The sequence below is a fragment of the Onychostoma macrolepis genome, chromosome 13 (assembly GCF_012432095.1).
Source record: "Onychostoma macrolepis isolate SWU-2019 chromosome 13, ASM1243209v1, whole genome shotgun sequence".
Taxonomy (NCBI): Eukaryota; Metazoa; Chordata; class Actinopteri; order Cypriniformes; family Cyprinidae; genus Onychostoma; species Onychostoma macrolepis.
Genome location: NC_081167.1, coordinates 27,330,582 through 27,446,590, shown reverse-complemented (window position 1 = coordinate 27,446,590; position 116,009 = coordinate 27,330,582). Strand labels below are relative to the sequence as shown.

Genomic DNA, 116,009 nt, shown 5'->3' with positions numbered 1-116,009 from the left:
AAGGTATCCATTGTGACAGTACTTATTTTTATACAGTTCTAAGTATTGTCAAGTATTAAATTATTATTTTTATTTTTTTTGTGATTTCTATGTATAAAATATACACTGTAAAAAAAAAAAAAAAAAAAATTGAGCCAACTTAAAATTTTAAGGCAACCAGCTTCAGCAGATTTTTGAGTTTTCTCAACTTATTTTTGTGGGAGATTCTCAAATTTTTGTTGTATAAACTTAAAACGACAAGTTGCGAAAACTCAAAAATCTGCTGAAGCTGGTTGCCTTAAAATTTTAAGTTGGCTCAATTTTTTTTTTTTTTACAGTGTGGTAATTGCAGCTATTTTACATTGTATTAAAAGCTGTCATCATTAACGGTAAAATAGCAAAGTATGAGACAACAAAATCCAATCATTCGGAGGACAAAGGGCATTTTGTAGATTGTGTACAACAGAAATTTCCATGTCTAATATGATACTGTGGGTGTCACAAGGTAAAAGTCAACATCCAGATTAGGTAAAAATGAACAGGGTTGCGTTTCTCTAAATCATCATGAGATAAGTTGATCGTAGAGACCATTGGTGGCAATGGATCTATGATCTACTTATACTTAAAATGCTTCTGAGAAACGCAGCCCAGGTTTTTGATATGGAAACTGGGGATATTTTCTAGTTTTATTATCCAAAATTTTAAAAACATGTTTTTGTTTTTTAAATGTTGAGGGTTCCAAGTTAAGTCACCTTTATTTATATAGCACTTATACAATACTGTGTCAAAGCAGCTTTACATTGTTAACAGGAAAATAGTTTGTAATGCAAGAGGACAATGACAAAGAGTCATTTTTCCAGCTAAAGTCAGTTCATTGATGATTCAGTGATGTCATCATCCAGTTCAGCTCTCTTCCAATAATGTGTGTAATTAGTCAAACGTCCCCAACTGAGCAAGCCAGAGGCGACAGCGGCAAGGAACCAAAACTCCATCGGTGACAGAATGGAGAAAAAACCTTGGGAGAAACCAGGCTCAGTCAGGGGCCAGTTCCATAAGCTATTATTATAATTAGTAATTATGATGTTTACAGGTCAAACTGAGCATAATTTGTTTTAATACAATGAAAAATAGCAAAGCGTTATACATAGAGTATATACTTTGAAAATATTTACATGTTTATACATTTATATATTCATATTCTTATATTTTATATCATGTATAAATATATTTAATATATAACCATAACATATTTTTCTTAAATATATACTGTACATGCATGTGTTTGTATTTATATATACATAATAAATATACACTGTCCACACATATATATATATATAGTATGTGAACAAAAACTTTTTAATCGTTTGACAGCACTACTTTTTACAAATTAAACCTTTAAAAAGTACTATTTATACACAAATATGTGACAGATTCCACTTGAAATGTATGATGCACACTCATTTTTTCTAGTCTATGAAAACTGACATTGAAGTAGAAAAATTGGAAACAACAAAGTCAGTAATCAACTCTTGTTATTTGCTTTTTTGGAGGAAAAAAAAAAAAACATGACACCGTCTTTGTCCAGAAACACAAAGTCCTTAAATTTGCACTGTGTCTGAGCATGTTCTGGTACAAAGCTGATGATGATAACGGCAAAACTCTGCTTTTATGAAGCATTTCCTTAGACTATTGCATTCAGGAGACCTACACAAAGCAGACTCCTGGTGATACTCGCGTTCCCAAGCGCCCATTCATCTATTGTCCTGTGCCAGATGTGTTGTAAACTGCCCCATTTATGCTTCTTTGTCCTCGCCCTGCTCACATTCACACTCTTACCCTGTGTGAAACACATCGATATTCCCTAATCAAAATTCTTTTGTCTCCAATTTTCACATTTACATGTGAAAAACAATCCGTCCCATCAACATCAGCCTCTATTCTGCATCTACTCATCGTTGCCTTTGTCAATCTAGATTATTTAATCTGTATTGCAAGTCAATTTAGAATTTTCATGTCTTTTGTATGTTTCTGTTTTTTTAATGTTGTGGTTCCATATAGGCTACTATCTTTATGACTAGTAATATAGTTGTAGGTCAAACTGCCCCTCACTGTTTTTAATACCATTTTCCCAAAACATCACACTATAAAAGATAGTAAATATTAACCACTACAAATAGCAAACAGATCAAAACAGTATTTTAACAAAACAGAACTTACAAAAACAGTACAAAAATAAATATGAGAAATAAAACTGTATTTAACAATTTTTTTCACATTTTCTAGTTGTATTGAATATTTGTGACCCTGGACCACAAAACCAGTCATAAATCACAAAAATGACCGATTTTCCTTTTAAAGTAAAGCTCACGTTCCTTGAAGCTATTTTGTAAATTTTCTACTGTAAATATATAAAAACTTAATTTTTGATTAGTAATTTGCATTGCTAAGAACTTCATTTGGACAACTTTAAAGACAATTTTCTCAATATTTGGATTTTTTTTTCTTTTTTTTGCACCCTCAGATTCCAGATATACGTTTAATTTCCACAAAATGTGAACATGCTGTGTACAGTAATTACAGCTCTTTTACAAATGTAACCTTTATAATGTGCTTGTTCAGTCAGTCAGTCAGTATATATTTGTCTGATAATTATATAACCTCTTATACTGCATATTTAAATTCTGTCGGTGATTTTCACCCACATGATGGGCCTAATCGCGCCTAAACTACAGCATAGTCGCCTGACATATGTTACTTTTCTCAGCGCTGATCAGGACAGGCCAATCACAGTCGGCGCCCCTCCCCCCTGCTCATCTAATACTGAAACGGAAGCAGATTTCGCTTTGTGACGTCATTTCCACCTGCGCCATTAGCCGCCGTTTTCTTTGTTAGGACGAGTAGAAAAGCTTCGGCACGCATTTCCAGCACCACTCTCCCGCATCTGCTGTTTGAATTCTCTGCAGAAGTACTGTAAGCCGTGAGCGACATGGATGTCAATAACAGCAACGTTAAGCGTAAGAGCAGCGCCGGAGACAGTAAATATCTGCCGGAGTTACTGGCGGAAAAAGACAGCCTGGACTCCTCGTTCACGCACGCCATGAAACTGCTCTCTGCAGGTCAGTGCTGCTTTATTCATTATTAATCAATTCGCGCAGAACGCCTTACTGCAGCTTCTGTAATTGTTTTTAATTAACGTAGTGAAGTCAGGAGTTTTGACCGCCGGTTAGTTCGTATTCATACAGGGAGAGTTTCACGTGCGTCGGTGAAGTGCGCGTTGTAGGCCGCACGCAGTGGATTTGGTCGCTTGGGCCTTGTTGCGTTTTCCTTGTTCGCATTTTGCTATATGCTTTGCTGTAATTTGAGCTTTGTGCTGTTTTGCATTATGTTGCGTTGTTTTAAAGTTGGAGATATGGAAAGTAATTTTGCACCGTTTAAAAAAAAAACTACAAGTTCAGGTCTGAGAGGTTTGGCTCCCACCCTTTAATTGCCTTGTTACGAATATGATGAAATTAGATCAAATTGTAACCTCCTTTTAAAATCGTTGATGTATTATTCGGCCTAAGGTGCTGAGATTGCGCTCATGCAAATGTATGAAATGTGCATGCGATTTTGGTAGAAAATAATGTGCTTGGCATATTATGTATGCATCTCCTGGTGCATTTAGACACATTACAGGGAACAGCATGTTTGAGGATTTTTATTATTTTAATCGAAAGTTGCGTGTATGTGGCTCACTTTGGCCAGAATCGTTTGCATTTTCTTTGTGGAGAGAGACAATCCCGTGATGCATTGCTTCAAGGTCTGTGGGAGGGAAAATAATCCCGGATTGCAGACAATGCAAGAGAAACGTGGATTATAAATGTAACCAATTCTGTACCGAAAACCAATAAAATAAGCGCATTTTTTTACGCAAAACGTATGTAACTAATAATAATAGTTAAAGCATTCCACTGATTCCAGAAAGTGTAAATTATTATCCCCCCCCCCACACACACTTTCATTGAATACCTGGATTTCCCCACTGCCTTTTTTTTTCTTCTTTTTTTTTTTTTTTTAATGAAGCAGAAAAAAGTTATGTTATTGTAGATGTTGGTTATAAGACAAATGTTCTTCTCTTTTAGTATTTTTTTTTTATTGGATTATGAATCTTGTTTGTGTACTTTTCTTGTGTATGTTTCAACCAAAACCACAGTCAACACTTTTAGAAACATAATTTTATGCTTGCTGACTTCAACACATTAAATGGAAGTCTGCCCAGTCATGTGGTTACATTAAGTAAGTGCTTATGATAAAGTAAGTTCATTAATTTCTCGTTGCATTTGGCAATGTAGTGATGGATTTTTCTGATGGAATTGTTGCGGCGAAGCAAAATTTAAATTGGTTTTGCTCTGAGCTGATCTTGTTTTCTTTCGCAGAGATTGAAAGGGTCCAAAAAGGTGAGCCTAAAAAAGAGTCTGAGACATATCTGGATCTGTTCACCGCCAAGAACGTGAGGGTGAAAGAGAGGGTGCTCATTCCCACGAAGCAATATCCTCGGGTAAGCAGTTACACACTGTCTTGAGTTTTGTCTGTACATTGCAAGGACGTGTTGGTTAACAAATAATTTCTCAATGTTTCCCATCAGTTCAATTTTGTGGGAAAGATTCTGGGGCCGCAGGGCAGCACCATCAAACGTCTGCAGGAGGACACCGGTGCGAAGATCTCAGTGCTGGGCAAAGGGTCCATGAGAGATAAGAACAAGGTAATGAACCAGTCTGCACTGCTAATGAGTTTACTGTTAAGTGACCTGTTTACTAAAGATTAAATTGTGAAACCTGCAGGAAGAGGAGCTGAGGAAGGGTGGAGATCCGAAGTATGCACACTTGGCCATGGAGCTGCATGTGCACATCGAGGTTTTTGCTCCAATTCCTGATTGTTACCTGCGTATGGCTCATGCCATGGATGAGGTCAAGAAGTTCCTAATGCCTGTAAGTATGAATGCAAGCAAATTGATGCTTTAATCTAATACAATTTTTCACATTTTTATCATTTTTCATTTTAACTTATCTTCGTTTTAATATAACATTTAATTGTGCATGCTCATTTCCCCTGTTTGTAGCAAATAAAAAAAACACTTTTATACAATAAAATGTACAATAAACTACAATATTTTTTAGCATTTCCAATTGCTCCACTAACAAAAGTGGAAAAAAATTCATGATAGCATTTCTGTGGCTAAAGAAATGTAAAAAAAAAAAAAAATAGATATATTGAGTGAATTTCCACTGAACAGAAAAGAGAAAATTGTCAAACACGGGTGTTTTCTGTAATTTAATGCCAAAGTATTAGCACAAAGTATAGTTTTATGAATGTCCATATTGTTTTTAAAATGAAAATATGTAACAATAGTATGACTGTGTGAAAAGTTTATTTTTTGAAACTGTCTAAAATTAATAATAAAAAAATAGCATTAACTCAAATTAACATTGTTGCAACCACACGCATATTTATATTTTCTTTTTTTATGAACTTTCGCTGGAGCTGTAATGTTTAAAGTCATTTGAAATTAAACTATTTAATAATTGTTAACTGATCAGCCTGTTGTCCTCCTTGTGTGTCAGGTGGAAGGGCTTGACGAGATGCACCCAGATGCATTCATGGATCCAGGGTTTCTGAACGGTGCTCAGGATATTCATGGCCCTGGCAGAGGTCTCCCTCCTGGCCGAGGCCGTGGTGGCCCACCACCCCCAATGGGACCTAGGTGAGAGAACTATATCAAATATATACCCTCTGTTACACAACGTGCATCTCTTAATATAATTGTCTCAAGTAATGTGAACAATCGTGAGTGTTTGGACTACATATGTAGTAATAATCCGTATATATTGTTGTACTCAAAGGGGTCGTGGTATGCTGCCTCGTGGAGCACCACGTGGAGGAGTTCCGAGAGGAGGTCCAGGGCGTGGAGCTGCAGCGAGGGGAGCCCCTACAGGAAGAGGTGGTCCTTCCCCCCAATCAGCAGCCAGAGGAGGCACAGCCTCTCGCTCAAGACCACCAACCCAGGCTCAGAGGATGACACCATCAACCGCTCTCTCCCACCAACAGCACCCATCCAAACCTGAAACCTATGGCGAATACGTAAGTCAATGTCCACAACACCACTGTTAAATAACTCTTATATGCACTGCCATTGAGAAGTTTGTGGTCAGTTTTTTTTTTTTTTTTTTTTTTTTTGATTAAATTGATCAAAAGTGACAGACATTTATAAACTAGTCAAATAAATGGCCCTTATGTTCATTAAACAATCTTGAAAACATCATTTTTATAAAAAACACATCGTATTTATCCTTGCATCACAGGAATGAACTACATTTTGAGAAATATATTGGTTATTTTGAGTTTTAAAGTTTCACCATATACCTGTTTTTGCTGTAACTGTAATCAAAAAATGAAGCAAATCGTAACAACCCCAAACTTTTGAATGGTCGTGTACTATAAAACTCATTAGCAAATGGTTTTACAATTAAATTTATATTTTGTTGCAATACTAGTTTGTGACTGCATTTCCTTTACTTGACTACACAAGCTCGTTCAGACCTAAGTAACCAACCGGTCTGTTGAAATCAGCCAGTATTTTGTCAAACTTAACTTAAATTCAAAAGCCAGTTAAAAGAACCATTTGTTTGTGAATCAGACCACACTGGTAGCTCTGTATGACTTTTTTTCCCCCTTTTTTTTCCTTTTTTTTTTTCCTTTTTTTTTGTTGTTTTTTTTTGTTTTTTTGTTCTGCATTTAGCATTAGAACAATATCTTATTGTATTATCCACTTTGTTGAAACAGGTGTTTCCTATTTCCAGTGACAAGACTAAAAACGTTCACACACATTTAGCTTGTGATGCATCTCCATGCGTTCTGTATTTTCTCAGGCATATGAAGAACCATACGCAGAGCCTTCCTATGAAGGTTATGAGAGCTACTACAGTCAGCCTGCTCCACAGCCGTGAGTGCAGCTTTTCTTTTTTTTCCCCTCTTAATTGGAGACCCCTTTCTTCGATTCCTTTCATACACTTCCAACAACTAAATTTAACATTCTGGCTCATGGTTTTTCAGAAGCCATGTAATTCTCTTCTCATCCAAAGTCTTGCCTTGAGTTAATTTTAAAACCTTGTACAAAACCGATTTTAACTTATTTTTATATATATTTTATTTTTTTCTTCCACAGGGATACAGAGTATTATGATTACGGTCATGGAGAGGCACAAGAAACTTACGAGTCTTACAGTAAGACATGTTCTTGTTAATACTTGCATCATTGAGTGAAATGTGCAGCTTTTGGCAAATCTTTGAGACAATACGGCCAGATTATACTACAGACTCTAATGTAAAACCTTTATCATGCATAAACCGGCGTCTGATGCCAGGAACACACTATGTATGCTGCAGTCAGTTATCTATGTTAAGGGTGTGTGTTTGTGTTTCTAGCTGAAGATGACTGGGAGGGCGGAGCTTGGGGCGGAGCAGGTGGAAAGGCTGCAGCTGCCCGACAGGGCAAATCGTATCGGGAGCATCCATATGGCAGATACTGAGAGCTGTCCGTCACTACGGTTGCCTGGCAACTTCCTCCCCTCGTAACCTCTTGTAACCACCTAAAGTAATTCTAGTTGTTATTTTTGTATTCTGTTTCGGTTAAGACTCCTTTTTAATATTCTGAATCTACTCTTTCAGTAGGATGACCATAATTTCGACGTGACACATTTTAGATTTGTGATTATATGCTGTGCTTATTCTCCTTGCATTTGTTTTTTTTTTTTTTTTTTTTTTGCTGTTTTTGTTCATTTATTTTAATGCTTAAGTGTTTCTTCTCTGAAAAGTTGATACCTGAATGCTAGATAATTAGCTGATGGCCATGTGTAAAATGACTTGCTTAAAAGAGAAAAAACAATTGCTTGTTAATGTCACTTAGACTTATTCCAAACGCGCTTTTGTAAGGCATAACAAAAAAAAAAAAAAATCTGAGGAATGCACAAAATATTAGTTCCTGTACAAACCAACATGTTACTTATTTTTCAAAGAACAAATTCCATTTGGTTTGAGGCTACTTATTGTTGAAAGTCTCGTAAAAACTTCGTATCTGCTTATTCGTTTTGTTAAATGAGCAAAACAAATATCGCAAAGTTTGTAGTTTAGATTTACTTGTAGTCTGACAAAAAGTACAACTTCAAATCTTTGTACGTACAATACTCAAAATATTAGAAACTTGTTCTTTGGTGTTTATAGATTTGCAGTCTCCCAAATATTAGCAAACTTGTGTGCATTTCCTAACTAGGGAACTAAATATGTCCAAAATGTGTCCCTATCAGTTTGTCAATAAAGATAGTTTTCTTTTACAGCCTTCAAAACTTTTGTATTTGACTTTTATTAAAGTGCTAATATTCATCCCATATAAACCTGTCAAACTTTTGCAAACTGTCCAAATCCTGCATGAAGTTTATAACATCACAACATTTAGATAGAAAACTTGTTTTACTCACTTAATGCTGTTCCAAATATATTGTGTATAAACCGTTGATAAATAGTCTGCAATTATGTGTTAAGTAGATCGTGAAAAATGTGCATATTATGTCTTGTACAGGAACAATTGACCTCTAAAGCATTAAAGACAAAACATTTCCAAAATGTTACCTTGGTCCCCCAACAAACTAATCTCAATTCTTTTTGTTTTTAATCATTTTAAAGGGGTCATATCTTTTAAAATCAGCTGGTCATTAAGCTTTTGAGCGTTGATGTTCATACTATTAAAAACATGCTGTAACATTTAGGACTCAATACTTAAGTAAAAATGCATTAACTTTAGTGTGAAAAATGTCTGCCTGTTTTTGATGCAAAAACAAGTGGATTTGATTTAATATGACCCCTTTAACAAATAAGTCAAGCTATTCAACATTGACAATGATTTATACACAATACTAAGAAAATCCTGGAATTTCTTTTTAATGTGTTTTATACCTGTTTTAAAAGCAATAACCCTGTTGCAACCTTGCATCAGAGTCACTAAATCCCTCTGATGTCACAGAGACTCTACATATCTGTCTTCTATTGAAAAGGATCTTGAGGTAAGACCTGCAGAGTCACCTCTAAAAGCGCAGATAGATTCCCCTTTTTAAAAGGTAAAGTATACATGCACAAAACAATTTAGATGTTTGGTGCTCTGGTAATATCTGGTAACTTTGCGTGCAAAAAAAGCAATAGAAACGGAATATGTATTGTTCAACCAAATCACTCAGCACAAAGGCTTTTGTAGCCCAGGATGAAAGTTTGACCGTGAAGATGATTCAAATGTTGCATTCGCTGGCTTAATAAACAACAAAATTGGGAAAGAAGGCGTAAAGTGTAATGCAAGCTTCAAAAAAGGTAATATCAACCCTAAATTTCTCTCTTAGCACAAATGTTCATTCACTCATTTTTACACAATCATTACAAATTCAAATTCCGTTATTTGCAAATTCAAAAGTCAATATTCTTAAACCTGGCTAACGCATCAGAAAACATTAATTTTTCTAAAACTTAGAATGTTATTTTATATGCAACTCTTGTTTTTAAAACCAAATAGATTGTAGTTTTTAGTCAAAATTACACTGTTATTAAAAAGTGTTCTTGTAGCTGTACAAAATAGACAAAAAAAAGTCCTCAAATCTAATAAGCATGTAATGAGATGTGTGTAGAGTTGGACTTGTGTTTGTGGAAGTGAGTTGTTGATTTGTGAGATCTTGTGTACTAACTCCTCTTTTGTGTTGCTCAGTGACTGATGCCGAGAGGTTCTTTCCAGACTGGCTTTACCAGGCAGCTGCAACAGGTGAAGTGTTGGTGTATATCTACAAAATGAATGACTTGCAAGCATGCCATAATTTGAACAAGCAAGTGTGAAAAGTATCTTTGGTAAACTGTACATGAATGAGAATTGTATATAACATCTTTAGCTGATTGGCTCCGTTTGATCTGTCTATATGCCGTTAATGCGTGAACTTCATATTATTTGTAGTGCACTTGCCGTCCAATAATGGCAATAAGCTTTGTTTTGTTACCTTCTAATAAACACAGTATCAGCTTTAAAATGGTCAATCATAACACAACAAATCAAACAAATAGTTTTGTCGCTCTTTTAATGTAGAATGCGCGATCGCTTTAGCCTGAACCTGTATCTTTCTCTTTACTGCTTGGCTATAATATGAAACGAATATGAATGAACATCAAAAAGTAGGCTATTTTATAAGAGTTTAGTACAACTTACTGAAATGTCTCATGTAATTACACATTCAGTGCTTCAAACTGCGGAAAACGTGTAAAGCTTAAACAATGGCATGTAACAATATATTTACCTCAGAATAACCACTCGGCGTCCATTCAGGTAAAAATAACTATGCAATATAGTGCATAAATTTAACAATGTTTTATAGTTATGTTTTTATTTAACTTGTTTACATGGTAAGACAATGCAAGGAGCTAAAGGTAAAAATCTTAAAATGAGACTTACTAATACAAATTCTTTGGTTTTACCCCCCCCTTGGCACGGAAAGGTCTGTTTTGCTCATGATCTGAATCCTGGTAAAACGGTTGCCTTCTATGGTCTTTTAGGATAGTTTCCTGAACTTTGGTTTAAAAGGGTCAATCATCCAAATCGGTCCACGTAATCTCATGCAGAATCCTTTAGCACAGCCACAACATGATACTGGGTGGAGATCCAGTTTTCTATGGCAAGTTATTTCACGTCTTGTAACATTACTGGAAAGATCATAAAACTCCAAATTTATTGGATGAAAGAGTATTGGAACCCTGCCAATGGCTATGTATTTTGGCAGTATTTAATATGTATTTGTTATATATTAAGCTGTTAGAAAAGTCTATTTTGTTGTATGTGTAGCACCAAAGTTCCCCTAGTATGCATTTTGGCCATTCTTTTGGAAAGCTGTTTTCTATCTTGCGTAATACATATGCATGCCTCTACAGCTCCTTAATCTGAGTGGGGAAATCTGAGACCTATCAATGTTGTTCAAATGTGACTGTAAGTTTTAGACTTAGTTACAGTCTTAAAAAAAAAAAAAAACTAACATTTTAATTAGTTCTCTCTCTGTGTTGCAGGCTTTTGGTGTCATTTTGTACCACAGAGGAAAATTACAACGCCGTTTTATACAATGTCTTGTGACACAGGAATGTTTAGTCACTATTTTAGTCTCTTTTCTTTTTTTAATCTTGTTTTTAAGTTATTTTGTTACTTTTTATACATGCATTTGTTTTTTTGGATCCCAATAAATGATTTTATACTGTTATTAAAGCTGTATTACTCATTGTTTCAAAATGAGTTGGTATTGCAGAAGTGTGCATGAGTATGCTTAAATTTTAAGTGAAGAGCTTCTCTGGTGGTTTTAATCGGAGTGTTTCAGCATAAATTTTAGGAGTTATTTAAAGGGAAAAAAAGCTAAAACTGTAAAAAAGTCTTAAGTTAGAAAAAAAGGTAACGCTTTACTTGAAGGGGTGTGAATAAGACTGATATAACACCTTCATAATCATGTCATGAATATGAAGGGTTTTTATGCATGTTTGACAACTGTAAGTGTCATTTGCTCAGTTATGTAATTTAATGCAAAGATGACATTATTTGACCTAGCCCATAACAAAGACATCTCAAACAGTGTCATCTTTGCATTAACTGAGCGAATGACACTTAATGAGTTGTTATAAACATGCATAAAAACCCTTCATATTCATGACATGTCATGTCGTGATTATGAAGGTGTCATGTCAGTCTTATGCACCACCCCTTCAAGTAAAGTGTAACTGAAAAAAATCTTCATGGTGATCATTTAGGGGGATGCAAGTGATTAGGAAATGGTTTGCCCAATGTTGTGGTAACCTTTAGACTTAGTCATATTTAGAAATATTGGCAACTTCAATCAACCAATCAGTCAATCTTAAAGTTTGCTTGAAAGTTTAAAATTAAAGTTTGAAGATTAAGGCCATGTGATCTATCAGCAGTCGATGGATGAAAAGAAAATGAATACCCTTGCGGTTGCTATGCAGTTACCAGGGCTGGAGGGTAACTGAATACATGCAACTTTGTTACAAAGTATGAGTAACGTTTTAAATGCGTGGTAATCAAATTGCATCCGCAAAGTATTTTAGATTGTCCAAGTGATTTAGTTTAAATTATTTTTTTAGTAACGTTACTGTCCTTAAGATATTTCACCTAACAGATGTCTACATAGGCTATACACAAGAAAAAAAGACAATTTATAAAAATGGCCCCATTCAAAATTGTACATGTTCTTAACTGTCTGTTGTTACCTGAATGATCAACGACCGTTTTCATGTTTTGTTTTGGTTGTCTGCGAGTCCCTTGTTTTTTTCCCGGGGCCTGTACATTTACATTTACATTTATGCATTTGGCAGACGCTTTTATCCAAAGCGACTTACATTGCATTCAAGTTATAGTTTTTACATTTCTTCAGCTCTTGCTTTCCCTGGGAATCGAACCCATGATCTTGGCGTTGCTAGCGCCATGCTCTACTATTTGAGCTACAGGAAAGCCTGTACCATGAAGCCGGATTAGCTGGCTAGCCAGGTAAGTTTTAGTTTGCACCAGTCCTGGGTTTTAGGTACCTTGAAAGTGGCTTGGCTTTTAGCTGCGTTCATTGCCACAGTAAAGTACACTCCACACTATAGTGCAAAGACAAGACACCATAACTTCGTTTTTGGTAAAAAAAAAAAAACTTATTGCTCATTATGGGACATTAATGACCTTTTATCATGTGTTAAAGTATCATGGAGAAAAGCCCCGGAGAAACCAACACAGTATATAATCAGTTACCGCTCTTTGATGTTTTGAAAAGCTCAAATTATGGTGCTCTGCATTTGTTTGCATTCGTTCGTCAATGCTGTGCGAGCCTGGAGTTATATGGTATTCTGCCTTTGAACATAAACTCAATAACTGTTCGCAATTAAATCCCCTTCCTTCCTTTTTTTTGTAAGTCGATAAAATCCATTGCAATGAACGCCATCGATCGGATATGTTTAATTCGGAGCATTCGCTTGAACGCCATTGGCCAGTTTCACTGGTGTGATTCAATAAGGCTTCAGTAGTATTCGAGGATTCTAGGTTTCACACTCTGTAGCAGAGCGGCAATCCACCTGTCACTCAAGTGGCCACGCCCTTAATTGTGCACAACTTTAAGGCTTAATATAATTTAAATGGATGAGTGTTAAAAAAAAATTCAACCCCCTTACAGTTGTCACGAATGGCAAAATTAGCTATATAGACCAAAACCACTTTTTGTACCAGGCTGTAAACATAAGAAAATATGTAATTAATCGTAATTGCGAGTTATAAAGTCAGAATTGTGAGAGAAACTCGCAATTATGAGAACATATCAATCCCCCCCCCCAAAAAACTGATTTTACATACTAGTATACATTTTAATATTAGAAACAGTTAGTATTAGATGCCAGATAGCCTATTTATTAAGACTCTGGATAATTGATTTTTAGAATAGAGAACACGGTTCTCCCAAGATTCTGAAGCAAAACATTAGACAAAAACAAAATATGTAGGCTACTTCACTTAGGTTTCTTACAAAATGTTTTATTTAAATGCGTGTAAAATGTTATAAATGAGCCAATTACAATAAAAATATGTAAAATTATTTGAAATATATATGAACTTGTTTCGTTTTTGAACGAATCTCTTGATTGAATGAATTATACATCAGATACATTTTAACAGTCACAGTCACCTTCTGGCATAACGTAACATTTATAATTGGGGCAGCGCCAGAGAATTTTAAACGCAGGTGCTCAGGGGATGCTAGATCAATGACAGGGGGAGCTGGGCAATAGTAAATATGACCAAAACAGGTTATTATTATTATTATATTAATAATAAAATCGTTGTAGGTGCATTTCAAGTATTTATGAGGAGTGTGCCTATTATCGCGCTTAATTTATGACATGGGGGCGCCCGCGCAATCATCTTTTTTTTGTTTTCTTGTGGAAAGAACTTAAAATACTTATTCATTTTTGGATGTGCTTTCTGTCGTCTCATGCAGTCTTTGTGGATGGAGCGCGTCGCAACAATGAACCGTCTCACAGACATAAAGTCTCTTTAACAAACTAAACTGAAACAAATCTATAGAAAGCTTGAAATGTCTACTACTAACTAATTCAAATAAAAAACAAATCTTCTCTAATTATGTAGTCCGTATGAAAATGTTCACGTCCATTAGCCTACTGTGGAGATCAGCGCCGACACTAACTGAGAAAGCATAGTTTAGTAATAAATAATTAAAATGTCTTCTTTTCCCCCGATGAAGACTGTAACCTATTTATTTTTGTATGTCATAATTTGTACCAGACCGGCCCCCCGCGATCCATTATGTAGAGCAGTGGTTCCCAACCTATTTTTCATGGCCCCCCTATGTACACACATGGTAATCTATCCATATAACTACGGTATATGGAACACATACTGGTCAAGCTCGGTGACTTCAAGAAATAATAATTATGGGTATATTGTTCAGACATTCGCTGTGAATGTATTCCACCCTGTTAGGGACATATACATAGTTATCACAAAATTTTAATAATGTAAATGTTAAACAATAATGAGCAATAATAAGATAGTATATGTACCTTATGTCATAATGATATTTTTTATTCTTGAAACAAAAACAAAACAATTATTAATTAATAGAATATGTCTTGATTATTAAGAACAGGTCATTTTTTGTGCCCATTTTTGCCAACAGGATGGTAAATAATATAAAAATTTTGCTCAAAAACATATATATATGCTGGTAATGCTCCTCACCTCACAAAATAAGACAAAGGTATGCCAAACATTTAATGTTGCTTTCAAATTTTTATTTTAAATGACTTGTCTAATAGGGTGGAATGGAGCATAACAGGGTGGAACACCAGTGTTAACAGGTTCTAACAGCAAATGAGCTTTCCGTCATTGTCCTGCATGGTTTGCCATATGTAATGTATGGAACTGCAAAACAATACAAAAAATGAAATCCAGATTTCCTTTGGGGGAGGGACACAACAGCTACAGGTGCTGGTCATATAATTAGAATATCATCAAAAAGTTGATTCCATTCAAAAAGTGAAACTTGTATATTATATTCATTCATTACACACAGACTGATATATTTCAAATGTTTATTTCTTTTAATTTTGATGATTAGAGCTTACAGCTCGTGAACGTCAAAAATCAGTATCTCAAAATATTAGAATATTTACATTTGAGTTTGAATAAATGACCATCCCTACAGTATAAATTCTGGGTATCTCTTGTTCTTTGAAACCACAATAATGGGGAAGACTGCTGACTTGGCAATGATCCAGAAGACAAACATTGATTTAAGGTGTGTAAAAAAACAAAATATTTTTTTATGTCTATTATCTCTGTTTAAGTGATAAAGTAGACCTAATATGTATAATTTAAGCAATTTATTATAAATATGTGGCTATTTTAGAGAAAATATGAGTAAGATTCTACTTGCCTGCTTGCCTACGGCATTCCATCAAAAGTCGTATGGGCCATTGAGCAGATCTACAACAACTCCAAATGCAGAGTAAGGACTGAAGATGTAGTAGAGTATGTGCAGCTGACATCGTACAGATGTCTGTCATATATTTATGCACAGCTTCACTTCTCATGGCGCTCTTGAGGAGGAAAGACTGCTTTGGAGGAATTCAGAACCACTTTGAAGTTGAACAAATTGTTTAATAGGAAACTCCAGGTAGAGAGCACGAAGTAGGGAAACAGCTAGCAAGAACAAACGAACCGGTAAAAGTAGCTTCATTGTTATTGTATTTTAAGTCACTTTTTCACTTTTCTAGTTTGTAATGAACTGTTTTTCTTAGCAGAGGGTTAAAAATCGACTCAGATTAGTATTCCATGTTTGTTTATTTTATTACTCCGTATGGTACAGTTATTCGGTTTAATTAGCTACTGGTAAAAACGAATGTTTTTATTATTGTTAGCTGCTTTGATTGTTTTTAGTTCGTTTGTGAGAAGAGAACCCTCCTCGTGACGCATCAGAGGATTTATCTTCCGTGGCGTCGTTGCTTCAACATTAATCCAGAGCGCTTCCCAGGTGGAAAATTACCATCGTCAGGAATACTTTTCTCTTCTTTACTTCTTCACATATGAATATGCTGTGGCGTTTTCATCTGCTCTGGATCTTACTGAGTCGTGCAGGTCAGTGAAAAGATTTGTTTGGCATTTTGTAACTTAGTATTTCTGTATACAGGACCGCTAAACTGTCACTTTGCACGCTGAAACTTTCTTTGGAAAGTGCACTTGCTTTGCCGTGAGGGTAAAATTAAACCTTGAAAGTATAAATGTTTCGTTATATCCCACCATTTTCTTCCTAGAAGTTTTGCCATGCGTTTTTATTGCATCCCATTCTCTCTTAGGTAAGCGAACACGTGTTCAACTTGTCTTAAGCAAACTGTGTGCATTAAATTAAAGTTTTGTTAAGGCACTTGAGTATAACAAGCAATTTCTCGTGTTTTCTTGCGAAAACAACTTTTCTTTACTTGTTGAGTATTTGCATTTGTTGGTCAGATTTCAAAGTGTAAACTGTTATATTTGGAAATTTGCTCATTTTAAAAATAACTGGCAGATGAAGTTGTATGTTTGAGGCAGTGAATTATAACTACTAGGAAACTGGGAGAAACAAATTATGCAGCTGTTTTTTAAAAAAAACAAAAAAACATCTAGCTTTGATGGAGGGTTTTGTTATTCAGAAGTCACTATCATGTTCCAGACATTTTTGTGTGTTGTGGGCTGCACAGACCCTGCCTTACACAAATCAACTTGTGTTTAGACAAGACAGAAGGAGTCTTTCTTCACTTATACATGAAATGATTAAATGCAAGTGTCGACTGGGTGGAAGAAAACAAACAAAAAATTAATTCTGAGAACAAAACATTTTGGCTTCTGAGTGAACCCTTTCAATCATGAACAGTCTGGAAATGAAAGTAATGGACAATTTATTGTATATTTCAGAGGACAAGTTCCCAAGAGCTCTATCCATAAATCATGGCTTGGGAAAAAAAAAGATACAGTGTTAAATGGTCCTTTTGTCCGGCTGGACATGCAGTCACACAGTTCTGATAAAACGTTTTATGACGAAATATTGCAGCCAGTTTTAATACTGGCTCAAATGTTGCCAGAATTTTATCAAGAGAACAGACGTTTTTTTATTCAAAGGCAGAGTGCTTGTCCTGTTTTTGTACAGTAGACTGATAGCATTCCTTGTGAAAAGGGAGCTCTGGTGACATGTTCATTGTCTCCTTGCCATTCTGCACCTAAACTTTAGTTGCTTTTAAAGTCACAGTCTCATTCCATTCTAACACCGCATGTTGAGGTCAAGTGTTTGGATGCATAGCAACATCCGCCTGTATCCTAGGATTTTGTTGTTTGAGTTAACCTTTTTCTGCTGTCGCCATTCATCCTTGCGTTCTTACATCATGTCTGGGAACAAAGAAAAGAAGGTCAAGCTGCTGTTGCTTTGGGTTTTTTTTATTTGAGTACAGACGACTTTCTGTTGTTCTAATAACTTGCGTCTGGTTTGATACACTTGTTGCTTGTTGGTATTTGATGCAATAATTAAAGGAGTGGACTAGTTTTTCCACACTAAGATTTTTTTTTTTTCTTGAGCAGCAAATTAGCATATTAGAATGATTTCTTCACAACCAAAGCGTTCCAGCGGGTGCCAGCCATCTGGTCTCACTCCATCGCGGTTGACAACTGCGAGTTTCTTCTCTACGGTCTGTCGCCAGTTCATCCTGGGCCATCATTTTTCACTCTGGCCTGCTGGCATCCAAGATTTGGCGAGTCAATCTGTGGGAAGGGAGTTGCAGTGCATGACCTAGCCACTGGAGGTGCCGTTTGCAGATGGTATCTGACACCGGTGGAAGGCCTGACTTCTCCCTGACTTCTTGATTTTTCTTGAAGTCATTCCATTTGATTCCAAGGATTCTCCGTAAACATTTGGTGTCAAAATCATCCAATTTTTTTGCGGCAATTGAGTTCCTGATCAATGTCCCCCCGCTTCTACTGATGGAGCTGCCAAGATGAGTACAATTCTTGACCTGTTGTTGTCTATGAAGACCTCTCTTGGGATTGGGTGGTTGCCTTGCAGCATGTTCTTGGTCTTCCTTCTTGGCCATTCTATCCCCTTACCAGTTGTTGCATTCCTCATCACCCAATCAATGGCGATCGCAAACAGTATCGGGGACAGGAGACATCCTTGCCTTACACTAGTCACCACCTCAAACCATTCACTGCATCCATCTTCAGTCCTTACTCTGCATTTGGAGTTGTTGTAGATCTGCTCAATGGCCCATACGACTTTTGATGGAATGCCGTAGGCAAGTAGAATCTTCCAGAGTGATGGCCTGTGCACGCTGTTGAACGCTTTGGAGAAGTCGATGAAGCGGACTGCAAGAGGTACCTGGAATTCTCCACACTTCTCAACTAGAGATGTTCCGATACCCTTTTTCCCTTCCCGATACCTGGAAGGGAAACTCTGAAGCGCTTGGTCAGAGTGTTCAGCGAGTGAAAATATATCTGTGCTAAACTTATACATAGCCTCCAACTCACACACTGGAGAGTATAATCTGAGCATTTATTAGCCAGTGGCTAATATTATACACTATTTAGTCGCCCAGGGTGAAGCTTTAGTCACATATGCAAGTGATTTACTGGCAATGTACCGGCACGTTTGTATTTATTCTTTGCTGCTCTAAATAGTGGTTGCTCGTGTACAACTTCCTGTGTTTGCATTCTGAGCAGCGAAGAAGAATTGATTTCCGATTTGCAGCGTTAAGCAAAGCTAGCGGGCACAGGTAAACAAGGGTTCTCAGAAATGACCGTTTTCCATGAAATGCAGTTTGGTATTGTGCTAACAGGAAAGCAACAAAATCAGCAGTCATTACAGTGTGCAGTGTGTGTAAACAAGCGTCACAAAGAGTAAGCGTTCAGAAATTGACTTTTACATTTCAGTTACAGTTGACTTCATGAATATGCCTATTCCAGAGCTGACATACAAATCACAACATGCATGATATATATATATATTTATATATTTAAAAATGTCCGCGGGAAGAGGATATGAACGATTCAAATTATGCAAATCCAAGGATGAATAGAAAAGAGTCATACTACTAAAGTATAATAACCAAAATCCGAAGAAACAAGGTAGAGAGAACTGAAAGCAGTAGCACAGATGCACCATACCAGAGCAGTGAGTAAGAGAGACTTAATCCTTGTAATATTACCAGAGTCAGCACTGACTGGACATGAAATCCAGCTGAGAGTAGTGTCCAGGACCGCCATGATTCAAGCCTCACCGCAACTGGCACACCAGCCAGCCAAGAGCAGTAGATCCCGAGCTGTCGTGCGTCGAACCTCACGAACCCCGTCGCGAGTTCATCCACCGCAAATGCCAAAACTCACATAAAGTAGCCAGCGTTCACTCGAACCGGATGAGCAAAACAATGAAGGATTCAGAGTGCTTAGCTGTGATCTTGATGGCGGTGTTTTGGGGATCTTGGAGCGGGAACAACGGAGTCGTTGGAGGATCGGCGGAGAGAGTCAAAGGGTAAGTCTTTCAGGTAAGTAGTTCTTAGGGAGTCCAGAGCAGTCCGCGTAGGTGAACGGTAGACCAGACAATGAGCAACATGATCTCACAGAATTCCGTGTAATGTTCACGGACTTAATTAACCTCCGAATCTGTGGTGGCATCACGGAATCGCCGAAAATTCCGTGATGGGCTCACAGAAAAAATTCCGTGATGGGCTCACAGAAGTGATACCAATGTAAGTCAGTGACAGGCATCAGCCGTGCTCCACGCACGGATCCACTGGTTCAACACTTTAAATATGCCGACGCGATAATTTATCGTCATCATTATTGTTCAGAACTGGGTAGGTGTGGGGTCAGGTACTCCAGTGAAAGTATAACTGCATCGGAGTCACTCTTTTTACGTGGTCCGATGCAGCGCTGGTGTTGAACCAGTGAATCCGTGCATGGACCACGGCTGATGCCTTCTGTGAACCCATCACGGAATTTTCGGCGATTCCGTGATGCCTCCACAGATTCGGGGTTAATTAAGTCCGTGAACATTACACGGAATTCTGTGAGATCAGGTTGCAATGAGAGGTTGGGATGTGTGTGTGTTTATAGTGTGGCTTGATTGGTGACAGCAGGTGCGGGTGATCAGTACTCAGGTGACTGTGAGCGGGTGATTGTCCTGGATGGTGACTGTGGTGATTGTGACAAATCCCTGACACCTTTAACATCCATGGAACCATTTTAATAGAATAAAAGGTTCTTTTTAGTGGTAAAATGTTCTTTAATTTAAAAAAAAATAAAAATGTTTTCCACACTAAGAAAAAAAAATGGTTCTTTTAAGAGCTGTTCAGTGAGTGGTTCTTTGGGAAACTAAACAATGGTTCTTCTATGGCATCCCTGGAAAACACCCTTTACCTCTGTAGTGTAAGAACAGAATATCTTGGAGATTTGAGGTTGGATTTCTGGGGTACAGTAAGAAACCACTTCAGTAACTCCCTAGCAACTATAAACAACGTATGCACCTTATTAGTTTAAATTGCTGGTTTCCATCAAATGCAAGTACATGGGAAAGAAATGGCTGTATGTATGACACACCAACTCCAACATAGTTGTGGCTCATTTTGCACAGGTAGGCTTAACGGTTTCCTCACTGTGATTTGGTCAGGGGCACTTTTTGGAAATGCTTTGAATGGGCTCCTTTATCTGGTAGTGTACTTTTTGTGAATAAATTAAGCTAACCTAACCCAGTCTGTTACAGTCCGTAAAATTGGAGTTTAGGGGATGAGTGTGACTTTTTTTTTTTTTTTTTTTTAAACAATTGTGCATTCCTAAAGTTTGTTTAAAATTTTAGTTCCCTGCCCAGAGCCTCCTGAGAGTCATGATAAAAAAATAAAACCCTGTTGGTTACACAAGTGGATAATGTTCTAGAGTTCTAGGTCACTCTAGAACTTCATCAGATTTTAATTTAGGGTCCCTTTCCGTTAGTGTTCAGCCTTATGTAAGAAATCTTGGGGTTACATTTGATTCGTTTCTCAACTTCGATAAAGAAATTGGTAAAGGGAAAAGTTGAAACAGTTGTTGCCTCATAAAGACTTGGAGACTGTAATACATGCTTTCATAACATCTCGCCTGGACTACTGTAATTCCCTTTATTGTTTAAAATTTTAGTTCCCTGCCCAGAGCCTCCTGAGAGTCATGATAAAAAAATAAAACCCTGTTGGTTACATAAGTGGATAAATTCCAGATCATATTAAGCTTGTACAGTATGCTGTTTCTAAGCTTTGAAGCTCAAGTTTTATTATGTCACACACAAGAAAAAACTACTTTATCCCAGATACAGACAGACAAGCCATATCTGATTGAAATGCTAAAGAATAGGGATGTACTAATATTACAGTTCTGGCTGATACTGTTAAGTTGTTATGTAGGAGATAAAGTACATCCTGCTGGTTATCACAGAATTTTTAGAATTTGTTTAAAAAAAAAAAAAAAGGGACAAAAAATGTGTATGAAAGACATTGTGATGTATATTTTACAGATTACGTTTAACAGACTTTAAGTCAGTAGATGGCGAAAAGTGTCATCTAAATGTAAAAATAGTCAGAAATGAGGCAATAGGCTGACCAATAACAGATGGTACTGATAAACTAAAAAAAAAAAAAAAAATTCCTTAAATGTTATGCTATTTGAAAGGTTCATAATTTGGTTTTGGGAATCCCCAACAACAGGTTTGCATGCATGCAAGTCACGTGGTCAATGACAGACAGATTAACAGCTGGTCTCTGTGGTAATACAGAACTACAGTACATTAGTCGATCATAAACATCTTTAGTGGAGGGCAGCCCTATACATTCTATATTAATCGACACATTTCTAGGCAATTGCAGAACTGGCAGAGACTGGAGAAGCAGTCAACAGTGAAATGAGGTGTGAATTTTAAGAAATGGGAAATTCCCAGAAATGGGATTCGAATTTTAAATGACTCGTTTCAGCGATTCAGAGTCGTCGACTCCTTTTGAGAGACAATAAATTTATTCATGATGCACTTTCAGCTTTATAACTTCACAGACTGTTTACATTCACATACAGCTACGTTACATACTGCATGAAAGATCATTTTTGAAAATACATAATAGGGACACTATATCAGCTAATAACTGATTTGCAACACAATTTTGCTTTGAAAGTTTGTGGTTTGTTTCTTACTGTCCCTGAGAAAAATATTGTCAAATTGCACATGAAATTTGACAAAGAGGATTATGTTTTCCATTGAGATTAACTCTGAGACATTAGTACTGTCTCCATTGACCCGAGCCCTTTCAGTGAAGAAACAGATGTCATTTATCTAAATACAAATTTACAGTTACAGTTTTCATTTGTACCATCACGACTTTATCAGGGAAGTGATTTTGCTATTAACTTCTTTCTTTTAAATAATTTTTTTATTTTTATGTCTCTGACCTAAGTTTCACTCCTGCTTTTTTGATGACATGAGATTTGTTAGCATTTGGTCTGATAGGACTGTATATTTGTGGTTCACTGTGTGACTAAAACAATTCCATCTCTATGGTGATAATCAGCTCTGAAGAAATGGTGTCCTTCACTCTTATCAAGGTGCCAGGATTCCCGTGGTCATGAAAAAGATTTGAGTTTTCAAAATTTGTATTATTTAATATTGTATTAAATATTTTTTAAAATTCATATGCATAGATCAATAACACCTGCAAAATCGTGGAGGTTCATTCAGAGTTTCTATGAATATTGTGGGCTGGATGTATTATTTTGTAGTTTAATCTCATTCCAACTGCACGTGGGTTGCCTTTGTGGAAACAGAGGTTTTCATGCTGACCTTGTGTTTTGTATAATCATGCGGTAGTAACAAGCTCCAAAAGCAACAACCATAGATTCAGACCACTTATCATCACACTAGTGCACATCCTTCTGTTGACATCCAGACAATGGCTCTTTTACCAAAGGTGCTCAGGTGTGAACAGTTCTAGAAGCCTGTTCACGAAAACTCACATGGAATGTTGCACTACGCAGATGCATGTGCAATAATTGTTTATGGTTCATTGAACAAGCATAAAAACATTTTTAAAACATTTAAAGATCTGTAAAACATTTGGATTTTACAAAATTATTTTTAAACTACAGTGTCCTGAAAAAGCAGTGTTTCTTTTTAGCTGAGTTTATATACATGCCAGTGTTGTTAATTTGTGCTTCAAACAAACATCCTCTCAGTCTAATCTTTCTCATCTCTAGACTCCTTTAGCGTCACAGTACCCTCCAGTCCTATACTTGTGGTCCGTGGAGCCACGGAACTTCTTCGCTGTGAATTTGAACCAGACTATAACATCTCTAATTTGGTGATCACATGGCAACGGCAGGAAGACTTACGAGTGGTCCACAGCTTCTACTACGAGATAGACCAGCTCGATCGACAAAGCGCAGATTATTCTGGCCGGACAAAGTTGAATCACAAGGAACTTGCTGAAGGAAACGCATCCTTGAGTATAGCCAATATTGGACTGAAGGATGCAGGGAACTACATGTGTATAGTGAACAACCGCAAGGGAACTGGAAAAGGAGTGGTGCAGTTGGTTTACACGGGTACGCCAGTGTTATTTTAGTATCATTGAGATCCTATTGTAGTTTTAATAAGTAGATTTTATTTGTATATTTTTATTAATATTATGTTTTATTTTTTTTATGTTTAATTAAAAAAATCTTTTATTTTTTATTTTATTTTAGTTTTTTAATGTCTATTTTTGTAATTTTGCTTCAGTTTGTGTTATTTTAGTACATCGTTAGACTGAATGAAAAATAAAATTTGATTTCAGTTAAAATGTATTATTTTAAGGAACAATTTTTTTTATGGTTTTAGTTTTAGTAATAACCATGCCAAACATTAGTCAAGTTAAAGCAATAGTTCTGTCATTTATTACTCACAACCTGTCATTCCAGACCTGTTTCTTGTAATGTTTTAGGTGCAACACAAAATGAAATGGGAACTGAGAATATATTTTTTGTAATATTATAGACAATAATGCCATTTTATTCTCTTCGTTTACATTGAAACAAGTCTTGTACTCTGTACAAATGCATATACTAAGTCACATGGATTCATATTCTGTCATTTAATTTTGACGTCTAATAGTTTGATGTAAGATATGATCTGGAAATCATTGTGTGTTTTGTGTCTTCAGCCTTCTGTTCCGAGCCGAGATTAAGCATCCTTCTCAAATCCACCGATGTTACTGTCCAGTATGAGATGGAGGGCTACCCGAAGCCAGAGGTTATGTGGCTGGGGTCAGAAGGTCAGAATCTCACTGACCACCTGGAGGTTTCGTCTGCATCAGACGGCGGACTGTACTACTTAAAAAGCAGCTACATAACCCAGAGTCCAGTGTTCAATGTCACATTTACTCTGAAAAACCCTCCTGCGCATCAGGAGGTACAGAGGCATTTTAACCTCAGCTATGGTAAGCACTGCTTTCTGCCATAACATTGTATTTCATCAATGGTTTTATTGTGTTCACTTGTTTACCAAACTGCTGCTGCAACAATGAGTTTTTACTCATCGGACAAAAGTTTAGAGTTGGTAAGACTTTTTTAAAGTTTTTGAGAGAAGTCTCTTATTCTCACCAAAGCTGCAATTATTTGATTGAAAATACAGTAAAACAATAATATTGTGAACTATTACTACAATTTAAATGAACAGTTTTCTATTTGAATATATTTTAAAATGTTAAAATAAACTGATTTGCTGCTCACGAAACATTTCTTATCATCAATGTTGAAAACTGTTGTGATACCTAATATTTTTGTGGAATCCAATATACATTTTTTTCAGGATTCTTTGATGAATTGAGAGTTCAAAAGAACAGCATTAATTTTAAATAGAAATCTTTCGTAACACTGTAAGTGTTGAAACTTAAACCAGCATACAAAAGCAAAACCTCACTTATTGGAGTAAACATCATTGTTGTGGTACACCAAGAAGGAATGTCAAGATAAAATGGGAGTACTTCAAAATAATTCCCAAAATAAATAAGTCTGACTTTGACAAAGTCAACTCCTTAAAGAAACAGTTCACCTAGAAGAAAAGAAAATTCTGTCATTTGCTAACACATGTCAATTTGACACGACCGGCTGAAGTTGGACGTGCACTGTGGGCGAATTGGAAAGTAATCTGAATTGAAGTACTTTGTTTTTCCCGTTTTGCTTTAAAGTGCCCCTATTATGGATTTTTGAAAATGACCTTTCATGCAGTGTGTAACAGCTCTAAGTGAATGAAAACATCCTGCAAAGTTTTAAATCTGAAAGTGCACCGTGTATAAAGTTATTGACTCTCAAAAGAGTCGACTCTGAATCATTGAAACGAGTCGTTTTTTAAAACATATCAACATGAAACATTAGCATATTGCCCGTCCACTTGTTGCGCGCAGACCTGGGAAAACTTGATTTTAATGTTGGTCTGAATGAAAATGCAAATTCATTCTTTGCCACTAGGTGCTGCTTTTAGAGCGTTAAAAGCTCACAAACACTGCTTTAAATGAAATCGACCAATCACCGCAGACTAGCGTCACGCAAAGGAGGGGTTTGGAAAAATAAATTGTTGAGTGAATCGTTTGGGAGTCGTTGAGCGAATAAGGTAAAAATAAATGCATATTATAAGAAAATGAAAGTGTTTTTTCACCTTGCATGCATGTCAACCTGTTGTTCGGGACTCCCAAAACCAAAATACGAACCTTTCATAACCCATAATAGGGGCACTTTAATGACATAGCACTCGGGTCTGGATTATAATAATCCGTAGTAAGCTGGAGAGCTCATTATCCGCCAGTCTGTCTGTCTGCATCAATCCCTCAGATGGAGTCATTACTGGCCTTAGCTGTGTTGATGTTGTAATAGAGTACAAAGCTCAGTGTTTTGGGAAGCTTCTTGCGGAAGCTGGGGCAATTTTGCCAGAATGAGGCTGTGGTTGACTACATATATATTTGCTACTTATTTCACCTTCTATGTGTGCTGAATTTAGTCTGTCACTATGGGTTCATCCCCTTTTTTTTCCCAGAACTGTTTTGAGTTCAAGTTAAGGTTTTCTGTTTTTATTGCAGTGAAAATTTGAAATGAAAATTAAAGGGTTAGTTCACCCAAAAATGAAAATTAGCCCATGTTTTACTCACCCTCATACAAGGCATCTTAGGTGTATATGACTTTCTTATTTCAGACTAATCCAATCCGAGTTAATATTAAAAATCATCCTTGCTCTTCCATGCTTTATAATGGCAGTAGGTGGGAGGTTTTTTTTTTTTCAACAGTCTAAAAGTAGGCAAATAAAGTGCATCCAACCATAATAAAATGTGCCTCACACGGCTCCGGGGGGTGAATAAAGGCCTCCTGTAGCGAACTGATGCATTTTTGTAAGAAAAATATCCATATTTAAAACGTTATAAACACTACTTCTCTTGATTATAAACACTTTTCTCTCACTTCTGCTAACTGTAAGATGTGCACAGCGCACGCGCCTGTGAGATGTGCTGGTCTCGCAAGTTTGTTTAAAGTAGCAAAGGAAGCAAAGTTTCCTTCCTTTAGCAAAAGAAAACCAGTCTCCTCTTGGGTCCGTGTACTTTTGTGTTCATTAATTTTTAGTTTTTTAACCCAGAAAATGAAATATACGGAAAATGCGGTTTCTTCTTTAATGATTCAAACACTGATGAATAGAATAAGCAGACACAAACTAGTTTTAATTTTTCAAAATTCGTATTTCATTAAAAATAGTTTTTCAATGTATATAAATGCTAAATTTAATTTCTGTATTGTCTATACAGATGCTATAAGCACCCGCGCTACCGACGTGGCTACCAGTAACCTATGCTTTATGAAAACCTTTGGCTTCGATATTTTTATGATCTTGATACATTTTCACGCCTAAAAACATGTAGGCTATGAAATAGTCATTTATATATTTTTGCAAAATTATGAGTTTCCTAAATAAGAAACTGTACATGAATGGCCTCGCATGTTGTTTGAACTGAAATGTGTCTTGGCCAGTGATGGGCAGTAGCGTCGCTACATTTCCCAGTAGCATGGTGGTAGCGTCGCTGTTTTCTGAATCAAATAGCTTTTCAGTAGCGAAGCTCTATTTTTTTATCAAGTACCCTGCTGAAAAAAACAGCTAAAACCAGCCTAAGCTGGTCAGGCTGGTTTTAGCTGGTCTCCCAGCCTGGCCATAGCATGGTTTATCAGGCTGGTTTTAGAGGGGTTTTGACCACATTTTTAGCTGGTCAGGCTGGTCTTAGCTGGTTTTAGCTGGTCAGGCTGGGATACCACCTAAAACCAGCTATTTCCAGCTTAAACCAGCCAACCAGCTTAGGTTGTTTTTTTTTCAGTGCGGCAGCGTCAACAAAAGCTAACATTACATTTTCCAAAGCATTCTGAAACTCAAGCTCAAATCAGAAATAAACCAGCTAAGGATCACTGATCCTGGATCAGTAAATGTGACTCCACCACCACTAAAGCTCGTCACGCCATTGGCTCCTCAAACTGTCAGTCAAACCTCATTATTCCTCCCGCCTCTCTCGTCAATGAAGTGCGGCACGCAGTTTAGAGCATCTCAGCTTGTTTGCTGTCTGATTCTGAAGCTAAATAAAGAACTGTTGATTGAATAAGTGCAGCGTTTTCTTTACTCAATAAACACTATATTTATAAAGGCTAATGTTTTTTGTTTTTGAGGAGAGTTTCTTTGTCTAGCATTTGTTGTCAAGTCACAGCCATAGCTCGTGCGAAGCGCGGAAATAACAGAAATAAACTGAACGCCCACATAATGACAGAAATCGGGACACGAGTCATTAAAAAAAGAAAGAAAGAAAAAACACTTCCCTAGTGAAAAGCTGGTGAAATGTTTATATTGATATAATGACACATGCAACGATGCGAATAAACGTAGCCTATCTGTAGTCCTATACATCTATATGGTACAATAAGATTTCATTAATGTTAGCTAATGTATTATCAAACATGAGCATACAATGAATAAAATACATGTATTACAGTATTTATTCATCTTTGTTAATGTTAATGAAAATAGTCGTTCATTGATGGTTCATGTTAGTTCACAGTGCATTAACAAATGTTAACAAACAACTTTTGATTTTAATAATGCATTAGTAAGTGTTGAAATTAACATTAAGATAAATGCTGCAGAAGTATTGTTCATTCTTAGTTCATGTTAACTACACTAGTTAACTAATGTTAACAACTGAACCTTATTGTGAAGTGTTACCACTTAGGCTATATAAACGTATCCGTATACAATAAAGCCACAATACCAACTACTAAAAGGAGGTTTCTGGCCGACAGCAAAAATTTATTTTGCCAATGTCACAATATGAGATAAATCCGGCCCCGTATTTGATATTGATTGTGTTGCCAAATTGGTTTGGAACAGTTGTTGAATAAACAATTAAACTGAACTATTATGCATGTCTATCTGCTTGACTGACAGTTTTATTGATCACTGAGAGAGCATTGACTTGGTATGATGTTGGTTCAATAGTAAAAATATATATTTTTTTAAAATAGCTTAGATGTAGTAAACTACTTTTGCCAAGTTGCTGTGGCTTAGCTTGCTAAATTTTCCAAGTAGCTTGCCCAACACTGGTCTTGGCAGTGTGTGTACACAACCACCGACTGTTGATTGCCACTGATGTTCAACCATAGACCCACCCTGAGTGAGCTGTAGACAAGAATGGCTCCTAAGATTGAGGTGTTTTGTTCTTGGATGTAATAATGAACGTAGCAGTCATTATTTACTCCTGACATCTGAGCCGCTGAAGACTACCGATTACGTTTGTTTTTGAAGGGAATGCACCCCCTGATCTACCTAAATGCAGAGGTGTAAAGAGTACCTGAAAACCATACTTGAGTAAAAGTACAGATTCCTTACAGTGAAAATTACTCCACTACACGTTACAAGTCACCAATTCCAAAACAACCCGAGTAAAAGTCTTAAGTACTGTTAAAATCAGATACTCTAAGTATTTTACTTAATATAGGCTCAAAGATGCACTAGTCAAAGAGACATGCCAGTCAAAAACTGTAACATTGTGGAGAAGCTGGGGAAAACAGGCAGAGGCAAGGATCTGTGTACAGGTAATTCATGGAATAACTAGAACAAACAATAAGCCAAAAACCAAAGGGAACAAAGAACACAATGACAGGCAAACAGACAACCATTACATTCAACAAAGAACTAAAGAAACACTAGGGCTATATATACAGTGGCATGCGAAGGTTTGGTAACCCCTTGCAGAATCTGTGCAAGTGTGAATAATTTTAACAAAATAAGAGAGATCATACAAAATGCATGTTTTTTTTTTATTATTATTTAGTACGGTCCCGAGTAAGATATTTTACATAAGAGATATTTACATATAGTCCACAAGACAAAAAAAAAATAAAAAATAGCTGAAATTATTAAGATAACCCCATTCAAAAGTTTGGGAACCCTTGGTTCTTAATACTGTGTCTAGTTACCTGGATGATCTACGACTGTTTTTTGTTTTGTGATGGTTGTTCACGAGTCCCTTGTTTGTTCTGAACAGTTAAACTGAGCACTGTTCTTCAGAAAAATCCTCCATGTCCTGCAGATTCTGCAGTTTTCCAGCATCTTTTGCATATTTGAACCCTTTCCAGCAATGACTGTATGATTTTGAGATCCATCTTTTCACACTGAGGACAATTGAGGGGCTCAAACACAACTATTAAAAAAGGTTCAAACATATAGTTCACTAACTAATTTAAGAAAGAGCTCTGACTAACCTTAAATAAAATAAAAGAAATATACAGCCAACTTCCCTCACCTCCCTTGCTGTACAAAAACGGAGGCAAAAAGTAGTATAAAAAAAAAGGCACCCCTGCTGTAGGGGGAAAGTGCCTTTTTTTTTTTTTTTTTTACTGCTTTTTGCCTCCGTTTTTTGTACAGCATCCCTCTTAATGCACAGGCTAGTATTTAAAATCACTCAGAACAAAAGAGCCACAACACCTTTAGCTCGATCTCAACCTGGAACAATATCCATCAACAGGTCATGCTGAAACTCAATTAGCCACTGCTAATACACAACTATTGTCTCCACATGGAAAAACAATCACAAAGTTCAGTCTGGAGCAGGGGTAAAAGCGTGTCTGCTAGCAATCTCTGAACTGCCCCAATATCCTCTTGATCCTCAGGCACACTCTCACTAACGAGCTACAGGTGGTGGTGATTTGCCCTGAGAAGGAGAACAAACCACACCCACACCTTTGAAAACAACAGTGAAACAAATTCAAGGACAATAATAATATTAAAAATAATATGTATTCGTCCCTATGGACATAACACCCCCACCGATAAGATTTTTCTTGGCATTTCACAAAACTGCAAGAAAAATAAATGCAAGTTAACCCACATGCACAAAACATTACATCACATTTTTTTGGCAGTGCATGAATGACAGCATTTGGGCTCAGGGCAAGTGAAGACAGAGGGGTTCATGTTTCGTGAAACAACCTCTACAATCCAAGTAAGATCATGGCACATTTTCACATGCAAGCTGCCATGAGTCTCAGAATATCTGCATTATTGAAAAGCACTTGAGCTGACATGAAGCAACCCCGATGTTCATGTTCTCTAGCCCATTCTTAGATTCTCCTTGAAGCTAGAAAATCAAAGTGTACAAAGAGTGACACAATCAGTGTCATGCATTTGGTTTGTAACCTCAAACAACCAGTGCAGTGAATCTCAGTCTTTGTCTGTGTTCACGAGAGCAGAATCAATCCTTCATTGTCTGATAGCTAACAGGTTTGTCTCTGTCATGCATTACAGTCTTTTTCCTCTGGGACAATTTTGAACAAGCGTCACCCTAGTTTAGGTGTTTTGAAATGCCTAGTTCCCAAACTGGCATCCATTTCAAGAATAAAAGAAAGGCACATTGTTTGCAAGATGACACTGCAAGTGATTATGACACAAAAGCCAGTTTGTCCGTCTTTAACCATTTCAGCTCATTCACTGTTGTACAGACCAGAGATGAAAACTCGAGTCTGCGACTTGGAGTCGAGTCGCACTTAAGTCGCATAAATAAAGACTTGGGACTTGACTTGGACTCGTGACTCGTGAGACTTAAAACGCAAGTGACTTGGTATGGGTATGGCTTTTCTAACTGGCTGTCTTTAGAAAAGTTTAGATGGTATTTTCTTCTTATCTTGCCTCTGTATAATGCATATTAATGTAGTGTTCATAACCGTTTAATTGCTGTTCATAAGCGCCACCTGCTGGCAGAGAATGAATCTGCGTACTAATTCAACCTGTCTGCTGTTTCGTTTTGTGCAGATGATTTATGTAGAATAGTTTCACAAAACTAAAGTCAGAGCGTTTTGTTTTTGCTTCAAATTCGAAATTGTACAATCTAATTTGGATTAAAAACTGCTCATGCTGCATGTATGCAGCCTCTTTGTTTGGATTGAGTTGTGTTTAAAATACAGTGCTTGCTTCTGATTTTAAATTGAAAAACAGTGTAGACAAAGCCTTGAAGTTGGCTGCCGCGGGTTCCCAGCAAAATCAGTGCGCTACTTCCTCCCAGAGGGTGGGCCTGGAGCCGAAACGGCTGAAAAAAGCCACCAAGGACATAGCTGCAGCAGCCGAGTCCAGCTCAAGATGGCTGTGGCTGAAGAGAGCCCACAGTTGGAACCCTTCTGCAGGTGAAGGCTAGTTATAGTCCACTCAGGCGAGGTGTTCAGGTTAAAGGGCGAAACACCTGAGACCCTGAGATCCCTGCTGACGATGCGGAAGGTTTCCAACAACGTGGGTGCTCCAAGGAATACCATCTCAGAAGAAGATCTGCATCACCATAGTTAGTTTAGTTCCTACAGTTGCAGCTTGTGGCAAAGCATCTCTGATGTTTACTTCACCCATATGAGATTTCTTTTATTTGTGTTATTTATTTGATTGATTGGGGTTTGTTTTAAAATTTCAATTTAGTTTTGTTGTTTGACACATTTCAATTTTACAAAGAAATGTGCAGCATTTTGTCTGACAATAAATTGACACCTTTTCATTTCTAATTTGTCTTAAATTTTGTTAAAGTTTTTTCTGAGAAAATCATATTGTGAAATCAGTATTTCAAAACGTTATTTAGCCTCAATTACTAGCTGAAAGAACTGTTGCTAATAAATAGAACAAAGACTTAAGACTCGACTTGGACTCCACATTAAAGACTTGACTTGGACCTCAGAGACTTGTGAACATGTCTGGTACAGACTTTTGCATTGTCAACATTTTCTTTTTTCTGATTTGTTTACATGGTGTTTTGCAAGCATTGTAAATTACATGAAGTTTGAGGAATCTGTCAGCAAAAAATAAACGCATTGTAAGTGTTTTATGATGCAAAACTTTCTGAAATGTCAATTGCTCAATGTATTTGAGACATTTCAGTACAGATCCATAATCTATGGTCATAATACAAAATGAGCTGGAATATGATGTATATAATAGGATGCATTTAGTTGATTAAAAGTAAAAACATGTATAATGTTAAAAAAGATTTCTGTTTAAAATATGATGTTGTTCTTTTGAATTTACTATTCATCAAAGAATCCTGAAAAAAAGTATTAAGTAGCACAACTGTTTTCAACGTTTAAAATAATCAGACATGTTTCTTTAGCAGCAAATCAGCATATTAGAATGCTGATTTTCATTCTAATCCCCTGAGTCAACAGAAAAATGAAAATTCATCAGTTCGCATTATTCCAAAGAAAAAATCATTTGACTTTGAAAATGTTGAATGTTATTGAATATTCTGTTTAAAATGTCAGTACAAACTGTCAGCTGTCAGTAATATGTTTCTCTTGTCTGTCTTTTATTTTAGATGGGAACATGAGCTCCAGTAGGTCAGTCGTGGTTCTGTCTGTATTGTGTTTTTTCCTCCTGTGCTCGACGGGTCTGCTGCTATGGTTATACTGTCGCGTCAGGAGCATCCATACTGGACTCATGTAGACCAAGATTCACATGAATTTCTGGAAATGAACGTGTCTGTGTAGAGCACCAACTACTATTGCTATTCCAATAGTGCCTCCAACATTATTTTTAGGCTTGTATTTTTATATTTAAATTAATACTGCTGCTCAAAGGCTTTATGTAATCCACATTAGGGAGAGAAGCACAAGAAATCATTTTGAACAACTGAAGTGTGTGATTTTTGTTGCAATTACATTGTTTCTTTACTAGTGACCATCCTGAGACGTGAGGTAAAGTCAATTTTAGGCTTTTTAGAGCATTCATTAAAATTAGAACCTTTTACAAAAATCATAGTTGCAAAATTTATGGTTACTTTTGAATGGCTGTTTAAAGTGACAATGACCATGTTAACCAGCATCAAGTTAATGGGTTAGTTCACCCAAAAAAGAAAATTCTGTCATTTAATTACGAACACTCATGTCGTTCCAAACCTGTAAGACCTTCGTTCATCTTCAGGACACAAATTAGGATATTTTTGATCAAATCGGAGAGCTCTCTCTGAGTAATTAATGACAGAATTTTCATTTTTGGGTGAACTAACCTTTTAAGGCAGGACTATTTTAGTCTGTTTGGCGCCACTGAAATGACATACTTCAGCTTTAAAAGTGACCAATGAAGACATTTTAAAACATTGATAATATGAATGTTTGCGTATCTAATTTACATATCACTGAAAGATTATTCAAGACAAAAACTCATTGTGTACCTGCTGATTTTGAAGGTTTTTATTATGCACAGCCTTGCTGGAGAAGTTTACTTTCCCTGTATCATTAATGTTAATGAGATGTATTTTATTTTTTCACTTTTATTAACTTTAGTACGAAAAAAGAGCTTTAAAAGGGTTTTTATATTGATTTTATTTATACATTTTAAATTATCTTTAAAAAAAAAAAATCTTTAGATCCAGAACCAAATTTAACCAAAGTATCTTCAGATCATGAGTGTTTCTTGTTGCCCGTTTATAAATTACAAAATGAAAAATTATTAATGTCATAATTAACAATGAAAATCAGACCAACAAAAAAACCAAAACAGTATTTCAGTCATATAATCCACAAAACATTTCATAGTTTAAGAAATTACACATCTCATATGTCCATTCCAACTAGAAGGTACAGTCTTTTAAAATCATGTCAATTAACATGAGGTATTAAATTATATGTAACTTGTGTTTTTGTTGTTTAAATATCGACAATGACAAAGATATCTGGTTTCTCCGTGTCATGTATTTGCATAGCAGAGTAGGTGATTGCTTTCACTTCTGTTCCCTGTAAAACAGGAAAATAAAAGCATTAAAATCTTTGCCGTTTAAAAGAAAGAGTATGTAATTTATGCACCAAATGGAATCAGTTTACATCTTGTGAAGCAAAACGCTGGGAGTCTGTAATAAATCCACTATTAAAATGTTTGTAAACCATTACTTCCAGCTTCAGTACGAGTCCTCTACCCACAATATTTCTTACCCCTGCAGTGAAAGAGTCATCTTGATCAGGAAAGAAATATGTACAAATCGAGCACCGCTTAACACTCCAAAACAATATGTTGGTGAATTTTGATGCGAGACAACAACAGGATGAACTTTCCTTTACTGGAGGAAGCATTATTGATTATAGATTAGTATTTTGGCCGGAAGCAACGATTTAAAGTTGGAGTGGTGCGAATTACTTGTGGATTTGTGGTTTTATCAGCTGTTTAGACTCTCATTCTGACGGCACCCATTCACTATAGAAGATCAATTGGTGAGCAAGTGACGGAATGCTAAATTTCACCAAATCTGTTCTGAAGAATCAAACTCCCCTAGATCTTGGATGGCCCGAGGGATGAGTAAATGTACTGCAAAATTTCATTTCTGGGCTTAAGCAGCTCGGGGCAGACATTTGAGCAGGGCTATGTGTTTGCACATTGGTCTTTTTATTCACCACTGATTTCTATCACTTGTTTACTTGCTCTGGATAAAGGGATCTGCTCAAATGAATAAATAAAGCCTGTGCAAACAAGCACTTTCAAATATGAGACCATGTGGAGCACCTATAACAACAAACAGCAATCTGCAGTGGAACAGCCGTAAAGACTTCTATTAGCTTTATTATATGTGAAAGCGATTGCACTGACATAGTTTAATATTCAACCTAATATTCAACTATCAATATTTATATATTTGGAGAGAGAAATTAGACCAGCAACACTGAAAACATCCTGAAACTATGAGAAACTTTGTCCTTGGCAAAAATAAAACAGCCCATCATGAGTTTAACATTAGGCTGCGTATTAGTCTAGAGACGCACAGCATACTTTCACAAATACTTTAAACACTGTGCCACATGGGAAAGGAATTTACAGAGGAATGTGTTCCCCAGACGAATAATATTACAGGATTTTAAAAGACTACTGCATAACACGAGGTAAAGTTAATAGTATGATCATAAAGGAAACACTATATAACAGCATTTATGTTGCATATAATATACACAAACCAGTATGAAAATTTTTAACTACTTGAAAGGGGAAAAGCAGAAATTTTTAAGACTTTAAGGAACTGAATCTGACATTAATTGCATCATGAATTACAACGTTCAATTATACATTGCAATTGTGGTCAGATTTACTCTAGGTTTACCAAGAAGAGTGTGGTTAGGTGTTGTTTGTTCATCTACAGTATCTCACAAAAGTGAGTACACCCCTCACATTTCGGCAACCATTTTAGTATATTTAGTATATCAATTCTATAGAAATGAAACTTGGATATATTTTAGAGTAGTCAATGTGCAACTTGTATAGCAATAAAGATTTACTGTCCTCTGAAAATAACTCAACACACAGCCATTATTGTCAAAAAAAGCTGGCAACAAAAGTGAGTACACCCTAAGTGATAACATTAGCTTTGAGTACAATTCTCTCATACTGACCACTGGCTGTTCAACATGGCACCTCATGCAAAGAACTCTGTGAGGATTTGTTGCTCTCCACAAAGATGGCCTATAGGCTATAAGAAGATCAGTAACAACCTGAAACTGAGTTACAGTACAGTGGCCAGGGTCATACAGAGGTTTTCCAAGACGGGTTCCACTCGGAACAGGCCTCGCAAGGGTCGATCAAAGAAGTTAGGTCCTCGTGCTGTGCTTCAGGTGCAGAAGCTGGCTTCCAAAAACAGATGCATGAGTGCTGCCAGCATTGCTTTAGAGGTTGCAGAAGTGGAAGGTCAGCTTGTCAGTGTTCAGACCATACACCGGTACACTGCAACAAGTTAGTTTGCATGGCCGTCGTCCCAGAAGGAAACCTCTTCTGAAGCTGGCTCACAAAAAGCCTGCAAACAGTTTGCTGAACACAACCTGTCCAAGAGCATGAATTACTGGAACCATGTCCTGATGAGACTAAGATAGATGAGGCTGATCGGATGAGGCTCAGATGGTGTCCAGCATGTGTGGTGAATTCCAAGCTCAGGAGGATTAAGGCAGTGCTAGATAACAATGGTGCCCCTACAAAATATTGACACTTGGGACACAGTTTTGACATGTTCATTTAGGGTGTACTCATTTTTGTTGCCAGTTCTTTGGACAATAATGGCTATTAATGGCCGAGTTATATTTAGAGGACAGTAAATTTGCACTGCTATACAAGCTGCACATTGACTACTCTAAAATATATCCAAGTTTCATTTGCGTAGTATTGTCCCTCGAGAAGATATACTAAAGTTGTTGCTAAAATGTGAGGGGTTGAACACAATCTGGGTTTCAGAACTTTTTCTCATTCTATCAGTAGAGGGCGCTATGATTGGGAAACCAATAACTGCTACTTATTTATACAGGAAGTTTAAATTCTGCATGTTTTTGGTGAAATTGTGAACATATACTAAAATATGAAATGGACAAAAGTGATGTAGTGGTCGTAGACACACAGCTCTATCTCTCTTTTGAACCAGATGATCCAATGGTAGCTGCACGGATCTCAGGCTGCCTGGCGGACATCTCGGCATGGATGAAAGAACATCACCTACAGCTCAACCTGGCAAAGACTTAGCTTCTTGTCTTCCCTGCCGCTCCGACTCCACAGCATGATTTCACCATCCAGCTATACTTCTACAATTACCAATTACAATAACTTCAGTCAGAAATCTTGGTGTAATCTTTGATGACCAGCTGACCTTCAAAGAGCACATTGCAGCAGAAGTCTGAGATCTGCTAGTGAGCGACGCCTCGTGGTACCATCACAGAGAGGCTCAAAATCACTCTCCAGAACATTCTCGGTCACCATTCCTGGCTGGTGGAATGATCTTCCCACCCCTCTCCGGAGTACTGGATCCCTGTCAATCTTCAAGCAACGTCTGAAAACTCATCTCTTTCGACACTACTTGACTTCATCCTAAATAAAAAAAACAACTATCTTTCTCTTTATTTATTCCTTCCCTTGCTAGCTTGTAATTATTTGAACAATGCCTGAGACTTGGTGTTGCGAGCACTTCCTCTGTCTGACTGCCTATTCAAGATGAATCGCTTTATGTATTCCCCAATTGTAAGTCGCTTCGGATAAAAGCGTCTGCAAAATGACTAAATGTAACGTAAATGTACTGGATCAATGGTTCAAACCACAGGTTTGCATAACTCAGCAATTGTGGTTTTATAGTTGCTCCTTTTGCCCGTCTTGGACTTGTGACAGATACTGTTTCGCAGCTATATTTGATGCTATATTATTCATTTCCTTATCCTAATTCTCCAATGATCTAGGCAGTTGTTATTTGTTATTCCAACTTCCATTGTTGTGTCTCTCACTAACAAACAACCCATAAATTCCTCTGTGGATTTCCATAATGGTTTATAGGGCTTGAAAAGAGATGTGCTACTGTTCAACTAGATGTGATTCAGAATGTGTAAAGCAAGTAAGCCACAGATGTGTTTAAACACAGAGAAAAGCACAGACAGATGGGAACATACCTGCGGGTGCTTGTTTATGTTAAACTCTTCACCCCACCTACAAATAAAAAAGAATGACTGTTAAAGAGAATGACTGTAATCTGAAAGAAACATAATATGAAGGAATCATACATAAATTCTGATTTATTTAAAGGGATGGTTCACTCAAAAATGAAAATTCTGTCATCATTTACATTCAATTTCTTCTACTAAACACAGAAGAAGATATTATCAAGAATGTGGGTAACCAAACAGATGGTCTTCAATGACTTGCATAGAAACTCTTAAGGCTGATTTATACTCGACGCGTCCGCAAAGTATGACGCATCGAGTAAAAAAAACTGGAAGTCAATGGGGACCAATAAATGTTTAGTTATCCACATTCTTCAAAATAAAGAAATTTATACAGGTTTGGACTGACATGAGGCTCAGTAAATGATCTTTTTTCTTTTTCTTTTTAGGCTAAACTATCCCTTTAACATTTATTTTAGGTAAATGCAATTGATATTTGTAATTCTTGGAAGACAGACTCTGAAAATCCCTAATTCCATACTGATTAAACACTACAACTTTTCAGCAGGAAAAGCCACATTGTTGGGAATGTGGGGCCTCTTCCTGAGCACAGGAAAGCATGCGGTGAAAGTTTTTTCTTGATGTTTTTTCTACGTGGGTTAGATATACAGAAAAGTCACAATGAAAGTCCTGTGAAACTCTTTCCTCACTTAATGGCTCTGAACGTGAAGATGTGTCATTTTATTTTAGTCATTTCTCAGTCAGGGCCTATGTTTTTTCTGCATTCTGTAATGCATGAATACGTAAAGCATAACCGGTAAAGCAAAACTGGTTAATGTTCTAAACATTAGCATTAAATGTTTACTAAAAAAACCTTTTTCCATTGACTGACAAAGTAAAAAGTTCAATTATACCAGTCAAAAGTATTGGTATATTCTGGAAAAATGATTTATTTTGTAAACCACATATGAATGACATATTTCATTACATTACTCACGAGTGTATTCCAAGTATTTGTTTCTTTGTTTCAGAGGAAACATATTTGAAAGATGTCTTAGACCAGATGTCATATTCATGCGAGTAAAACTTTGTTTACAAGATTACAAAACATGACATAAAACACTGTAACTTTGTTTTTATGTGAGACTCATCCTCTGATGAAAATTTCACACATCAGAAAGATTTCCAGTGAAAATGATTCAGCCCACTGTCACTAGAATTCCAAATCTTTCCCAGGCATCCTGTCTGGCTATGTATCATTGTAACTGTAAACACCTGCTCAATATCCAAAGAGTTCATTCGGGTTCAGACACAAAAGACTGGGCATCTGTGGGAGCTCTGTGGGTGTATACTGGAAAAGGTGTTCAGTATTCCCGGTGCACTGTTTTAGATTCAGAACTCACCCTATGGAGCGGATTTTCCAGCGCATTCGGTCTACATTCAACACCTTCACTTCCTGCAAACAAAAGACAAGCTGGTTGGAAAACAGAAAAAAACTGCGGTCACAGGAAATCGAATGTCAATGTTTGCACATTACCCTGGGAACGAAGAAGAGATCAGCGCTGAATTTAAAGAGCCAGTCGTCCAAGAAATGAAAAAGGAGTGACTCCATGTCGTCTCCTGAAACAACAAGACAAGGTCAACATCTGGCTGGATGTTTTCAATTTATTTCCTTTTTGTCACACAACGCCCTTTGAAATGGCTTTTAATGGCCCTGTAAATGCCAAAATGACTTTTATTGAGTTACTTGTGACAAGAAGTGCTTCTCAAGCTTTCCGAATCCACAGCCCTCCTTTGTTTAACACAAACTCAAAATAGGCTGGCAGTTTTATTATTTGTATTGTTTTTTGGGGCATTTTAATTTAGATTTTGTTAATAGGACTATTTTTAAATACTTTAAAACTTATTGGGGCACCTGTGGAAGTTTGCCTGGTTGGAAACCATGCACTTTTCTAAAGTGACTTGCAAAGTAGTCATTCACAAAAAGCAATTAATGGTGAAGTCAATAATATTACTAGTACCGTTAACAACAACAACAAAATCTGTTGGTTTAACAATTTTTTTTCAGTTGAATAGCAAAAACAGTTTTCAATGTCATGATGAATAAAAGACAACCAGAATAATTAAGTACTATAAATGTGGTCTTTATAACTCCTTGCAATATATTTTGGTCATATGAAGACATGTAATAGCTTTCAATGTCAATTTTAATGTCTGCCACTCCATACATTTTAACCTTTAGTCCATTCAATATTCTCCAGTCCTCACCAATAAAGAGTGGTATAATTTTGTTAACAAAGCTATTTTTATAGTTGCTCGGAAAATGTAACACAGAATATTGCTTCTAAATGCACTTGTGCATTTAACACTATTTAAAATGATTTATAATTTTTGTAAACAGAATATACCACTATTTAGTGCAAGTAGCATTTTTTTTTTTTTTTTATAAACAGTCCACACATGCAGTGCACAGACTTTCTATAAACAATTTAATGCTACTTTTATGGTGCATTTGCATCCTTCATGAAGCTTGTAACTGCATGTAAAAAAGTGTCCGGTCACACTTTATAGTAGGTGGCCTTAACTACTATGTACTTAAATAAAAAAATAAGTACAATGTACTTATTGTGTTCGTATTGCAAAACATTTTTGCTGCTATTGAGGTGGGATATGGGTAAGGTTTGGTGGTATGGGTAGGTTTAAGGGTGGGTTAAGGTGTAAGGGATGGGTCAGCAGTGTAATTATAAATGTAATTACATATAGGTATTTTTAAAAATATAAGTACAATGTAAAAACATGTATGTACACAATAAGTGAATTGTACCAAATGATTAATTTAAATGTACGTACGTAGTAGTTAAGGCCACCTAATATAAAGTGGGACCAAGTGTCCTTCTCTTTCTCCTTTCGTGGAGAAAAGCAAGTCCTACTTGTTTGCAGCAACATGAGGGTGAGTAATTCTACTTCATTTCTGTAATTATATTATTTCTGGACTGTATAGTCAAATAGCAACCTTAAAAATGAGGTCAGACCTCAAAGATTGCTGATTGATGTATTGATGCATTTAGCATCCTCTGTTAGGGTATAATTACTGGTTTTTCTGTAATGTAAGCAGAGCGGTCTACGAACTCGATTGAGAGTCTTGAAGCTGACCTTTTTTCCATTGTTATATAGTTGAGTATCATCAGCATATCTCAACAAGACCAGATGAAACTTCTAAATTATCTAAGCTAACAGAAATGTGTTAAAAATGTAAAAGATTGAATGACCAATAATTTTCTCCTATTAAATTCGGAAAAGACAGAGATATTACTTATTGGACCAAAAAACAATACACAGAATCTCTTGGATTACAATTTGCAACTAGACGGATGTACTGTTACTTCCTCTACAGTCAAAAATCTGGGTGTTATAATAGACAGCAACTTGTCTTTTGAAAATCATATTTCCCATGTTACAAAAACAGCATTCTTCCATCTTAGAAACACTGCCAAGCTTCGAAACATGCTACCTGTTTCAGATGCAGTAAAGCTAGTTCATGCATTCATGACCTCTGGACTGGACTATTGTAATGCTGGACTGGTTGTCCTGCATCCTCAATAAACAAGCTACAGGTAGTCCAAAGTGCAGCGGCTAGAGTCCTTACCAGGTCAAGAAAATATCAAATTACCCCAATTTTACGGTCTCTGCACTGGCTACCTATTAAGTTCCATATCAGTTACAAAATATTACTACTTACCTATAAGGCCCTTAATGGTTTAGCTCCTGTATACCTAACTAGTCTTCTATCTCGCTACAATCCATCACGCTTCCTAAGGTCGCAAAACTCTGGATTTTTGGTAGTACCTAGCGAAGTCCACTAAAGGAGGTAGAGCTTTTTCACATTTGGCTCCCAAACTCTGGAATAGCCTTCCTGATAACGTTCAGGGTTCAGACACACACTCTCTGTTTAAATCTAGATTAAAGACATCTCTTTAGCCAAGCATTCACATAATGCATCTCATAATCTTGTACTGCAGATATATCTGATCAAACGCACATTATTACTCTTTAGCTTGGGTTTAACAAATTATTTTTACTTGGTTGGAACAGCAGCTACGCTAATTATGTCTCTATTTGTTTCTCTGTTTCTGCCACGGGATGTAACTAGAAATTACAGCAGCTTCAGTCTGGATCCAACCCTTAAAAGATCTGAGACGACTGAACACCTGAGAAGAGATGATGCCAACCCCTCAGAGGACCTCAGATGATGCCAACCCTGAAACAACACCTAGAACTACCAAATTTTGCTATAAGTTTGATTGCAACATATAATCATTGCAGTTAATAGTGTTCGTCTGTTTGATTACGTCATTACCTGATATTTACTGTACATTTCTGCCATATGTACATCAACTTGACATAGTCACCACTGATAAACTACTACTAAATATATTGTAGAAACTTAATTTCCTGTAAAGCTGCTTTGCAACGATTTGTATCGTGAAAAGCGCTATACAAATAAGCTTGAATTGAAATTTTTTATATTTATATATATACAGTATTGTTCAAAATAATAGCAGTACAATGACTAACCAGAATAATCAAGGTTTTTAGTACATTTTTTATTGCTACGTGGCAAACAAGTTACCAGTAGGTGCAGTAGATTCTCAGAAAACAAACAAGACCCAGCATTCATGATATGGACCCTCTTAAGGCTGTGCAATTGGGCAATTAGTTGAATTAGTTGAAAGGGTGTGTTCAAAAAATAGCAGTGTGGCATTCAATCACTGAGGTCATCAATTTTGTGAAGAAACAGGTGTGAATCAGGTGGCCCCTATTTAAGGATGAAGCCAGCACTTGCTAAACATGCATTTGAAAGCCTGAGGAAAATGGGTCGTTCAAGACATTGTTCAGAAAAACAGCGTACTTTGATTAAAAGTTGATTGGAGAGGGTAAAACCTATAAAGAGGTGCAAAACTTATAGGCTGTTCAGCTAAAATGATCTCCAATGCCTTAAAATGGAGAGCAAAACCAGAGAAACGTGGAAGAAAGCGGAAGACAACCTTAAAAATGAGGTCAGACCTCAAAGATCTTAAGGTTGCTTACAGGCTAAATAAATTCTCAAAACTTCCTGTAAAACCTCAGCGCACGGCTGGGTATCGCCATGCACCGCATGATACCATACACGTCATACCATCATAAATACATCAAAATTTCACTAAATCACAAGTGGATCACTCCTGAAATTGTGCTGAACGATATAAACAGGCTAGCCTGTTGTAGGAGTGATCCAATTTTGATGTAGTGTTTGTGTGTGTAACGAACCATTACCATGCTGATAAAATTCTAGCTAGGGCTAGGTGGCCTTGAAGTTCTGAGAAGTGCTCTGTGTGTGTGTTTGCTTGTAGCTCTCTCTCTGTGTTAGACAAATGTCTCTGCCAGTTGTCGCCATCCTGACCAAAAATAGGTATCCGGGAAGACACCCATCTTGTATGATTGCTGACGTATGCCCAATCAGATGGAGATAAGCTTGAAGCGTTTACGTCCATATGTGGAAATTGTCTAAGTTTATCAAGGTTTTAGAACCAATCAGAATTTTGCTGATTGATGTATTGATGCATTTAGCATCCTCTGTTAGGGTATAATTACTGGTTTTTCTGTAATGTAAGCAGAGCGGTTCACGAACTCGATTGAGAGTCTTGAAGCTGACCTTTTTCCATTGTTATATAGTTGAGTATCATCAGCATATCTCAACAAGACCAGATGAAACTTCTAAATTATCTAAGCTAACAGAAATGTGTTAAAAATGTAAAAGATTGAATGACCAATAATTTTCTCCTATTAAATTCGGAAAAGACAGAGATATTACTTATTGGACCAAAAAACAATACACAGAATCTCTTGGATTACAATTTGCAACTAGACGGATGTACTGTTACTTCCTCTACAGTCAAAAATCTGGGTGTTATAATAGACAGCAACTTGTCTTTTGAAAATCATATTTCCCATGTTACAAAAACAGCATTCTTCCATCTTAGAAACACTGCCAAGCTTCGAAACATGCTACCTGTTTCAGATGCAGTAAAGCTAGTTCATGCATTCATGACCTCTGGACTGGACTATTGTAATGCTGGACTGGTTGTCCTGCATCCTCAATAAACAAGCTACAGGTAGTCCAAAGTGCAGCGGCTAGAGTCCTTACCAGGTCAAGAAAATATCAAATTACCCCAATTTTACGGTCTCTGCACTGGCTACCTATTAAGTTCCATATCAGTTACAAAATATTACTACTTACCTATAAGGCCCTTAATGGTTTAGCTCCTGTATACCTAACTAGTCTTCTATCTCGCTACAATCCATCACGCTTCCTAAGGTCGCAAAACTCTGGATTTTGGTAGTACCTAGCTAAGTCCACTAAAGGAGGTAGAGCTTTTTCACATTTGGCTCCCAAACTCTGGAATAGCCTTCCTGATAACGCTCAGGGTTCAGACACACACTCTCTGTTTAAATCTAGATTAAAGACATCTCTTTAGCCAAGCATTCACATAACGCACCTCATAATCTTGTACTGCAGATATATCTGATCAAACGCACATTATTACTCTTTAGCTTGGGTTTAACAAATTATTTTACTTGGTTGGAACAGCAGCTACGCTAATTATGTCTCTATTTGTTTCTCTGTTTCTGCCACGGGATGTAACTAGAAATTACAGCAGCTTCAGTCTGGATCCAACCCTTAAAAGATCTGAGACGACTGAACACCTGAGAAGAGATGATGCCAACCCCTCAGAGGACCTCAGATGATGCCAACCCTGAAACAACACCTAGAACTACCAAATTTTGCTATAAGTTTGATTGCAACATATAATCATTGCAGTTAATAGTGTTCGTCTGTTTGATTACGTCATTACCTGATATTTACTGTACATTTCTGCCATATGTACATCAACTTGACATAGTCACCACTGATAAACTACTACTAAATATATTGTAGAAACTTAATTTCCTGTAAAGCTGCTTTGCAACGATTTGTATCGTGAAAAGCGCTATACAAATAAGCTTGAATTGAAATTTTTTATATTTATATATATATATATATATATATATATATATATACACACAGTTCACTCAAAATTGGCATTTTTATCATCATTAATTCATTTCTATGTCTAGTAAATGGCAAATTTTATTGTTAAGCTCATAAAAGGTAAGACTGTTTTAAAAAATTTCCAAAAGAGTGAACTTTATTTTAAGGCAATTTACACACTGTAAAATTTCAGGAGCGATAACTGCATATAAATGTATGGATTTGGTCCCCCTCAGCTAGGGGTGGGCAATATGGCAAAAATATCACAATTTTTTTTTTTTTTGAAATATCACGATTCACAATATTATCACAATTCTTTGTCATGTTGGATTTTCTATTTTGCAAGTTGTTTGAGCAGTACAGCCAAACTAATTTCCCTATTATAAAGACAAAGCCTTTCAAGGTAACAAAATATAAAAAAGTATGGCGGATATTTAGGCCAAAGTGGGTGAAGATAAAAATCGTTGTCATTATTTTATCTTTGTTATTAAAAAATTAGAGCAAAGATACACATTACAAATACACATAATATACAAATAAAATAAACAGTGTTTTATTTTCAGGTAGTCTACAATAGGTGTATTTAGCAGGAGCATTCAAGAAATTGAATGAACAAATATAAAAATAAAACACTATATAGATAGATTCCTATTAAAGCAACTGTATTAAAGTTTTTCAGTCAAGAGTAGTGAGTGATTTTTCTCTTTGTGTTTGGTGTTTTATTAACATTAAAGGAATAATTCACCCCAAAATTAAAATAGGCTAGTGTTTGATTTTTATACCTTCATTTACTCACTCAAAAGTTGTTTTAAACCTGAACTAGTTTCTTCTGCTGAAAATAAATGCTATTTTGAAGAATGTGGAAAACCAAACAGTTGCTGGTCTACAGTGACTTCCATAGTATTTTATTTTTCCTACTGTTAAAGTCAATGTGAACCAGCAACTGTTTGGTTACCCACATTCTTCAAAATATCTTCTTTTGTGTTCAGCACAAGAAAGAAATTAATACAGGTTTGGGACAACATGTGAGTGAGTAAATAATGACAGAATTACAATTTTAGGGTGAACTATCCCTTTAATTACAGTCGGCAGCATGTTTAGTACTGTCCCTTTAAGACCTGCACGCATCTAATGTACAGGCACGCATGCGTTTCTCTCAGCTGTTTACCTTCATTTTAGACATAACCAACTGAGTTTATACATAAACCTGGTGTGTTTTGACAGTATTACACAAAACATAACTTAGTTCAGTAATCAGGCGCTGTTTGACGGGCTTTTTAGAGCACGCACTTTGGGTTTATGTGCTCAGAAAAGGCGCTCGTCAGAACAGCACACGAGTGAAAAGTTTAACCAGTAAGTCTCTGAAGCAGATGCAAATAATGTACTTTTGGTGGCTGCGAATAAGTGCAGTGCCCCGTGAGAGTAACTCTACCGCTGAGTTAACACTGATGTGAATGTATGTGGTGTTGTACAGTGTATAGAGACGGCGGCACCAGAACTGGAGACAGGCATTTACGTATCATTTGATATTTTGGTCTCATTTTAAATAAAAAGCATTTGGACTTATTTGGGTTTAATATGGGCATGTCTAGAGTTTTTTCTCTAGCAAGATCTGGCAACACGTATCAGTGAAGGCATACATTTCTGCAATTTTCTTGCACTTTGCACATTAAAGAGAGACACATCTCTGATGCATGTTTAAAAACACCATTAACTAGTTGTTCAGTTCGGTTCTGTACTGAGTAGAATTACTGTAAATGGTCATCACAGCCTGAATTTTAGAAGAGTTTATTCGGTTGTAGAATGCGGTTGTCACTACTATAAATTACTGAACTGTGTGTGTACAGAATTGATAAATAACCACCGAACTTAGCTGTGTGTACGTGGAGTCAAATATAGTAGACACTAGTAATTCAAGGTGGTCTGAAAAGGAAAGGTTGAATATACAGTCCCACCTTCTGATTCTACTTCTAGAGTGTCAGTGGGTTCAACAGTTTCTGTGTCTGTCATGTAGCCAAACATCCCCATTGCACACTGTTCAAAAGCCTCTTCCAGAGAATCACCCCATGAATGAATCCTACAGTGAAAAACAGAAGCAGTCCTTCAAAGTTAAACTGCAAGTACACATTCATTAGCTTAAATCTTGCCCTCTTCTTCCACTCAGTAACCAAACATATTCCTGGCACAAACTTACACCAAGAATTGAGACAATGTTCAAACCACTCAAAAATATGATTACCGTAGCAATGGAAATGACTCAGGTGTCCTTTAAAATTACTGTTTTTATTCCATTAGTGCAGCTTCTTTGCATTTGATTTAAGTAACAGTGCACTAGTCACAGGCAAATACTTACTGGACATCTGCAGTATGATCAAGATCTGAAACAGAAAATAAAACATTGCTTTAATGATGACACGATTGCCGATTCACACTCGAATCTAAAACCTAACCTAAACGCGAAATTGCAAACACTGAGCAATCGCGGAATTAAACTATTTCACTTCCGACGCTGTGAAACATGTTTCATTGTGTGGGCGTTGCATTTCGCACCGCTTTAACCAGCAGGTGTGTTTTCGAGTGCTTCGAAACAGTGAATCAAACAGCGTTGTTTTTGTCATTACTACTCCATGCACACTTTGCCATTATTCATCTCGAAATGAGACCTATGTAGTGAAACTATTTCGAAAAAAATAAAAATAAAAAATTGGCATGATACGATGTTGCGTGCTAACGCACACCTCTTAGAGCGTCGTGTCACGTGACCGTATTCTCATGAACCTTCCCCATATCAGAAATCTTACATTAGACAGTGCGTTTCTGTAACGTTCGTGCTTTTTCTTATGTATAGCTCTAATGTAAGACAAGTGCGCATTACATACTTTTCAGCGCGTCTATTTTAAGTAGGTTTTGCTTGTGATCGTTACTGGATTTACATGACATGCGGAATAGACATTGAATTCGATTCCACTTACACTCGTATTTCCTGGTGATGGGAGGATACTTTGATTTGATAGCCTTTTGCGCTTCTGTGAGATCAAGTTCGCGGTCATTCATTGTTCTGTGAGTGATTTTAATGCTCTGTAGGCGTTATTATGTCCGCGAAAACATGCTAGATATATAGTGTGAACGCAGAAACAGTGAACCATATAGAAATGTAAGAGTCCGCCGGCTCCTGCATTCATGTTCATAATAAAAGTCCCATTCCTTCTTTAACTAAAAACGTACTTGCAAGTTTCACATATATATGATCATGTCTCCCTTTTTCAATGTATATATATTTTTTAATGTTACAGTCATATGACTGAACAAAACATATTTTGAATGAAAAAACTTTATATATATATATATATATATATATATATATTGTATTGTGCGCTCATAGTTCCATACATTACTTATTGTGTGGAGGTGTGGGGTCACACATATAAATCCAATTTAAATTAAATATATATGTTGCAAAAGAAAGCTATTAGGATTGTTAAAAGGGTTGATTATTACGAACCAACAAATAAATTGTTTATTAATTTACATGTATTAAAATTTGTAGATTTAGTTGAATTATATACTTTACAGTTAATGTACAAAGTTTATAATAATTTACTTCCAAATTGTATTCAGAGGCTGTTCAAAATAAGAGAAAGTCAGTATAATTTAAGAAGATTGTATGTGTTTAAGAAAGTAAGGGCAAGAACTAATGCAAAAAATAGGTGCTTATCTGTTATAGGGGTACATTTATGGAATAAATATGATAAGGAACTAATAGTATGTAAGTCACTTTGTCAATTTGAGAAAATTTATAAAAATAAGGTGATAAATAATTATATGACTCAGTATTAACAAATTGTGGTTGTATTGTTAAAGAATCGAAGTAATAGTTGGAGTGTGTATTTTTGTTATGTTTGTTGTGAATTATGTTTGTACATTTTGGGAAATGTTTTTGTAATATTGTTTACTTTGTATTATTTAACTTAGTGAAAAGTGTCGCCCATTCAGTTAACTATGTATAAAGGGTAGGCATAATAAGCAAGGCTTCTACACCTTTTTCGGTAACTATGTATTTTTATTTACTTTGTGAAAAGCTGTCTGTGAGGACCGGAATAAAATTATTATTGATATTGATTGATTGATATGCAAGGTTAGTGACAATGATCATCTTATTTGGTGTAGTTTTATTAATTTTTTATTGCTGTTATTAGTTTTGTCCTGTTTTACGTTTATACCCAGAATTTTCATTCACTGACACTTAAAACACTTGCAGTACAGACTGTGTGTAATATTAATGAATGTCCCTGTGAATAATGTTCCACTCCACTTTTATAGTCCAGTGATACACTGGAAGACATACAATTCTTTGGAGTTATCTGAAGTGGTGTTAACCGAAATAAAATTAAAAACTAATTTGATGGATTGTTTCCTGTTGACATGCATTGCACAGGATTTGCCAGATTCAGCCGTTTATTAAGATGTCAGTTTCATTTATCAAGTTAATCTGACTCACATCAGTAAAGAAGATAAATACCGTAGTTTTCATTGCCGTAGCTGAACTCATGAACTCTCAGAAGAAATAACAAGCAGGAGACATATGCTTCCATAGGGACACAGATAAACTCTTGGCATCTGTTATGTAAATCACTGCAGGAATGTAAGGAAGCAGGAAACTGTGTTTCTTCTGTGAAGTCTTCTAATTTGTGGACCTTCAAAGCAGCCCAACCTCATTATTCAAAAAGTCTGTTTTACATGTGTTACTTTCAATGAATTTATACTGACAGTCTTAAAAAGCTTCAACTTGTTTTGTTTTATTGCAGAACAAGAACACTTGCAGAGAACGCTACTGAAGGCCTTAATTTCCAATCCTCTCCTCTTCTAGTGTATAATGAATACGTGCTTCTACTCTGGTATTTATGATACAAGCAGTGTCTGTGTTTGGTATCTGAGAGGTCACTGAGTTCATCTCACCCAGGAATGCAGTAACAGCGTTCCACACTATTAACTCTAATCTGCATTAGCCTATATAGACTATTGAAGTTTATGAAAACTCAACAGGATTACATCAAAATTACATCAAGTCAGGGTTGATTATTCCATATTTTGTCTTTGAAACACAAATAGTTCTTTATCTATTTTTTAAAAAACCTTCACTGGACACAGATGAGCAATACAAAAACGTCCCAAGGCTGTTCATAACATCAATCAGATCAAATGACCAGAACTAACTGTTGTGTGGCTGAATGGTTTTGTTTAGCCAAGAACAAAAAACAAGGACCTCTCCAAAGTAGCTGGCAACTAGGCTATTCTTAAAGGCAGGAGGGGGCAGCACTGTCTATTTTTGGTCATGCTATCTAGCAGTAGATAAAGAAGAAGAAGCATGCACGAGAAAGTTTTAAAAGGACTCGAAGATGTTCAGTTCATTGGAACAGTGAGTGAATGTTGCTTCTTTGCAAGTAAGTCCTTTATCATTAGGTTTTAAAATTGTTAACCAGTAGTTTTTAAATAGGTTTACAGTTCAAAACTATAAGGAGGTGAAAGTGAGTTGACAAACGACTGATGTAGGCTATAAATGGGAGAAACGAAGCATTTCAGAACTGTGAATCATTTGATTCTTCTCAAAACGATTCACTGTTTCGAAGCGCTTATTACACTCCACAGGTTCAGGTTGGCGGCATCTGCTGATCAAAACGGTGTAAATGCAAAGACAACTAACCAAACATCAGTCGATGACACTTTTTGCAAACATATTGCGAATGTTTTAAGAAAAGTGTAATTTGTTAAACGCAATCTAAATATCACTGAATAACAACAAAGGTTTTGTAAAAATACATGTTTTGTAGGCAGGGCATGGCATGGCAAACTAGGTCAATAAGAAGCAAATAAATGGTTCTCCTTTTTTATAATACATGTATATATACACACACGCTTTAATGTTTCAGATCAAACAAATTTAAATATTAATCAAAGATAATAAGTAAACACAACATGCAGTTTTTAAACAAAGTTTTTTATTATGAAGGGAAAATAAAATCCAAACCCACATGGCCCTGTGTGAGAAAGTGCTTGCCCCTTAAACCTAATAACTGGTTGTGCCACCCTTAGCAGCAACAACTGCAATCAAGCGTTTGCAATAACTTGCAATGAGTCTGTTACAGCGCTGTGGAGGAATTTTGGCCCACTCATCTTTGCAGAATTGTTGTAATTCAGCCACATTGGAGGGTTTTCAAGCATGAACCGCCTTTTTAAGATCATGCCACAGCATCTCAATAGGATTCAGGTCAGGACTTTGACTAAGCCACTCCAAAGTCTTCATTTTGTTTTTTTTCAGCCATTCAGAGGTGGACTTGCTGGTGTGTTTTGGATCATTGTCCTGCTGCAAAACCCAAGTGCGCTTGAGCTTGAGGTCACGAACAGATGGCCGGACATTCTCCTTCAGGATTTTCTGATAGAGTGCATAATTCAAGGTTCCATCAATTATGGCAAGTCATCCAGGTTCTGAAGCTGCAAAGCAGCCTCAGATCATCACACTACCACCACCATGTTTGACTGTTGGTATGATGTTCTTTTTATGAAATGCTGTGTTGGTTTTACGCCAGATGTAACAGGACATGCACCTTCCAAAAAGTTCAACTTTTGTTGCATCGGTCCACAGAATATTTGCCCAAAAGTCTTGGGGATAATCAAGATATTTTTTGGCAAATATGAGACGAGCCTTTGTGTTCTTTTTGGTCAGCAATGGCTTTTGTCTTGGAACTCTCCCATGGATGCTGTTTTTGCCCAGTCTCTTTCTTATTGTTAAATCATGAACACTGACCTTAATTGAGGCAAGTGAGGCCTGCAGTTCTTTAGATGTTGTTCTGGGTTCTTTTATGACCTCCTGGATGAGTCGTCTTTGTGCTCTTGGAGTAATTTTGGTAGGCCGGTCACTCCTGGGAAGGTTCACCACTGTTCCAAGTTTTCTCCATTTGTGGATAATGGCTCTGACCGTGGTTCGCTGGAGTCCCAAAGCCTTAGAAATGTCTTTATAACCCTTTCCAGACTGATACATGTCAACTATTTTGTTTCTCATCTGTTTATGAATTTCTTTAGATCGTGGCATGATGTGTTGCTCTTTAAACATGCTTCACTTTGTCAGACAGGTTCTATTTAAGTGATTTCTTGATTCAACAGGTCTGGCAGTAATCAGGCCTGGGTTTGGCTAGTGAAATTTAACTCAGCTTTCTAAAATAATGTGTTTAATCACAGTACTTTCATGATTTAATAGGAGGGGGGCAATTAATTTTTCACATAGGGCCAGGTTGGTTTGGACAGTTTTTTTCCCTTAATAAATTAAATCATCATTTAAAAATGCATTTTGTATTTACTTGCATTATCTTTGTGTAATATTAAAATTAGTTTGATGATCTGAATCTTTTAAGTGTGACAAATATGCAAAAAATAAAAAAATCAGGAAGGGGGCAAACACTTTTTCACACCACTGTATATTATTTTTTATTTATTTATATTCTTGCATCCTGAAACAGGTTCTGTCCCTGGTTCACTGACTTCTAACTGTTGACTCTTTCCTGTTGTTTGCTTATTGCACTAATGCATAATACGTTTCTCAATTCCTCTTAGTCTTATTGGACATGTTTCTTGTGCAACAGGCCAAGTGTGGTGTAAGTGTCCAAATAAATTATAGATTTATTGTAGTATTAATTTATGGGAAATTTGGGTTTTAAGCATAATACTGTTGAGGAATAAATCTGAATATTTTCATCTCTATTCTATCTGTTTCCCGATAGTTGATGGACTGGCATCCTGACTGTATCGACATGAAGCCTGTGATCAAAAAGTATTTTCCTGGAGATCCGAGGTCTGGATCGAATAAGAAGGGTGTTGAAACTTTGGTGCTGAGCAAAATGGAGGAATCAGGTGTGCTCTTTTGCCAACGGCTGAAATATACAGAAAAAAGTACTCCGGTGCCAGATGAAAGTCCTTTGGATATTAAAACAAAAGCCGAAACTTTCATATCCCAGCCGTTAAACTACATTAAGACTTCTGTTAAAAAAGTCAGCAGTGAGACTCCTGTTAAAAAATACATCTGTAAGCTGTGTGGCATGGAGTATCGCCAGAACATAAGCCTGGTGCGTCACATGCGAATACACACCGGTGAGGCACCACATGTCTGTGAACTCTGTGGAAGGGGTTTCCGTCGTAAAGACTGGCTTCAGCTGCACAGCAGTGTTCACACGGGTAACAAACGAAAGCCTGCGAAGAGCTTCAGTTGCGACAAGTGTGGGAAGAAGTTTACTGGCTCCACTGCACTCCAGAGTCATCTGTACAAACACAGAGGAGAGAGGCCATTCGCCTGCGCGTACTGCGACAAGACCTTCTACAGTCAGACCAATCTTAAACGGCATCAAGTCGATTCTCATTCTGACGACAAACCGTTCTCTTGCCCAGTGTGTGGAAGCAGATTCTCACGCCTTTTTTCGCTGCAGAAACACACGCAGACTCACACAAGAGAAAGACCTTTCTCCTGTCCAGACTGTGGAAAGACTTTCAGTAATAAATACTCCATTAATATGCATCGTAAACGGCACTCAGCTAAAAGTTGACGTAATGCACATTCATGCATGTCACATGAATTTCTGATTTATTTTGTTTGTTTTTATTTGTTTGAGCCATGTACCTTTTATTGATGATTTTTCTTCAGAATTTTATCATATTTGTTTAATGTCAAAATAAAGAACATTTTTATCACCTTTTCATCCCTGTTTTTCATGCCCAGATATCAGTTTTTAGTTCCAGGAAAGTGAAAACATTTGTTTCTGGTTCCTAGAACGGACATCCTAACAATCTCTGTTGGTTAGCCAAGAAAGTTTACTTTTAGGTAAACAGACCACTCCCAGAGTGTCTCAGAGACATTCTCAGCACGTTCCCTGAACTTTCTTATTTGGTTCCCGTAAAAAAGAGCATCAGAAGAGCGTTCTGTGTTTGCTACCCTGCTTTAAAAATAAACAGAAGCTCCATTAAAATACTGTTATGAACCATTAGCTTTTTCCAGTAAAACCATTACAAAATTAATTTTTGTAGTGTGTTTTGGGCATTTTTCCAATAGAATCCATCACATACCAGTAGACACCATTACAGTTTTCATTAAAACCAATACAATAACCATTAAATCCATTACATTTTCTATTGTGTTTTGGGCAGGGTTCTATTGTTTTTTTCAGGAGAGTGAATATAACCACTGTTCTGTGAATCTGATAAAGTTCCATCACTACCTGAATTCAGTTAATACACCTCATATATAAATTATGTCCTGTTAATCTTTTTTCCAGATTTTTTGCAACGGTTTACTGAGCAATACCTCAAGCAACTTTTCGATAACAGAGGGGGCAGCACTGGTTGTCTGTCTTGAAGTGAAGTGAAGTGAAGCAGAACAAGTGTCTGAAGTTGGAGATGCTCGTTACTGACACAGTTTCAGAGAATATTCCTTCGAACAGCAACACTGCAAGTAAGAATTTTCAAAACGAGTTTGTAACCTTTAAAGTGCAAATGGGTTAACAAACAATATTGGTATTTAAGTTAAAATTTATATGCACGTATAAGGGAAAGTATGGCTGGGTTGGCAATATTTGAATCGAATCTTAAATCACAAAATCGATATTCTATGCTGTTTTCTGGTGATGTGTGAAACAAAATCTCAGCTTTTAAATGTTGTCAGTTTTATCAAGCAATAAATGTGGTTTCGACGTTCTTTAATATACTGTGACAGATCGCTGTGTCCGCCTCCGTGAAATCAAACGGCGCGTGAACACATCATCTCTTCCTGTTTCTTAGTTACAGCCATAGACGGAAATAAACATGAATTAACATGAGAAGATATTTTGAAAAACAAAACTTACTAAAATATGTCTCATGCATCGCTCAACCAGTGTTTCAGCTGAGGAAAGACGGTTGTAAAACAACTTGTAGCCTAAACAATGTCAGATAGACTATTATTAACCATGGTTTACTAAAAATTAGCCCAAAACAAAACAAAACAAAAAAACTAGTTATGTAGTTTGTAGTAAGGTTCGTGGAAAGGAAGGAAGAGGGCGGGGTCAGGTTTCAAGGAGGCTCGTGGATTTATTCAACACAAAACAAAAATGAATCATATAACAGCACGTCGCGCTCTCTGCGCTGGCGAAGCTTTCTTTCTTCCAGATACTCAGTCCTCTTTGACAGTGTTCGAATTGAGGGGGGGCTGGGGGGGTCCCGGACCTCCCATAAGCATTAAGGCACCCCCCATAAAACCTAAAAATATATACTTGGGGGATCCCCTGGTTTTTCAATAAAACTATAATACTTGAAACATTGAACTAGTGAAAAGGAAAATTAAATGAAAAGATTTGATGGCTGTATTAAATTTAGACCTGCTCATGTTACATCGTATTGTATTTTTGAGCGTTTGTACAGCGTTGCTCATTATAACCAATCACACACGATTCTGTTGAGTTTAGGAATGCAGTGGCCAATCAGAGGCGGTCCGATTAGTCATCGCTGAATTTTGTTCAGGCTGAAACTTGTGAATTCCCACATCATAAGCAATAAAAGGGCAGACGTACGAACGATAAAAGTAAGAGATTCATTTATCATACAGATTATAAGAGGAGCTATGAGTGCTTAAACACTAGCTAGACTGACTGAGTGCATTCTTTCACTGCATGATTCAGTCTAATAAAATGCAGAATGCTCCCAAAATTCAAGATGGGGCAGAAAATATGTATATTTATATAAATTCATCTAGTTAATCAATATCACACGAAGAGTGCCATTTCCATATTGATTTTATACAACAGTTCAATAAACAATAAGTTAATAGACTTACGTTTTAAAATATTGCATATTGCATATTTAACATATTGCCTATTTTTGCTCTATTTCGCCAACAAAAGATGGTTCTAAACACAGCCACAGCAGTGTTTTGCGTCTCTGAGCAACATGACAGTGTTTCGTTCCTGAATGAATCAACCGTTTAAATCATAGACATATAAATACCTAGACGCCTCATTGGCCGCTTCGGTCCGTTGCTGCGATACGTCAACACGTCCGCCATGTTTGTGAGGGCAAGACTGCCTTAAAAACAAATGGAGGTAAACGGGGGAGCTGCGGTTTTTTCGGGATAAAAACACGATAACGTTTACATTTATCAACCAATTTCAGTGGTTTGTGATCTACATGGAGTTAAAAATAACTCTGCCTCTAGTTATTCAGTTAGGCTTGGAAAATTAATAATTTTCTTAAGAAATTGTAAAAGCTCACATTCACACTCTTGTTGATTTGGTTGATTTTTTTCGGTTAACAATTCTAATATTGATGTAGTATAACTGTGACATATACTTGTAATGTAATTTTAATGTACTAAATGAAATTAACCCCAACATTTGAGCTTTTCTCGTGCTAGGTCAGAACACAGCTCGTTCCCTTTGAAATACTGAGGGGGAGAAAAATCGAAATAATACATCTTTAAGTACTAATAATTTACCATCATTGAGAAAATTTAATAAAACCAGCGAATACAAATCAAAAGGACACACTGGTAGTCTGCTTTCTATTTTCATAGCACTCTATAGGCTACAGATAAAAACTCTACAAGCAATAACAAATATAACTGATAATTCTTTATGGATCCAGTAAAACTTACAGTTACTAATATGCACTGATGCACAGTAAAAATATAGTAAAAGTTATATGTAACATTAAAATGTATATGTAGTACAAATTCTCCACTGCTTCCCTCAAGATTTTCCTATATTTTCTAATGAGGTTTTTCAATGAATGAGTAAAATAATGTAAACAACTTGACAAAGCTTGACATTTTGCTCTACAATGCAAATTACACACATCCATGCAGAAAACACATTTTGAAGCAGTCGTTTATTTTTCAATATATGTTACTACATAGGAATGTTTGGGGTGTGAGTGTGTGCAGTTTACGTTGTACAACAAAATGTCAAAGTATAGTTATGTTTAACACAGACCAGATTATGACATGCCCCCAAAAAACTTTCTATAAATCAAAATTAATAATCATTATTACAACATAAAGAGCAATAATAAACAATGATTTTGTTATGATATTGCAGCTTCACTCACTAAGGAGTTCCTGTGTTTCTCATTTCTAGGCTATTTACATTATGCAGTTTTTGTGTAAATGCACATACAGTAGTACATGATCAGCATTAAACAGCCTGTGTAAATAATTTAAAATGCAGTCTATAGTATTGTGATTGACTGAAAAAACTGGTTATTTTTAAATATTTGACAAAAATAACAGAAACATTTAATAAGGTAATTATATTGTTATAAAAGTTACCCTTACAAAGGTTAAAAAATGCTCCTGGAAGTCTGTTCCGGGGAGAGAGAGTGGTTTTAATATGATCAGGGTCATTCTGGCCATTCATTCAGGGCTATTCTGGGTTTTAACGAGTACAAATACAACATTAGGCTGTGGAGGTGTAGCCTAGTCTCTAGGAAATGCAGGAAACATGCTTTCTTCAGCTTTCCTTAAGGCTTGCTTTGTCCTGTTTGCAGTTGGCTAAAAAAGAAAAAAACAAATAATTTATATAATCAGTCCACAGTTTTATGATAAGCTATGAAATCCTTATAATCTAGTGATGATAAACTTGCTCTTTGTAAATGAGAAGTGAAATTAAAGAGAGATGCTTTAGCTCCATCCCTATCCTGACAGTCTGACACGGTCTTGTCAAAGTGCTCACTGTATATATTGTGCTCATAACACAATTTAGTTTATGATATGAACTACAATATAAGTTAAAACTTAATAAGAATTAATTTAAACTTTGATTTCTTATAAAGTCTCAGCTTTCACTGCTTACTAGCGATATCCCTAGCTATTAATAGTCTGACACTGGCTAATTAAGCTGTCAACATAATGCTAAAAATGACCAAAAAAACATCCAGAAACAAGTGTTCAGTCTTACCTGTGAAAGATAATACCCCGAGATCTGTTGTTATTAATGTGCGACGGTCTGTAGATGCCCAAGCTGCCGCTGAGTCAGGTATGTTTTCTTCTGTCCCGGTGTGAGAGTTCTGGAGAGTTGCCCGCACCAATATGGCGGCGCCGTTGACGTGCGGTCGAGCGGCCAATGAGGCGTCTAGGTATTTATTATGTCTATGGTTTAAATGATTCGGTTCAATCGCAATGACTCACTTAATAACAGTGACTTACTGCCACCTATTGGCGGTTTTAATTTCAGATTTAAAGTATATATTTTTAAATAATTTCAAATATCAGTATTCAATGTTTTAGGATTAAAATATCAAAACATTTATGCATTTGTAACGGCAGGTTAAACAATTGCATTAAACAATGTGTAAATACATCTGAATGCCACTTCAGATGCAGCTTCTGTGTTTCCTCTGCATTGCAAAGATGAATTTTGTTGATAATGATTTTAATAATAATGATATTCTAGGAAAAAAAAGATTTTATAATGGTAAAAATGCCCATAAAGGGTAAAAATCACTTTAAACTTGTTTTTAAAATATAAATTTCTACCACTGCTGTGAAATGACCACTGCTGAATATGAAGAATATCAAAAACTTTAGGAGTCAGCTGCCCACGGCAGTCTGTTATCGATAAAATCCCAGAAAATATCTATATATATCTATATATACCCAAAAGATATCATTTTTTGTTTATATTGCACACCCCTAAGATAGGTATTTAATTCTTCTTTGCTGATTGTTTGCACATAATTCACTGATCATCGTAAAATACGCTTTTATCTTAGAATTAGGTTTTCTCAACGATAAAAAGGACAAGACAAAAAATATGAATCATATTTATACAAGGGTTTTTGGGGGGTCTGTTTAGGGGACCCCCAAGAGCTTTGACTCAATTCGGACACTGCTCTTTGACCGATCAGCCGCTGTCCTCCACGAGCTCTCCGTCCCGTCTCTCTCACTCCCCAGACGCTCTCTTTTAAGAGGACCGGAGTGGACCAGCCTCTCCCGTCTGCACGGCCGCCTCCCCCCCCAGCCTTCGTTCTTCCCAAGAGACATCCGCACACAAATACCCCAATAAATGACGAAAAGGTGGCCAATTGGTACCCAACGCCAACAGGCCGGCCCAGACTTTCCCGCCACCCTATGGACAGGAAGTGGGTCAAGAGGTAAGCGGGGAGAGAGCGGTGGCATGGGGCCCGACGGGACGCTCGGACCAGCTGGTCCCGCCCCCCTGGGCAGAGACCACAGCTCCGCTGACTCCGGTGCCGGACCACCCCTCCATCAGGGTTGGGCTCGAGGCAGCAGGTTCACCCGAGACCTAGGGAGAGGGACAGGTTTGGGGGTAGGAGGAGGAGGAGGAGGAGGGAGAGAGAGAGAGAGACAGAAGGCAGGGTTTCGCCGACCCCGTGGCACGCCACCATCTGGTCCTCCGCCAGTTGAATGGGCAGGTCTAGCGACGTCGGGCGATGGCACTGGACCCACTGTGCGGTTTTCTTCGGAAGCCGAGCCACGAACTGCTCCAGCACCACGCGATCGATGATTTGGTTGACGTTGCCTTCCCCGGCCAAAAGCCATCTACGGCACGCGTCCCGGAGCTGTTGAGCCATCACGAAGGGCCGCCCATTTTCCCCGAGCTCCAGCGACCTGAATCGCTGACGATGCTGCTCGGGGTTTAGGCCGACCTGCTGAAGGATGGCCCGTCGGAGGTCGTCGTAGACCAGGAGGTTCTGAACCGGCAGTTGTTGGGCAGCCATCTGTGCTTCCCCCGAAAGCAGTGAGATGAGGCGCACCGGCCAGTTCACCTGAGGCCACCCACATGCCTCGGCGGTCCTCTCGAAGAGGTCTATAAAGGCCTCTGGATCGTCCTGCGGCCCCATTTTGGATAACGGCATGTGGGCTGGCAGGGCCGGGGCAGGTGGAGAACCCCCAGCCCGAACCTCCTGGTCCATCCAGCTCTGGAACAGCTCGCGGTCCTCCTGTTGCGTCTGGACGAGAACCCGGAACCGACGTTCCTGGTCCTCCCTCATGTCCAGCAACGCCTGGTGATGTTCCTGGTGGAGGCCCGCGAGCAAGTGGATGACGTCCGCAAATGGCGATCCTGACGGAGAGGACATGCTGGTGGCAGCGTTCCGACTTCCTTCCCGGGTTTCGGCACCACTGTAGTAAGGTTCGTGGAATGGAAGGAAGAGGGCTGGGTCAGGTTTCAAGGAGGCTCGTGGATTTATTCAACACAAAACAAAAATGAATCATATAACAGCACGTCGCGCTCTCTGCACTGGCGAAGCTTTCTTTCTTCCAGATACTCAGTCCTCTTTGACCGATCAGCCGCTGTCCTCCACGAGCTCTCCGTCCCGTCTTTCTCATGTCTCACACTCCCCAGACGCTCTCTTTTAACCGGTCTCTCTCCCCCGCTGCAGATCTCGCTAAACCACGCCCCCCCACGCCATATAGTTAAACCACAAATGAACCATGGTTTTGCTACACTGAGCATAGTTTAACCATGTTATTTATAGTAAAACTGTGGTTACACAAATGGTAATCAATATGCCAAAAACCCCCCCCAAAAAACCCAGACCTTTTACTACATTAAATCAATGGTTAATTTCACACACTTAAGTGAAATTTTAGTAAGCAATAGGCTATAATAAATAAATAAATTATGATTAAGGCTCTTGCACAAACATTTTTACTTTATTCTCAATTCATTTTATTTATATTCTTGCATCTTTGAGTTACAGCTGAATAATTCAGATTTTTCTCTCTCTCTCCTCAAGTCAATTTGTTTCTGTGTCTCTTGGTGTCCTGACTGCATCGATATGAAGCCTGTGATCAAAACAAGAGAGAATACTGAGCATTTATCGAAGTCTCCTGTTAAAAAATTCAGATGCAAGCTGTGCGGCAAGGAGTTCGGTCGCAACACACATCTGATGCATCACGTGCGAATACACACAGGCGAGGCGCCGTTCATCTGCGATCTCTGCGGGAGGGGTTTCCGTTGTGCAGACTGGCTGAAAATGCACAGTACCGTACACACTGGAGAGAAACGAAAGAACTTGAAGAACCACGTTTGCGGTGAGTGTGGGAAGAAGTTTCCTGGCTCCACCTCGCTCCAGAGTCATCTGTATAAACACAGAGGCGAGAGGCCGTTCGCCTGCGCGCACTGCGACAAGAAGTTCTTCAGCCAGACCAATCTGAATCGCCACCACAAGGATTCTCACTCTGGAAAACGCTTCTGCTGCTCCGTTTGTGGAAGCGGATTCTCGCGCCTCACGACGCTGCAGAAACACTCGCGGATTCACACGGGAGAGAGACCGTTCTCCTGTCCAGACTGTGCAAAGACTTTCCCATATAAATACACCTTGAATATGCATCTTAAACTGCACGCAGCCAAAAAATAATGCGATTAACATTTATGGTTTATTTTGTTTATTCTTATTTGTTTTTCAATCTCATTGACGATGCACGTGACTTAACATTCCTTTATTACTAGTTTTTCCCCCTTCAGTTGCATATCAGAGCTGGGTAGATTACTTACAAATTGTAATCCGTTACTGATTCCAGATTACATGACAAAAACTGTAGTCAGTCACGTAATCCGTTACATTACACATTTTAGGTAACATAATCAGATTACTTTTAGATTACTTTTGATTTAAATAGAATTATCTTGTACCATAATGATGTAAAAAAAATGCAAAGATTAAGAAAACTTGTTCCATTCATTGTAATTTACAATATGAAGTGCATTAAACATTATATTATATCAAGGTTTCCCAAACTAGGGTTCGTAAAGGAACTGCAGGGGGTTGTGAGTTTAATGAAAAGCTGACAATTAAATTATAAAAAAAATTTAATGAAAATACATCGTTTTAAAACAAACTCCGGGCAGCTCGTACAAGACCTGTCTTAATGAATGGGGAATCCTGAAATCTCAAATACTGCTCTCTGAACTCAAAATTAAATTACATATGTCAAATCAGCAACAAAAGTTGAAATGACCCATGAATGTTGTTTCTTACACTCAAATAGAGTTTAAAAAGCTTATTTTTCAGGCTAGACCAGGCAATGTGCATGCGGAGTCATAACGTGCTTTTGACTGCGCATGTGCATTGGCTGGTCTAGTCAGGTTTCTATGGGAAATTTGGCTCTTTCATTTAGAAGGTGGGACTATTCCTTCATATTGCACGTTGCAGTTTCTCCCATTCATAAGTATAGGAGTGAACACTCTTTGCATTTCTATAGTCTTTGTTTTAAATAAAACACTTACTACAAAAAGATGAAATATTTGTATTTACCTGCATGCAATGTGATCATTAATTAACATCAAAGAAACCGTAAGCATGCAAATGTGTTACTTAATTATTGAAATATTTATTTTAAAATCTAAGGGGTACTTAAATGCAAATATATTTGGTGAATAAGGTTTAGATGACAAAAAGTTTTGAAATGCTTGCATTACATGTAACATGTAACATTACATGTGCATTTTAATAAGTTATAATTAATAATACATGGTTAAAAAACCTACAGAGTAATAATTCAAATAAAAATGAATGTCTTCATCAGTTGCCTAGTTGATGCAACCCTTTTTAAACCTGAAATAATTTTTGTAAATCCAGTGTTCAAATGTTGCCACCTGACTAATGACTGATCTTTGTGTGAATGTCCACAAAACTGGACTATATACACACATATATAATATGTATAGCCTATAATCGGTAGGCTATTTTAGAAAGGAAAATTTAATAGATGAAAAAGAGAAATTAGGGAGAATCAATGATTTATGAATGATTTATTGCTATTGTTTGAATAATATGTAATCATGTAATCCATAAAAAAGTAACTGTAGTCTGATTACGAGTATTTTAAATGTAACTTACTCTGATTACAAGTACTTAATTTTTGGAATCTGATTACATAATCCAGATTACATGTAGTCAGTTACTACCCAGCTCTGCATATATGAAATCCAAATAAATCATGCTTAAACTTTTCTAAAATAAAATTGTAGGCTAAGTATAGGCCTTTTCCATGAATTTGTTTGAACTTTTGATGTGTTGTTTTCTTACATTATTTTCCTCGCAGGCTTCTTTCAAGGGTGTAACCTACGTTTGATTTTGGCATTGGTGGTGTCATAAAGGCAAACAACAGACATATAATTGTTTGATAAAAATTATAGGGACAATGTAGCAGTCGCTGGATATGGGTGAAGTCAGCTAAAATGGGCCACGTTTTGGTAAATTACTTATAATACCATCAAATAAGCTATGCATGAGATCTAATGATATTCTTATAAATTAGCATGGGTCTATATTTATATTTTTTAAATGTGAAAAAGTATAAAAGTTTTAAAATTATGAGAGTTAGAGTATCAGCAGGTACCTTCTTGAGCCACGGCACAACGTTCAAGTAAAATGGGCCAATATAAAAAGAGAACAACACGGGTAATTTCAGCTTAAATCATTTTATTTTTAACAGTAAATTTACACTATTGTCTTTTGTGTGCCATAGCAAATAGAAAGCTGAATGAATATTTAATTAAACAGTGCAATTAAAAATGAACTGATCATGTTGTATAGGTGTGTGTTTCTGTGCATTGGTGTCTTTCGGGTGCATGTATGTGTGTGTATGCTTGTATTTATTTATTTTTTTACTTAAGATTTTGTATGGATACATATCTACAGTAGGCCTATAAACTTATGTTCACCCTCAATTTCTGTGTATGCAACCCGTTTTACTGACATCTTCCTTTCTTTCCCTTTCTCTTCTTGTCTTTCCGTTTCCTTTCTTTGCTTGTCCTCCTACAATACTGTCTGCAATGCAATTTTTTTAAAAGACTGTTAAGATTTTGTATGGATACATATCTAGGCCTATAAGCCTATTTTCACCCTCAATTTCTGTCTAAAAGTGTGTGTGTGTGTGTGTGTGTGTGTGTGTGTATGCAGCCCATTTTAGCTGAAAATTGTTGCCCATTTTACCTCACCAGCTATTTAAAATGACCTTTTTCACAAAGTTTTTTTTTTTTTTTTTATAAATGAAATTTTTTTTAATTTGAAAGAGCATGTCAAAACATTGTTCATAAACCTTTGCTTTGTTAGTAAGCTTACTTATAATTGCTTTAGTACCCTTATTAGTGATTAATGACATTTTCTATGTCAGGCTCAATTACCTTACAATTTCTCTGACAAGCTTCATGTAACACTCTGCCCTGCCCGCCTTAAAAAACTCAGACCAATAAAAATGATTGTTACATGTCAACAAGTGTTGAAGCAACAATGCAAGATCAGTTATTGTAATTTTCTGTAAAAAATTAAAGAGATCTGTTGCTACAACCTTATTTGGCCCATTTTACCTGATAGCTAATTTCACACACTTAGCTGACTTCATCCTATAGCGTCCCCACTAAATTCTATACCCTTGAAAATCATAACAAGCGATGTCCGACTTTGGATTATATAGTTTTGCTACACTAACTATAGTTTAATCATGGTATTTGTAGTAAAAATGTGGTTATACAAAAAAATTAAATAAAGTAAAAAATCATGGTTACTACATTTTTCCTATTATAAAACTGTGGTTCATTTTCTTAAGGGATTTCTTTAGGCTATTTGTGTCAGGTGCATGCGCCCGATAAAACATCTATAAAATGCATGAGTAAAAAATTATTGAATGCTATGGAAAATTCTTGCAACACATCCATTTTTTACTTTAAGATAGGATGAAAAAACAACAATTGGGAAAGTTAGTTTCCTGAGTTTCATGCTTTGTAATCAGCCACAAAGAGGTTTCAGCAGAGCCAGGCGTTTACACCCTTGTTTACACCCTCGAGCAGAGACTGGAAAAAGACACCCACATAAGTGACAAAAGAAGGACATCCTTCTTATTAAGCATGAGTTACAAAGACTGGAAGACTGGATCAACAGAAAGATTGAATCATAGAGGAGGAATTTATGATGGTGTTAGAAATCCCCAACAAGCCTGCTGAAAAAACAATAGAAACCTGCCCAAAACACAATGTCTACTGGTATGTGATGGATTCTATTGGTGGGATGTTAAATCCTATTGGAAAAATGCCCAAAACACACTACAAAAAGGAATTTTGTAATGGTTTTACTGGAAAAAGCTAATGGTTTATGATGGTATTTTAATGGAAACCCTTAGAATTTCTGTGATGGTTTCTATTGGGCTTCTATTGTTTTTTTTTAGCAGGGAAGTAGCCTATTAAAGTCTGAGGATTAAAGCAATCTCCGATATTGCTGTTTAGAGATTGATAATAGAGGTTTACATTAACTGCTTTGTATCGAAACCAATAAAATAAGTGATTTTATTGTTACAATTGTCTCCTTTGAGACTTACTTATAACCACAAACTGAGCCTAAAAAAGAACAACCACAAGGAAGTCTTATATGTCATTCCTGAAGGATGGGCAAAGCAAGGACATCACTGGCAGATAACTTAGTGAAACAATGCTCTCATGGTATGAGACTTGATGTTTCAAGTGTAACTGCTTTCAAGGTTAACAGGCCTTGGGAGAGTCTAAGGGAGTCATAGAAAACAGGTTTATCAATAGCATGACTTCATTTTAGGTCATTATTATGGGATTCTGAGGAAGACTAAGGTGGATGAGGATGAACCAGCAGTGTACATTTTTGGTAAACGTAGGAGGGCTCATGATGGTATGTTTTTTGTTTATCATTTATCCAATCCAAGAAAATGATTTATTTATTTATATGTTTATTTATGTGTCAAGCTAGGTGATATGCAATCACATTATCTTGTCATTATTCTAAAATACGTTCCATGTGCATTTGTATTAATTTAATTGCTAGCTTGTTTCCCCTTGCCATCTTTGTTATTGCAATTAGCCGCTCTTGGACATTTAAATCCATTTGTTTATTTAATTTAAGGTTCATTGTATCAAGACTAAATGGAGAATACATGCACTTTTTAATATGTCTGTATTTGAATAATTTAATGATTCAATTTCTAAAATATATTTAGATACACACACACACACACACACACACAATTCACATAATATCTACATTTATGTGCATGTTCTTCTACCTGCATCACTGCAATACATTTTATCAGATTTTTAAATAATCTTTTTCAATCATCTTCATTCTTTACTCTCCACATACACTAAACAGTTTGTCTTGTTTTCACCCACAGCCCAATGCACCTATAATTTCACTCATAACACCATGTGGTCACGTGTTTACAGGATGACATTTATGGGCTAAGAGTTTCTCTTAGTTCATTAACCCTTTTGTTTCGTGTATCTGAAGGGAAGAGAACACCCCAGTTCTCTTAATTTGAATACATTAACACGTTTATGGAGCTGCACTCACTGAGAAACACTTTTTCGCTCTCTGCAGGAAGGAAAGTGGAATGACAGCATCTCATTATTTTATCGCCCCTCCCACTGTTGCGTCAGACCGCTGACGCTATGCGCAGTGACCACGCCCCCTGCGTGAGATCTTTCCTCTGAAGTGTCAGCCGCCAAGTGACCATCAAGCCGAAACGCACCTAAAAATGACCGATAAAGGGCTGACGAATGAAGCAGCTGCCACTGCGTGTAAAGAGGGGAACCCCATCACTAAAGTAAGACGCTGCACCTGAGTCCAGAACTAGGGCGAGACCTGTCAATCAAACACGAAGATCGTCGCACATTTCCCTATTCTCCTTTATAACTCTAACTACTGCAGGCAAACTTCGCGATTCATAGCATCTCTTCGATATCGATGTTACTTTACAGCGATTTATGTGCATCTCTGGGTCTCTGTTAGTTTCTCAAATGAGTTTGTAGAGATTGTATGTGTAAGTGCTGTATTGCTGAGTCATATGGATATGAAAATCAATACAGACTTGATTCTTTGTGTAATGCTGATTTATGTACGTTACCAGAATGACCTTTGACATTTTACACAGTTGAAATGTTGACCTGTGGCTCCTCCAGTGTCACAGAGCAATGCCTACATATAAGAGCACTAACAAATTTTCATCATGGAAAACCTAGTAATGTCAGGAATATTCTTGGAAAAGCCATGTTATAAATAATCTTAACATAATTTGTTTAATTTTAACTAAAGAGATCAAATCTATATTAGAGAGCTGTTAATAATCATAATTTGTAACAGCACATCAATAGTTCAGAGCAGAGCTGCTAGAGATTACAGAATGAGATCTTTTGAATATTGCATAACTTGAATTCTATTAATAATGTTAAATAATGCAACTCAAAGATTTGAGACCATTAATAAAACGCTTTTCAAAATGCTCCCCTCCCCCCTCCGTTATGGTCTCAGGCCTTTGGATGCCACTGTTAATCATTTTTCATCACCTTATCAGTTTTATTCTTACCGAAAGTTATTTATGCCACTGCTGTAGGACTTCATGATGCAGCAGACGATGCTGCGAGTTAAGGATCCGGTTAAATCCCTGGATTTCTACACACGCATACTGGGAATGACGTGAGAGAGCTTTTTCTCTACTAGAAATGGGAATTCATTCTTGATATGATTTACTTTAGTTTTAGCCTAATTACTTTGTAATATCTAAATGTGCTGTGTATGTAGAAATGTTTAGACAAAATGCATTTTAGTTCCATTTTTGCAATATAATAAATAGAGGGTTTATCAGTCGAGTACAGTAGTTTGCTGATCTTTGCAATTAAGTATTTTTTAATGTGAATGTTTCGCTGTAGGCTGTTACAGAAGTTTGATTTCCCCTCCATGCGATTCACCCTGTATTTTCTGGGTTATGAGGATAAGAAAGAGATCCCTGCAGATGTGAAGGAGAGGACAGCCTGGACATTCTCCCGTCGAGCCACTATAGAGCTCACACAGTAAGTGTGTGTGTGTGTGCGCTGTAAGGAACAAATTAAAACCTTCCTGGTCTTTAGGTATCAGCATCAGCCAGTTTAGCACTAATCTTCTGCACAGAGTAAAAAAAGCCTTTACCATCCTTACCATGATATGCCAGCCAGGCTCTGTTCTGTGACGTAAGGCCTGAATTATATTGGTGTAGATCCTGTAATATTGAACTTCTAAACAGAAGTCTAAAGTGCGAGGCTGTTTTTATGTGCCATTCTGTATTTCTCATTTGTCTGTTTTTCTTTTGATCAGTAACTGGGGCTCAGAGACGGATGACAGCCAGTCTTACCACAACGGCAACTCGGACCCAAGAGGCTTTGGTAAATATAACATGCGTGACACCATTTCTGTCTGTCATTGTCAGGCTAGACTATATAGCTAACAAATATATACATATATGTAGAAAGAGAGAAATGTACAGTAGACAGATATGTCTACGTACTTTGATCTTTGTGCACTGAACCAGCTTAAAAGGGTGCTTTTTATTAATTTATAGAAACTATAATTTCGGCTAAACAGCAATTAATTTCTAAACTTTTCATGTAATAAATAAAATATACATTATTCCCTGAATATTTTACCTATATTTTAGTTCAAATATTCAGGATGTATTTTCCAAATTTCAGTATTAAACCGCAATATTTACTTGCATTTATTTTAACTAAACATTTTATTGCACTAAAAATGCCACACAGGGACTTCAGTGAACACTTTTGATAAAAAATGCACGCTATTCAAATTCACATTTATTTCCTCTGCCATTTTGGCTACTGAAGTTTAAATCAGAGATGCAAATAAACACTCACATACTTCTGGTTCACCAAACAAAGGAAGGATTGTGAATCCCAAATCATTAGGAAATGTAATGATCAAATAAAAAGCGCATTAAAATCATTGTGACATTCATGATGTTGCGTTATTCTGTATTTTATATTATACATTTTCCATGCATTATTTTATATTGCTTGCAAAATGATTGCGATTATGTGAAAATTTAGTCCTAGATAAAAATATAATGTAATATCTTTATATTACATTATTAACCTAAAATATGAAAAATATAATTTTTTTTCATAGGCCATATTGGAATTGCTGTACCGGATGTCTATGCTGCTTGCAAGCTGTTTGAAGAGAATGGAGTGACCTTTGTAAAAAAGCCTGATGATGGTAATTTCTTTTATGTTATCCTATATGTGATTATTTTAATTACATAGTGTTTCTCCACTCTTTTGTAGTGTCACAGAATTTGCATGTTTGGATGTTTATATTTGCATGTTACTGTGACTATGTTCTCAATAGAATACTATCCTGCTACTCTTACTATTTCTGCATTGTATAGCATATGCACTGTGCACATTTTCTGTATACATGCAATACAAAGACCCCTTTTTTAAATAAACAAAATTGGATTACAAATGCAAAATAACCCTCTTTGATATATTTATTTATTTGTTACTTGCAGGTAAAATGAAGGGCCTGGCCTTTATTCAGGATCCTGATGGTTACTGGATTGAGATTCTCAGCCCTAACAACATGGTGTCCATCACTTCTTAAAGACTTGTTATGCTGTGACCTGATCAGAAGACAATAGTTGTGAAAATCAAGGACAGTTGGGAGATCAGAATGGGGGATTGTTCTGTTACTATGAAGACTGACAATCTTTGACATGACAGCGGCAGTGTGTTAGATCTGGTCGGCTGAATAGAAGATATAACAATATAATTTGACATTTACTTTTTGAAATAATGTCCTCCATAGAGTCTAACCCTAAAAGTTTACAATACTAAAATAAAATATTTTTTGAATTTTTGCAAGTCATTCTAGCCTTAAAACCCTACCTTTTTTTTTGTTAAAATAAAGCAAAGCAAGTATTTTTGTCACTCTTTCGTTGACTGTTTGAAGGAGCCTGTAGTACATTTGTTTCAGGATGCAATATTATGTAGATTTGTACGAGTTAAATTTTTAAAGGAAATGTAGCTGCAAACATACTTTGCATGTCTGAACATGTGGTTTACACTGAACCAGATTTAAGAAGATTAAGCATTCAAACAGCTGACCAGCATTAAAATATTTCTTCAAGCAGAGTTGACTCTCAACAAAAGCTGAGAAACACTTTTGCGTGCTTACAAAATGGGGTTGGTTAAAATGAAGAATCTTGCTGGGCAACAATCCAACCAGTTCCTGTCATAAGTAAGGCAGTTGGTAACATCAGCATTCAACCTTTTGAGAAGCTGTAAGAATGCATTTAGTTATTATAAATCTACAATAAAAATAATTTTAGTGTCTGTCTGCTAGAGCTGTTCAGGTCAAAAAAAAAAGAGTGAGCTGAAATTTAGCTTCTTAATATTGCTGTGAGTTCGCTTACTATTGCATTTTTGTTTAATGCATATTTTAACTTTCAATGATTTGAGCCCCTGTTGAAGACTCCTTATAGCTTCTTTGTGAGTGTAAGAGTACTTTAATTGTCCAATTATATTTCAGGTACTAATTCATCATGTAATTAATAGATATGAAGCATCAGGCCTATATATATTTTAGAGTACAAATTAGGGTTATTATACTCAACTAAATAAACATTAACTGAAATAAACTTACTTTATTTCACATAGTTGCCAATATTTGTTTTCATTTAGACTTGATGTAGGCCTAAAATTCTAAATACTAAAATACTGGTACAAATACATCTAAAAGCTCAAGTAATCGTTTTCCTCAGCACTCAATCGGAGCCATTATTCCTCCTCCGTCCACTAGAGACGCTGCAACATTAACGCGTAACGTACGGAGGACGCCTTAAAAACATCCGGTAGGTGTTTTTGCAGAAGAACAGATGGATTAGTAGCCCTTAACAAATGTGTTTTTAACATATTTTATTTAATGTTAAACACATATTTGGCATACATTCACTGGAATCAAGAGAGTTACCTTCTCGGTGTGCTGTAGCTGGAGACATTGAATCTGTGTTAGTGTGGGTGAGTGTTGTTGGCTTACAGCTGAAGAGTCAGACATATTCTTGTTTTCACGACGATAACATCACCTTTTTTCTAATGCAACACTGCTTTATTTAATTGTTTTTAACGAAAATAGAGCATTACATGTGCTCGTATTATTACTGACACTGAATGATCAGTCCTGGTGTTCGGATTGATGTTTATTTATTTAGTGAATAAACATTTATTAGTGTCAGGACATATAATCGTATTTTTGTTATATTACATATCTATATTATGTTCAGTTCATTTATGTGTTCTTCTTATTGTAAACCGTGTCCCGCATCAGAATGTATACAAATCTGAAACTTGTATTTACCGTGATTGAGGGTTTCAAAATAAGACAAACAAATTAATACAATTTCTTAATATATATGTAACCCTTGACCACAAAACCAGTCATAAGGGTCAATTTTTCGAAATTGAGATTTATAGATCACCTGAAAGCTGAATAAATAAGCTTTCCATTGATGCATGGTTTGTTAGGATCGGACAATATTTGGCCGAGATACAACTATTTGAATAGCTGGAATCTGAGGGTGCAAAAAAATCAAAATATTGAGAAAATCGCCTTTAAAGTTGTTCAAATGAAGTTCTTAGCAATGCATATTACTAATCAAAAATTAAGTTTTGATAGATTTACGGTAGGAGATTTACAAAATATCTTCATGGAACATGATCTCTACTTAATGTCCTAATGATTTTTGGCATTTTGACCCATACAATGTATTTTTGGCTATTGCTACAAATATACCCCAGCGACTTAAGACTGGTTTTGTGGTCCAGGGTCACATATACAGTGCACAGCATAAATGAGTACACCCCCTCTGAATAAATATAAAAGATGTATTTTCTTAATGATCACTAATATTATTCATGGAAAGATGGTAAAATTGAAATGTATTAAACGTATACTGAATAAAAACAACAAAATATATGCCAATATAAGTAAATTAGCCAATTTTGTTTAAATGAAGGATTGCAGAAATGAGTACACCCTAGATTTAATTCAGCAAATGTATAATATTCTAGTACTTAGTATGTCTTTAAGTACTTTAAGTATAGTGCTCTGACCCTCTTGGCACTGAGTGTACAAGTTCATGATAAATTTTCACATCTGTCCTGTTTAACTCCTGGAGGACGACCTTCTTAAATGCTCTGGTCTTTAATGGTGAGTTTTGCTCAGCTCGTCTCTACAGAATCCCCCACAGCTACTCAAGATTGTTAAGACTGAGTGAAATACATGTCCACTGAAGGATTTTCACCTTGGGAGAATGAATATCTTCATTGTCGTGATGAAAAAAATGCCCAATAATGCAGGGAATGAGGGGAGGGTAGCATCTTCTGTTTCAAGTTTTTGTATTGCATCACAGTAGTGTGTGAATTCATGACAGCGTTGATAAAGCACAACTCCCTCACACCTTCAGCACTCACTCATCCCTATATAAGAGCTTTACTACCACTGAACGTCACTGTGGATACCAAGCACTTCTCACTGTACTCCTCCTCTAGCAACACCACAACATTTTGTATTTACCAGAGTATGGATTCCCAGAAGTCTCTATTTTGTAAATATGGGCCTTGGAAGAGGTTAAATGAGTTTATTTTGCTTTGGCTACAGTAGGTAATACTAGTGGTGACAACAACCATGCATGTCACTTCTGCAGGCTGAGTCATACTCTCTGAGATAAAGGGTCACTCTTTTCATAGCTTTTGCCGGCTCTGAGACACTTGCATGTTATTTCTCCTGCTCTTTTTCTAGCAAAAATTCACTCATCACTAAATGAAAACTTAAAGTGAAGACCTGATTATTTCAGGAGTCTTGTCACAAGTCCATTGTTTTTGAATGTCGGTGCTACTTCTGCTATATTTTCACACTTAAAACAATAATTTGGTATTCCTCTTGTACCATTGTCCTCTTTTATGCTAAGAAATAAGTCACCTGGCTGTTCTCTCCCAAGTGGTTCCACTGCTGCCAGCATTAAGTCTGAGTATGATTCATTGGGCTATGTAACACTTTTAATTGTCAGGAAATTACTTGTCTTTAAATGTTTTGGTTCAATATACTTACCTGTTGATCCAAAATATCCTTAAACTTATACAAAAATTTTAATTTACTTTTTTTTTGTTTTATTTAGTAACTTTCAGGAGGGTGTACGCCTTTTTGCAACTCAACATTTTATCACTTTGATAAGAAAATCTTATTTTGCTGAATAATTTTGACATTCTTCTTTGGTAACTGATCAAGCAGGTTTGATGGAACATTATATCTCCATAGAACCCAAACATGTCATCCAAGTAAAGAGTAATTGCTGAATTTGTTAAGGTTTAGAGGGGGTATAGTCTTTTATGCTGTGCACTATATATATATATATAATGAAATAAATTGAAATGTCTTTGTTCTTTATGATTGAGGTGTGAAGGTGTTCTCCAGCAGGGATCATGAGTGACAGTCATCCTTTGCGGCCGATGAGCTCCGCGTCTGAGATCGACCACCTCCATCTCCTGTCAGAGCAGCTCGGCGCTTTAGTTCCCGGTGAAGAGTACAGCGATGTTACCTTCGTGGTGGAGGAGAAGCGATTTCCTGCACACAGAGTCATTTTAGCGGCCCGCTGCCAGTATTTCAGGTTCGTCTTCAAGAGATGTTACATGTCTATTGGGGTGTTTCTTGAGTGAAATCACTTATAATAGGAACAGAGTCCATTAGGTACCATGATCGTGAAGCCGGATCATTCTATGAAACACATGCCTTTTCTATTTTTTTGTGCAGTTTTAAACATTCAGAGAAATAATGCGGCAAAAGTGATGCAATAATTTGTTAAAAATTGCATTGGGTCATCTGATGCTAAACTAATAGATTTTGGTAACAATAAGATCCCATTATTTAATGGTGTATTAACTAATATTTACAAACAATGACCAATACATTTGATACGGTATTTATTCATCTTTGGTAATGTTAAGTAATATAAATATAACTAGTTCATTTTAGCTCAGGTCCATTAAATAATTTTACAGATTTTAATTTTAAAATTAAGAAATGTTTAAATTAACATTATCTAAGATTAATAAATGCTTTAGAAGTATTTCTCATTGTTAGTCCATGTTAACTAATGTAGTTAACAAATCTTTACAAACTTACAAAATTGTTGTAAAGTATTACCTAAATTTATGTATGCATTAGATATAATCGATTCAGAAAGCTAACAGAATTATTTTTTCACCAGTTTATCTTCTTAGAAAAAGAATTTAATGCTGATATTCCTACAAAATCCACAAGTTTTATGTTTTCTACACAAAATCACAAAAGAAAAATGAAACAAAAGTCATTTTGTTACACATGTTAATGAGACACACATTTCGAGGCAGTTCAGTTTAATAACAGTGTCAGTGTTACAAAGAGATGCCCATTTTGTAGTTTGTTTATTTCTTGTTGATTAAAAAAAGTCTTCATTCATTTCAACCTCTTTTTCTATGTCTTTCGTTCTGACTCCTCAGGGCTCTACTGTATGGGGGACTGAAAGAGTCCCGGGACCAGGCGGAGGTTCGGTTGGAGGAAACACGTGCCGAGGCTTTTTCCATGTTGTTGCGGTACCTGTACACGGGCCGAGCCACCCTGAGTGAAGCCAAAGAAGAGACTCTGTTAGATTTCCTGGGGCTGGCGCACCGCTACGACCTCCAACCACTAGAGGGCTCCATATGCGAGTTCCTCCGCACTTTATTGAGCACGCGAAATGTCTGTCTGGTGTTTGATGTGGCTAGTCTGTACTGTCTGAATGGGCTGGCCGAGGCCTGCATGGCCTACATGGACCGTAACGCCACTGAAGTGTTGAAGTCAGATGGCTTTCTCACGCTTTCAAAGGTGAGTTATAGAAAATTTGATGGTAACACTGTATTTTAAGGTGTCCTTGTTACATGTACTTACTATTATATTAACAATAAATTATGCATATTTACATGCAAGTAACTCTGTAAGCCAAACCCTAATCCTAACTCTAACTGTATAGTAAGTACATGTAGTTAATTAATATTACTCAGTACTTAAATGTATAATTACACTGTAAGAAGGACACCTTAAAATAAAGTGTAACCAATTTGACAATTTTAAAGCATAATAATTAAGTTGGCTTGAGAGAGCCAACTTACTGATTTACTATTACTATTAGCAACATGCTAATCATGCTAACAACATACTAATCATATTAGAAACATTGGCTGTATCCGAAATCGCCCCCTATACCCTCAAATAGGCACTATTTGAGGAGACAGCCATTTTTAGTGGTGTCTGAAACCATAGTGGACGTTCTCAAGTGCACTCATTCAATCCCACAATGCACTGCAAGAACAAGTGTACAACCAATGTACACTCAACGGCTAGAGATAACCCATAATGCACTGCGAGAGTCGCACGCATGAAATCCTGCGTCTCGCCAGAAGATGGCGCCCGCAGCTGAATCATCTATTCATTCATTTTAAAAGCTCACGTCCACGGCGTAATACAGCGTTATACAACACAGGTACAAATTCATTGTAAATTGACTATTAAATTGTTTAACTAGGGTTATACATAATTTCCATGACAGAGTTCAAGATAAATTCTTTAATCTTACTACTGGAGCTGCCCTTTCAAATGATTATTAAACAGCAAGCAAAGCGGCAGTCCTTCCGGTGCACTCAGTGTCCGAATTCACTCACTCGTTTTCATTCACTCCTTCAAGTGAACTGTATGAGTGGACCAATGTAGATAATAGTGAATGAGGGTATAGGGGCGATTTCGGATACAGCCATGCTATCAGCACTTCAATCCTGCTAACAGCATGTTATTCATGCTAAAAACATGTTAGCAACACGCTAATCGTGCTAAAAACATGCTATCAACATGTTAAAAACATGTTAGCAACATGCTAATCGTGCTAGAAACACCTTAGCAACATGCTAATCATTCTAGAAACATGCTAACAATATACTAACATGTTAACAACATGCTAATCATGTTTGCAACAATCTAGCAACATGCTAATCATTCTAAAAACATGTTAACAACATGTTAATCACGCTAACATGTTACCCACATGCTAATCATGTCTCTTTAAGACAAGTCATGTCACTCGGCGGCCATCTTTGAAACGCCTCTCGGGCATCCAAGTGCAGCTCCTATCTCTTTGAATGGGGAAACATCAAATTCTCCAAAACTGTTCACTAAGCTTACGATTAAATTTCATATTTGAAATCACCAAAGAAATCTGACAACAACTGTATCACAAATGTTGTTTCTTTTGCTCAAATAGCGTTATAAAAAGCTTATTTCTCAGGCTAGATCAGCCAGTGCGCATGCGCAGTCCTGAGCGCACGTGTCAGAGCGCTGACTGTTTCTATAGCAACCGGGACTTCTAATGGCAGCTGCAGTGACGCACAGACTTTACTGATTAGTGATTGGCTCTTGCATTCAGAAGGCGGGGCTTCCTGCGATTGATCGGCCATATTGAGCGTTGCATTTTTCCCCATTCAAAACTATACGAGTGACACATCTTGGGTATTCTATAGTCTTTGAACAACATGCTAATCACGTTAAAGACATGTTAACAACATGCAATCAACATCTGTCTAATTTATAAACTTTCAAACTTCAAGCTTTTACAACTGCTTCAAACTGTCAGTATAGGCTTTCTCAAGCCAACTTCAAGGTTTTTGTCTAGTTAAGATGAAAACATAATCTGTCTGTTTCCTCATTTTCCTCTTTGCAGTCTGCCCTGTTGACCGTGGTGAGGAGAGATTCCTTCGCTGCAAGTGAGAGGGAGATATTTCAGGCCCTCTGTCGCTGGTGTCACCACAACGGCGATGGCCCAGAGGCGAAGGAAGTGATGTCAGCAGTGCGACTGCCCCTGATGACCCTCTCTGAAATGCTGAATGTGGTTCGTCCCTCGGGCCTCCTGAGCCCAGACGACCTGCTAGATGCCATACAGACCCGCTCGGAGAGCAGAGACATGGACCTTAACTACCGCGGCATGCTCAGTGCGTTTACTTCCCTCTGCTTATCAGTCTGTAGATGCATGGGTCAAAAACGAGACATCCCAGTTTGGTGTCTGCATCAAATTAAATTACAAAAGTGATTATATACACATAGAAACACATTAAATGCAAGTAAAGTGTCTGCTTTATTGTTTCAAATAATATTTATGAAAATAAAATGTCAAAATATGGGTGAAATAATATTCCGTGATAGACATATTTATTTAAAAATTCTGACCTGTGCTTATTAAATGTAGTACTTTATTTTAAGGACCAATTCTCAATGTTAACAAGCGTACATATTAGAAGTATGTTGGCTATTTATTAGTACTTATAAAGCACATATGAATGCCTTATTTTACGTATCTGACCCTATTTTAGATCTTTAATCAACCCCATACATAAACGTAACAACTTCCTTTCTAACTATTAATGAGCAACAAATTAGGAGTTTTTTGAGGCAAATATCGTAGTTAATAGTGAGAATTGGACCCGTGTTGAGGTGGCTGCACTGTGTCGAGTCTTTTAATGACATCTAATGATTCTGGTTCTAAATATGCCTAAAAAGAGTATGGTTTTTTTGTTATATGAACTATTGTTATTCTGAATGTCCTTTTAGTGGGTGCCTTCTGTAAATCATGATAAAAATGTATGATAGTCATTATTTTTTTGCTCAGAAAAAAATAAAATGATACAGGACACATTCTAATGTACGGGAAAGAAACTAAATGTTGTGTGTTTTGATACTTGAGGTGGCAAGTGCTCTGATAGAGCCGAACATGTTTCAGCTGAGTCAGATCCCGAGGCAGAAGAAATTGAAACGATTACAAGAGTCTGTTTCGGTGTGATAAAATGTTTCCACTGCTGTGCTCTGTGTGTTGTAGTCCCAGAGGAGAACATTGCCACTATGAAACACGGTGCTGTGGTGGTGAAGGGTGAGATGAAGTCTGCTCTGCTGGATGGAGACACGCAGAACTATGATCTGGACCACGGCTTCTCAAGACACCCCATAGAAGAAGAGGGACGAGCCGCTGGCATCCAGGTCCGCTTGGGTCAACCCTCCATCATCAACCACCTACGTCTGCTGCTGTGGGACAAGGACAGCAGGTAATGCAACATTAATGGGTTAGTTCACTCACAAAAATGAAATTTTTCATATAATGAAAGGGAATGAGAATAGATGCTGATGAGCTCCAGAAGGCCAAAAACTATATGAACCATAAAAGTAGCTATATGAGATATGATAGCTCGCAACGTCGTCTTGTGGCTCATTTTAAATATATACAATATCCTTACTAAACTTTTTGTTACATATTTGTTATATTGTCATATGTGGTCTTTCTTGCCCGTAGGTCATACTCGTACTATATCGAGGTGTCTATGGATGAGCTGGACTGGGTGCGTGTGGTGGATCACTCCAAGTTCCTGTGCCGCTCCTGGCAGCATCTTTATTTCCCAGCACGAGTCTGCAGGTAGAACTCGTTACACAAAACCGACTGGGCTTTGTTTATCTTTGAAAAAAATTATTTTGTCATACTACTTCCTCTGTTGAAAACATCAAGACTCAATTAGATTAAAATTAAGGCAAGGCTAAAAAAAACAGTTCGCAGTTGCAAATCAATATTTTTTCCATCAAATTTATTTCTTGCCCACTGATATAAAAATGCCAAAAGTAATATTTTTGTATTTACACTAGTGTGTATAATATAAAAGTAGCTGTTCCTGCATTTAAGAAGTGTTTTTAATAGATGCAACTGAAATGACACACAGAAATGTCTAATTCCACTAAATTCGTTACTGTTCAACGATTTGGGGTCTGTAAGATTGTTTTGTATGTTGAAAAAAAGTCTCTAATTCTCCCAAATGCCGCATTTATGTGATCAAATATACAGTAAAACAGTCATATTGTGAAATATTATTACAATACACCATACCAGTTTCGATGTATTTTAAAACGTAATTTATTCTTGTGATGAAAAGCTGAATTTTCAGCATAATTAGTCTTCAGTGTCACATGGAACATTTCTAATTATTATCAATGTTGAACAATTGAATTTTTACGGATTCTTTGATAAATAGAAAGTTCAAAGAAACAACATTTATTTGAAATATAAATCTTTTGTAACACTTTAAAAGCCTTTATTGTTGAATTGACTGCATCCTTGCTGAATAAATGCACAAATATTCAAAAAAAAAAAATCTTAGCAAAAAATCTGACCCCAAAGCTATGAAAGGTAGATTAGTTATTACCAGTATGTTTTAGAATTATTTGTTTATATAATACTTACATGCTGAGCAAACCTTGTACATGATGTACAATTTATATTAACATTTTTGTTGTAAGTCAATCAAATACAAATGATCGTTACAAAATATTGTATGTACATTTATTATTTTCATAAAATCTGCAAAGTTGTGATGTTGGATTTAAAAAAAAAAAAAGCAAATAGAAGAAGTTTGAGTGGTCAAACCCAAAACTTGGTATCTCTGAAAAGTTTAGGATGTCCCATGTGGCATGTATGGTCTCAAATAAATTTACTTCAAACAAATATCCACTGCAGAGAACAGAAATGAATTACTGTAAGATGTTAGATGTTATACTAACTGATGTCTATGTTTGTGAACATTTCTGTTTTGCTTTTTTGTGAATGCAGGTTTATTCGTGTTGTGGGGACACATAACACTGTCAACAAAGTGTTTCACTTGGTGGCTCTGGAGTGCATGTACACACAGCGACCTTTCACGTTAGAGAAAGGCATACTGGGTAATGCAGTTTTCCTAATTTCAGGAAGTTACACATCAGCTCGGCTCCTGAAACTCATCCCATGTCTCCCTGCAGTTCCCACAGAGAACATTGCGACTGTGCAGGCATGTGCGAGTGTGATTGAGGGTGTGAGTCGCAGCAGAAACGCCCTGCTGAATGGGGACACCAGCCACTATGATTGGGACTCGGGGTACACCTGCCACCAGCTGGGCTCTGGAGCCATCGTTATCCAGCTCGCTCAGCCATACGTGCTGGGCTCAATGCGGTACGAGAGCTCATGTTCAGGGTTCAGTAGAAGTTAAAGGTTATGATTCCGTATGAATTTCTTCTGTGGAACTTAAAAAGTAATGTTTAGATGATAATAAATTAAACTTACGGACTCTGTCCAGTTCAAAACATTACTTAAAAGTATCATAAAAGTAGTCCATATGACTTACACGAAACAATAGGGCATGAAACAAACTGAAATTGAATCAGTTGTTTTCCAAAAACCTGCTCTGCCACACATTTGAAATCGTAATATAATAATAAAAGTGGATACAAAAGCAGCTACAATGGAAGTAAATGGAAGAAAACAGGGCGGGGTAATAAACCACACTGTTTCAGAAGTGTAGCCGAAAACATAGCCACAAGACATGTTAACACAAGGGAGACTAAAATGATTTGTAATAATTTATACAACATCTAGAAAAGTAAGCAAAAGTAAAAAAAAAAAATATATATATATATATATACATATTTTTTTTTTAAATAAACTAAAATTCAACTTCAAATCAAACCTGTTGTATTTTTATTTTACTTTGCACAGTTCTTTCTACACATCATGATTTAGAGGAATAGTTTTGTGTTATACCCATGTTTCAGAACCCAAAACATTCCTTCAAGTTGGATTCACCCTCATTATGCCTTTCAATCATTAAAACATACTGACTCTGTGTTTATAGGTTGCTGTTATGGGACTGTGATGAGAGGAGCTATAGTTATTACGTGGAGTTGTCCACAAACCAGCAACATTGGGTGAGAGTTGTAGACCGCACTAAGGTGGCGTGCAGGTCAGTAAATTATGTTTTTATTATCTCATTATTTGCTTGCATTCCCCAGTGTTTACATATAATTGTAAGTTAGTTATTGCATGTAATTCTTACAGGTCGTGGCAGACTCTGACGTTTGACAGACAGTCTGCATCCTTTATTCGTATCGTAGGAACTCACAACACAGCTAATGAGGTGAGTGATCACTCTGAACACTCTCACATGATGTTCTGTGACTCTATCCAGCTTCACATTAAAGGAGAAGTTCGCCCAAAAACTTTACCCTCATGCTATGCAAAATGTAAATGAGTTTGTTTTTTCATGGGAACAGATTTGGAGAAATATAGCATTACATCACTTAATCACCAAAGGATCCTCTGCAGTGAATGGGTGCCGTCAGAATGAGAGTCTAAACAGCTGATAAAAACATCACAATAATCCACAAGTAACCCACACATGACTCCAGTCCATCAATTAACGTCTTGTGAAGTGAAAAGCTGCATGTTTGTAAGAATCAAATATATCCTTAAAGTGTTTTGAACCTGTTATCCTTACATCAAAATCTACCGACATATTTGTTTAGATTTTTTTCCGACTGTTTTCAGTGCTTGATCTGTGCATATTTCTCTCCTGATTCAGACGTGAGAACTTTTTAAGTAGTGAAAGCAATATTAACAGTTTAAAGTAAAAAAAGCTTTTATTGATATGTTTTTTAAAAACACACAGCTTTTCACTTCACAAGACATTAATGGATGGACTGGAGAGGTGTGTATTACTTGTGGATTATAGTGTTTTTATCAGCTTAAACTCTCATTCTGACGGCACCCATTCACTGCAGAGGTAAGCAAGTGATATAATGTTTTGCCAAATCTGTTCAGATGCAGAAACAATCTTATCTGCGTCTTGGATGACCTGAGGGGAATTTTCAGCAAATTAAAATTTTTGTGTGAACTATTCCCATAATGTTGCATTCATCAAATTATATTGAGAACCATGAATTCAGTCATATTGCAGATCAAATTACACATGCAGTATTTGTCAAAATAATCACATTTTTGATGAAACACTGCAGCCCTAATGCAGTTTTCCCTCATGCTGTCTCCACTAGGTGTTCCACTGCGTTCACTTTGAGTGCCCCGCACAGGCAGACATGGTTGTTAAAGAAGGAAGTCCTGGACCAGATCAGCCCAAACCAGAATGCAGCTCCCAGAACTCAGATACACAGAGCCTGATGTCCCAAAAACCCTCCACATCTCCACACACATAAGCTATGGATGATTTCTCCATGCTGCTCACTTGAATTAAGTATGACAAGACACACTTGAGATGCTCAACTTAAAAGGCTGTTCTCAAGGTTATGTGCTGCTAAAGAAAGAACTATTTATATTTATGAGAAAATACTTGGGCTGAATGTAACATGATGGTGAATATGACTGTCACATGCACTTGTTTTATTATGTTCAGATCACTATAAAAACCATAGTAATAAAAGTATTAAAGACCTAATGTTTTTGCGATACGGTCTCATGCATTCATTAGACATCTAACCATTGTTTAATATAGAGAAGTACACAACAATCCAGGTTAAAATTAAAAATTTAAATCACCATGAACTGCATAGTCTTGAATGCATTTACTTTGAACAGTTTTGTTCATGTTTTTTATGTTGGAATCAAACCAACTTCTGCCAAAAGACAGTTTGCACTGAAAAAATGTAGAGTTTGATTGGACGTGCAGTCTTTGACGTCAGCAACAAAAGATATGAGTGTTTTCTCTTCCCTTTTTTAAAGTTGCAAAGTCTTTTTTTTATTATTTTGCCATCTTCACTAATATAAAAAGCAATATTATGTAGTTGCATTCTGTTATTTGCATTTAGCATTGTTTTGTTTTTATTCCTTGCTCTCTCTGAACCACATTAGTACAGACTTGGGTTTGAACCCACCGAATAAGAATCACTGGCTCTGTTCAGGATGCTCACAAATGAATATGAGTTTTGTTATAATGCAATCTAGAATTGTGCTGATTTATTGTCAGGTGATGGTGAGAAACACAGAGACAATGAAAGAGCTCGAGACTCTTTAGTCAAATCATATATTAACATGCTTCCCTCTCTGAGGGCATCTAATAAATACTGAGTTTCAATCAGACACAGAAGGGTGACTGACACCATAATGCCACCTTCATTAAGCAACCAGGAACAGACGCACCCTATCAAACTTCCTCGTCGCAATCAAGAGACTTCCCCAAGGGCTGGAGAAAGACAGAGACAGGCATACAGGGAGTGTGGGACTTGCTTAACCCTATAAAACCTACTGTATTACATTTGATATGCAAGTTGCTTAGGCCTCTAAATTATCGACTGGATCAAAACTTTCAAAAACATATTGTGCACAGTCTTCTAGTTGCATTCTGTTATATGTTATTTCAATGCTTTTTAACAAGTAAAAGGCCTTTTAGTATAATTGTATATAAAAAAAAATACAATCTTGCATCAGCATGTGTCAGCCGTGAAACCTTTAATGATTTTAATAGTTAATATAACAATAAATTGTTAGTAATATTTAAAAATGAACATTTACTGGGCTGAAAGAACTAAGCTTTACTTAATTATGCATCATTTATTAGAAAATTGAAGTTAAAATGTATCAGATATGATACATCAGGCTTTTACATGTTCATCAGTTATCATTGTATCATATGATTAGAAACTACAGAACTTTGTTCATGAAACTAAGCAGTTAAATATAATCTTACTAAGACATTATTTGACTGATATATTTCTATGCATTTTATGTAGTCTGTTATACTGTTATTAAAATATAATTAATTTACAAACGATCAGAATTTAATCTAACGATTGACCATGTAAATAACTACATTGCCACCAAATTGCACAGTTTTGCTCAGTTTGGGCCTCTGAATAAATTTGAGGTGTTTTACGCCATGAAAGCCTGACTTATAAAATACAAAGATACAAAACATAAAACATGCAATTTTTTTCAGATTTTTAAAAATATATATATTTTGTCTAAAGATAAATAAACATAAATTCAAATAAAAAATAAATTGTTTTACCATTACATTTGTATAACAAATTTACTTGTACCGCATTCAATTCCGATTCGTTCACTTAAAAGATTCGATTCATTTGCAAACGAATCGCGTAACGATTTAACGTCAAGATGGGCAGGCTGTGACATGTCCTCATCCTTAAAAACAACGAACAGAATTATACAAGGTAAAGGATAATATAACCCACACTAAACATATGTTCACGTTAAGGATAAACGTGGTTTGTGTCGACTAAATTGTCGATCGTTAATTATACGAAAAAATCGAAATTGAAGATACGTTCACACAGCGACAGAAAACCGACCGAGTGCTAAATACGGCCATGTTCATAAACATTTAACGTATGTAATACTGAAAACCACATTTTATAACAAATGACTTAAATTTGAGATCGAGTTTGTGCTGTGTGAACTAAAGCGCAGTCGATATCTAACGTTAGTCGGCTCAAGCGCGCGCTTCGCGGGTTATTATCTTCTGAATAATGGCTCTTAACAGTTGAATTGTGAAGAATGAGATAAAACTCCAGGTAAGTTGTTGACACAGATCTGAGAGGCTGAAGAAATTATTTTAGATATTGTTTAAATTCAGTGTTTGATTTTACGGACGTATCTGTTTAGGCCAACTTTTATTTGCTAAAGTATTTTTAGTTTTGGTCGCCATTTGATGTCTAATGCAACATTTGCAGGGTTTCTTTAAAAGTCTTAATTCGCCTTTTCACAAATTAAGGCTTCAAAAGTCTTAATTTGTGAAAAGAAACTATTATGCTTGGTTTCACAGACAAGGCTTAAGCCTAGTAGTCCAAGACTAAAATGTATGTTAAGCGGTTTTAACTGAAAGCAACTTGCACTAGTGATGTTGATTTTGATCAAGATGCACACCAGTAATGTTTTGTTCAAAAGCACATAAAAAAATAGAAACCTACGTAAATGTCCTAAATAAATTCTAATCCTGGCTTAATCTAAGACGATAAATATTGCATGAATTAAAAAAAATATTTTTTTTTTTTTGAAACTGAACAAAGGTGAAAAACAAGTACACTTCCATAATGTACTTGAAGTGCTCTATTTTCGCGCACTAATTTTGTACTTAATATACTAAAAATGATGCTTTAGTACTTCTTAAGGTCAATTTAAGATCATCTAAGTGTACTCAACTGTGCTATTTTGAGACACCATGAATATGAACTAAAATGCACTTTTAACATATGATCTTTGTATTTAAAAAATGTATTTAGTTACCACTTGTAGTACACTTGAACCCATCTTTCATGCACTAGTACACTCAAGTCTACTACAAGTGGTAGCTAAATACATTTTTTAAATACAAAGATAGTATGTTAAAAGTGCATTTTAGTTCATATTCATGGTGTTTCAAAATAGCACAGTTGAGTACACTTAGATGACCTTAAGTTGACCTTAAGAAGTACTAAAGCATCATTTTTAGTATATTAAGTACAAAATTAGTGCGCGAAAATAGAGCACTTCAAGTACATTATGGAAGTGTACTTGTTTTTCACCTGGGTGACCTGGCTTCAGTTGCATAAACTTAGACACCATGTTAAGACTGTGTCTTAACAACTAGTTTGACCAACTAGCAGTTGGCAAGGAGTAATCAGTCTTACTTTTCCAATACAAATTAGACCAATCTACCTTCTTAAAAACTGAATTAAAAAAGTTATGACCAGTCTTGAAGAAAAAAAAATTAGGTGACTAACTTTTTAAGACTAGTCTAAACAGTTTATGCAACCAGCCCCAGATCTTATGCTTCAAACAAGAACTTACACTGTCAGTGGGGAATGAAAACTTGTTTGAATTAAGTCGATTTTTTTTTCTGAGCCCTTGGCAGTTGTTTGTTTCTGTTTTAATCAAACTGAATTAATTTGGATCAGTTTGCCAGAAACAAAAAATACTTTTTATCTTATGTTCACTGAAACATAAGTGCAGTAGCCACAAAATGACTTTGACTGGTTTCCAGTTACATCATCACACAGCGGTTTCTTTCTCATGACATGGAGGTTGAAACCAGTTTAAAAACCACTGAATGCAACAATATATTTTTACTTCAATGTACATGTAAATGGCCACCTAACGAATATGACTAGTTTCCAGTTACACCATTAGTGTGTCATGGTTGCAGGGTCATGATATGGAGGTTTCCGTAGTGTAGTGGTTATCACGTTCGCCTAACACGCGAAAGGTCCCCGGTTCGAAACCGGGCGGAAACACATTATTGTTATTATTTTTTATTATTACCGAGTTTAACACAAGCTCATGAACGTGAACGTATAAGATCTGTGTAAAATTTATCTTAAAGACTTATGCTGAATTCAGAACAGCATACTAGCACACTGCTGTGGTAGAAAGATAATAAGAGTAGTATGCTAGCATGCGGTACTGGATTAGCTTTAGCCCCCACAAAGCTTTTCTTTAACTTCATAATACTAAAAATGCTTATTTTTCCATTAAATGGCCTATTGTACTGTGTATTTATCTATGGTAAATATATATTAAGTGTCATTATCTTCATGTTTTTGACTCACACTAATAAAATAACTATTTTTACAAAATTCAAAGAGAGAAACACATGAGTATTTTTAATATTTTTCAACAGAGAAAAGCCTTGTGAGAAGTGATGGGAGCAAATGGTCCATGGCCAAAAGATCTAAACGACTCTTATTCTCAAAACATTTACCACAGTTGTGAGTACAGTTGCAAGCTTCAAATTATAGTAGCCTCAAAAACTAGTTATTACTAATAGAACAAAAATTAAGAAATTAAAGTTTTCTTTATAAAACAGCCAAATGTTGTTATTAAATCTAGGTTGGCTGAGAAAACTTTTATTAGACAGTTTTATTTTGGAATATTACCATAGATCTTACATGTAAGTTTCCGTAGTGTAGTGGTTATCACGTTCGCCTCACACGCGAAAGGTCCCCGGTTCGAAACCGGGCGGAAACATCATTTTTGTTTTACATCCCTGAATTGTTCTGTTCTTTCTCATTTATGCTATAGTCTTGAATTTTATTTTATTTTTTGGATTTTCAAAGGCCTGCACAGTAAATTAAAAACTTCTGCGTTTATAGTGATTGTAAAACTCAACTAATCCTCCACAAGATGGCGCAATAGAACCAGTAATGTTGGGTAGTCTTGCACTCATCAGCAGTCTGGTTCTTACACAGTGTTGATCTTTCAAAGACATAACAGTTATTCTTGAATACATAGTGGTCTTGCCCTCCTAACCTCTATCTCGCGCTCTCACTGCTATCTATCTCATTATTATCCCTTCACTCCTCCTGTTTTAACATCTCTCTTTCCTTCCATTGCGTTTGCCGAAGGTTTTTCTCGGTATTCCCTTTGATCTTCCTTCTTCTTCCCATGCCCTGTAGAAGCTCTAATAAGACTCTTGCTTTGGCTCTTCATGACCTGTCAGCCACAGTCAAATTCACGTGACCAGACGTGGACGTGTTCTGTCCACCTCCATTTGTTTTTTTCCTTCTTTTGGTATTTGCACGCGGAGAGAAACAGTCTCCGTGGCTGCTGCAGCCGTCTTGTTTGCCTTCTGTAGTTTCTGGCAGTTTAGCAGCACTTTGATCAATGGATTGAGCGATGGTAGATCGGCCCGCCCTGATGCTAGCTGGGTCGCTCCGCTGATACGCTGTGCCACAGAGTCTGCAGTCTGTTTATTTGCACCGATGGAACCAAACATCTCAGTGTGCCAGCAAAACTCAATATATCTCATTAAGGGGCCAAGCAGTCAAAGTTTGATACATTACAGGAGTAGTTCACCCAAAAATGAAAATTTGCTCAATAGTTACTCACCCTTTGGCCATCCATGTAGATGAGTTTGTTTCTTCATCAGAACAGATTTGGAGAAATGTAGCATTACATCACTTGCTCACCAATGGAGCCTCTGCAGTGAATGGGTGCCGTCAGAGTGAGAGTCCAAACAGCTGATAAAAACATCACAATAATCCACAAGTAATCCACACCACTCCAGTCCATCAATTAATATCGTGTGAAATTTATAAGAAGCTATTTCCATCATTAAGGCATTTTAACTCCAAACCGTTGCTTCTGGCTAAAATACAAGTCCATAATATTGCTTTCTCAAGTGAAAATGCTTAATGTCTCCAAATTTGTTCCTGTGAAGAAACAAACTAATTTACATCTTGGATGGCCTGCAGGTGAGTACATTTTCAGCAAATTTTCATTTATTTTAACACATTTGCATGTAATAAATTTGATGGCAAGCGTGCCACAGGAGAAAACATGTATTTTCTTTAATCTGCTATTGGGTTGTGCTTCCTTTAGTCACTGTGATTGGGGTGTTCAGAGAAAACAGTGTACTGAAAAAAGCTGTTAAATTTCTTACTTTATTTTATTTAGCCTATTTATTAATTTTTGATGATGCTGAAAAGTCAGCTTTGCATCACAGGGTTAAATTACATGCCTGGTCAATATATATTCAAATTCAAAACCATTTGAAATTAATTCACAATATTATTGTTTTTACTATATTTTTGATCAAATAAATGCAGTATAAGAGACCTTAAAGGGCTCAAACGGCAGACGGCAAAACTGTAGCGCACGCTTCTAATAAACAACAGATATTGTGCTTTGGTGTGGACACTAACATAGTTATCTTTATAGTTATCGTTATTGTTGTGAACAGGCCTTTATACTTTTATAAAAAAAAGTTTTTTATTTATTGAAAAACTACTTTGCACACTTAGTCTAGTTAGGTTATGATTAACATAGTGCTGAACACCCCACACCACAACCCCATAACACATTACTGTAGACATTACATTACTGCAACAAGAGTCCAATCCAGTTATAACCAGATTAATCTTTCTTATAAGAGGGCTGCTTTCTGTTATCCTATCCACAGCCCTATAAACACTGAAACACTTGTCAATAAAGCCCTTGCTCTTTCTTGGGAAGGAATTAAAGGATAAGAGAAGCACTCGTTTATGGAGAGACATGCACACATAAAGATTTCCCATGAAATCCATGGCTGTTTGTATCTTAAACATCCCTCTTCTGAAATTGGCCCTCATGAATCAAGCAGCTGTATTGACATGCTGAGTTTCTAGCAGCACATGTGCTAGGTAGAGATGTTCCGATACCCTTTTTCCCTTCCCGATACCGATTCCGATACCTAGGCTCAGGGTATCGGCCGATACTGAGTACTGATCCGATACCTGGGTGTGTATCTGGTTATACAGCTGTATGTACTACTAGATCTGTATAGATACAATTATTTTATGGTGTGCTTCACCATAGATAGATAGATAGATAGATAGTCTGGCGAGTAAACAAAAAAATATAATATATAATGTTTGGAAAATGGCATTCCATTTTTAAAATCTATTTAAATATCTAAAAGTACACTCTTAACATCAGTCAGTGAAGCATTATAAATGTATTATGATAATCGAGTATTATTTAATGATATAACTTTAGCAATTAGAATTAAAACTTGGTAACCATGAATACAGTCATTTTAACTGAACTGGTGGTGGTGCTTTTTGGTCATTCAGTGTTTCTCTGAAAATGGGGAAACTATCAATAATACTGATAAGATAATAATCATACTATGAATTCTACTAAGAACAATATAAAACGCACTAAGGATTAACGAGCTGCTGGATTCATGAATATTAATCACGTTGTTCATGTCATTGAACTGATTTGCTGAAATCAAAACAGGGACGATTATAGGTGAGCGCCAGCCAATGAGATTGTCGCTTGCGCATTAGCTCTGCCTACTACCGGAGAACCGGCAGTTCTTAAAAGCTCAAGAATTCCAAAGGAACTCCGTTATTCTGACAGGAAAATACAACAAAGAATATCGTTTACATACCAAGCAGAATTGACGTGCTACATAAGACTCTCTCTCTCTCTCTCTTTGCATGTGAGGAAAAAAAGCAAAGCTCACACTAGAGCTTACGGTACGTCAAATACAGGTGCGCTGCGCATTCATTCAGATGAACTGAAAAATAGCCCAGATCGCTTGACGGAGAGTGAAACTCTGAAGCGCTTGGTCAGAGTGTTCAGCGAGTGACAATATATCTGTGCTAAACTTATACATAGCCTCCAACTCACACACTGGCGAGTAAAATCTGAGCATTTATTAGCCAGTGGCTAATATTATACACTATTTAGTCGCCCAGGGTGAAGATTTAGTCGCATATGTGAGTGATTTACTGGCAATGTGCTACCACGTTTGTATTTATTCTTTGCTGCTCTAAATAGTGGTTGCTCGTGTACAACTTCCTGTGTTTGCATTCTGAGCAGCGAAGAAGAATTGATTTCCGATTTGCAGCGTTAAGCAAAGCTAGCGGGCATAACTATAGATCTTGTTTAAGAATGGTATCGGATCGGTACATGGATTCAAGTACTCGCCGATACCGATGCCAGATTTTTTTGTGGTATCGGTGGAATTTCCGATACTAGTATCGGAATCGGAACAACCCTAGTGCTAGGGCTGCTCGATTATGACAAAAATCATAATTACGATTATTAGTGGGCCATATAACCAAAAAAAAAAAAATAAATAATTTAATGCAAATCTAAAGTATTCAGTTTACAGCTATAGAAACTGAATAATCAAATGTAAAATAAAACAGCATAGTCTTCACTGTAAGAATTAAACTTCCTTTGTTTCTTATTAAAGCTATAAAAGACCTTCTGTGAAGAGCAGTGATTTTTCTCTTTGTCTTTTGTTGTTTGATTAATATTAAGCACACAGTCGGAGCAGGAATAAAGCCCGCTGTCACTTTAAGAGCGACACGGATCCAATTTACACGCGTTTTTTCAGTCTCATCTGTTTACATTCATTTATTACATAACCGACAAGGGTTTACGTTAATAATCACTAAGCGCCGCATTTTGACACATTTTTGCATGTATTTGACTGTTTAGGCGCTAAAAGATGACTTTACATGTCCGTGCTCTGCTCCGAGCACATACACAGATATTTGCACATGAAAATGGAGTTTTATGGAAAGGGGGCGGAATGGGGCGCAAAAATAATTTTATCTCGATTATTGTATTTTCATAATCGTTGGAGGCCGAAATCGAAAACTGAATTTCGATTAATTGCACAGCCCTAACGTGCCACATTTTCTTTCGTTTTTATAATAGTGTTTTTTTTTTAATTATTATTAAGAATATCTATCTGTATATCTATGTCTGTCCGTCCATTCGTCCATCCGTCTGTCCACTTCTACCTTTTTAAACTCTGGATGATTGCCTGGTCAAGCCAACATTGAAAGTCAAACTTTCTTTTCTAGTTAAGTCTGAATCATAGCACGATTAGAAGACAAGTAGCTACTTGAAGAATGCTTTTTCTTAAAATGTTCCTTTTATGTTTGAATGTTTTAAAAAGTGACACTTTTAAAAAATAAAGGTTCTTTTTTGACATTGATGGTTCCATGAAGAACCTTTAGCATCCATGCACTTTTAAAAATAAAGGTGAATTATTATTATTATTATTATTATTATTATTTTTTATTTTTGCAGTGATGCCATAGAAGAACCATTTTTGGTTCCTCAAAGAACCTTTCAGTGAACGCTTCTTAAAAGAACCATTTTTATTTAGCTTTATCCCCATGTGATCAGATCGAATACCAGGTGCCTTTTCCATTATAAAGAACCTTTTGTGCAATGGAAAGATTCCATGGATATTAAAGGTTCTTCATGGAATCATCTATGCAAATAAAGAACCTTTATTTTTAAGATTGTTGAATCGTTCCATTCCATGAGATGCTCTTTACAGTGGACAAATGTTCTTTAGACTTAAAATGTTCTTCACACTAAGAACTGTTCACTGAAAGGTTCTTTGGGGAACTAAAAGTGGTTCATTTGCTGTGAAAACCCCTGAAACCTTTATTTTTAAAGGGGTCATCGGATGCACAATTCACTTTACATGTTGTTTGAACATAAATGGGTGTTGGAAGCGTGTGTACACATCCATCCTATAATGGTAAAAATCCACCCAGTGTTTTTTTTTTTTTTAAATCCCCTTTCTCAAATCAGGCTGTTCTGAGATTCCTGTCAGAATGACATAGTTTTTAAATTTGAATGATAGTAGAATATTCTCCAAAAATAAAATTAAAAAATTTGGTTCTCCTAGTAATATTTTGTTAAATAAGAGATTACTCAATTTGAGTGTATTGATCATTTGGTAATAAAATGATGTTTTTGTTTAATAAAAAATAAGAGTTTGTCCATGTCCCTTGAATGTCCAACCTGTCGTATTGGGGAATCCGCCCCTTTAAGAAATGGCCATGCCCTTTAGTGACATCAGATTTTTTTTTCTCTTCAGTGGCAGGAATTTCAACGCCTGAGGTGAGTAAGTTGATAAAAAGTAAGTAAATTTTCTTCGTATGAGTTTGCTTACTTGCTTTGCCAAAGCTTAACATATCCACCCTGTTGGCATAAAATATGCCAGAAGTGATTCGAATACAGTATTTTCAAAATATGTAAGTTTAAATATACCAAATTCTCTTCAACAACCAGACTAAATATTTAGCTAGTCACAGTTTGTTGTAAGCTAATATGCTAATTGAAGCTCAAAATGTCCACCCTGTCGGCCACTTAGACTAATGACACATACATAATAAATGACAGGGTGGAAAAGTGCAGTTTTTATTGCTAAAAACTAAAATGAATGGGTATATCAATGTGGCTGATGACGTAATTATATTATTTATTATTATAAGTTGAATAAATGTTTCATTGTCATATTTTGTCATGCTTCGTGTGTTCTGCATTATGTGTCCACACCATCATGTGCTGGTCCACCCTGTCATCTTGATATTTTACAGTAATATTTAAAATAATAATTCAATCACATCTGTATAATACAGTGTGTTCAATAACTAGGTGTGGGTGCAATAACATGCAAACAAAAAACTGCATCAAAATATTACAGTTTTTTCCAAATAAGAAAAATTACGTGTGTGAATTGTACGAGTTTCTTTAAAAACACACGGTTTACATAAAATCGTTTATGTATTTATACTCTGAAAGCAAACAAATAACCCTGTTCAGGAAAGGGACATCATACCTTTCAGAACATATAATTTGCATCTTAATTTTGCAATGAAAACGTATTTAACAGTAATATATATGTCCATGACAGGGTGGACATACAGTATCATACACTCTCAGAAATAAAGGTACAAAAGCTGTCACTGGGGCGGTACCTTTTCAAAAGGTACATGTACCTTAAAGGTACATATTAGTACTTAAAGTGTACATATTTGAACCTAATAGGTACAAAAGTGTACCTTTTGAAAAGGTACCGCCCCAGTGACAGCTTTTGTACCTTTATTTCTAAAGAGTGTATGGTTTATGCTTCAAATAATGGCCCATAATTATCTAAGACAAATGTGTGGGAGCTCAGCTAATATGTTTCTATAGTACTTGAGTGTCTACTATTTATGACATGACACAAAGCGAATGGGAAATTAAAACCAACATTTTTGAGTATTGTGAAGGTTGAAAGGCACTCTATGGTGATAATAATGGTGATAACCCATATGCGAACCAGAAACTTTCCATTGTGTCCTAGAGTAAAACCCTTCATACCAATTTGCTTCAAGTGTGTTTATACCTGCAGTAGCTCTGCTGAATTGCATTGGATCCACTGTATATAACTGAAATGAAACATCGTTCAATGTAGCGATTAAAAGAAGCTTTTGAATGTACCTACCTTGATATGAAAGTTAAATCGGAGTTATTTTACTCAATGGCCTTGTTGCCGTGTTTTTGAAAAGCAAGAAAGTTCACCCGTGTTCATCAATTCACTGCAAAATCATCACAGTTGTTTTTCCCCCTCTTCCAGGCACCTTGAGCTTCTGTCTCTTTTTTTTTTTTTTTTGGCACATCAATGCATCTACAAGGTCCCACAGCACCGCACCTTCTGATTTTCCCCATTAAATAATCAAACCTCCTTTGAGAGCGTCGACTTTGTAGTCTCTCTTCAGGCAGGAAACAACACGGAGACTAAAGGGGGATTTCTAACTCTGCAAAAAGTTGAAAAGTTGACGTAAACTCTTGTAAACCATCATGAATATGCGTATCAACCCGATGGTTATTTTCCTGAATGACTGTTTGGTGTTTGTGTGCGACTCGAGTGAATGAAACGTTGTGAAAGAAAGCAAATCTGTGTCACTCTTGATGCGCTCAAGCTACATTATAGCTCTGTCATCTTTGAAACAGTTTCTCATTAATTCCTAAAGTTCTGTGTGTAGAAATGAGGGAAAATTGTCTTTGAAGTTGTGTGGAGCGTCTCAGGAGACCTGGAGGCCTCAGGCTGGACTTAGCCAGTGATGAGGGAGATGTTGCTTTGAAAGGGAGTCGTTTCACTCATGTTCAGCTATCACATGATAAAGGAAGAATCATTTGCTCTAATGTTTGGTAGGTCATGATACAGTGACTGCATTTGATTTACACATTCTTTAGACAAAATTCAGATTCGTACCCTGAATATTTGCAACATATCAATGTAATACTGTATACTGTAATACAGTAACATGCTTTATATGTTGTAATTTTAAAATTATAATTACAATTTCTAGTTGACACAATGATTTGATATATTGATATGTTACTTTTTATATTTTTGCTGTTTCATTAATTATGATCTTACTGCCATTGGGGCAAAAATCTATGTTTATAACTTAGAATTTTGATTAAAAATCCTATTTTCCACAATGATTTGCTGTAATGATATGCTGTTTATATATTTAGTGCTGTCAAATGATTAATCGCATCCAAAATAAAAGTTTTTGTTTACATAATATATGTATTTGTACTGTGTATATTTATTATGTCTATACAAATACACACACATACAGTATATATTTTGAAAATATTTACATGTATATATTTTTATATTATATATAAATATATTTAATATATAAACATTTTTCTTAAATATATACATGCATATGTTTTATTTATATATACATAATAAATATACACAGTATACCAATATGTATTATGTAAACAATAACTTTTATTTTGGATGCAATTAATCGCGATTAATCATTTGACAGCACTATATATTTATTTATTTATTTATTTTTGTTGTTTCATGAATTATACTCTTACTGCAATTGGGACATCAGTATTTACAAAATCAGTATTTACAATGAACATGTACTTTTTATTTCTTGGGCAACGTACTTATTAAGAAACTTAAGAAATTGATTTAAAAAAATAAAGAAATATTCACTGGATCAAAGAGTAACAGCTATCAACTAGGCCTATCTCCAGTTTCCACTATAATATAGTATTTATGTATAAAGTGTACTCTGGTTTTGCTGGAGTATTATAATTATATCAGTAAATATCTCTATCTATCTATCTATCCCTTACAACTTGAAAAATCTGTAAGTATTCAAAGTCTATTAATCATATACAACATTCAAACTCAAAACTTGTTTGAGACATTCAGGTGAACCAACAACATATTAATGCACTTTCCTTTTATAGTTGTAATTCTTCAAGTGTGTAGACAAATATAGTTTTGCACCCTGAATATTTTCAACACAACAACTTAAAGGTCTAAAAAGGTCCAAATATAATATAAGTTAACATTTTTGTGTATACAATTAAATGATTGGATTCCCCCCTTCCAATAGAGAGAGAGAGAGAGAAAGAGACATTACTGTATGGGCTTGAGCCAGTGTGTTGTCAATGAGCAGTTCAATGTTATCTATTTGTACTGTCATTTCATACTTTTAATGTAATTTTTGTGTTTTGCTTCCATATGTGTTGTAGTCAAGGCCATCGCGAGCGGTTCATCTTATGTAGGGGTCTGTAGCAGGTCTTGTACTTAAACAGCTTTAAAGCACAAATCCCCTTTACAAACAAGGAATACAGCTTGGGACGTACCACTTTCTTTTGGGGGAACAGCTAATATGCTAAAACGTTATTAACACGTGATTTTAATGTATGTAGACCAACATTTAAACATCGTATTATGTATTTCACTTTGTAACAACAGGATCTTGTGTAAATATGAGTAAAACTAAAATATCAGCATTTAAGTGGATTTTACTCATGATTAACAAAACCCTATTCGGAAGTTGGTATCTTCCACTCGCCAGCTGATCGGCCTCGACTCCCGGTGCGGTCCGTCGGACTGTACGCGGCCGTTAATTTCTTGATTTTTGTCTAAATTACGTCGAATTCATAGTAACGGCCGCTCGTGTCCGCATCCTTCACATCTTACGCTGCATTTTCAGCTCGGGGATTTCGCTGTAAAGCATTTTTGATTAAACGTCGAGCCGAGGAATTCCCGCACAAGCACTAGGCCGCGAGCGGATCCCCGGTGTTTCCTGCAGAAACCTGCCGCCTTCACATCGCTACCATGGGGGACACAGGAAGCGAGCGCAGCAAGCCGCCTAGTATTCCTCCCCGCTGCCCTTGTGGATTTTGGGGGTAAGACGATTCGTTTTACACGTGAGTGTACCTGTGCGCCGAATTTGATGCGGGAAAGGCGATAAATGTGAATGAAATGTGGAGTGTTTGTTGTTCATTGTTGTAGGCCGATGAATGGGGGTGGGGAACAACCACTCCTGTTTTTCACATCCACAGCTGCTGTTTCCCCTCGAATACACACTTAAAACACGCACATCCATTAAACACACATTACATTTAAAAATTCAGGCTCATCAATAGCAGATTTGGGCGATTTAGTGGTTTTTAACGAGCCTTGTGAGCTGGACTGACAGATCATATCACTCATATCTCACTGTCCTCTATCACAATCATTGGCTGTGTTTGAAAACCTTATCTAGACAGCGTTTTTGCCATTATAGATTGTAAAATGTGTGTTTTGTGTTGAAAAAACGTAGTGAACGACGCTTTTAGCATCATAGGCGTTTGCAGGATTTTTTGGCATCAAAGTGGACGTCGTTTTTTCTTGTAACAAAACATACATTGCCAGCATTATAGGGTGCATCATGTTTTGGCTGTATTCAAAATCTAGTGTGCTACCTAGACAACATTTTGAGCATCAAAGGTGGCATAATTTTTGGATTGTAACCTAGTAAACTGTCTACCTAGACAGCTTTTTAGGGCATCACAGGTGACATTGTGCTGTCTCTTTTAAGAAATTGTATGTTGGCTTCCTTGACCAAGGGGTTTCAATCTTTTAGATGCTATGGACCCCGAATATGATCCTCGTTATTTGAGGGACCCCCATCCTACAATTAAAAGGGCAGCTATGGTTTTTAAGTATAAAAGATCCAATTTATGCTGTAAAAAAAAAAAATATATATATATATATATATATATATATATATATATATATATATATATATATATAATTACATTTTTTTAATTTGGAAAAGATTTAGTTTATATTGCATTGTTACAGTTTCCTTACTGTATTATTTATTCATGAGTATTTTTGTATTGTTTTTAAATGTATTCAATCAATTATTTATTCATATTTTTACAATTATTATTCATATTTTGTTATTTATTCAGACTGTTAGCTTTTCCATGGACCCCTAGCACTTCCTTGTGGCCCCTTTGCCCCAGTTTGAAAACTCTTGTCCTAGACAACATTTTGGATGTTTTTGAACATTTGATACACACCTCCGATGACTTGAAATACTGTCTAGGTAGACACCTCCCTGGGTTTTGAGACACAGCCATGAAAGGCTAATGACAGATTGACTTTTTCTTGAGCGACACATCAATCAGGGCTCTTCTTCGAGCACGTGTTAGGCTCACAGGTGCAGTCATTTGACACTCCTTGCTGTCTGCTCCAAACAAATGCATCAGATTTGGGCAAGACCAAGACAGACCTCTGACAGGTGATCATTCAACAGCTTTTTGTTAGCCATTTTTCCATTTGCTTTCATTAAAAAAATAAATGCCATAGTGATGGTTGGATCAAATGCTGATGGTACACCAGTAATTACATGTTTCATGGCTCTTGTATAAGGTAATTTAATCACATAAAGCCCCTCTCACTTTACCCGTGACTAAGCTATTATAAAATAGGCTCAACCTGCTGTTTTGTGTAAATTAGATTGTAGATCTGTTGATGGTGTCCTTGATTTGTTAGGTCAGGTTTTCACAAATAGGCATTTAGGGAACAGAGTGTAATAGAAATGCCTACTAATTCTACATACATATTTTCAAAATAGACTAATCAATGGTAGATCCGGCACATTTATCAACTTGTCATCCAAAAACCAATTAGAAGACCATTGTGGTCCATCCAGTCCAACAGCGCAAGCTTCACTGAACCAATGTTGTGAGTTTGGGATGGGACTACCTGTTTGAAGACAAATGGCAAAATGCAATGTCATGTTTCATTCCAGCTCATGTGAGAATAAAATCCATTCAGTGTTTACCATTTCATAAACTGTCTTGCTGGAAATCTTACTTTTCACAGAAGTCTACAATGCATTCATGTTAGGTTCTGTTAAGATGAAGTTTGAGTGAAAAGAAGTAATAGCAATAGTACATGCTGTCATTGTCATTTGTTCAGAAGCATTTTCTGGACTGAAGTCAAGGTTTATTTGAAGGTGTGTGTCTGTGAGTGTGCATAGGTGTGTGTATTTTAGTAGACAAATATGATGACACATGATGAATAATCTACAAATTGGTCTCTTCATCATCATTATGATCACTGTAGTCATTTTCAGCTCTCTTCTTTAAATGTGTCATGTTTGTGTGACTGAAAGACTCAAATAGATTATAGCAGTGGTTTATTTTGGACTCTTTATTCAAGTGACACAGTTGCTGTCATTGAAGATGAACATGAGATTTGAAACTGGATGTTAACATAGCACATAATATCTGGCTTTTGATGGCTGTGTATCCTGAAGATTTAAACCACAGTCCATCTCTATTTTGATTCCTTGACTGTTTATCCCATTCAGACTCGGACTTTAATAGACTGACTGGTTTGCTTTGTGCAGAGATATAAGAAATGAGACAGTAAATGTCCTAAAAAGGTGTGTTTTTATTTTAAAATAACTGCAAGCACCAAAGAAACCACAATTTTAGGTATGATAGAAGTCCACTTGACTGAAGACATCAAGTAGTTTTATGTGATTAAAGAGGCCAAGATGACAATATTTGCATTATTCGGTATCATACAGTTTGCGAATGACATTAGGGTGAGTAAATTATGATTTGTAAAGTTCGATTCATTTGTCATTCAGTTAAAGCTGCCCAGTTGTTTGTGTTGTTGCTTTCTGCTTTGTTTACTGTGCAAAAACGATCTGGTAGTTGTTGTTTTACGGTTTTTGGTGTATTGGTGCACATCAATGACAATGATTAAACCGCATTCTTGTGATTGTTTTAGGGCTGCAACAACGAATCGATTAAATCGATAAAAATCGATTACTAAAAGCGTTGGCAACGAATTTCATAATCGATTCGTTGTGTCGCGCGACGCGGAGACGTTTGATTATTAAAAAAAAAAAAAAAAAACACTTTAGTTGAGCGCGGAGCGGAGTGAACACACTCGGTCTCTCTCGCGCACGGATGCTAGCAGAGTTTGGCGCCTCATAAATAAAAAAAAAAAAAAACGAGCGGAGGTAGAGGAAAGATATGGCGGAGGCAGAGAAATCCGTGCGACCCAAGTCATCCAAGGTGTGGGAGCAGGGCGGCGTTTGCGTATGGCAGTTGCCATACCCTAGCCCAGTCAGGTGCTGTGAAAAATTATCCAAACTTGAGTCGCTTATAATTCGTTTTATTATTTTAAATCAGAGAGTTTTAAAAGTAGTAAACCAATGATAAGCATTAAAATAACTTGTCAGTAAAACTGTAACGCCATTGGATCATCAAGCTCTCAGCTAGACCTCGTAACTTCACCCCGCCTCCGTTCAGATTGACGCGCGCACAGCCTGGAGAAGATGAGATCTCTGCTTTTTCGCAATGCAAGGGTGAATAAATAATTGGTGTTTGAATAGTACAGCGTTTTCTTTACTCAAACACTATGTCAGTAAAGGATAATGTTTTTGTGTGTTTGAAGAGTGGAGAAGAATTAGTTATTTGCTGTCTATATACGTTTTAAATATCCTGTGCATTATGTGCATAAGCGCTTAATTTGAGATTTTGGCCAAGTGTATTAAACAACAAGAAAAACTAAGCGCCCATATAGCTACAATCAAAGTTATATAACCTGTAAAAGTTGATGAAAGCATAATGCACTTGCTGCTTCAGATAACAGTTACAGCCGTTCTAATGACAGACAAAACACTCCATCTCCGTCATTCTCTGGTCAAAACATTATTAACTCCATTTGAGCTTGATTTTCATATAATGTTAAATGCAAGTGTCTGATACAATACCAACGCTAACGACGCAGTGTTGTTAAATTATTTAATTTTTGCACCCCCCATACATGTGTATGTTTTTGTGTTAGTCCATTTTATTTTATTTTATTATTATTATAACAGCTCAGGGATGTTCAAGGACCAACATGTTTGTGCACTTTCTAAAGATTTTAGTTCTGTTTTTGAATAAAGGGTTGGAAATGAATGCTTTTCTTTTTTTATCCGATTCATCGATTAATCGAAAAAATAATCGACAGATTAATCGATTATTAAAATAATCGTTAGTTGCAGCCCTAGATTGTTTAGTATAAAACTGTGCAACTTTTACTGTATTTCAGCATTATTAGTGTACAAATGGTTTTAATACCTGTTGGGTCAGAATTGTTGTTAAAAAATAATTTAAGCCATTCTAGGCCAAATTCATGTTTTAATTTGTTTTCTAAATTTCCAGATGTATAATTTTACTCAGATGGTCAAATGAAGACTCACAGCCTCTGTTATATAAATAATTTTCTTACAAATATTCTCCATGCTTTATTTCTCTTGGTATTTTGCTGCACCAATATGAACATTTACCTGTTATATCTGGTTTTAGCTTTAGTTTGAATGGTCTAATGTGGACTAAATTGCAGTTTGCTTAAAATACTAATGGCATCTAATGTCACTAATGTCAGTGGTCTTGTTTTTCATCAAAATCTGAAGTATAGGCCTATATTTGTTATCCCTGGCATGCATTAAACCGACAAGCTTTCGTAAGCTAGTTATTTTGATTGGGCAAAACATAAAACCAAGTAAACCGATACTTGAGGGAAAGGTTTCGGCTAACCTGTTGCATGTGTAAAAGCAGTCTCAAAACGTGAGTGGTTCTTCCCTCAACCTTGTGTAGACTTGCCCGACTGGTGTTGAATGACACAAGCAAATGCAGCTCTGTTTTGATAACCAGTGTCAAGAAAAATTGTGCACACCTACTTGAACTGTAAAACAACAGCACATCCTCACTAACATGTCAAGATTAAACCAACGGCTATGAAGTATCTGATGGTAAGTCACGTGAGTAAACTCAGCCTATCTTTAGTGCATGTTATCTGAAAATGTGGTTAACTATTAGATGGGGTACAAGTAAAGACAATAGTTAAGAAACAAAACAGGCCACTGCGTTGATTCAAAACTTCAATTCAAATATTTTATTAAAAGGGTAGTTCACCCCAAAAAGATGACAGTTATGTCATAATTTACTCACCCTCAAGTTGTTCCGAACCCTATTTGAGTTTCTTTCTTCTGTTGAACATAAAAGAAGATATATTGAACAATGTGTTTAACCAATGCTGGAACACATTAACTTCCATATTATGGAAAAATACAATGAAAGTCAATGGGGACCGTTAACTATTTGGTTACATTCTTTTTTTTCTTTTGTTTGTGATGACAGAATTTTAATTTTTGGGTTAACTATCCCTTTAAGGTAATTTTATGTCATGTTAACAGTATATGTCAAATTATAGCTATTTTGCTGGAAAATTGATGAAATAAAATAATGTTTATTCATGGATGATCTAGTGAATTAAATGTGTAATTTCACTTTATCATATTTAAGTTTTTGTTTAGAACTATATGGATGCAAGCCAGACGATCAAATGATTCGTAACAAAAATGTCTGGTATAAACGTCAAAGCAAAATCTTTACTGTTCTATAGACATTTCTCTGTGCGCGTAGATAGAGGGCGCCGCAGTTCAGAGGGCCTGAAGTGTGAAGAGCAGCAGTGGCGTTTCATTTTTCATCCCATTTCCGAACTTCCATCTGGCATCTTCCATTTTAACACCTGTTAGCACGTCGGTCTTCTCATTTTCAAGCATGCATTATCTTTTGGGAGCTGGTGCGGGCAGGGAATAAGTGTGCATAGTGAGATCATCTGTTGTGTTTGGATGCGCCGTCCCCTGTGATTCCCACAGAATACTCTCATTATTTCTAAAGAAAGCCTTCACCATTTCAATGTTGCTGTAATTTTCTGTTCAAGGTAAGTGCAGTAATATCAGACCTTGAACAGCAGCTACTTTTTAAAACATGCAACATTCTTGATGCTTGCTGAGGCGCTGTAGATGTTGATCTCATACACTTATTATTTCTAATCTTTTTTTATTGGCATTTTGTCAGGACAATATGAAATACATTCACATCGAACTGATCAACCTGCAACAAAATGTCCTTACCGTGTCAAACCCCAAACCTTAACCATCCCTACCCAGGGAGGAAGAAGAAAACAAGACTACACATATTATTATTCATTTAATATTTGGGGTTTTAATTTCCTAACCCCAAATATGACCAATAAAATTGATGCTTGCCCTATCAAACATAATTATGTTGAATGTGGCGAGGAAAGACTGTTTGATGAAATAATACAAATAAATATATAAATCTAGTTATTTTAGTAGTTCACTCAAAAATAAAAATGGTCATTTACTCAGCCTTATGTTCTTCCAAACCTGTTGAAGTTTGTTTCTTCTTTTGAACACAGATGATGATATTTTGAAGTATGTTAGTAACCAAACAGTTGCTGGTAGCCATTGGCTTCCATAGTATCCCACCCCCCATACTATCCACCATTTTTCCCGTAAGAGTGGGCGCAGCCATTTGTAAATTTCATGTGTCTAGCTTCCGGTGTCACCCGCTTCCAGCTATTTTTAGCTGTACAATACAGCTCGTTTTGCTACTTGATATTGCCAACTGGTGTGTCTTGTCTTATATTATTTTAATCTATTATCTTAATGATAAACAAACTGGTTTGTAGTGCAAACAGTTTTCGCGTTTACTGCACGTTGTTATTCTTCTCGTTAGCGGCTAATGAACCGGAAGTCTCGCACATTCACAGAAAACTGCTTACTTCCACGTTGAAAAATAAGGTGGATAGAAGTAAGTGGCTACCAGCAACTGTTTGGTTACCAACATTCTGTTCAACAAGAGATGGATACTTTTTAGAACAATTTGAGGGTAAATGATGACCGAATTTTCAGTTTTGGGTGAACTGTCCCTATCAATCAGTCTAAAAGACTCCCAAATTTGAGTTGCTTTTTGAAAGTGTTTGAGACTTTGCTTAGAGTAATAGTAGATATTACATCATCTTTTGAAGATACACATTTGCTGTTTTTGAAAAAAAGTTTTTTTTTTTTAAATTAATTAAAACTTACAACATTAAAATGTTAATGTTGTTTTGTTTAGTATGTAGTTAGAGCCAATTATTGGCGGGTGGGTTCATTCTGTCGGAAGCGCTGCATCAATCACGTCTCTGAATTAGATTGTGTTATTGTGGTTATTTAGTAAAATGGCTTGATTAGTGGTGTGATGTGATTTGTTGAATATGCCACACACACAGTGACTCTTCAGAAGGTGGGCTGAGGTGTGTGTGCACTGGAGTCTTGATTGGGCTGTTGCCTCTTTTCACAAGTCGTAATTGCAGGTGACATTTAACAGGAGATGTCAGATTAATCCGGAAAGAGGCCGGCTTGATTGGCTTGGAGTCATGTGACCGAGGAAGACCACGCACACACACACACGCACGCACACACACACACACACACACATTGTTGCATTTCCTAAAAAAATCTAAAAAGTTTGGCTGCACAATTTGTGTAAAATATGTATGTTTTGTGTGTGTGTTTTGTTGTTTTATCCAACAGAAGTTTAAGGCATTGCTAATATCTTTTTATGTTATTTTTACAATTGTTATTTTGAAGATTTATTTGATCAAAGATATTTTAATTAATTATCTCTTGCCTTTTTGGATTTTTTTTTTTTTTTTCATGCAATCATTTACAATTTGATTCATTTTACTAAGGTTTATATCTAAAAAAATATATTTTTTACTTTTATGTAATCATTTACAATTTTTACAGTTAATTTTGCATACATGATAGGATACTTTTATCTATTGCAAAACAACTTTTTAACTTACTTTTTATGCAATCATTTATTCAATAGCTACATAATATAGTAGCAAGTATCTTTTTTGTTACTACTAGCTGTCATTATATAGCTTTAATTATTGATAATCATCCTCTTTTTTTAGATAATTTGCCAGCAAATCCTTGGTAAACATTGCAAGGGTAATGAAAGTCGCAAGTATGGAGTGTTGCTTTATTTAATCGAGCCAAGTGGCTGCTCAAAATGAACTCATTCACTGATTCTTATGTTCGTTACATTTTTTTTTATTTGATCGAAAGTGGTGAAGAGTTGAATTGGTTGAGTTGTTTACTCTGTAATTACTTGATTATTCCACCAGTGTGATCTATTTGAGCTGATTTGTGGGTGACGTTTAGTAGGTGGGCATTATAGCATTGATCAGCCAGTCATAGTGCTCAGGAGGCACCTGATGTGTTTCGACAGATTTAACCATTTCAGCTTATTTCAAGGACAACCGCCATGCATGTTACTCAATCAGCACTGTCAATAAAACCTTTTTATTGCTCATACACGCATGGCTACCCCTTCGGTATGTTCATGTAGTGATGTGCTCTTCATGCTGCTCATCTTCTTAATATGCATTATTCCTACCCACAATGCCCTGTTCTCTCCCCATGCTTCCTTCCGCCTCCTTGATTGGGCGCTGATTATGATTGCTCTTGATTGTGCTGAAGAAGGTCTGTTGATGTTGTTTTCCTTGCTAACCTGTGTCATTCTGACAGAGAGTTTCGAGGCGCATGCAGGAAGTGCAATAGCTGTCTGCATGTGTGTAAATAAAGTGTTTGATATGTCGCCACCCTCAGCCTGCAGGTAAAGAACAGTGAAGAGCTCTCCACTGAAGAGGCGTCTGAGGCTTTGTTCACACTGCAAACAATTCAGATTTGTTTTTCAAATGTCCCCACTAAAATATCTCATTAAATAGGGATTGCTTTTGTGTAGAGGTAAATTTGATTGCAAGCCATAGTGTTGTTTGTTGTGTGAGCTTATTGTCCTTTCGAGACTTTTTGAGGTCTTTTCAGTGAGTCAAATGAATCTGATCGGAATCAATATTTCTGAATCCAATTTATTTATTAACATCTTTATCCATTAATCACAAACAACTGAAGGGTCATGCAGGAAATGCATTGAAAAAAAAGCATGGGAACCTTTTAATTTGTCTTTGTTCTTTTTGAGTAATTGAGTAATTTTGTACAACTTATTTTTATTTCAATTTCAAAATATTCAATATTGAATAGAAATATAAAATATTCTATCATATAAAAATTTTAAATATTAAAAGCATTTTTTAAAATCTAAAAATATTTCTTTTTATCTAGATATTAAAAGCATTTTTTAAAATCTAAAAATATTTCTTATCTTATTTAAAAAAAATTTATTTAGTACATAAATTAATATTTAAGTTTTCAAAATAAAGGAAATCCACAGCACATTAGGTTTTGTTGTGGTATTGAAATCTGTATCAAGAATCATGAAATATCATTAGTATTGGTTGCAACTACTAATATTTTGGTCTTATGATGGTCATTTCATAATAGAGATGTGGGTTAGCTCTATACAGGTATTTCAAAGAATATCTCCTTTTGTCGTCTTTCCTCTTTCCAGGTCCAGCAAAACCATGAACCTTTGCTCTAAATGTTTTGCTGGTAAGTTACTTTCATCACATGGTCTATATAATTACAATTCTACTTGAATCAGTGTGCCTGGGAGACTCTCACGCTCTCTCTGTTCTCTCCATCAGACATACAGAAGAAACAGCCAGACGAGGACTGCACTCCAGAGCCCGCCCCCAGCTCAAGCAATAGCCAATCAGCAGTCTTCTGTAACGAGACGAGCAGCAGCAGTAGCCAAACCCTGTCCTCCAAGCCAGCCAGCTCTGAAGAGCCCTCAACAGAAGCCACGCCTCTTCCTGCACAGGATGGTGAGGACACACAAATTCTGTCTTCTAATAACTGAGATGATATTTCAGCGCTCATCGTTGCATCTAGTCTCAGATGGGCTCTAATCATTTTAATATCACACAGCACTCATAGAGAATGATAGACCACTGACACATAATACTGCAGATGAAAAAGATCCACTGGCATATTATAATGAGTTTGTTTATTAACTTTTGGGAATGTCAAATGCCAAAATATGAGTTGAGGACAACCAGAAAGTCTGAAACCTTAGAGCTATAGACTAGTGGTACTCAAACAGTGGGTAAAATGCTCCTAAATAGCAATGCCAATGTCATGGGTTTGATTTCCAGGGAATGCATGAACTGATAAATGCAATGTACGTCGCTTCGGATAAATGCGTTTGCCAAATGCATAAATTTAAATCTTCTATCATTCTCTCTCTCCCAGAAGTCTCCAGTACAGACACAGCTCGCGGCACGCTATCCACTCCTACAAAACGACCCTGCGACTCAGGTACACCTCACCACCGCTCTTGTGTATGTGTGTGTCTAACAGCTTTTTATAGTCTAGCTCATCACACTGCTGAGGAACTGAGTTGTAAATGTACAGCAGCATACAAATGTGGTTATAAGACTCAAAGCAGGTTTGAAGGTAATCAGGTGTTTCAAATTGCACAAAAGTTATCTTCATCTGTAATGTTTTGTTGTACCATTTATCCTACAATTTTTTTTTTTTTTTTAGAGAAAATAATTGTTAATTTAAAAATCCAATTGTCAAAATATAATTTTTCTGAGTCAGTGTAGAAATGTGATTCATCATTACTTTACACATTCCTTACCACCTCTCCATCCACAAGAAAGAACAGTTTTAAAGTTGTAAAACCACTGAAAGCTCTGGTTTAGACTGACTAACCAAGGTCAGAGGGAGCTAAATCAATAGAGTTGAAGCGCTGGTCAAACCATGATGCTGTCTAGTGTATATGCATACTTTCTGCTGCCTCTGACATCCCTTTGCAGTGGTTCCACATTATACCCACTTCTTAAGTGGTATATATATATATCTCCTATGTACTGCTGTCTGTGTTGTTCGTTAATCAAACAACACATGAAAAAGAGAATGACTCACTGCTCTTGGCTGAATAACTCCTGTAGCTTTAACAAGAATCATGTATTTATTTCATACAGTGAAGATTATGTAGTGTTTAATTAATTTGTGCATTATTTATTACTTAAAGTGATAGTTCACCTAAAAATTAAAATTCTGACATCAAGACTCACCTTCAAGTTCTTTCAAACCTCTATCAGTTTCTTTCTTCTGATGAGGAAAAAAAAAAAAAGTTAAATGGTAACCAAACCAGTTGACGGTAGCCATTTATTTCCTTAGTATGGGGAAAAAATACCATGGAAGTCAATGGTTACCGGCAACTATTTGGCTCTGAATATTTTCCAAAATGTATTTTTTGTGTGTTCAACAGAAGAAAGAAACTCATACAGGTTTGGAACAAGTGGAGGATGAGTAAATCATGGCAGAATTTTCATTTTTCTGTGAACTATCCCTTTAAATGCTACTGTTAAATAGACATGAAAAACTCATATTAAATTATATATTCATAAACTCATATAAGGGCTTGCTTACTGAGTGGTAACACCTTAGTAGAGGTCTGCATTCCCACGGCTCTCTCGCAAGATTTCTTGCGACGCGGGATTAAATTCCCGAATAAAACTCGGTAGCGGTCGGTAACTCTGGTGTAATTTGAACGGGAGCGGGCGGTTTAACAATATCCTGTTCCAGACGTCCTTTCAGAACAGCATATCTGTGCTTTATTCTCATTGACCACCGGTACAGCCTGCACTCAGGACTGTTATGCACACGCTGCATGCATGAACCAGTGCTCTCTGCGTCACGCGTTTCATTTGCGGGGTCTGTGCGCGCAGCATGTGCATAACGGTCCTCAGAGCAGGTTGTAGCCCACCGGTGGTGACAGAACAGGCAGGTTGTCGATGAGTAACAGAGCAGAATATGGATGGAGCAAAGTGAGGATGTGCTGTCCTTGAATAACGTTCAACTCGGTTTTGTTTATATTTTGCTTAGCCTATCATTTTAAATGACAGGTGTCGTATTTATTTATTTATTTTTCTCTGCGACACTTTTCCTACTGTGTTAACAGCAAAATGTTAAACAAATTTAGTATTTTGACAAGACGAATAAAATAACTTTTGTACAACCTAAATTTTTTTTTTTTCTCTGCAACACTTTTTCCTATTGTGTTGTAAATGTTAAACGAATTGTATCCTGACAAAACGAATAAAAATACACTTTTTAAGACACAAAATTTGTTTAACATTTTGCTGTCAATAAATCCAAGACTCTTGATAAGATTAATAAAATAACAAATACAATTTTGTGCAGACTACACATTTATTTGTTAGCCTATCTCTCTTTCTTTCAGTAGAGGAAATTTAAATGCGAGATTCTGGAAACGAGATCTAAATTTAGCGGGAACGGTCGGGTCGGGAAGAAAATTATTCTAAGCGGACAGCGAGTGAACAAAGAGTGAATATATCGTGGGAGCTGGTGGGTGCGGAATATAACCTCGCGGGAGCGGGACCAAAAAAACTGTCCCGCGCAGACCTCTACACCTTTGCATCTAACTAGCAACCAGTCAGAACACTTTAGCATGCACCTAGCCAGGCCTACATCCTTTAAACCTCAAATAGCGATGCGTGTTTGTGTGTTCAGCCTCAGGTTCGGAGAGCGAGTCGTCTCCGGAGAAGCGTGTTCGTGTGGGAGAGGCCTCATGTTCTGAAGATTCTCCACGAGTTCCCAAGCAGAAGAACCGTCGGCGGTGCCATCGCTGCCAAACCAAACTGGAGCTTGTACAACAGGAGCTGGGGTCCTGTCGCTGTGGTTAGTATGGCTGTCATCTTACGGCGTGTCTTCTGCGAGATGATGTGACAAAACTGTGATGCTTCCTGATTCGCATGCGTGAAGTCTGGACAGCTTTGTTGACAATGAAAGTTTTCTAGTTTTGTCGCATCACATCACTAGTTCTGAGACGTGCAGAATGATGTAAATGATGGGCTTTCCGATTCTGCCGATTCCATGCGGGCTTGTTCATTCCTCACCTGACTGTTTGCAATTTCAGCGAGAACTTTTAGATCCCTACAGAACTAAAGGAGTATATTTAACCCCCCTCTGTCATTTAAATTTTAGACACTAACTGTAGGTAATGAAATAAAGGGAGCATTTACACATAATTGCGCAGTTAACATCAGTCCTCCTGGCTGTGCTAGTTATTTTTTGTCTTGTTTTGTTAAACTGAAGGTGGTATTGTAAGTCATCAGTCTAATGACAATTCCCACTGCTCTGCTAATACACTTATGGATCTGACTGTTCCTGTGACAGCTCGCATCTGAGTCATTATCCCACCGGGGTTTATCTCAGACAGGACTCCTGCCGTTACTTGACGCCGAAAACTCTGCTTGGAGTTTTAGGAAAATCTGTTTGGATGTACAGTAACGTATAATAACCTGCAGTCAAGTAAATGAGTAATCTGAGTCAATGTAAAGGAATTGTTTACCTAAAAAAAAATTAATTTGCTACCAATGTACTCACCGTCAGGCCATCCAAGATGTAGCTTAGTAAGTTTCATCATCAGAACATTTATCAGTGCAGTGAATGGGTGCCATCAGAATGAGAGTCCAAACAGCTGATAAAAACATCACAATGATCCACACCACTCCAGTCCATCGGTTAACATTTTGTAAGAAACAAATGTTTCATGAAGAAGTTTTTACTTGAAACTATCGCTTCTGGCCATAATCATAATCCATAATCTCCAGTGAAAAAATCAACCATCACTTGAAAATCCACCGACATATTTGCATCTTGGATATTCTGAGTAATTTTTCAGTTAATTTTCATTTTTGGGTGAACTATTGCTTTAAATGTTTGACTGATTCAGACCTCTGCTAATTGATTCAATAAATTCATTAATACGAACTGCCTCATTTGAGCGAATCTCTCATGAATCAGGCAGCACATCATGCTTTGTTCATGGTTGCATGCAGTCAGTGAGAACAACGCCACGTTATGTTTTTCTTTCTCATCAGACAATTCAAACGCTGACAGATCATCTATAATAAATATGCACATTCTTTTTCACCGTGTGGTTGCAGCTTCAGCGACGTCGCTCCTGAATAGCGCTACATGATGCACTGGTGTGTGCAGTGCCATGCAGCTCTTCTGTGGCTGCAGTAATTGAAACATTGTAAGCTTTTAATCATCTCTGACTCATTAAAAACACCATGTGTATTAATGAATATATTAAACTGCTTAACGAGACTTTCTTCTTAATGAGGCTCTTAAGACAGAATGGATCCTCCTCCGTGTGCAGAGCTGATTTTTATTTACTTGGAAATGAGCTCAGATCACAGATTTTACTCTAAGAAGTCAGCTTACGTTTTGCCTACCTATCCACCTTATTTTTCCCGTAAGAGCGGGCACGGCCATTTGTAAATTCAATGGGTCTAGCTTCCGGTCTCATTCACGTCCAGCCTATATTAGCTGTACAAAACTGCTTGATATTGCAAATTGGTGTCTAAAAAAATATTTTTTTAATGTATTGTTTTAATAATGAACACACTGGTTTGTGGTGCCATTTCGGAGGGGGGTAGTCGTGGCCTAATGGATAGGGAGTCGGATTTGTAACCCAAAGGTTGTGGGTTCGAGTCTCAGGTCTGGCAGGGATTGTAGGTGGGGGGAGCGAATGTCCAGCGCTCTCTCCACCCTCAATACACGACTGAGGTGAGACCCTTGAGCAAGGCACCAAACCCCCAACTGCTCCCCGGGCACCGCAGCATTGGCTGCCCACTGCTCCGGGTGTGTGTGTGTGTGTGTTTGTCCACTTCTCATTGCTGTGTGTGTGCACTTGGATGGGTTAAGTGCAGACCACAAATTCCAAGTATGGGACGACATTCTTTCCTTTTTCCTTTTTTTTTGTTAATTTCATTAATTTCCTATAGCGGCTAATGAACCGGAAGTCTCACCCATAGGCTTACTTCCGCTTTGAAGAATAAGGTGGAGAGTTAGTGGTGTTTGCTAGCATGTATATTGCTCAACTTGGTCTAAAGGGTTTGATGTCCAGTAAACGTATTATTTAGCTACTAATGCAGCTAAGCTAAAATTAGAAATTTGATCCCAGCGTCATGACAGTGAATTTTGCAAGCACCACTAAAATCTAGTTAGTTATATTAAAATGATCTCATCACAGTTTTTACACTTCCAACCTATGATTTTCACATTTTTAGTTAGTGGTGTTTGTCTGCATAGCAATTTCTCCGTGTAGTGTTAGGGATTTTAACATTGCACATTTTGTCTGGCAGAATGCCCTTCTTTATTTATTTTTTTTAATTAAAATTTTTTATTATGTGTTTGTTTCCACTATAAAACATTTAGCATTTTTATATAAATATATATATTATTTTTGTTATGCCAATAATACATTGAAACTGAAATTGAATTTGGAGAGAATAAATGGCCAAAAAAGAGATTTTATTGAATTTAAATTTTATTTAAATTTTATTGAATTAAATTTTTTTTAAACTTTATTTAAAAAAAAAAAAAAAACATTTGTTTGATTTGAGATATTTATTAAACATTTTTAATGGTCATGTTTCACTTCTAAATAATATGAATGGCACCCTGGTGGCAACTTGCGCTGATAACTTTTAACTTTTTTTATTTGTTTGTTTGTTTGCAAATTATTTATTAAATATTTTAGTTTTTCATTTCTCATGTTTTTCCATCTCATTAAGCTGAAAACCATTCTAGATGCACAATTATTTTCATTGCAACTGAACACTAAATGAAAAACTGAAATTAGATTTGGAAAGGTTAAAAAATGGCAAAAAAAGCACTAAATAGAATTGCACTGAAGGATGGCCCGAACACTATTTAGCTTTAGGATATAGAGACTTGGAGTAGGCTCTGTTTACTTGTTCCAGTTTGTAACCACCTCCAACAACCCATCATGCCAGTGTTCCACTTCTTTTTACTTCGAAATGATCTGAGATCATTATAATCTCTGTGCCAGCTCTCTGGTGTTCATTTAAAAAAGCTGACACTTCAGCAGGGTTAACGGTGACGTAATTAGTGACTTTTCAGAGCCATTCCCGATGTCTCAAAGAGGCGGTGTGTGGGGAACAAGACGTGCTCTCAAGCATGCTGTTAAAATTCGTTAAACCAAGTGTTACATGCCGTGGTATTAAAATCAACCTTGAGCAGATTATACAACACTTTCATCTCATTCTGATCGCTCTCCCTCTCTCTCTCGTTCTCAGGTTATGTGTTCTGCATGTTGCACCGGTTGCCGGAGCAACACGACTGTATGTTTGACCATCTGGGACGCGGCCGAGAGGAAGCCGTGCTGAAGATGGTGAAACTGGACCGCAAGGTGGGCCGAACCTGCCAGCGCATCGGAGAGGAGTGCTCTTGAACGCCCCCCTGCATACACACACACACACACACACACACACTCACTCGCAAACACACACACACACGCACACACACACACGTATCCACCGACCACACGACTCACTCACCTGTTAGTGGCATCTTTTTTCCTCCAACACATCTCAGAGGACCTACACCCCTGCTTGACCTCTGACCTCTGACCTGTGACCCCTCTCAGTAGCCTCGTGCTCATCACACACAGGCGACCCGCACAGCCTTAACTTTCTGTTATCTGTCCTTCCACACACCTCCGAACGCAGGTCAGCAGGTCAGACGAATTTGGCGGTCTGTATTTTGGAGAACTGCTCTCGTCTCGGAGGCTGCGATCGACTCCAGGGGAAACACATCGATCGATCGAGACCTCTGGGAACTTCTGCTCCGGACGTTGCGATGACAGACACCGACCGAGGGAAGGGGGGGCGACCTGGATCCGCATGAGTCACCCCGTCCCGGGACAAAACGAAAAAGAAAGGCCGGCTCTGCCGCGGCCCGTGGGCTCGAGCCGCGTCAGAGCCGTGCCCGTTTCACTGGCGTACACTCACACTCACATATGCACTTACAGCCGTGTTTTCAAACGCCGCTCGGCACGAGGGCCGAGGCGAAACCAGACGGTACCCTTCGGTTTGGGTTCGGTTGGGAAAGGGCCGCCCACAGCTCATCTGAGAACTAGTTCGTTCAGGTCTGAATAAACACACTCTGTAACCTCGTACGACTCCCATCAGCCCTTGCATCATGCACTCTGCCTCTTTTAAAGCAGCTGAAGATCTCGGTGGCTTTTTTTGCCCTTTTTTCTGGCTTTCTCTCCTTCATTCTCACTAGTTCCTGTACTTTCTCCTGCCTGCTCATGCTAACCTTTCTTTCTATATTCTCTTGATGCGTTCTCTTTTGTTTTTCTTTCTTTCCTTCCCTCCCTCACATGCATTATGGAGGGATGTGTTCAGCTCTGGTGGGAACGAGGAAGGCGGAGCCTCAATTTACCTGCGCTTTTTTTTTTGTTTTGTTTAAAATTTTTTATTATTATTACTTTGACTGGTTTTCTGTTGAGATGTCGACATGGACAGAACTGAAGAAAAGAGATGAATATTGTGTATCTTAAGAAAAATCCTTATTTAACCTCCTTTGTGTTTCTGGTTAACTCTCACTCTAAGCATAGAGCTGCATTACTTTGTCCTTTTTAGGTTAACATTAAAAAAACATACAAAAAACGAAGATATGGATAAGATAAAATTCTGTAGCCTTTCTTTTTTTGTTTTCTTGTTTTCCTTTTTTTCCTTTCCTCTTTTGCTGAAAAAGAATAAAACTGGATTAGAGGATGTGTGGTATGCTTTTCTTTTCTTTCTTTTTTTTTGTTTTTTTAGTATATTAAGAGTGTTTTTCATTTACATACACAGAGTTTGTGCAAAAACATGTTGATTTAAACAGCTGTAGAATGAAATATGCGAAGAATTCATAAATATACTAATACACTACCAAGTTTGGGGTCAATATAGGTTTTTTAATGTTTTGGAATGAAATTTTTTATGTTCACCAAGGCTGCATTTATTGGATTAAAAAAAACTGTAAAAACAGTAATATTGTAAAATATTTTTACAATTTAAAATAACCACTTTCTATTTTAATGTAATGTAAAATGTAATTTATTCCTGTGATGAAAAGCTGATTTTTTTAGCATCATTACTCCAGTCTTTAGTAACATGATCCTTCAGAAATCATTCTAATGTACCGATTTGCTGCTCAAGAAACATTTATCATCAGTTGAAGACAGTTGCAATGCTTAATATTTTTGTGAAAACTAATGATGAACAAACTTAAGGAAGTTCTTGTAATGTTTTACTTAATGTAAAGCACTTTGAGATGTAACATTGAAAGGCACTATAGAAAATAAGGATTATCATTATTATAATGAATAGAACGTTCAAAAGAACAGCGTTTATTTGAAATAGAAATGTTTTTACTGTCACTTTTGATTAACTTAATGCATCTTTGCTGAATATAACTAGCAATTTCTTCCTCTTCTTTGAAAAATATCTTATACTGACCCTAGATTTTTGAGTGTGTGGTGAAGCTGTACTTAAATATAAATGCCAAAATGGCCGCTGGGTAAACAAACTTTCTTCAATAGAGGTTTTAGCCATAATAAATAATTGTAACAGACCTTTTATGTGCAGAAGATACTAAAAGAAAAAGACAGAGCTTGAACATGCATGCCGGTCCAACAAGTAAACGGAGTCTGATTTGGAACAGGGCCGACAACAATTCTCATATTTTTAATGTGGTTAAAAAGAAAAATTGTAAACCGGCATAAGCCAAACACTAATTCCTTTGACAAATAGATTAGCCATAAAAGCTGGAAGCACAACCGCAGGACAGACAGAAATTAGTGGGCTGGAGGAATGGCTTCATAAATTCCCCCGGATGGAATGAACACCTGTGACCCAGTTTCTTCAAAACCTGCATCATGAGCCCTGCAAATATGGGTCTGACGGCGACCATTCATAAAGCGCTTCTGTTTAAGGTCAGTGACGTGTAACCTGTGGTGGAGAAGCTCCGATCCTGGATCCCATGAGCGCAGCGGAGGCTGCGGTGGGCTGGAAGCTTTAAGCCCAGCTATGAACTCATAATGGCTGTCTGAAACCAAAGGCAGCTGTCTTACTGCCAAGTCAGCCAGTGACTTAATAGAGGGGTTTTACTTTTATTTCAGGCACAGCCAACAATTTGTTGCGTCCTACGGTGGTATATAAATAAAATTCTGCATGTTCCGTGAATATGCTACATTTTAATGTCTTCTGACTTTTTTTTTTTTATTATGAGACCTATTAGATGGAGTGAATTTAGATAAATTGGGGAAGATGTATGCACCTGCAGCATGAAAAGCATCTGTTTTTAAATGCATTAAATATCTGTATGACCTTTTCAACTGTAATACAAAGTCAGTGTGTTAATATTATGATTGTAAAAAGCAACATTCCTTTTTTTATTCACTAATTCATTTTTTAAATTAATGTTCATTTTTAGAAATAACAAAACAACATACATCAGGGTTTTAATCTGTTTAGATACATTTGCCTGAATTGTGGTGATAGTCCTGCAAAGACCGCAAAATAATATATAGTAATATGTATTAAAATAAATTAAGTTTTCAAATATATATATATATATATATATATATATGTGTGTGTGTGTGTGTGTGTATTATAATACAATAGAAGTAAAATAAAGTAAAAATATTAAAAATAGAATTCAAATCATTCTAATAGGCTGACATAGTGCCCATTATTATCAATTATCCAGTTATTATTGGTGCTTCAATTAATAATTAATTCAATTAACAATTCTATTATCAATGTTTCAACATTAATAATTAATTAAAAAAAATTTTTTAGCAAATCAGCATATTAGAATGATTGCTGAAGGATGATGTGATACTGAAGACTGGAGTAATGA

The 116,009-nt window shown here is 36.6% G+C and overlaps 9 protein-coding genes and 2 non-coding genes across 27 annotated transcripts; 9 read left to right on the top strand and 2 right to left on the bottom strand.

Annotated features, from left to right (window-relative positions):
* The first annotated feature begins 2,823 nt into the window (after window positions 1–2,823).
* On the top strand, window positions 2,824–11,279 carry khdrbs1a (KH domain containing, RNA binding, signal transduction associated 1a). 2 transcript variants are annotated; one of them, XR_009273973.1, is made up of 11 exons: window positions 2,824–3,095; window positions 4,395–4,516; window positions 4,604–4,720; window positions 4,800–4,946; window positions 5,580–5,719; window positions 5,859–6,096; window positions 6,885–6,958; window positions 7,181–7,239; window positions 7,441–7,609; window positions 9,758–9,811; window positions 11,095–11,279. XR_009273973.1 is itself a non-coding variant. In XM_058796268.1 (9 exons), the coding sequence occupies exons 1-9, from the start codon at window positions 2,966–2,968 to the stop codon at window positions 7,542–7,544; spliced, it is 1,131 nt and encodes a 376-aa protein (XP_058652251.1). In that variant the 5' UTR covers window positions 2,824–2,965; the 3' UTR covers window positions 7,545–8,357. The 2 variants fall into 2 exon arrangements, 1 of the variants encoding a protein (XP_058652251.1); XM_058796268.1 differs by lacking the exons at window positions 9,758–9,811; window positions 11,095–11,279 and having other exon boundaries at window positions 7,441–8,357.
* A 4,282-nt stretch (window positions 11,280–15,561) lies between these two features.
* On the top strand, window positions 15,562–38,071 carry LOC131552769 (CD276 antigen). 5 transcript variants are annotated; one of them, XM_058796853.1, is made up of 6 exons: window positions 15,562–15,799; window positions 16,016–16,213; window positions 23,360–23,707; window positions 24,304–24,579; window positions 33,001–33,022; window positions 37,069–38,071. In XM_058796853.1, exons 2-6 carry the CDS (start codon window positions 16,162–16,164, stop codon window positions 37,070–37,072), a joined length of 702 nt encoding a protein of 233 aa, XP_058652836.1. In that variant the 5' UTR covers window positions 15,562–15,799; window positions 16,016–16,161; the 3' UTR covers window positions 37,073–38,071. The 5 variants fall into 5 exon arrangements, with proteins under 5 accessions (XP_058652836.1, XP_058652835.1, XP_058652832.1 ...); XM_058796852.1 differs by lacking the exon at window positions 37,069–38,071 and having other exon boundaries at window positions 15,563–15,752; window positions 33,001–34,451; XM_058796849.1 differs by lacking the exon at window positions 37,069–38,071 and having other exon boundaries at window positions 15,563–15,799; window positions 33,001–34,451.
* Window positions 33,989–48,332, bottom strand: zbtb8os (zinc finger and BTB domain containing 8 opposite strand). The gene is made up of 7 exons (XM_058796857.1): window positions 48,110–48,332; window positions 47,491–47,515; window positions 47,093–47,214; window positions 39,606–39,688; window positions 39,472–39,524; window positions 38,078–38,114; window positions 33,989–34,417 (listed from the first exon to the last, which is right to left on the bottom strand). Exons 1-7 carry the CDS (start codon window positions 48,189–48,191, stop codon window positions 34,331–34,333), a joined length of 489 nt encoding a protein of 162 aa, XP_058652840.1. The 5' UTR covers window positions 48,192–48,332; the 3' UTR covers window positions 33,989–34,330.
* A 245-nt stretch (window positions 48,333–48,577) lies between these two features.
* On the top strand, window positions 48,578–53,734 carry LOC131552768 (oocyte zinc finger protein XlCOF15-like). 3 transcript variants are annotated; one of them, XM_058796845.1, is made up of 3 exons: window positions 48,578–50,578; window positions 52,743–52,783; window positions 52,910–53,734. In XM_058796845.1, exons 1-3 carry the CDS (start codon window positions 50,503–50,505, stop codon window positions 53,723–53,725), a joined length of 933 nt encoding a protein of 310 aa, XP_058652828.1. In that variant the 5' UTR covers window positions 48,578–50,502; the 3' UTR covers window positions 53,726–53,734. The 3 variants fall into 3 exon arrangements, with proteins under 3 accessions (XP_058652828.1, XP_058652829.1, XP_058652831.1); XM_058796846.1 differs by lacking the exon at window positions 52,743–52,783 and adding an exon at window positions 51,454–51,604 and having other exon boundaries at window positions 48,581–50,578; XM_058796848.1 differs by lacking the exon at window positions 52,743–52,783 and having other exon boundaries at window positions 48,583–50,578.
* A 792-nt stretch (window positions 53,735–54,526) lies between these two features.
* On the top strand, window positions 54,527–66,645 carry LOC131552770 (gastrula zinc finger protein XlCGF26.1-like). The gene is made up of 3 exons (XM_058796854.1): window positions 54,527–54,627; window positions 60,903–65,804; window positions 66,510–66,645. The coding sequence occupies exon 2, from the start codon at window positions 60,945–60,947 to the stop codon at window positions 61,524–61,526; it is 582 nt and encodes a 193-aa protein (XP_058652837.1). The 5' UTR covers window positions 54,527–54,627; window positions 60,903–60,944; the 3' UTR covers window positions 61,527–65,804; window positions 66,510–66,645.
* Window positions 59,436–61,207, bottom strand: LOC131551934 (uncharacterized). The gene is made up of 2 exons (XM_058795190.1): window positions 61,079–61,207; window positions 59,436–60,951 (listed from the first exon to the last, which is right to left on the bottom strand). Exon 2 carries the CDS (start codon window positions 60,240–60,242, stop codon window positions 59,436–59,438), a length of 807 nt encoding a protein of 268 aa, XP_058651173.1. The 5' UTR covers window positions 60,243–60,951; window positions 61,079–61,207.
* Window positions 66,604–69,878, top strand: glo1 (glyoxalase 1). The gene is made up of 6 exons (XM_058796855.1): window positions 66,604–66,735; window positions 67,522–67,604; window positions 67,838–67,978; window positions 68,259–68,326; window positions 69,084–69,173; window positions 69,469–69,878. Exons 1-6 carry the CDS (start codon window positions 66,667–66,669, stop codon window positions 69,558–69,560), a joined length of 543 nt encoding a protein of 180 aa, XP_058652838.1. The 5' UTR covers window positions 66,604–66,666; the 3' UTR covers window positions 69,561–69,878.
* An 842-nt stretch (window positions 69,879–70,720) lies between these two features.
* On the top strand, window positions 70,721–82,654 carry btbd9 (BTB (POZ) domain containing 9). Of its 5 annotated transcripts, none has more exons than XM_058796841.1 (11): window positions 70,721–70,809; window positions 73,409–73,620; window positions 74,492–74,855; window positions 76,738–77,005; window positions 77,887–78,109; window positions 78,355–78,474; window positions 79,657–79,766; window positions 79,842–80,031; window positions 80,711–80,818; window positions 80,914–80,992; window positions 81,906–82,654. In XM_058796841.1, exons 2-11 carry the CDS (start codon window positions 73,436–73,438, stop codon window positions 82,062–82,064), a joined length of 1,806 nt encoding a protein of 601 aa, XP_058652824.1. In that variant the 5' UTR covers window positions 70,721–70,809; window positions 73,409–73,435; the 3' UTR covers window positions 82,065–82,654. The 5 variants fall into 5 exon arrangements, with proteins under 5 accessions (XP_058652824.1, XP_058652827.1, XP_058652826.1 ...); XM_058796844.1 differs by lacking the exon at window positions 70,721–70,809 and adding an exon at window positions 70,816–70,975 and having other exon boundaries at window positions 73,431–73,620; XM_058796843.1 differs by lacking the exon at window positions 70,721–70,809 and adding an exon at window positions 70,816–70,975 and having other exon boundaries at window positions 73,428–73,620.
* A 1,293-nt stretch (window positions 82,655–83,947) lies between these two features.
* On the top strand, window positions 83,948–113,878 carry zfand3 (zinc finger, AN1-type domain 3). 6 transcript variants are annotated; one of them, XR_009273831.1, is made up of 8 exons: window positions 83,964–84,035; window positions 86,480–86,567; window positions 105,757–105,797; window positions 105,893–106,072; window positions 106,500–106,565; window positions 108,792–108,959; window positions 110,231–110,322; window positions 112,394–112,533. XR_009273831.1 is itself a non-coding variant. In XM_058794973.1 (7 exons), the coding sequence occupies exons 1-7, from the start codon at window positions 83,996–83,998 to the stop codon at window positions 112,546–112,548; spliced, it is 738 nt and encodes a 245-aa protein (XP_058650956.1). In that variant the 5' UTR covers window positions 83,964–83,995; the 3' UTR covers window positions 112,549–113,878. The 6 variants fall into 6 exon arrangements, 5 of the variants coding, with proteins under 5 accessions (XP_058650959.1, XP_058650956.1, XP_058650961.1 ...); XM_058794973.1 differs by lacking the exon at window positions 110,231–110,322 and having other exon boundaries at window positions 112,394–113,878; XM_058794976.1 differs by lacking the exons at window positions 86,480–86,567; window positions 110,231–110,322 and having other exon boundaries at window positions 83,948–84,035; window positions 112,394–113,878.
* trnav-aac (transfer RNA valine (anticodon AAC)) lies at window positions 86,021–86,093 on the top strand. The gene has a single exon. It is a non-coding gene; the product is annotated as a tRNA-Val (tRNA).
* Window positions 86,754–86,826, top strand: trnav-cac (transfer RNA valine (anticodon CAC)). The gene has a single exon. It is a non-coding gene; the product is annotated as a tRNA-Val (tRNA).
* Window positions 113,879–116,009: the final 2,131 nt, after the last annotated feature.

Coding starts and splice junctions, on each gene's coding strand:
- khdrbs1a (XM_058796268.1), top strand. CDS start 2,966: ATGGATGTCAATAACAGCAACGTTAAGCGTAAGAGCAGCGCCGGAGAC. Junction 4,721..4,799: donor CCATGAGAGATAAGAACAAG/GTAATGAACCAG, acceptor TGAAACCTGCAG/GAAGAGGAGCTGAGGAAGGG. Junction 4,947..5,579: donor TCAAGAAGTTCCTAATGCCT/GTAAGTATGAAT, acceptor CTTGTGTGTCAG/GTGGAAGGGCTTGACGAGAT.
- LOC131552769 (XM_058796852.1), top strand. CDS start 16,162: ATGAATATGCTGTGGCGTTTTCATCTGCTCTGGATCTTACTGAGTCGT. Junction 16,214..23,359: donor GATCTTACTGAGTCGTGCAG/GTCAGTGAAAAG, acceptor TCTCATCTCTAG/ACTCCTTTAGCGTCACAGTA. Junction 23,708..24,303: donor GGTGCAGTTGGTTTACACGG/GTACGCCAGTGT, acceptor TTGTGTCTTCAG/CCTTCTGTTCCGAGCCGAGA.
- zbtb8os (XM_058796857.1), bottom strand. CDS start 48,191: ATGAATGACCGCGAACTTGATCTCACAGAAGCGCAAAAGGCTATCAAA. Junction 39,689..47,092: donor TCTAGAAGTAGAATCAGAAG/GTGGGACTGTAT, acceptor TTGTTGTTTCAG/GAGACGACATGGAGTCACTC. Junction 39,525..39,605: donor ATCTCTTCTTCGTTCCCAGG/GTAATGTGCAAA, acceptor TTTTGTTTGCAG/GAAGTGAAGGTGTTGAATGT.
- LOC131552768 (XM_058796845.1), top strand. CDS start 50,503: ATGCACGAGAAAGTTTTAAAAGGACTCGAAGATGTTCAGTTCATTGGA. Junction 50,579..52,742: donor TGAATGTTGCTTCTTTGCAA/GTAAGTCCTTTA, acceptor AATTCCTCTTAG/TCTTATTGGACATGTTTCTT. Junction 52,784..52,909: donor TGCAACAGGCCAAGTGTGGT/GTAAGTGTCCAA, acceptor GTTTCCCGATAG/TTGATGGACTGGCATCCTGA.
- LOC131551934 (XM_058795190.1), bottom strand. CDS start 60,242: ATGTCCTCTCCGTCAGGATCGCCATTTGCGGACGTCATCCACTTGCTC.
- LOC131552770 (XM_058796854.1), top strand. CDS start 60,945: ATGAAGCCTGTGATCAAAACAAGAGAGAATACTGAGCATTTATCGAAG.
- glo1 (XM_058796855.1), top strand. CDS start 66,667: ATGACCGATAAAGGGCTGACGAATGAAGCAGCTGCCACTGCGTGTAAA. Junction 66,736..67,521: donor AGGGGAACCCCATCACTAAA/GTAAGACGCTGC, acceptor CCACTGCTGTAG/GACTTCATGATGCAGCAGAC. Junction 67,979..68,258: donor GCCACTATAGAGCTCACACA/GTAAGTGTGTGT, acceptor TCTTTTGATCAG/TAACTGGGGCTCAGAGACGG.
- btbd9 (XM_058796841.1), top strand. CDS start 73,436: ATGAGTGACAGTCATCCTTTGCGGCCGATGAGCTCCGCGTCTGAGATC. Junction 73,621..74,491: donor GCCCGCTGCCAGTATTTCAG/GTTCGTCTTCAA, acceptor CTGACTCCTCAG/GGCTCTACTGTATGGGGGAC. Junction 78,110..78,354: donor CTGTGGGACAAGGACAGCAG/GTAATGCAACAT, acceptor TCTTGCCCGTAG/GTCATACTCGTACTATATCG.
- zfand3 (XM_058794973.1), top strand. CDS start 83,996: ATGTCCTCATCCTTAAAAACAACGAACAGAATTATACAAG. Junction 84,036..86,479: donor AACGAACAGAATTATACAAG/GTAAAGGATAAT, acceptor ATTTTTCAACAG/AGAAAAGCCTTGTGAGAAGT. Junction 106,566..108,791: donor AAAACGACCCTGCGACTCAG/GTACACCTCACC, acceptor TTGTGTGTTCAG/CCTCAGGTTCGGAGAGCGAG.